The sequence below is a fragment of the Oryx dammah genome, unplaced genomic scaffold (genome assembly GCF_014754425.2).
Source record: "Oryx dammah isolate SB20612 unplaced genomic scaffold, SCBI_Odam_1.1 HiC_scaffold_8, whole genome shotgun sequence".
NCBI lineage: Eukaryota > Metazoa > Chordata > Mammalia > Artiodactyla > Bovidae > Oryx > Oryx dammah.
Window position 1 is genome coordinate 23,890,430 of NW_024070192.1, and position 141,621 is coordinate 24,032,050.

Consider the following 141,621-nt stretch of genomic DNA (forward strand, 5'->3'; position numbering starts at 1 on the left):
AATGACTTATTTCAAAAGAAACATTATTTTACTTTTATTATTATTATTTGTGTCAATACTGCTTTTCTTACTGAAGAACCTGCTCTGAGGGATAGCCCACTGGTCTGTATGTACAATATAAGGTCCACACATGTTTCACAATAATTCTCATTTCTGTGGATCCTCATCGAAGATGTTTTCCAGTTTTAGTTGATAGAGATGAGGAAGAGATTAGGAAGCAGATGAGGACCATACAAATGTTGGTGACAGAGTACAATCTGGCAGCCATTTGATTAATTTATTTTTCCTTTTGTCATGAAGTATGACTTACCTACAGGAAAGAACAAGTCTTAAGCACAAACTGAATTTTTAACACCATTCAGATCAAAATAACGCAATTTGATTGCAAAAGGTATTTCTACCTTGAAATATCTGTCATCCCTTTTCTCCTTTCAATCCTCCACCCCACCCCACTGCCACCTCTGGGCCCAATCACTTGCTTATCAGTCTCCCTCCCCTTCTTTCCCTACTGCCTGGCTCCTGGCAAACACTCAAATATTTGAGTGAACGAAAGGAATGCGCGAATATCGTTAAATGAAGGAGGCCCAGTTTGGAGTGAAAGTGAGGTCCGTAGGTTGTGCCCAAAATGCTTTGGGTAAATGATTAAATTTTGCCTACATCAGGTTCCGGAATTAGAGAGTATCTACGAGAAATCAGGGGTAAGATGTTTTTTTTCCTCTCTCTCTGTAGTTTAAAGGGAGATTAAGAGCACAGCAAGTTTGATCCTTAACCGGATCTCCAGCTCATCCACCAACCCACTCCCAGGCCTGTCTGGTCCCGCCTTTGCCATACTGAGCCACGAAGCAGACACCCTCCCGGTCGAGGTCCGGTCAGCGGGGAGCCATCCATCACTGTCTGGATACGGGCCAATCCGACCAGCTCAGCCTTCCTGCCAGCCAATGGCCGGAAAGCAAAGGGCGAGCGGAGCCAGAGAGGGGACCGCCGGCTCAGTGTCGTTTAAAGCCGGGTCCAAGGGCCTGGAGGTACTACCTCTGTGTCCCTAGCTCGGTCTAGGTGTGGATAGCGTCCCGCCTACATCTGAGCCCCGGGCCAGTGTTTCAGTGTGCGCCCTCCGGCTGGGTTACTGACGTCCCCGGTGCCAATTCACAGGAGGACAGGGGGCGCCCTGAAGCCCCTTACCCACAAATACTCGAGACCCGCGGGGTAGCCCACGAGGGCTGAAAGGAGCCCAGGAGTTAAGAGCAGACGGCGCCCCCACCCTCGCGTGCTGCGCGCCCCAGGCCCTGCACACACGGGGGAGCGGGGGAGGCAGGGCCAGCGGGCAGAACTCGAGCCAGACAACCAGGCCCGCGGTTCTGGCGGCTCCGAGGGGCTGCGGGCGCCGAGAGGGGCTGGGGGTGCAGTAGGCCTGTCCGCCTCAGCCCCGGGAGAGCCAGGCCTGCAAACTTGGAGTCCCGGACCCCTGTTCTGCTGGCGCTCCCCGGATCTGCCGGGGCTCCCCGGACCTCCCGGATCCCTGCCCTCCGCCACCGAGGTTCCGCGCAACCTTCTGAGCTGCCCCCTCCCCGCCGCGGGCGTGGGTCGGCTGCTTCGCTGCAGCCCCTCTCCCCAGAGTCCTTTGGCCATAAAGGGCAAGGGCGCCTCTCTGGTTGCCTCTCCGCATTACCACGGCCCCTCTACTCATTCCTCTTAACCCAGTGTAGTCCCTGTGTGGGCGAGGGGGTCGGACGACCCTAGGATTTGGAGCGTGACAAAACTGCCTCTTTCCAGAGGTCCTGGCTCTGCGGAAACTGTCGTAAATACTCTAACCTTTCAGAGCCTCGGTGTGCCTCTCCGTAAAATGGGCAAGCACCGCATAGTCCACAGTATTCGGTGAGCCAGTTTGTGTGAAGTGCCGGGCCTTCCCATTCCAGTCCCTGCACAATTGAAATTGCAGGACCCAGCTGGGCGCGAAGGGTTACTAGGAAGCGAATTTGCCCCTCCGGTTCTTGCGGTCATTTAGAGGCGGTGGATGGAGCGGACACCGGATGAAGCCGAACATTAGCCAAAGTATTTCTGGAAAATCTCTCATTTCCCGTCGCCACACTAGCCCCTGAACTCTACAGCACTTAACTGCAGTTGTTTTTTTTTTCTTCAGGGTTGCATTATTTATTGGAATGGTTGTGTACAAAGTGTTTATAATCTGTTTATATAACTATTATTTTCTCTAATTACAAAAGTAGGCAGGCCCATTTATAAATATCCATTGTAGAGAGTTTTTTTTAATAATGTAGGACTTGCTGACACGCAGGGACCGCTTCTACTAACACCCAGGGTCTGTCACTTTCAGCAGCGGCAGGCGGAAATTCATGAGCAGTACCTACAGCAGAGCTCGCAAGGCCGGTCCGGCCGGCTGGTTGCTAGGGCAACGCCCTGCCGCTAAATTTGGAGGCCAGCGATTAACTCGCGGGAGCAGGGGTCTGTCCCACCCTGGGGGCGGAGTTAGCAGGGGGTGCGGGACTCGGAGGGAGCGCGTTCTCCGCCTTTCCCTCCAGGTGGCGCTATAGGATCGTGGATAAAGTCGCTGGACCCGGCTCCCTGCGGCGGCGGGCGCCTAGGGGCGGAGCCAAGGCGGGGCGTGAACTTGCATCTGCAGTTGGCTCTGAATCTGGGGAAACTAGCGATCCCGGGCCGAAAGTTTATCGACACTCTCAGGGACTTCTGTACGCCACGCAGAAAAGGGAAAAAGGGGAGGTTCTGGAACAGGGAGAGAGAAGAGGAGTCGTGATCCCCGAAAGTCACTCCATCTTTCCCATCTGCCTATAGGATCCCTCTCCTTAAATGCAATTCTCACCCTCGGGCGCGCTAAAGGTGCTCTGGACACAAATGCAAGGTGGGAGCTGGGCCGGTGTCTCCTCACCCCTAGTATCTGGGCCTAGCCAGGCTTGCAGCGCTCTAGTACCCAGGATATATGCCAGCATTGGATTTCCGCGGCAACTTCCCGAGCAAGCCAAGAAAAACAGGCGTGCTGTTCCTCAGTTTGTCCAGAGGAAACCTTTACGCCCTTCCCTTCTGGAGACTGAGAATGGAAAAAGTGAGTTGAAGAATACCAGTGCGGCCACCACGTGTGTAGTATCTTTTGCTCTTTTCTTCCCAAATGCACCATTTCTCCCATCATGACTCTTTCACGCTGTCACAATCATATCTAGCTCTCCACAATCACACACCGCCTCACTTAAGTTAAATCGGCTCCTTTCCCTTTACCCACTTCCTCCCAATCACACAACCACAAAGATAGACCTAGTACTGGGCATCCGGAAGATGCCTCAGTGCGCAGAAGCCCTTATCAGAACACACACACACTTTCCAGGCCAAAAGAGAAAGAGACCATTGGCAGGAGACAAAATGCAGGTTTATTTGGGCTCTGGGGCCAGGGATGCCTAAGGTGTGAGTTAAGGCAACTCAGCTGGTTCTCAGTGCCCAAAGGGCAGGCCAGGGCAGGGAGAAGGGGTGACTCAGTATTGAAGCCAAATCTCTGCATTTCAAGTCCCTGGCCGGAGACCTCGGGAGTCAGTTCTGGGAGAGCATGGGTTCTAGTGTTCCCTGGGGTCTCTGTGCTTTTGCTAGGATTGGGGGAATGGTCTGGGGGTAGGAGCCTTGAATGCACAGCCTTCATTTCAGTAACGACCATTTAATTTGTTCCTTGGCAGAGTGAAGAACCTGGGTAGGGCGGGGTGTGGAAGGTTGAGAGAATTACTGGGTGGAATTCAAGTGCATTAACAGTGCAGTGGCGGGTTGGGGGATACATGTCCTGGCGATCCCGAGTCACTAGATGGCAGCAGCTCATCTCTGCCTGCGTTAAGGGGGGCTGGGCCGTTAAGATGGAAAGAGCCGCCCAAACAGGCTGCAGCCAGCAACCAGCCCAGATGGGAGCTGGCTCAGCCTGCCCTCTGGTTCCAGCATCTGCAGCCCTGGGTGTGGCAGCAGCCTTGTCTCCCCCACACCATGCCATGCAAGCTTCCACCCGCAGTGCCACGTCCAGGCAGAGGCGGGCCCAGGCCTGACACTTCCTGTGCCCAGACACCTCAGCAAACCCCTAGCTCTAGCTTTGGCTGGCAGTAAGTCCTCAACACCCCACCCCAAGCTGCTGCTGATGTGGCACAGCTGGCAAAGGGCTTCTGGGCAGGCTCTGCTGAAGGCCACCTGCACTCAGATGTGTTCACTTTCATATCCTGCTGTGAAACCACCTCAGCCCCACATTTACACAGATCCATGCAACTGTGCACACACCATGCAAACGCAGTGCGGACCCCACCTATGTCCCTCAGATTGTCCCTCCAGCCATCAAGCCTCACTCCCACCCGAGGAAGGCTGATCCCACACTGTATGGCCCTTCCTCCTGCCCACTCCCCCTCCTCTCTCAGGGACAGCCTGGACCTGGAGTCCTCCTGCAGTTCTCAGTGAAGATTTACCTTTCTCCTTATTTCATCTCCCATTCACTACCTGCACATCCCTTGGTGTTTACTCAAGAATTCCATTAAAAGTGCTATGTCTTCATTCTTTCCCCCATGGAAAACAGGATGTATGCCAAGAGCTTTCCGTGCTTTAGCTCATCTAATTTTCATAATAACTCTATAAGGAGTGTCCTGTGATTATGGTGGCTCAGACGGTAAAGCGTGTCTACAACGCGGGAGACCCGGGTTCAATCCCTGGGTTGGAAAGAGCCCCTGGAGAAGGAAATGGCAATCCACTCCAGTACTATTGCCTGGAAAATCCCATGGACAGAGGAGCCTGGTAGGCTACAGTCCATGGGGTTGCAAAGAGGTGGACACGACTGAGTGACTTCACTTTCACTTTCACTTGTGATTATTCGAGGCCCAGAGAGGTAGAATAATTTGCGCTAGGCCACCCAGCTTGTAAGTAGTAAGGTAGAACGCCACATCCTTTGGACGACTCACACCAGCGCCCCTGTTCTTATCTGCTCTGCTCATTGCCCCTTAACCTCTTTAGCCCTGAAAATTGCCATGCGGCTGCATTCATCTCATCAGGGTAGGAGGAGGCAAGGAGAACGGGGAAGGGAGAGGCCGCGTGAGCATGAAGGGCAGGTACAGCAAAGGGCACCACACCTGGAGCCCCACATGGAATGCCATGGGCCCATCTCAGCGTTGGCCACTACAGCACGAGGAAGTTAGTGCCAGGGCAGGAAGCTCCATAAAAGCAGGATTAGTCTGGGCAGAGAGACCTGCGGGTAGACAGAAGGGAGGTCAAGCCTGACAAGTAGGAAGTTTGGGCAGCCGGGAAACCAGTCAGGCGGTAGATTTGGAAACCTCAGCCCTGTCCCACATGCACCCTCAGATAGGACCATGCAGGGGACTGGCGGGCATGGACTTTTCCACACTCAGGTCACTCAGGGACAAGGTGCAGCCCAAACTGGCTGTGCCAGCGGTGAGAATGAGATCCCACTGTGGATTTAAGTGTCCCTTAACAACCTCAGTGTGGACCCTAAAGAGCAGGGGTGAGGGGTTAGAAGAAAACTCCTATTTGGGATCCTTTCCAGAGGCCTGAGCCCCCACACTGCTTGGGGAACAAGTGACCCAGCCATCTCCAGTGTGGGCAGCTCCTCCTGGGCTTTGACCCAACTACACCCAGCCAGGAGATAAGGTGAACTGCTGGGAAGGCATCATCATTTATTAATACCCAAGTTCCACATTACCATAGGGACCCTGGCAGCCTCCAGTGGACTGTCTCCAAGAGGTGGCCTGACACAGTCATCTCTTCCCTCCTGCATCCCTGACTTCTCTGCCTGGAAAGCCCTACTGGGTCCCCCTGGGATGCTCTGTTCTCCTCTCTTTAGCCCATCTCTGGCCAAGGCAGATGGAGAGGGCCTACCTGAGCCACACTGTGTTCAGTCAAGCCGCTGTCATCCGCCTATGGGGGAAGCAGAATCAAGGTGGTCAGGCCAGGGCAAGGGTAGCGGGTGAAGAAAGACAGGTGAGAGAAAGGGGCTTGTGGGTGGTGAGCAGATGCTGTGATCAGGGGATCCAGAACTGCATGTATATCACTTAGGGGAAGTTCTAAAGCCCTTGGAAGCCAGCATCCTCAGGGATGTCTCTGGGACACGGTGGGTGGAGATTGAGGGGGATTAAAAATGACAGGAAAGGCTTCATCCAGACACGAGAAGCCAAACTGGGTGGGGAGATTCCATCTCTTCCCCTCCAAGGCCAAGTTCAAGGCAAGGCAGCCACCAGGTGTCTCTGTGAGGATTTATTTCCTCAATCTGTACTTCCCACCAGGGAGGATGGTGAGGTATTTGTAATCGGCCAAGGGAAGAGGACAGAGATATCTTTTACTGGCTGACACCCCTCCAAACTGCTGCTCCCCTCCAGAAGTGCATCAACCCAGTGGCTGCTTCTGCTAGAGGAGCTGGGGTTCCCTTTGCCCAGACACAGGGAAGCCAGGAGGTACAGAGGATGGGACGGGGAGCCTGGAGGGGATGGGAGTAAGGGGGGATGGAGGATGACTCTTACCCTAAAATTCACTTTCTGGATCACTTGCTGAGGGTCACTCTCCAGAATCACGCTACAAAGTGAGAGAGAAATGAGGAGGAAAATCAGCCGCATGCTTTCCTTGGACTCTGCTCCCTGCTAAGCCCTTTGATTCCCTGCCATATCCTGCAACATCCCCCTTCCAAGGTACTTGGCCCGCCCATACTCCTCAAGCCAGAACTCTCCCTCACCATGGAGCCCTGATTCTCACATACTTTGTCATCAATGGGCAAACACTTAAGAGATCAGGCCAGGGTAGTCCAGTCTAGATCGATCAGGTTGGCAAAAGCAGGGGCTCAAAAAGTGAGAGTTCTAGAAAGTTCACTTCACCTCTGGGAAGAAGGGTTGGATTCAGATGCAGTGAAGGACGAGAAGGCCCCTGGGGTCCCTATCTGGTTTCACTATTATTTTCTGCCATGGGGTTGTGCTATACATGAAAGAAACGGAACTGCAAAATCAGAATCTACCTTCCCTTTTTTTTTTAAACTTCCGTTTCGACAGACCCAATTATGGAGGCATTTCTCGGCTAGTTGGCACTCTTTGATGATGCCCTGGGGGGTGTGCAGGGGGGAAGAGTTGGTCACTGTGGGTGAGAAAGGGTCCACAGGAACTGAGTGACTGCTCCTCCTCGCCCAGTGAGCCTCCTATAGGGCTGAAGGAAGTGAACAAACATTTCCTGAGACCTTCTCCCAGGCTCATCAGAGGGACACTTAGAGCGACCATTCCAGTCCAAGGTTCAGGATCAAATGTTGCTTCCACAAATGCTTCCCTGTTTTCACTGGAGGGAAAGGGGGACAAAAACTGGGCCTTCTAGAGGTACAGATGGAAAGGTGATAAAACTTATAATCTCCCTTGCGAAGGCCCTGCACCTCATTTTATATTTGTAACTGTGTTTTCTTGAAGAAGTCCCACACCAAATTTTATATACGACTTTTATACTCCACAAAACCTGGTCTTATTCCCTCACTGTTGGGTCCTAGCCATTAGCACAAGGCCTTGCAACAGCGGCAGCAGGCAGTCAACAGACATAGCGGAAAAGAGGGAGGGAAGGCAGGAAGAAGCCCACGGCACCCCATCTCCCAGGGCCCCTGTCCCCCAGCAATATGCGTCATTGCCACAAGAAGAGCACAATCTCTGGAAACATGCACAAGTTTGGATCTTGGCCCTGCCACCCCCTAGTCATGTGACCTTGGGCAAGTCACTTAAATCTCTGAGCCTCTGTTTCCTCATCTATTAAGTGCATGTAATCACAGGCATGTGGATGTCTCACAGGTGATCCGTTTCCATTATTCTTTGCCCCAGAGCCAGAACTTCTTTTTCTCCCTGAATATTGCCCAATTCCCCCATGGAAATTCACTAACCAACCTCTCATAAGAGCTCCCAGCTTCCTAAGACTATAATCTTAAACCAGTAAGAGGAGACAAGATTTACTGAAGGAGAACTATGAACTCCACTGCATCACCTCATTTAATCCCACATCCTTTGAGGCAGGTTCCTCATTGTCTCCATTTCAAAGCTGGGGAAAGTAAGGAAAATAAACAACTAGCCCAGGTCACGCATGCAGTCGATGTTGGAGTGAACCTCTAAGAGCGGCGAGAGGTGTAGCTGCCGCAGGGCTCTGCCTGAATGAAATCTTTCCAGGAAGGGTGGGTATCTGTGCTGCCTGCTTCTCCTGGGCATTGGAGAGCAAACGATTCCCCCAAAACCTTGCCTGGTCAACAGTCAGCCATAGTTTGACATCAGATTACTTTCTTGCGTGCTTGACTTTGGCTAACATTGAAGTCAACTTCCATCATCATCAGTGGGGTTGGGGGGTGGGATCACAGGGAATATGCTGGAGAAAGGGAGGGAGAAGCTGGCCAGAGAGCCAACAACATGCTGGGTGCTACCTAGAGCTGAGAACCCTCAAGGCCACCTCCCACTGTGAGGGTTCCTGACCAGTCCCTTTTCCTCTCCCACTCCTCACCCGCCATCCACAATCTCATCCACCACCAGGAAGGCTCCGTCCATGTTCTCCAGCAACCAGCGCTTCTCCACGTTCTTCCTGAAAGAAGACATAGCTCTGGAACCTCCCTGTGGCATGGCCAGGAGGAGCCGGGTCCTTGCCTTAGTGAGGTGGACCCGCTCTCTCCAAAGACTGCCTCATTCCCCACCCTCCAGCCCCTGTCCCCCCACAAGCACAGGGAAGGAGAATGTCAAGGGGAGTGAGGGTGGCACCTGGGCAAGGCATTCCTGAGCAAAGGACGGGTCTGCTTCCTTCAGCCCCTCATGCTCAACTCTACCCACGCCGCCCCCGCCGCTTTTAGGCACTGATCCTATTTCCACCCTAAAGCACTTCAGGTACTACAGCGCTATTGTAGTTACACATGTCGACTGTAAACACTTATTTTTGGTTATCTGAGTTTGATTTACCTAGGCCACTGGTATCACTGGAGTAGATACCAGATCACTGAATGGGAACGGAGGGAAAATCACCCTGAGCGTCAAGTCAAAAAACCTTGAGTTTGAATCTTGGTTCTGATAGAAACAACCTGTAACCTCAGACAAATCACTTAGCTTCTCCAGACTTCATCTTCTGGCCATACTATTGTTTGATCAGGTAAAGGGCAGGGGCCTTGCAGGAAGTTGCTCTGGCTCCAGATTTCATCTTGTGGAGACTTAAGGAAAAAGCAGGGAACCATCCTGCCTGTGATGTACCAAGGTCTGGGGGATGGGAGCCTTGGAGGACAGAGGACCTCACTCACCTTAGCACGTGGTTCAGGGACTCAAACAGGCAGGTGAGAACAGACATGAGCATCAGCTGGTGAGGAGTGGATATGGGAGGAGGAAAACGAGAGAGACTGAGGTTGAGAAGGCCAGAGGAAACCTCAGAACCTGACTGCTGGACAGCTGCCCCTCTCTAGGGAGGACAAGGCTAGAGCCTGGCTGCAACTTGACCTGAGAAGGTCCCTCCCTGTGTTTGAATTGGGAAGCACTGGAGTGCCTGCTGTAGGACACTGAATACATCCTTCTCCAGTGATGCATAGTAGAGACAGAAACTCCAGGCAGAGGACTACATTTCTGGTACCCAAGGAACAGAGGGGTATCATGGATATGCATTGTTCCAGAAAGAACCATTCTGGAGCCTTCCAGTTCCCCAGAGTCTAGAAGCAGGGATACCAAGGGTGAGCCGCCCAGCTTCTTCCCCAGACTCCAACCACTCCCCACAGAGAGACCCTCCTTGTCTCCCCAACCTCCTGAACTCACCTCGTTCTCGTAGGATGAGCCCACCACATATAGGAAGAGGTCAATGCTGCTCTTGTAGACGATGGTCATGCCCCCGAAAAATGCAATCTCACCTAGAAGAGAAATGGGGTCTCAGTTCTGGTCACCTTTGCCTGGCCCCTCCTGCCCATCTCCAGCTCTGCACCTCTCCCCCATTTCCTTCATCTTCCCAAGAACACCTGCAAAGGAAATTCCAGTCCAGTCCAGTGGTTAGGACTCTGTGCTTTCATTGCCAAGGGCCCGAATTCAATCCCCAGTCTGGGAACTAAGATCTCACAAGCAGTGACCAAACAAAAAAGAATCCTTGCAAAGATTAGAACCCTTGGAAAGACCTGCACTAGGGATACTACCAGTGTCCCTCTACTTCATTCCTAGCACCTGACTGCGTCATTCTGAGAAGTCAACAAACCTGGTTTAAGGCTGACCTTTCACCCACCATGTGCAATCCTCTGACCCTCAGGTTGGCGGTGGCCTCTTCCATTGAGAGGAGTCCAGGCATGCCAGAAGCAGGTAGGTGGGAGCAGGTGGCGGTAGCGGGGGTGTGTGTGCTGGTGAAGGGGAGGAGGGTGAAGGTTCACCAGAAGGGAAAAAGGAACAGCTGGGAAGGGGAGGAAAAAGCACCTCTGAAGAAAAGGGAATGGCCTTTGGGTATGTGAGGCCAACAGGGACAGCTCTGTCCAGGCGGAGATGACAGCGCGCATCTGAGAGTTCTGTGCAAGGAAGATGAGGACACTTACTATCAGTTCGGCTGGTCTTGTTGAAGACATTTTTCTCGAAGGCCATCTGCTCCTTCATGGAGGGGAATGTGTCATCATAATACTAGGAGGAAGGGAAGGAGAAAAAGTGACAGCCGTTCCACAGGGTCTGGCCTCTCCCTGGATGGGTGGCAGGGTGCTGGCCAAGTGGGACCCTGCTGCCATGCCCCCTCTCCTCTTGACTGCCCTCTACGCCTGTCTGCTATTTTCCCCTAAACACAAATTCTGAGCAAAGAGAGTCATAAAAAGTAGAGGAATTTTGAGGCCTGCCTTTGGAGTCCTGTCCTGATTTCTTGGAGACCTTTGTGCATTCAGTAGATGGCTGGGGCAGTCACTAGCCACACTGTTTCTACACCAACCTGAGTCTACAGGAAAGAAGGCAGAGCCAGGGGCTCTTTGCCACAATAATATCATAACAGCTATCTTATTATCCACATTATATGGATGGGGTAACTTCCCTGACACCTCACAGTTTAAGGGACAGAGCTGGGATGCAATGGCGATGGTCTGACTTCAGACAGGATTATGGTGAAGATCCCCTGGAGAAGGAAATGGCAACCCACTCCAGTATTCTTGCTTGGGAAATCCCATGGACAGAGGAGCCTGGTGGCTACAGTCGCAAGAGTTGACACAACTTAGCAACTAAACAACAATGACATCTATGATGAAGATGAACTATCTAAGGCAGAGTTCCTGGCACACACTGCCTAAGGAAATCAATGCTGTTTTGTTGGGTTTGATAAGACTTTCTCTCTGACTCAGTTCCTGCATTTGCACATGGATGTGATCTGCTGGGAGGAGGCCCTGGAACCTTTGGTTGCTGAGCTACCTCTGACCATCTGCTAGGGCAAGGGACGGTCAGCTTAGCTTCCATTTTCTGAATGTAGACATTAGTGGTCTCCCTGCCAACCACTGTTGCGGTGAACAGGCTCCCTGCAATGTCATGAAGACAAGAAGTTTCAGCCTAAACAATCTAAAAAGTCTACATTGCATTTCATAGCTAGTTTAGGGGTCACAGCCCCACTATAGTTAATTGTGTTGATGGTAGATATTTATTTTTGGATTATTCTAGTTTGGTTTGTCCTGGCCATGATCACTAGCATATATACCAGATAACTGAACAGTTGGTGCAGAGAAAATCATCCTCCTGAGCTTCAAGTCAAAATACCCGAGTTTGGATCCCTGCTCTGATATTAGTACCTGTGACTCCAGGCAACTCTAGCTTCTCTAGACTACCTTTTCCTCATTTATGAAAGAGTTGGATTAAAATCTGGTCTATAAAATCCTATCTGTTCTTAATCCTTAGTGTTTACCAAGCTGTAAAAGCAAAGCAGAGGGTACTTGTTCAGAATTGGGGGACCAGGAATCCAGGGTCCCAGGCCAGTGTAAAGGACGGTGAGAAAACATTCTGGGGAACATGAGTAGAAACAGAAGAGACAGCCCCTCCCCGCTGTGGGGGCCAGCATTCTGACAAGGCAGGAGGATTGACAGAATGACCTTTGGAAGGGTCTCAGCTGAGCTGCTCTGTGTTGCAGAGCCAACAGCGGGGTCTCTCCTGCCAGGTGAGTCAGCTGGTGTGGGGACTTCTGGACTTGGGCCTGTGGCACAGTGTTTTCAGGGGCCCTCTGGTGAGGGTGGGAGGTTACCTTGGCCAGCAGGCGGTGTCCGTCATTATCTAGGATGAAAACGGCCTTGATAGTGTAGAGGGAAGGTTCCTGCAACTGACACGGGGGAGAGCTTTGTTGGCCCCTAAAGCCAGCGCAGACCCCTGTCATTGGCTCTACGTGATCTGCTGATCCCAGGAGTCCATCCTCAGGCCAGCGACCCCAGCCCCAAAAGTCCACAGCTGGTTCCGGCCCAACCCTATGCCACATGGACCACTCGGGTGCCCGCTCCCCTCCCAGGCAGATGTCCCACTGCAGGCCCCGGGTGGGCGCTGTGCCCATTGGGTGCAGAAGGTCCGTCCGGGCCCAAGTTCTGTCATGCACTGACTGCTCCAGAGCCCGAGTCGGAGTGTATCACAGAACCTGGGCCGGGGGGACAGCGGCGCCGAGCTCCTCCAGCGGCCCCCGGCGCCCTGGCCCGTCGGGCTCCAGAAGCACACACGTCAGCTCGCCGCCGGGGCGGCCCCGCGCTCCCTAGCCCTCCGGGAGAGAAGCAATCCAGCCCGGCCGAGCCGTCCCCGCCCGCTCCGACTGCTCCAGAACTTCGCCCACGCGGACGCCGCACCGGCCTCCTCCCGAGTCAGCGCGGAGGAACTTCTCTGCCCGCGCGGGCGCCGCCCCTCCCAGGCCGGTCCCGGCGGCACCAAGTTCCCCGGCGCCCGACCCGTGAGCTGGCGCCCCCGGCCCCCGGCGCCGCCCGCTCCGTACCCGCAGCCCCGCGGGCTCCCCAGCTCGGGCGGGCGGCGCCGGGCCCCCAGTCGGGGCGGCCGCGGCCCCCTCCCCCGGGTGCAGACGTGGCCAGGCCTCCGGCCGCTGCATTCCGCTCGCTGCCTCGCGCTGACAGCGCCGCCCCGCCCCGCCCCGCGCCCCCCGGGCCGCCGCCGCTCCTCCCCGGCGGCCGCCGGCCTCGCGCCCGCCCCTCTCAGCCCCTCCGCGCGTGTCCTTCCTTTCCCCGAGGCCCTTCCCTCCTCGCCCTCCCTCCTCTCCCTTCCCGCCCTCTCCGCCCTGGGCTCACACGGCAGCTCTCCTTCCCCTGGCTCTCCTTCCCTTCGCCCTCCTCTGCCCTTCAAAGCCCAGAGCTCCCTGTATCCTCAGTTTGTCCCAAGACCGGCCCCTTTTCCCCCTCCTGCCTTCTCTCTGGCTTGTGGGTTTGGTTTGCACCGACGTCCACAGGCTGCCCTGAAGCCGTCAGAAAACACAGGCAAAGTCCAGTTTGTCTCTGGACTCCTGGTAGGTACCGTTGGCACAAACACATCAGGTCATCCTTTGGACTTCAGAGACAGGTCTTAGCAGCGGGAGAAGATGAGGACAGCTCTAGAGAAACCCCTCTGTGCAGTAGAGTTTCTCCCATGCCTCTCCCGAGACTTGGGGAAGGGAGCCATGGCGCCCGGACACCTCTGCAGACACGGACACAATCTGAAATGAGACAGATATCCAGCAGTACAAATGTTCCGCGTGTGAATGGCATCAGGCTTTGCCATGCTTTGGTTCCTTGGCCTAGGTATACTAGGTGGTTTAATCACTATGTCGTGTCCGACTCTTTGGAACCCAAAGACTGTAGACCCCCATGCTCCTCTGTCCATGAAGTTTTCCAGGCAAGAATACAGAAGTAGATTGTCATTTCCTTCTCCAGGACCTTCCCAACCCAGGGAATGAACTCTTGTCTCCTGAATCGGAAGCAGATTCTTTACCTCTGAGCCACTGCTGCTGCTAAGTCGCTTCAGTCGTGTCCAACTCTGTGTGACCCCATAGATGGCAGCCCACTAGGCTCCTCTATCCCTGGGATTCTCCAGGCAAGAATACTGGAGTGGGTTGCCATTTCTTTCTCCAATGCATGAAAGTGACAAGTGAAAGTGAAATCGCTCAGTTGTGCCCGACTCCTAGCGACTCCATGGACTGCAGCCTACCAGGCTTCTCTGTCCATAGGAATCTCCAGGCGAGAGTACTGGAATGGGTCACCATTGCCTTCTCTGCCTGAGTCACTAGGGAAACCCATTAAGTATACTAGAGGGCTTTAGCTTCAGAATCCTCAAGGCTAGTGGGAAATTAACAGTACTTCAATGGCACCCCACTCCGGTACTCTTGCCTGGAAAATCCCATGAACGGAGGAGGCTGGAAGGCTGCAGTCCATGGGGTTGCTGAGGGTCAGACAAGACTGAGCGACTTCACTTTCACTTTTCACTTTCATGCACTGGAGAAGGAAATGGCAACCCACTCCAGTGTTCTTGCCTGGAGAATCCCAGGGACGGGGGAGCCTGGTGGGCTGCCGTCTATGGGGTTGCACAGAGTCGGACACGACTGAAGTGACTTAGCAGCAGCAGCAGGCATTTACCCATCACTATAGTCAAAATTCTCCAAGCCAGGCTTCAACAGTACGTGAACCGTGAAATTCCAGATGTTCAAGCTGGATTTAGAAAAAGCAAAGGAACCAGAGATCAAATTGCCAACATCTGTTGGATCATCGAAAAAGCAAGAGAGTTCCAGAAAATATATACTTCTGCTTTATTGATTATGCCAAAGCCACTGACTGTGTGGATCACAACGAACTGTGGAAAATTCTTAAAGAGATGGGAATACCAGACCACCTGACCTGCCTCTTGAGAAATCTGTATGCAGGTCAAGAAGCAACAGTTAGAACTGGACATAGAACAACAGACTGGTTCCAAATTGGGAAAGGAGTACATCAAGGCTGTATATTGTCACCCTGCTTATTTAACTTATATGCAGAGTACATCATGGGAAATGCTGGACTGGATGAAGCGTAAGCTGGAATCAAAAGTGCCAGGAGAAATATCAATAACCTCAGATATGCAGATGACACCACCCTTATGGCAGAAAGCAAAGAAGAACTAAAGAGCCTCTTGATGAAAGTGAAAGAGGAGAGGGAAAAGGTGGCTTAAAACTCAAAATTCAGAAAACTAAGATCATGGCATCCGGTCCTATCACTTCATGGCATATAGATGGGGAAACAATGGAAACAGTGACAGACTATTTTCTTGAGCTCCAAAATCACTGCAGATGGTGACTGCAGCCATGAAATTAGAAGAAGCTTGTTCCTTGGAAGAAAAGCTTATGACCAACGTAGACAGCATATTAAAAAACAGAGACATTACTTTGCTGACAAAGGTCCGTCTAGTCAAGGCTATGGGTTTTCCAGTAGTCATGTATGGATGTGAGAGTTGGACACAGAAAGCTGAGCACTGAAGAATTGATGCGTTTGAACTGTGGTGTTGGAGAAGACTCTTGAGAGCCCCTTGAACAGCAAGGAGATCCAACCAGTCCATCCTAAAGGAAATCAGTCCTGAATATTCATTGGAAAGATGCTGAAGCTGAAACTCCAGTATTTGGCCACCTGATGCGAAGAGCTGACTCATTTGAAAAGACCCTGATGCTGGGAAAGATTGAAGGTGGGAGGAGAAAGGCACGACAGAGGATGAGATGGCTGGATGGTATCGCCGACTGAATGGACATGTGTTTGAGTAAACTCCAGGAGTTGATGATGGACAGGGAGGCCTGTTGTGCTGCAGTCCATGGGGTCACAAAGAATCAGACACAACTGAGCACCTGAACTGAACTGATAGACATGCATTTTATAGTTAAACTCTTTAAGGTACATTATATAACTCACATCTATGAGGTGGGTGTTCTCACCCCCATTTTAAGAAAGGGATACTCAGAGTTTGTGTGATCTTTCAAGATCCTTTAGTTAATCAATAGCTGAATGGAGATGGAACCCAGGTTTCAGACCAAGAATTTCTTCTCCACTCTTCTCTTCAGGTCATCTTATGTTGGGTACCACACTCACTTATGAGGGTTTCCTCTGCTGAATAATATCAAGCTGTCTCATTTATCTCAGTTTCAATGTCATCACCAAGAGGCCCTTTCCAACAACCACCAACTCTAACTTGATAGGTCTTTGCTGTCCCTTTGTGTCTCAGCACCCTACTTTTGTTGTACTTAATTTCTAAATACCATTTTTACTAATTTGTTTACAAACATGTGTGGTCCTTCTCTGCACCAGGTGTTATGTCCTACAGAAATAGAGATAATGTGCCTGCGGAATCCCTGGTGCCCCAAACAGGGCCTGGCACATGACAGGTTCAATGAAACCATATTTTATGTGCTGCACAAATATTTATTGAGTGTTTACCATGTGCCAGTTGCTTTTTTAGTCACTGGGACGCAATAGCAGCCAAAGTAAACAAAATCTTTGCTCTCATGGAGCTTATTCAAGTATTTGTGTGTGCGTGCGTGCATTTCTGTGCAATACCCACAGTACACAGACACGTGAATAAAATAGTAATACTTGAATTGGTGATAAGCACTGTGTGAAGAAAGGGGCTTCCCAGGTGGCGGTACCCACCTGCCAACACAGGGGATGATGCAGGTTCGATCCCTGGCAGGGAGATCCCCTGGAGAAGAACATGGCAACCCACTCCAATATTCTTGCCTGGAGAATTTTCATGGACAGAGGAACTTGGTGGGGTGCAGTCCATAGGGTCACAAAGAGTTGGACATGACTGAAGTTACTTAGCATGTGTGCATACTATGAAGAAAAATTGATCTGGAAAGGGTATCAGGAATGTTAGGGGTTGGGGAGAGGCAGGGGAAATTGCCATTTTCATTAGGGTCATTTGAGAAAGCCTTCAAGGTGACACTTGAGCAAAGAGCTGAAGGAAATGAGGGGAAAAGCCACACAGACATCTGTGGAAACTTCTACTGAATGTCTTTTTATGATGCTGTAGAAGGCACACCCAGATTTTCCCTGCAGGCTACCAGACTTATAATAATGAACATTAATCAATGCTATCTAGTATAATGGGGGAAAAGACAGTATTTAGTTTGGATTCCAGATCATCAGACGTTATGTCAATGATCATGCCAGGTCAATATCTTATTAAAAATCCTGATTTGATCATTTCCATGCTTTAATATTCTGTGACCTAGTCCATTATTAGTTCATGTTTACAAAGACAGCACCAAAAAGCCTCCGGGGCATTTTCTAGCCTCTGTATAGCGGATGGTACCCACAGTGGGAGAGAGCTTGCAGAAGAGAGGAGATCTAGGAAGATCTAGGAAGACTGGGGACTTAGCAGGTGTGGCTTCTGGTAAAGAGGGAGGAGTCAGTTATAGGAGACTAGCTGAGAGGACAGAGGGGCTGGGGATGAGAGAGGAGGCTGGGGAGAGAAGCTTAGGAACCACCACAAAGTCCTCAGCATCACCACCTTCATCACCTGGGCTGCTATTGTTAACATCAGGACTGCTTTACTGCTTAAGTGCCCTGGGAAATAAGTAAATCCAGAGCGCTCAGATAGAACTTTTCAAGGAAGAGATTTCTGCCAGCGATGACTCTTTGGTGAACTCCCTCAACAGAGAACCTAGGACTCCTTTCCTTCCTCTGATCCCTTTCCCTCCTGAGGGCCCCTCCATCCTGGGGCACCCCTTTAATGGGGGTTCTGTGTAAACATACAAGCTCAGTGTGAATGGTGTTGGGGCAATGGCCTCCACAGAACATCAACCCACAAGGACTTTAGTGTAAGGCTGACAGCACTTAGGAAGCATGTGAACGCAACAGAGAAGTTGCTGGAGAGCCTTCTCGGAATGAAGAAGCCAGAGCTGGGTTCAAAAAGAAAGCGGCTTGCTGTTTCCCGGCTTTCTCCTTCCTTGGGGGTGGGGGGAACAGGTTGTGCTAGGAGGAGGTGCTGCGTGCATCTCTAAGCTGCTGAGGTCAGGGGAGAAGCTGAACTCAGAACTGGTCCTGAAAACACACACACACATATGTCCCTGCCCTCTGGAGTCTCCAGGAGGCTAGTGATTCAAATAGGTTTCCCTCTGGGCCTTGGTTGTATCTTGGAGGTAAGACCATTCCATTTCCTCTGACTCACCCTCCTGCTGCCGCATTTCAGTGCTGTCTGTCCTAGGATTTCAGCATCTGTTCTTGTGTGACAAGAAGAAACAGCTCCCTTGGGTAACAGCCTCTCTCTCTCCTTCCTGCGATAATGTCAAGAGGGGGAGGTGTATGTGCATTGTGAGGTGTGGTTGTATGTGCTTGTGGCATCCTCCAGAGAAAAAATGAAAGCTTCCATCCTTTTTCTGCAGGATGAATTTCCAGTTGACCATCTAAGGACAGTTCTCATATCTTTGGGATAACCAGGCTGTGAGGTGGGCTGGAGAGAGAGCTGGGCAAGAAAGGGACCTCACCCTTAGCTCTACCCATGCATGAGTGGCTTTATACACAGGATCGGATTTTCAAACTGGGTGAATATGTATATCATCTCCATTTTATCTCGGAGGGCCCAGCTAGTAAGTTTTTGAATGCAGCTGAGTCTAAAACACCCACCTTTCCCACATCACAGTAACACCTCGCTGACTGTGACATGCCACACAGAGCTACACAAAGAGAATTACTCAACACTGTTTGAGACAACATAGTGAGACATACAAGGACCACTGAACTCAGCTTCATAAAATGTTAGACCAAGATGTGAATGATCAGTGAAGCATTTTCATTGGATAGGTCCAGGACAAGAACATGTTAGGACTGAGAAAACACACCCTAAAGTCAGGTGGTGATTCTAGTCTGTGCCCATGATTAGCACGGCTGTTCTTTTTCACTCAACATGGATTCTTGCTCCAAGCTAGTGATTCTCTACTCTGGCTGCACATAAGAATCACCTAAGGAGCTCTTACAGAATCCTGATGCCCAGGGCTGCTCTGGGAGACTCTGATTTAATTGGTTGGGGGTGGGACCTGGGCACTGATAATTTTTACAAGCTCTCCAGGTGATTCTAATGTGCAGCCAGGGTTGAGAAGCAATATTCTAAGACAGCAGTGGGAGGGGTACACAGGGAAGAGACTGGCTTGTAGAACCTCTTTTGATGGCTTAATGGTAACAAGCTTGCTAATGATGTTTACCATGTAAGAAAGGGGGCCAGATGTCTGGATTAGCTGGAGAACTAATTGATTTCCTTGCAAAACAGGGTAACATTTAGTATTGACAGGGTGTAATCTAGAATCTCTCAGAAAAGCTGTAAGAAAATAGCATTCCCCTGAAGTTGGGGGGTGAAAAATATAGATTAACATAATTTAAAAACATTTTTAAAGAAAGGAAACCACAAGAGAGCAGAAAGATTTGAGTTTCCCCTTAGGGGAAAAAGCAATTCCTGCTATTCCAGAAGAACTCGAGAGGCAGCCAGTCTGCCCTCCCACGTGCCCTTCTCCCAGGGTTTCTTGGCAGAAGCCATCATGGGAGGATGACTGGAGGATGCCTGCGCAGTAGAACTTTCCCCAGGGAGGAAGGTGGGTCAACACAGATATCACTCTGGCAAGGAGGGATATCCAGGGATAGCTGGCTTTTTGTATGACCCCGAATTCCTGTGCATTAGAACTAACTAGCTTCCTGGCTTCCCTCTGCCTTCTCTCCTGAGCAGCCTGGATGGAGTCTCTTCAGCAAGGCCTGGTTCAACTGGTGGCTCTCAGCCTCTCTCTTCTCAGGGAGTGAGTGCATGCGCTCACTTTTTCCAGTGGGCTTCTCGGTCTGATTTAATGGATATACCAGGACTGATGACACATCAGCACGGGATCTTTCTTTTGCTTCTTGGGTAATTGTCCTGTTAACAGCTGTTCCAGGCAGAGAAAGGGGGGGGGGATGTGGGGGAGAGGGAGGCTTCCTGGGTGAAGAAGGATACACCCTGGATTTTACAAGGTTAATGAGTGGGTTCTGGGAAGGAGGTTTGCACCTGCTCAGACTTGATCTGAAACTCGATAGACAGAGTGGAAGACAAGACAGTCTTTCAATCTCCACTTCCTACATAGAGCACTATTAAATATCCTGGGCGCCCACACCCTGCCAGGCCTCACCACCAGCTGCTGACAGTGTCTCTACATCTCGATTCTCCTTAGCCCTTGCAATGGGCCAGCAATTCTTTGTCTTTCCTTTTTTTTCTTCCCACCTTTTCAGTAACTGCTAAGCAGAAAACTTTTTCTGACTACCCCTAGTCATTCTTTAACCAGCAAAACAGTTCCCAATTCAGCTCTCTCCCACTTTACGCTCAAATAATTATTATACACATTTAAACATACATAGTACTTGAAGCTGGGAGGGAAAAAGAGAATGAACAGGATAGTGTGGGCGAAACAAAAGACCTCTCCACACTTCTCTCACCCCTTCTCTTAAGGATGAACGAGGAGACCCTCCTATCCTCAGTGCCTGCAACTCTCTCCAGACCCAAGACCCCAGAAAGGAGAGAAAGGAAAGGAGACAGTGGGTAAGAGGGCAAAACCTGTGAGTGATTAAAAAGTGACCAAGTGAATTAAGGCTTCCACAGTGATGTGAGAATATCACATGTGATGTCCCTGGTATAGCTTTCCCAACCACAGCTGCCATTTCAGTAAACATTTATCTTGATTTCATGTTACTCTGACATGTACTAATGACCTTATTTTTCATCCCAGACACCTGGTACCCTACTGTGCAGCTCAAAAGAAACTTGGAAAATACAGACTGTCCAACACATTGAATTCTGTTGGTGTTAAAGTTCCCTGACTCCCCATAAAGATTGCTCAGTTGTCTTCTCAGAACTGTGTCAAGGTTTAAATTTGTTCTCTATTTGCTATGTGAAACAGATGGCCACTCTTCGTATGCAGTCCCTCCTATCTTCTCAAAATAGTCTTGTATTTAAGCCCAGTAACTTTAGTCTAGCCTTGGTATCTTCTAATACTTTGGTTTTAAAATATTTTCTTCTCAACCCCCTTGATATATTTTTAGAGTTACTGATTTCACCTTAATTTCTCCTTCATTTTTATCCAATATTGGTCTTATTCAGGGGCTGAATGGCCATCCACTTCCTTGATAATATGCCATATCCTCCAAAACCACACCTCCTCCAAGGATTAATTTGTTTTTAACAAGAACTTTATCACAGGACTGCTTGAGTTCCCCTTCAATTATTCAGCAAGGTTTTTTTTTTTTTTTTTTTTTTCTGCAGATTTTATTTATTTATTTATAGCTACCTTGTGGGCTTGTGGGATCTCAGTTCCCAATCAGGCCACTGCAGTGAAAGCCCATGTCACTAACCACTAGACCCCTGAGGAACTCCTAGCAAGTATTTATTAAGTGTCTACTATTGCAGGCCCAGTTCTGGGCTTTGAAGATTCAACCGTTAATGCACAAAATTCTAGTCCTCAATGGAGTTCATATTCTAGCATTTTCTGGAAGACAAATAGTAAAACGAGAAAATGCTCTCTGAATCCTTCTTTGAAATGGGTAACTAGCTCAGTAGTTTTCAGAGAATTCAATGGTTATACTTCTGTATAGTGAAAATGATCTATAATCTGTGAACCATCCCAGATTTAGCTGCCTAACTCCAAACATGTGATGGACTCGACCTCATCAAGTGAGTTATCAGTTGGCCTTGTCCTTCGTTGTACAAGGACCAATGACTTGCCCACTAGATTAGCAGGATCTTCTAGGGAGTCAAGAATTTGAGTCGACGCCTCTTTGTCCCACAGCTAGGAACAACGTACTACGAACTCCAACTCAGTGCTTGTCTAAAAGGGGTCTTCGCACTATGGGTCGTTTGCTAAAAGGGCGAGGTTATCACGCTGCCACTGCAGGATAAGTGAATTAGAAACTCTGGTGTGATGCCTCAAAATGTGCAAGCTTAAAAACTCCCCAAAGTGATGCTGGAGTAAACCAACGTTCGAAAATCAAAGATGTTGGTTAGAAGAGAGTGGAGAACACTAGAAACTGAGGAGTTTCTGAAAAGCAAAACTAACCTGCGTGGGAAGTTAGGCGGGGGTAGAGCAGACAGAGGATGAGTTTGTATCGTGATGAAAATCACCAATTATGCCACATCGCTCATATCCCCAACGTCCCACCACTGTCATGGCAACCCGTCCACACGACTTGCACACGACATGGGGCACAACGATCCCTGACTGGCAAAGGGCCCAGTGCCAGGCCCGCATGGAGCGGAAGCTGGAGAGCGGTTTCCGCTACCAGCACCCAAAATGGCGGCACGAGCGTCCACAGCACGCGAAACACATGCTCTGTGCCCTACCTCGGCCTCTCAGGTCTCACTGGACTTTTGCAAGTCACCATGGGAACCCTCAATGGGGGGGATTCCGCGCTCCGGCGGTGATACCACCTCCCATTCCGAGCCCCAAGCCCTTATACCCGTCAAAGAACGCACTGGTAGCGCTCAGCCTGTTTACTTCACCCCATGCCCAGGCGGTAATACCGCCTGCGGCCGAAGCACGGCCGAGGGGTCCCAAACGCCGGGCGCTGTGGCCTTCGCCCCATATTGGTGGGCCCACGCCACGGGGCGGGCCTACATGCCTATTGGGCCATGGACCATGTCAGTCTTGAGAAACCGGTAAAGGGAGAAGGAGGCATACTCAGTTATTGGGCTCTCTTTACTATCAGTCAAAACGACATCCGGCGACGGCCACCATCTCGGCTCTTTGATTGGAGAAACGTATTCTCGGGGAGGACGCGGAGGGCGGGCTTCCGAGTGAGGTGGAAGGAGGGGGCGGGGAGGGAAGCGGAGGCTGGCGAGCTCTAGGCCGGCCGGCGGTGGCGGCTGCAAGGCCTGGACTCGGGCTGAGGGCTTGCTGTGGTGGCAGCGGCGGACGCCGAGCTCAGCAGCGGGTATCAAGCACATTTCTTTCCCTAATGGGAGGGGCGCAGCCCCGCGGGACCGAGGCTTACAGAGTGAAGGGCGGCGGGGTGGAGCTGAGGGGCAGGAGGCGGGAGCGGGCGGCCGAGCGGGGTTTGCCTCGGGGCCGGGCCCTGGGCCTGGCAGGGAGGGGCCGAAAGGCCGAGGAGAATTCCAGCTCCGGGGTGGGTTGGACTGGGGAGGGCTGAGGGCCTGAGAAGGCGTGGTGTTAAGCCCATGCTTGGGAGCGGGGTGGGGCCATAGGGGCGGAGGGCGGGGTGGGGTTTGGCCGTCCCGGTGGGTCAAGGCCAGGAAAGTAGCACTTGTTCGTTGCTGCCCAGAAGGCTAGAAGCCGAGGCGCCAGGAGCGGCATGGCGACTTGGTCCCAGCCGGACTCGGGTATCCGGGGCAGGGTGGGACCGGGCTCAGACCTGGCATTACTCGATCTTTAAGGGACCTCGTCCGGTTTCTGGAACTTAATTGTTCTTGGGAGGTTTTTAGTAGTAAATTGCGTGAGAACTGGAGGGTAGTGTAAGCAGGAATTCTGGGTCGCAGTTATGTTTACTCTAACCAGATAAGGGGTGTGTGTGTCTGTCTGTCTTTGGGTATGTGTGTTTTTCCCTTTAGGATGAAGTTGGTAGGTGGGTCATAGCCTTGGAGATCAGAGGGCTATGTCTTGGTTTATAAGGTTAATGGAAGCTCAAAAGTAGAGACTAGAACTGAAAGGCAGGTTTACTCCCTCCCCACTTGGCTGTCTGGGTTGAAGAGTTGGCCATATCCTTCTAATTTGGATCAGAAGGTCACATGAATGAAAATAAAACATGCGTATTCAAATTCTGGACAGAATAATCCTGTTACAGGCCCCTTCCCATCCCACCAGTACCCCCACTTTTTTTTAATGTGAAAGTAATAGGAAAGAGAAATCAGATTTTAAAGTTGGGGAAACAAAAGGTGTTATTCTTTTCTGTGGTGGTGGTCTTTCACACTCCCACGCATTAATAAATTCTCCTCTTAAGAACTTGAAGGGACAAGAATTACAGGCAGTTTTATCCTGAGAGATGGGAAACAAACTTTATGTTAAGATAGGAAATGGACTTCTCATGCTAAAAATAGAAGCTGGGTAGTGTGTAATGGGGTGGGGGAGGGTTGGTAAATCAGATAACATGTAAAATATTTTGGATGCCCTGGGCATTATCTGCTTATCCAAAATGAGCTACCTTTTAGAGCATCATAAAATTAATATCCAGATACTGAGATCCCTTGTGAGCAGTACCTTCCTTTCATAGTTGTTCTATCTGTACAGGATTTTGTGGTTTTTCTGGGAGTATAATAACTGGATTTATTTTTTAATAAAGAGATAAAAGTGGCCTTTTAATATGTTTCCTACATTTTGCCTTGATCCTGGTATGAAAATTATAGAACCTTATCCTGTTGCTTTTGTGATTCCTGTTTCAGGTTTCTCTGGAAACCCCCCTGGTAAGTGTGGAGGAGGCGGGACACTCTGACCCAAGACAAAAGGCCTGTAGCTCCAGCCAAAGAAAATAAACCTTAGGAAGAAGGAGAGAAAAAAAAATCATCAGCTGTTTCTGAGAACAGCCTGCAGTGGAATCTACAGAATCTACAGAGAGGACAACTAATGTGAGTGAGGAAGTGACTGTATGTGGACTGTGGAGACAGTAAGTCACGTGGGCCTTGAGGGCCTGGACTGGGTTAGCAACAGTTGTACTTTCAGAGGTGAGGTGTCAAGAAGGGAAAAGTGAATGTGGTCTGGAGTGTGGCCTTGGCTCCGAGGGGCGTGTTTTCCTCTGAGGCCATCAGGGAGCTCAGCCCCTGTGTTCTGCCAGGGTGGGGTACAGGGTTTGGCACTGAGGAGGGTGACTTGCTGGCTGGAGCAGCAGAGCAGTGGCCTTGATTTGTCTTTCAGAAGATTTAAAAACCAAAAAACATAAACATTCTGGTCCTTCAGCAATGCTTTCTCTGAAGAAATACTTAACGGAAGGACTCCTCCAGTTCACCATTCTGCTCAGTTTGATTGGGGTACGGGTGGACGTGGATACTTACCTGACCTCACAGCTCCCGCCGCTTCGGGAGATCATCCTGGGGCCCAGTTCTGCCTATACTCAGATCCAGTTCCACAACCTGAGGAATACCTTGGATGGCTATGGTATCCACCCCAAGAGCATAGACCTGGACAATTACTTCACTGCCCGGCGACTCCTCAATCAGGTGAGGGCCCTGGACAGGTTCCAGGTGCCAACTACTGAGGTTAACGCCTGGCTGGTCCACCGGGATCCAGAGGGGTCTGTCTCTGGCAGCCAGCCCAGCTCAGGCCTCGCCCTCGAGAGTTCCAGTGGTCTCCAAGATGTGACAGGCCCAGACAACGGGGTGCGAGAAAGCGAAACGGAGCAGGGATTCAGTGAAGATTTGGAGGATTTGGGAGCTGTAGCCCCTCCAGTCAGTGGAGACTTAACCAAAGAGGTTAGTGGCAATGTGGAGGGGTGGTGGGAAGGGTCTGGGGTTGGGGGGTGGGTTGGGCTGGTGCTGAAGGAGTATGGTTGTTGTATTAAGCCCTGTAAAGAACCAGAGCGGTTCCAAGGAGTCTCGGGCATTGTTCTTGGTTAGGAATGGGCTGGGTTGTCTGACTAGAATCGACCCACCTCTAAATGTACTGTCAGGGCAGTGGGAGGTTCCTAGAACATGCCTGTGTGTTTACTGCTTGGATTTCAACATGAGTCCTAGAGGCCTGGGGTGGGGGAGGGAGTCATGTTGTGATGGGCTTTGATGCGCTGTATATCTGTTGCTAAGACACAGATATTTTGTGGACTGTTGCCTTGTACCTCCCCCCACATCAAAACACATACATATCCTAAAGTTCTCCTCCTTTGTGGTCAGGAGTGTTGTTGTTGTAAGGTCCTGATAAGTCGGCTCTCCTGGGCCTGAGCCAGGGGGTAGATTTAGATAGTTATTCTTGGCCAGGAGAGGGCCAGGCTCCCATTCTTTGCTAAAGGCCTACTGCAGGGAGTAGGGACGGGAGGGCTGGAAGCTAGAAGAGAAACTGCATTCTGCTGCTGAAGTCAGCTTGCTTTGAACTGTCAGAGATCTGAATTCCTGACGAGTGGCTGACATTCTGTTCTGGAAAGAAGGTGATGCAGTTGCCTTGAAGAGTGTTAAGTGGCTTCTGCTGCCCCTGCTCCACCAGTGTGATAAGATGGCTTTGAACTGTGCTTTTGACCCTGTCTGGCCATGCAGTCTTAAGGAGCTTGGGAAAAGGTCTGCTTTGCTTGCCTGGCTGTTAGGGAAAGAGGGATTGCACTGGGCTGGGTTTTCCAGGGCTCAGTCTTGAAGCAAGGGTGCATGGGGGGAGTGTTTGGGAAGAAGAGGGTATGGAGATACGTTGAAACTTTTACAGAAGCTGTAGAACTTGGCTCTCTCTACCAATCAGACCAGGTTTTGCCTCCCACCCTCCCTTCAAGTCTGTTCCTGAGTTCAGTTTTCTGAATGTTAGTGACTGTCAAATCATGTAGTGACTGTCAAATCATGTGGCTTCCTCTGGGCCCGTGGTCCTCAACTGGGGATGATTTTGTGGTATCAGGGGACATGTGGCAGTGTCTAGAAACAGATTTGGTTGTCACAACTGGAAAAGGTGTAATTGGGATCTAGTTGGGAGAGGCATGGGATACTGCTGAATTTCCTGAAAAGCATAGGACAGCCCCTAAATAACAGACTGACCTGGCCCCAAATGTTCATGGTGGCAGGGTTGCTCTGTGCTTAGCTGGCTCATACTAGCTCTGCTTTGAGGGAGACGAGAGTTCTCTGAGCCAGGGGGCCGTGAGCGCTGCTTGCCTTGCAGTTGCCTCTCTGCTGAGATTCTTACAGTGCCACCTCTCTTCTGCTTTCTCTGTTCTTTTCCTTCAAATGGGCTCCAATCTGGCACAGTGGTCTAAAGAAGTGTGCCTCCCAGCCTCCTCTTCCATCCCCCCACCCCATGGTAGCTCCTCAAGGGTTGAGTATAACTGGGCTTGGGAACTCTGCTCCTGGGAACCCTGCAGGCGTAGCTTCATTCCTCTTCCTGCTGGAAGCTCTCCTGGGATGGGATGGGACGTTTTCAACGTAATTGGATGGGTTGGGACTTTGACCCTGCTGCCCTGCATTTCTTGGCCTTCGTGAAGTTCATTCTTTTCCTGACCCCAGGCCTTCACTGTTCCCTTTGGAGGTTCAGGATGGGTCAGCATTAGGGGCCCAGGCTGGGTATGGGGGAAGGGAGGATTATTGTGTCTAGAACATTTCCTCAGCAACTCAGGGATAAAAATACCCAGGTCCAGAGCATGTGACAGGCACTGCTGGAGCTGGTATTATCCCCGGGGTGGCAGCACTCCCCTGCTGCCAGGCCCGTTCGATGGACAGCTATAGCCCAGGCCCTTGTCAGGGATAGGATTCCCCTCGAGGTTGGCACTCTGCCCAGAGCGGGGGGTGGCCTGTGTACAGCTCTTAGCAGGCGAGGAGGAGCAGTCTGTGACCGTGGAGAACATACTGTCCCTGACCTGACCTTAGGTGCAAGGGGAGCAGCGGTGAGGATGAGAGCCAGAATTGTGACCCTGATTCTGCCAGGGTCTTATTTTCTACTTTAGAGATATGAGCTGGGGCTCAGGCAGAGAATGCTCTTGAAAACAGCTGGGGTTAAGGCGGGGGTGGTGGGGCAGGGGATGTTTTTATGTCCAGGACTTTGCAGAGCACCCTTCATGCTGGCCTTCAGGCTCCTGTCTCCCTCTTGCCTAGGCCTGCCCAGCGCCATGACATCCCTGCCTGTGTGTGTGGATGGCTTCCCCCTTCCCCTCATCTGGCCTGCTCTGGGGTGATAAAGCCCCTGGTTCCCAGTGGATCTGGACGCACTGGGTTCCTGCCCAGCCTAGCTTTGATCCTTGGGCTTGAGGACGACTGGCCACAGGCCTACAGAGGAATGGGAAAACTCCTTCCACTTCCAGGGAAGAACTTAGATTCCCAGGGAAGCTGCAGGAGGAGTGTCTGTCCAGTCTTGAGTGGGCTGGGTAAGCAGGATGCGACAGGAGGGAGAGTGGCACCCCTTCCCCCCAGGGCTCTCTCACTGCGCCACCCAGGCTGGCTGACTGGGCTGGGTGGGGCTGCCCGCCCCTGGGTGCGTCTCCTTGAGGAGACGGAGGCGGCCCAGGGATGGGCTGGTTCCTTGCGGCAGCTTCTCCAGCTGCCCTGGTGCAGAGATTGGCTCCCGGCTGCAGCTAGGTAACAGGCGGTGGGAGGGGATTGGCTCCTTCCGCATCTCCAGCGGAGACTTGGGGGAGGAGATTGGCTCTCGTCGCAGCCTAGGTAACGACAGTGGGAGGGGATTGGCTCTTTCCGCAACCCAGCTGCTGACCTGGGGGAGGGGATTGGCTCTCTGCAGCCTCAGCAGTGACCTGCGGGGTGGGAGGGGGAGGGGATTGGCTCCTTGCTGCAGCCTAGGTAACAAGTTTGGGGGGCATGGGAAGGGGGAGAAAGGGAGGAGCGGGAGGATAGGCCCAGGAGGGAGCTTGCTTTCCTCTGCAGCTTGAGCACGGAGCATGGGGTGGGAGTCCCATCTCACTGCAGCCTCTGCGGTGAGCTCAGGGTGGGGGCTGCCAGGCGCCTGAGTAGAACTGGGGTTGTGAGGTGGGAGGGGGCTGCTTCAGGATGGAGAAAGGGGGCTGGGCTGGGCCGCCCAGGCAGCAGCACGGGCGGGGCACCCTCCTTGGGCCCCTCGGAGCTAGCAAGGGGCCACCTTTCCAGCCTGGTTTGCTCCTTGAGAGCCAAGAGCTCCTTGGAGCCCCCTGTCCGGCTTCCCGGCACCAGCTGCCCTGGGGCTCATCTCGCAGACCATGACCCGCCTGGACCGCAGCTCTCACAGTGGTGGGGGCCATGCCAAAGGGAGCCGGCCCCTTAACTCTTTGGTGGCTGGTCACCGGGTGGCCCAGCCCCCCTCTGCTCCTGGGTCCAGGGCTTCTGTTCAGGTTGGTGTGTGTGGGGAGACTGGGGGGTGGGGGAGACATCTGGGAGGTCTTAGAATTAGAGTTACGGTGGGAAAGAAATGTCTGGTCAGAGCTAGGGAGGTGGGTCTAAGCTCTAAACTAAGGATAATGTTTTATGGAAAGTATCTGCCTTTTAACATCTGAGTGGAAGGCAACAATTCAGGGTTTCTTCAGACACATGCATGTATAGGAAATCCAAATGTCTCTTATTTATTGGGGTTGTATGCTGGTATGCTGGGTGGCAATGGGGGTGGCAATTGGAGCAGGAACTGATCGGGAGGCGCCAGGGTAGAGTGGGAGGGAGGCATTTTGGTGCCCAAGGCGGCAGTTGTGGCTGGGCGGTGATGGGGGCTATGTCCTTGAGTGGGTTGACTGATGGCAGTCAGTGAGTCCTGGGGTGTGGTAAGGGAGTGAGCACTGGTGTGAGGGGGCACTGTGGGGCTGGCCTTGGCAGGGGTGGGGTGCCCAACGAGGATCATCTGACTGCCTGAGGCTCTCCGGGGATTGAGGCGGCTTGCTGGGATCAGCTGAGAGTGGGCATTCTAGCAGGGATGGATCTTGAGGTGAGCCTGGGCTAAGAGTTGTGGGTGTTCATCCGTACTCCTGCCTCAGCCAGGGAAAAGGGGAATGGCTGTAGGAAGGGCTGGAGGTAGCCTGTGGTTGTCATTGGTTGCATCAGGTGGTTGCAAATGCAGGGATTTTCCTCTCCAGCCCACCCCACCCCTTTATGCAAATACAATGGCACCACAGGCTGATGCAAGCCTGGCCACTGCGAAGCGATTCTGCTTCACAGTTCACCCTTGGTTGCCATGGCCATCTTTCTACAAACCAAGTTTAAGGGATTCCCATTCCCAAAATGAGAGGTGTCTTCTGCTTTGCCTTCCTTCTTAAGTTGTGGTGAGATTGCCCTGCCTTTTGGCCTAGCTGTGTTTCTGGTCCAGATCCTAAGTGCACAGGCTAGTTTGGTGATAGTCATGCTAGAGGTTTTTGCTAGTTCTCTTTTTGTTTTGGAGGGTGGTGTCTGGAAATAGATGAGTGAATCCTTGCTGGTATGGAGGGGACAGCAGAAGAACCTGGCAGGTGTAGATTGGGAGCGACCCCACCCAGGAGTAGTTGGGATGATGCTTGGAGGGACTTATGAGGGGCAGGACAGGGAGGGCCCCCAGGACCCCAGAGCTAAAGTCATGGTGCTTTATCTTTCAGGACATAGATCTGATTGACATCCTTTGGCGACAGGATATTGACCTGGGGGCTGGGCGTGAGATTTTTGACTACAGTCATCGCCAGAAGGAGCAGGATGTGGATAAGGAACTGCAAGATGGAGCAGAGCAAGAGGACACATGGCCAGGCGAGGGTGCAGAAGCTCTGGCACGAAACCTGCTAGTGGATGGAGAGACTGGGGAGAGCTTCCCTGCACAGGTACTCCCACCTCTGCCTACTTCTAGAAACTTCTCTTTAGAGAAGGCAGTGTGTGTCTGTGGGATGGGCCTGAATGTGTATCTTGGGTTGGGATCTCTAAGTCACAGTGGTGGCTGAGGAAGTGGGAGTGGAAGAGCCGAAGCAGCAGTGGAGGGACCACACCTTACAAAGAACAGCACAGGGAGGCAGAGCACCTAGTGGCTGTCTGCTGGCATCAGAACCCTCCTGCTTTCTCTCTCCTCCCCTGGAGTTTGGGACTTGTGGCCAGCCGACAGCCTGGGGAGGTAGGGAGAGTGTAGCCCTATGACCACACAAGGCCTCCTTCCAGCTTTCCCTTGGAAAGGCTGGGGAAGGGGCTTTGGCCCACAGGCAGCCGAGGCCTGGGTCAGTCAGACTTAACAGTTGCTGTTGCCACAGGTGCCTGGTGGGGAAGACCAGACAGCCCTGTCCTTGGAAGAGTGCCTTAGGCTGCTGGAGGCCACCTGCCCCTTTGGGGAGAATGCTGAGGTGAGCAGGACTCTAGGGAGAGCCCACTGAGCCAGCAGGGTAGCCTGCACATGGTGTGTCTCTGCGGCTGCCTGAGGGGCCAGCTTTTGGTGTTGGCCCTATCCTGGATGCTGGGGGTGAATGCAGAGGAAGGAAGATACAGAGCCTCAGGCGGTAGTCTCTGGGAGGAAGCAGAAGGTGGTCTTTCCTCCTCCCTTGTTAAACCTTCTGTGTTTTGCCCTAGTTTCCGGCAGACATTTCCAGCATAACAGAAGCAGTGCCTAGTGAGAGTGAGCCCCCAGGTCTTCAGAACAACCTTTTGTCTCCTCTGCTGACTGGGACAGAGTCGCCATTTGATTTGGAACAGCAGTGGCAAGATCTCATGTCCATCATGGAAATGCAGGTAGGATTATCAGAACCAGGCACAAACCTGTCGGACTTTATGTGGAGTATCCTCGTTTTCAGTTGCTTTTCCACTTCTGGGTAAAGAAAGAGTAACACCTTTCTGATTGATAAGGAAAGTGGGGATACTGTGGTGTAACTGTCCAGGTGTCTCATTGGGGCAGTAGTGGGTAGAGTCAGGATTGGGGTTTGGGAAAAGCAGCCCCGGGACTGAGGCTTCTAAAGCAGGCCTGCCTCCTAGGTGCACCTTCTTCCTTCCCTTCAGGCAGGGAATCACTTGGCTAGGTGTCTCCTAGACCGAGCGTTAAAGCAGGCTGGCATTCCTGCGGTCCTTTGCAGCCGTTGTCAGGTCACTTGGCCCTCACGTCATCTTGCTAGCCCTTTTATTCTTTAAAGGTGAGGACACTGAACTCAAAGAGAGGCTGAGTGAAATGCTTCTGGTCTTCCAGCAAGTGGTACAGCTAGGCTGTCTCACTGCAGGCCCAGGTGTTCTCTTCACTGTGCTGATTTTGCAGCATTAGGAGCTTTTTTCCTCTCCTGTCATGATGGGGGAGTCTGACCAGAGGTGACCAGGAGCCCATCAGTCCTGCCTTGAAGGGAGTTCACAGGGAGGAACCCATCTCCGCGAGGCATGGTAGATCAAGTGGGGCTGGGAGCTGGGGCTGGGAGCTGAGGCTGCTCCAAGCCCCACTAGATGGGCTCTGGTTTCCCATCTCTCGCATTTATACCCAGGCGGCCATGCCTGTGTTGGGTGCCTGCTAGTGTGAGCCCCCAGCCACACCGGGGGAGGGAATCTGCGCAGAGTGAATGGTGACGCTCGTCTCTCCTCCCAGGCCATGGAAGTGAACACATCAACAAGTGAAATCCTGTATAATGCCCCTCCAGGAGACCCACTGAGCACCAACTACAGCCTTGCTCCCAACACTCCCATCAATCAGAATGTCAGCCTGCATCAGGCATCCCTGGGGGGCTGCAGCCAGGACTTCTCACTCTTCAGCCCGGAGGTGGAGAGCCTGCCTGTGGCCAGCAGTTCCACGCTGCTCCCGCTGGTCCCCAGCAATTCCACCAGCCTCAACTCCACCTTTGGTTCCACCAACCTGGCGGGGCTCTTCTTTCCGCCGCAGCTCAATGGCACGGCCAACGACACAGCCGGCCCTGAGCTGCCTGATCCGCTGGGGGGTCTATTAGATGAAGCCATGCTGGATGAAATCAGCTTGATGGACCTGGCCATAGAAGAAGGCTTTAACCCAGTGCAGGCCTCCCAGCTCGAAGAGGAATTTGATTCTGACTCAGGCCTCTCCTTGGACTCCAGCCATAGCCCTTCCTCCCTGAGCAGCTCTGAAGGTAGTTCCTCTTCCTCCTCTTCCTCGTCCTCCTCTTCCTCCTCGTCTGCTTCTTCCTCAGCCTCTTCCTCCTTTTCTGAGGAAGGTGCCGTGGGCTATAGCTCTGACTCTGAGACCTTGGATCTGGAAGAGGCTGAGGGCGCTGTGGGCTACCAGCCTGAGTATTCCAAGTTCTGCCGCATGAGCTACCAGGACCCGTCTCAGCTCTCCTGCCTGCCCTACTTGGAGCACGTTGGGCACAACCACACGTACAACATGGCGCCCAGTGCCCTCGACTCTGCTGACCTGCCGCCCCCCAGCACTCTCAAGAAGGGCAGCAAGGAGAAGCAGGCCGACTTCCTGGACAAGCAGATGAGCCGGGATGAGCATCGAGCCCGAGCCATGAAGATCCCGTTTACCAATGACAAGATCATCAACCTGCCTGTGGAGGAGTTCAACGAGCTGCTGTCCAAGTACCAGCTGAGCGAGGCCCAGCTGAGCCTCATCCGTGACATCCGGCGCCGCGGCAAGAACAAGATGGCGGCGCAGAACTGCCGCAAGCGCAAGCTGGACACCATCTTGAACCTGGAGCGGGACGTGGAGGACCTGCAGCGTGACAAAGCTCGGCTGCTGCGGGAGAAGGTGGAGTTCCTCCGGTCCCTGCGGCAGATGAAGCAGAAGGTCCAGAGCCTGTACCAGGAGGTGTTTGGGCGGCTGAGGGATGAGAACGGGCGGCCCTACTCGCCCAGTCAGTACGCGCTCCAGTACGCCGGGGACGGCAGCGTCCTCCTCATCCCCCGCACCCTGGCCGACCAGCAGGCCCGGCGGCAGGAGAGGAAGCCGAAGGACCGGAGAAAGTGAGCCTGGGGAGGAAGGGGGTTGACGCTCACCGAGATGGGAACTGGAGAAGGGCTGGGCCTGGACCTGGACCTACAGCGGGGACTTTAATGCCTTCTTATCCAATAGATCTTCTCAGAGGGGATGACTGCGGGTCAGTGGACAGGAAGAGGCAGGCGCTGTCTGGTTCAGCTTCCCCCGCTGAGGGGGTGGAAGTGGCCAGACCGCCTGGGTGGACAGGGCCCTCACCCCTGCCCCTTTCCTTCAGGGGAAGGGTGGTGCTGGCATTGCTGGAGGCCGGCAGATGGGAAGGAAGGGACTTGTGAGAGGAGGGGGAGGTAGTAGAAAGTCAGTCTCATTTCCAGGAAGGAAGGAAGGGGAAGAAAAATCAAAGCGGGAAGAAAATCAAAGGGCAGGTTAAATTGGCTCTGGCCAGGATTCCAGGCATCAGGAGACTAGGGGAGACTAGATCATTTGGTGTGAGTAAACCCCACTTCACCCCAGGGGAGGGGTGGAACACGGAGTGGGTTCTGGGAGGGGCTTCTGAACTCTCCTGCCCCTGCACTTTGGCATCCTTGAAGGGGAACTCTTGGATGATGTTTTCTGTGAGGTTTCGGTCATGGGGGAGCCACTGGGACCCGACACTGACTTGAAGAGTTAGGATGAAACAAACAGTAGACAGGCGAGGGTCAGGCCCTGTGTTGCAGCAGCCCCAGCCAAGCATGCCACTCCGCTGCCCTGCCCTCCGCCTTCCTCTGCCCAGTCACCCCTGAGCCAAGGCTGCCACATCTCCACCAGAGCCTGCATGTGAATGCTGTTCTCTTCCTGCCCGCGTGCCCCTGCCCCTCAGCGGCTGCCTGGAGCTCTTCTTCAGCTGGGGTGCTGGGCCTGCAGCCTCCTGGGAGCTGCTCTGAGGCAGGGGGTGATGTGGAGAAGCCAGGCAGTATTCAGCACAACACTGGGGAGTGACCCTTCCCTCAGGCCTCCCCCACCAACTGGGCTTGTCACTGGAAAGACAAAAAATATGAAACCCAGCAACGACGACAAAAACTAGTCCTTTTAGAGTTTCTTGCGCTTTGATTTTTTTTTTTTAGGGTTTGAGCCCTGTTTCACTTATAGGGTCTAGAATGCTTGTGTTGAGTAAAAAGGAGATACCCCAATATTCAAAGCTGCTAAATGTTCTCTTTGCCATAAAGACTCCGTGTAATCGTGTGAACACTTGGGATTTTTCTCCTCTGTCCCGAGGTCTCTGTCTGCTTTCTTTTTGGGTTTCTTTCTAGGAGAATGAGAAGTGCATGTAAGAGGGGCTGAGGGTACCCCTTCCCCAAGGCTGTTGGCCACAGGCAGCTTCTCCGTACCCCGGTTTAGCAAGGGCTTCTGCCGGACTGCCTGGGGGAGGCAGAGAGGGGCGCGCCAAGGTGACCAGGTGGTTCCTGGACCCGTGTCTTTGCTGCCTACTGCCGTCCCCACCTCTGCCTGGGTCTAGAGCATGGTCTGCCCCAGACTGACAGGAATGAGTTCAAGTGGGGGAAGCACTGATTCTCTTCCCCATTTGGAGGGGGAGGCGTTCTAACTGAGCAGTAGGGATAGAAGGCATGAGCCTGGGAAGTGCTTTTATAAATTATTTCCTTGTAGATTTATTTTTAATTTATCTCCGTGACCTGCCAGGGAGAGGAGAGAGAGAGAGAAAGAAAGATGCTGTGAGCACATGACAAAATAAAATAAAATGAATGATTCATTCTCAAGTGCAGTTTTTCGCTATTTTGAATTTAAACAGTGTAAAGGAAATAGGCCCCAGGAGGAGAGCACTGACCACTGTGGCTAAGGCAAAGCTCTTATGGGAAGGTGGGTGAAGAGTGGGGGAGGTTGACAATTCAGTCTTAAATACTGCATTAAATCTTCCAAAAATGAGTTTATTACCTTTTTGTAGGGCTTGACAGCTGAATCCTTTTAGAGGAAGAATTCAGTGTCCTTTGGCCTTGTTCTCATAGGGCTGGGTGGGTTTTGTCACGAGGCCCAGCTCCTTACCTGTCCCCCTGTGGCAACTACAGTTTTAACACGGACCATGCTGTTACTTCTCTGGTGGTCCCACCTGCCAGCTGGAGTGCAGTCAGTGACGACAGTGAGGATGGAAACCTGAGGGATGGACGGACCGGCGCATGCCAGGCCCTTCATTGGAACAGCAGGGCCCCAGAACTAGAGAAACAGACAATTTGACCCCAGGGTTTAAGGCATTTGAAATCCTTTCCAGCTGAGGTGACCAGAATCTTCTCCCTCAAAAACCAAAAGCGTATGGAGTGGTGAATGCTTTAAGGTACCAGATGGTTGTTAGGACTGCCTCATGCCCATCTATGGTAGGTACTTTACAAATGCCCAAGTAATGAATGGGCCACTTGGCAGTCTCTTTGAGATTACCAGACAAGGTTTTGGGCTGGAGGCTGTGTTCTCCATTATGAAACCTGTGATCTGGAACTCCCCATGTACCACTGTGTGACCTGGTTCTGTGATGCTACAAGAGTTTATTCTGTGGGGTGGAATAGAATTCTGGGAATAAGGCTGAGCTCTTAATTTGTTTCAATTTACAATGGCTTCCCACCCCCTCCTCCCCCAACCCTAGTTGGAAGGAGTTGGTTGGTCCTATCAAGTAAGAGCTGTTTCCTAAGGCAAAAACAGAAGGCAGCAGAGGATGAAATGGTTAGATAGCATCACTGACTCAATGGACATGAATCATGAATTTGAGCAAACTGGGAGAGGATAGGGAAGCCTGGCGTGCTATATAGTCCATGGGGTTGCAAAGAGTTGGACACAATTTAGCGACTGAACAACAACAAAACTTGACTGTAAACCAAATAAAACATTTTAAAGGGAAAAAAGGCTAAAAATTAAGTTGGAAAAACTGCTGCTAAAAATATATAGAAAACTGTGACAAGTAAAATTCAGAGTAATGTCTTTGTATTCCTTCTAGATACATGTATACATATTTTTGTTTAGTACACAATTAGGCTTTAACTTTAGTTTTGCAACTTTTTAAACTTTTTTTTTCTTTTTTTTTTAGCTTTTAAGAGAAAAATGCCTTACCTCCCTTTTGCTAGTGTTGCTTCTGGTCTGAGAAAGTATGTTTTGGTCACCCCCTTCCCTCATGGCCCCTTATGGAGAGATGTACAGCTGTGTCTGGGAGCTTGCTGATTAGCTGGGGCTTTGGGCCAAGTTGGTCAGCACTACTGTGGGGCTGACCTCTTTTTGCTGTTGGCAGGTGGAGTGGGTGTTCCAGCTTCAAGGCTTTTTCTGGCAGGAAGAAGCAGGAAGAAGATAGGAGAACTCAAGGAAGGCCTGTGAAAGCTGTTGCACCTGAGTCAGGAAGTGACACAAGGTCCTAGAGTTCACAGGGAGATGGGTAGGCCTCAGGACCAAACTTCTGGCTGTCTTTTTGGGTAGGGGTCAAAAGCTTGCTTTGTCTTTAGTTCTAGGTGTCATTCAAACTGATTTTCCCACACATCTTTAATTATGTAAGGCAGTGGAAGTAGATCCTTGTTTTTTTTTTCCAGGCTATGTGGGGTCTTAGTTCCTCAACGGGTGATCCAACACTTAGCCCCTGCATGGAGTCTTAATTGCTGGACCACCGGGCAAGTCCCAGGTCCATTGTTTCGGTCTCTGCCCCACATAAGTTCTTACTACTGAAACCAAGGCTATTTCAGTATCAATAAAATAGATCTTCAATAAAAATAGAAAAAAAACCCCACACAGAACCGAGGGGAAAAATAGAAATCTAGAGACATGCTCCAGTGTCAAGACCTGGCCTTCATAGCTGACTCCTTGCTTGTCCTGGGGAAAGCTGAACAATTAAAAACAGCCGTTGAATGAGGAGGTACTTAACATGGAGTCCTCTTAGGCTGCCTTCATCCCTGCCTTTACCACCCACAGCTACAGCAGACCTGCTCTTCAGGTCTGTTTGGCAAGTGGCTGGGGAAACAAGTGCCTTGTAGAAGTGTCTCCACCACCCTATTTAACTCATCCAGTAGGGACTGACCTAGAGCAACAGCTTCAGAAGCTCAGACTAAATACATAGTTCTAGGGCATTGACGCTATGCAGGTACTGAAAGGGGTACCAGGTTGGGGTCTGCCTTCCTGGAAGTCATTTTCACAACCCAGTGTAGACATGCTCTAGCAAAATCCGTGTGTTTGATTACTGATTATGATGAGTGGTTAAGCCTTTTTTCCCTATCCCTGATCTATCTGGGAAGTGAAAGGGACTCAGACCTTCAACTTGTCATTTTGTCAGTGTACGAAGCACCCTTCTTTCACTTCCACTTCTCACACAGAGGTGTCATTCTTTCCTCTAGTTCTGAACCTTTCAGTAAAGAATGAGCATGTGGGGACTGAGGGGATAATGTGAAACTTAATGCATGGTTTGAGTTCCAGTCCTTATTAGATCTAGGACTTTAAAAGTTCATGTCTGCCTGAAGTAGTGGAGAAACATAAATCTAGTGTACAAGTTGCCGCCAGTGGAGTGAGACTATGGGCCCTTGCTGAAGAGGTGTTATTTTCACAATCGGTAGGATAGAAACCCTTGTCTTCCTTTTTGAATGTGCAGACATATTAAGTCTTAAAGCTGGTTCTTTTCCAGTCTAACTGTATAATGGAGTAGGCTACATGGTATTTGTTACTAATTCCAGTTGCTGTTTCAACCAAGGAAATAAAATCTAGTTCATCTGGAGAGAGGGAGGAAAGACCCAAGTGTTGGGGCTCTGCCTTTTAAATTTAATGAGGCTAATTCAGTTGTCGCAACAAGCCTTCCAATCTTCACCTAGGGGCTGAAGCAGTAACTGAAACTTTAGGCCCATGTCCCAGAGCCAGGCCCCAAAGTAGCCCAGCCTGATCTGTGACTATGCAAAACAGTAAACAGGGCAGGACTGGTCAAAGTCAACTAGGATTTTAAAATCCTCATGGCATGAACAGTAGCTTTGGTACTATCACAAACTATGCAAACCAACAAGGTCAGAATGCAGACTCAGACCTGTTGGTGAATTAACACTAGCTATTTATTAAGAAAAACTAGTCGGAATATATTGTAAACTTGAATGTTTTAGCCTTGCCTCAGAGTTCTGCCACCTAACTGGCCTAAGCCGAAAAAAAAAAAAAAGAAAAAAGAAAAGCCTTAGAAACATTCCTTGCTCTACTTTCTTCAAGCAGGGCCAACTATGCTTTTTATCCCAGGATGGTTTTTTTCCAGATTTCATTTGCTTTCAATACCCATCAGTTTACTCAAAAGGAGGCCCTAGGCCCAGTCGATTAAAAGTCAAACAGATGAGAGAGAAAACAACTCTGAACTCTTTGGCTAGGGAATCACTAACTTTTAGAGAAAACCTTGCTGGACAGTCATACCAAGGTGATGTGCAGATCAGAGACTGATGGTTGTCTAAGGATCTTAAGCTCCTGTATCAAACTTCTTACCACACACCAGAACATCAGGATGCTAAAAGAAAAGGTGAAGGAAGCCAAGACTTCCTTTTACTTAGTAAGTTGAATGCTGGCCTGGTAGTGGTATCTGTATTTCAATCAAATTCTAGTGGCGGGAAAACACTGAGCCTAGACTTAGTTCATTCCCATCAGTTCCGAGTTTTAAATGAGAACATCTTTATGAGAAGGCTGACTCGCATGCACATCAGATTAGTATGACTTGATCAGACAGATTTGATCTCCAACAGCCTAGCTCCATACATAGCTCAGGATTTGGAGCCATTGCAGAAATTTGGATTTCAGAGTTCCACCAAATTATTTTGATGCAGCAATTTCTTCTAGCATTCCCCCTTTCTCTAAGAGGAAGAATATACCTTATAATACAGATTCCCAGCATCACAGACCATAAACTGTAAATGTATTGTGTACGTATGGTCAATGCTAACTAGCCAAGGGTTAAAATCAGTTGAACTCCAGTCTGAATGAGTTCTGGAATATAAGATTACATCTGAAAATGAGTACTTACAAACTCAACTATTAAAAATTACTTATAATTGGTAGTCAAAACTTTCAAATGCCATTGGAAAGCAGAAAGAGTGTCTTTATATTTATTAACTTGAAACTAAAGGCAGTAAAGGAGCAAGATATTTTCTCTTGATTGGCTTTGCCAGTGTCAGACAATGATTCTGTCATCAAGTTAGTTAGCTCTTTTGTTCTTCTGTAATGGTAACTAGGGCAACAACTTAATATTATCTCCTTGACTCTTGGGCTAGAGGTCTATGATGATGTAGTTTTGTCAAAGGCGTCCGACATGTTTTTGCACATCTGAAGACATGCTCTACAAATACTTTCTGAAAGGAGACTTAAGATTTGTTGTGTCTATGTATATTTTTTCCCTAACACTTTTGCATGCATTTGTGGCTTCAACAATCACTTGAGAAGAATTTATCCTTCATTCTTGAGTCTAGAAATGTGTGGTAATTGGCTTTTAAAGATAACAAAATTGTGTTCCTTCACTTCAGTTTTCATTGCATGCATTATCAATTCCAGTGTCTTCCCTGGGAAAGAATATGGTTTCTTTTTAAAAATACTTATTTTTGTCTATGCTGAGTCTTGGTTGCTGTGCTCCGGCTTTCTCTAGTTGCTGTGCGTGGACTTCTCATTGTGATAGCTTCTCTTGTTGCAGAGGACAGGCTCCAGAGTGCACAGGCTCAGCAGTGTGGGGAATGCACTTAAATGCCCCATGGCATGTAGGATGTTCCTGGACCAGGGATAGAACCTGTGTCCCCTTCATTTCAGGAGGATTCTTAACCACTGGACCACCAACGAAGTCCTACAGTTTATTTGGAACAAATGCTTTGAACTATTGAGTAGAGCTGAGTTGATCTCAGTGGAAATCCTATTTCCCCTTTTGTAACTGACAAGAATCCAGTCCTGGGACTTGCCTGGTGGTGCAGTGGATGATCCAGAAAATTCCACATGCCACAGAGTAACTTAAGCCTGTGCACTACAAGTTCTGAGCCCACGTTCTAATAAAGCCCGCACACCCCAACTACTGAGTCTGCATGCTACAGCTACTGAAGCCTGTGCTCTCAACAAGAGCAGCCCCCAGCAACGAGAAGCCAGTGTGCTGCAAAGAGCAGTCCCCACTCGCCCCAACTAGAGAAAGCCCACACAGAGCAACAAAAGACCCAGAGCGGCCAAAAAAAAAGAACCTAGTTCTGTTTGGGCTCTAGAATTATAGGCAGCAAATGATGTTAAGAAAATGGATGACATTTTAATTCACTGATCAATCACAGGACCAATACCTGAAAAGTCTGGAGAAGTTGGCTTTAGCTAAGGTCATACAAATTTATGATAACATTAGTGAGGATCTAAAGCTAACCCCCAAATCTGTGTTTCCAAACGTATCACAGTTTGGAACTGCTGCCAGGTCACAGACTGCTAAACATATTTTGAGCAGTATGAAGACAGAATGACGTGACAATCTCTGTAGAAATTGTAAATGCTCAGTAAATACTAAATTAATATGGTGAGACCACTCAAAAGACTCACACCAGATACCAGATTTTCAAGCCTATAGTATTGAAAAACCATTCAAGTGTGCAGGTTGTTCCCAAAGAGGATCAATCTATAAAATAATAAAAGGCAAGGAGAGTTTCTGGCAAGACAAGACAAAAATCAAGGATTATAAATCTATATAGTTTTATTAAGACAAAAAACTGACAGTGTTGATATGAAGTTTACATTTAAACAAAAGTTTCCACAAAAACCTAACACACGCCTAAAAATTACAATGGAGTTCTAGATGCAGATCAAGACGATGTCAACAACTGATGGATCTCATGACTCAAGACAGCGTTTTGGATTTTAGTTAGTTCTTAGGATTAAAAAACTTGTTTTGTTTTAAAGTGAACCACTGCCCCAGTATGAAAATTTACCTTCTCCTGAGACCAGGGCTTTTGAAATCATTCAACTCTTGAACTTGTGCTGTCAGTGACTGAACCCTGCCACCAATGGTTTCAAAGTTCAAAAAACAGAGGCTCCAAGAGTTTTCCACCCTATGAGCACCGGCCCTTGTCTTTCCCTACTCACTTAGCTCCTATACCACTCTCTGCCCTTCCCTAAATACTTCACCAGTGGCTTGGATGGAGAAGCTGATATTTGTAACTTCACAATAGGAAAAGAAAGGGTCTTCTTGTCAGTTTCATGAGTAGCACCTCTAAGACAGAATGATCTGCCTGTGTATACACTCCAATAAGACTTTTCCTCCTCAACCAGTTTCCATCTCCCAAATGGCAGCTTTGGTAGCTTCTTATTCCTTTGTTGGGAATAGCATTAAGCTCAGGCAGGGGAATACCTTGGCTTCTAAGTTTCAGGCATTCACAGCTTTTAAACAGTCTCTCTCAGTCCTCATTTAGGTTGCCAATGACATTTTTTGAAAGGATACAATATTCTGGACACTGAACCCAATCATCATTAGTTGTCCTTTCCTTTGTTTCACCGTTTCCCCAAATTTTAACAAAAACGATCCTAACCCATCTCCCTTCTTTCCCACCCCACCCCACCCACCCCAAATAATACACCAGTAATAGCCAAAAACTACACACATGCTACGCTGTAAAAATGCAGAGTTAACACTATCGGGAAGAAGGCTATGTGGGTTGTGGAGATGCTCTTTGAAGATCTACAGTATCTCTTGCTCTCCCACATCCCATTCTATGTTTTGTCCTTCATAGAAGGCCCTTTGCTTTTTTTTTCAGCAAAGTTCAGAACGGGTTGCCTTGAAACACTGACCCTCCTTCCCCTCCACCGGGACGGGTGTGCAAACTGTACAGCATGGAGCGGCTTTGAAGCCCTGGGCTGCTGTAGGGCACAGAAACTATACTGGCTCTTCAAAGGACATCTTCTCAAGCCACCTTCATGGTGTCAAGACAAGGAGAACTCCTTCTTTCCCCACTTGAAACCCACAGTCAGATGTGACAGGGGCTGGTATTCAAGAAAGTTAATTCTTATCATCTTTTTTGTCATCATCCTCTGAGGGGTAAGAATGCCACGTCAGCCTTTCCTCATAGAAGGATATGACAACCTGCGGGCACTTGACGTTGGCTTCCTTGGCAGGGACCAGATCAGCCTCATCAGAGTTCTTCCTGTAGAACAAAGCACAAGAGACTTTGAAACCAGGTGCTGGTGGTCTCCTAACATGGATCTCCCAAGAAATTGGGCTTTAAAAATATTAATTTCAGGGACTTCCCTGGTGGTCCAGTGGCTAAGACTCTGAGCTCCCAGTGCAAGGGGCCCAGGTTCGATCCCTCGTTAGGGAGCTAGATCCCACGTGCTACAACTAAGACCCAGAGCAGCCAAATAAATAAAAAATAAAATAAAAATATTAATTCCAGAAGTCAGGCCAGGGAAGGATGATAACATGGGGTAAGCATCATTTACTAGCAGCTTTTGGTCAAGTAATATCCTCGGATATCTTCTCCCATTGAAAATACCCTCTTTGTCAAAAGCTAACTCTAAACCCCTGGGAACCTCTGAACACCCCCACACATAAAAAACATGACACTCTCAGATTCTCTGAAGGAGTAAGGGAGGCTGCCGTATTCCCCCAAAGCCATATCCCAGCTACTAAAAGCCCACAGACCCTGGCCTGCTAACAGGATTTAATACCATGCTAGATAATAAGATTTAATACCAATCTGGCTCTGGCCAGAGCCAATGCAGGTGGAGACTTTCTTGCTGACTCATAATCACACTGTTTAACACTACCAAATACCATGCGCACACAGTTAGGCCACAACTCCCAGGTGCTTTGAAATGGTGCTTCAGAACTAGGAGGTAGAAAATAAGGGGACTGTTATGTAATTCTCTATATTTTTCTGAATTTTAAAATGTTCTAAAAAATTGAGAACCGCATACATATTACAAGGGACTTCGGCATAAGCTCTCTCTTCAGGTAATTGGGAGCATCCTAGATGAAAGCAATAGCACAGGGCAGGCAGCAGACAGATACATGTATGAGGGGATCTCTGATGAGGCACCACACCAGACTTCTGGAACCTCAGCAACATGTATACCTAAGCCACACAGCCCCACTGACCCAGGGAAGAGTAAGCCAGGAAAGTATGTTTTTGAACAACAGATAAGAGAATGGGAGGGCAAAGAAGTGTAACAGTATGGGAGCCTGAAGCAGCCTACCCCTTGCTGACAATTCAACAACAGCCTCTGAGGTAACAGTTCAGTCATTTCACTGCACAGAAAAAAAGCTACTTAGGGAAATGAACAAGTATCTCCATTCTCCAGGAGAAATAACTTTAAAATTAACTTGGTTTCATAATCAACATCCAATCTTAACTTGCAGTTACATTCAGCTATAATCTTTATACATACTAGTGAGTCAACCAAAGGGATGTAATGTCAAGCAATAAGGAAGTGCTACCATTACTCAGACTGGTCACATACAGCCACACAAAAGTATATCATAATTGGATTGAGTAACTCCTGGTATTAATTCTTTTCCCCCATATGCAGCACCTTAAAATGAACTTTTCTCCTATAGGCCAGCAATAAATAAGCTAAAAGGCGGCCAGGTTCAATAAACACCCAGGGAATGGATGGGAAAAAATGAAGAGGTTTAGTCACCCACTCCAGTGTTCTTGCCTGGAGAACCCCAGGGACGGGGGAGCCTGGTGGGCTGCCGTCTATGGGGTCGCACAGAGTCGGACATGACTGAAGTGACTTAGCAGCAGCAGCAGCCAGCTATGACACTGGATTTCAGTGTTCAAGTTAGGCCTCTCCTGCCACCTTCTAAAGGAGAGAAATTAGTATAGACACAAGTTTCCAAGAAGGTTCTAGACTGATAAAAGGATAAAGTCTCTAGAATAATGCTTCCTTGGCAAAGGCTTAGAATTATTCACTTCTAATTTATATTTTAAAGGCAGTGATTGAGCTCCATTTTGGGGAGAGGAGTACAAGCATTTCCAACAAGCAAGAAAAAGGGAAGAAAGTCTTCCTTTTGGACAGAGTACTTTGGGTAAATTATAGTTCTTAAGAGTCTCAGGACAACTGCTTTCATTAAGATGTTTCATGGAGTACTACCACCACTGGTTATAGTGAAAAAAAGCAGTCTTCTCTGTGCTTAGTAAAGGGGCCTTGCTGACCCCTGCTGGCAGACTTTGCAATTGAAAATTTGCATCAACTGGAAAGGATCTAACCAGGACAAAGAAAGAGCTTCAGAAATTCTTTCCTAACCCTGAGAAGTTAACAGAATTTCTGATCCTGGGGCTAGCCCGATCTCTATTAAGAAGGTGGTGGAAAGGGAGGATGGTTCAATCACATTTCATTCTCCCCCCTCTTTATTACAGAAGTGAAATGGGATTCCTTCCTGTATACACCTCTCCACTCTAGATTTTCTCCTACCTCCTTAAAAAAAAAGGCCGGGGGGGGGGGGGGTGCGCCGCGGTGCAAAAATCTGAGAATTCTCAGGGCCCTCCCTGAACTCATGAGACCAGGCTGGCAGTCAGGCCGAGGGTAACTACTGAAGGACTATGCCATCTTAAAGATTTCACACCTGGCAACTAGGATTCCCAAGGTCTACCTCTTTTCCTTTGGCATGGAGCAGAAGAGGAGGAGACCAGTAACACACACGGAGCCACTGGCAGACTCACCATTTCATTAGGAACATGAGTTCTCCACTGGAGTCCGTAGCTCCAATAATCCGCTCTGGTTCCAAACCCCGGGCAAAGCCTCGTGGCTTTTCTGACTGGAAAAACCAGATGGAACAATTTTAACTGTATGGGACTGTTCTCCAGACTAGAGCTACTCCTGTTTTGATGATGTCATCAAATCCTTCTGCCAACATTTCACCAATTCTTTGGCTCTAAGTCACAAGCCTTTTAGAATCAGAGTGATTATTCCATCAAGTTTTGATGTGCTTGAGGTTTCCCCATGTGTAAAAAGGGACATTCATCTCAAGCAAAATAAATGTTCACAATTGTTTCTTCACCCTCAAAAGGTACCGTACTTTATGGTATTGAATGGATTGAAACCTGAAATCATTAAAACATTGACAGCATCTCCTCACACAAATTAATACCCTTGCACTTACTTGTTCTTAAACCTCAGATGTGCGTAGATTACGTGCCTTCATGAGAGAGCCCCCAGGTATTTTTAAAGCATTAGCCTATCTAAGACTGCGAAAGGACTGAGATCCAAGCAGCAGCAGAACAAAAGTGCTGAAATTATCTGGCTATCAGCTTCTTTGACAGTAGCATGAATTCTGGGCTAGTAAAAATTCTTTATTTCAAGTCTCACCTCTTCTTTCTTCTTCTTTGGTTTGCTCTCCTCCCCCTTATCTTCCGAATCAGAATCAGCTTTGCGCTTGCCTCCCTCTGATTTATCTGTCTCGTGTGCTGTTTTCTGTGACTGCAGAAACTCAGCAATAAGGTCAGGGCAATCCAGGTTCTCTTCTGGCTCCCATGTGTTATCCTCACTGAAACCAGAGGCACACGAGTCACAAAGTTAGTACACACTCCACAGAGAGGCACAGGAGGACGAGAGCTGCTGTCCTTGGAAAAGAACTAGATTCTGTCCAAGCCCAAGAACTCGACAAAGCTCAAATTTCTTGGGAAGTGGTAGGGGGCTTTTTAGTATTAACACAAATCGAAAGCTGCCTCATTCAAAAGAAAGTTTACTTTCTCTTTGCAAACTTACATCAGTCTTAAGCCACACACAAAACTGCTCATCAGAAATTGGTCATGCATGATAGCATTTTGTACATGTAGATCATTTTCCTAATTAGAGTATAAGCCATGGAGGCCAAGCCAGAGTCACAATGTACCCATCAGAGCACCCTGTGCCCTGTGTCATGCACATTATCAGTCTCCTGAGAAACAGCTGGTGATCGGATAAACAGATCTTTCTGGGTGAATGAAACTTACTCTGAGAACCCCTTCCACTTTAGGAGATACTCCACTTTGCCCTTTACCACTCGACGGTCTAGAACTTTTTCCACCACATATTCTTCTTCCTCTTCTTCTAGCACCTCCTCCACTTTCTTCTTGTTTTGTTTTTTCCCCATAGTGCCCGCCAGTTTTCTGGTATAAAGGATGACGCTGCTAAAATGATAAAGGAAATAAAAAGGACATTAGGGTACTCTTCTTAGGGAAATATGTAGATAAGAAAACCAGGGATATAAAAAATGACTTTAATAGGGCCCAATGCTGTTATTAAATGTTATGCCTATTCATTTTCAATAGCCAAGAGTTTTCTGATTATGTTGAACTAGAAAGTTAGTTTTCTAAAACAGCTCCAACTAATCTCACAGCAAAACTTCTTTATGCCTGCACATCCACTTACAACTTTTATACTCATTCTAAGTTTAAAAATAACTCCCAATACTTCTTTACTTATGATATCTAAAGTATTACATTAATTTGAAAGAAAAGCAATCTTCCCCAAAATAAGGTCTATACATCAAACCTAAAATATATATAACCCACTGATCCGTATTTTCTCCTATTCTCTGAATGTTTTTCAATTTCACCAAAGTATTCGACTTGGATTTTTACTATGGGAAATGGCTTATCCTATTTATTAGACATCTAGTTTAATTTTCCCTTCTGTATATGCATATATAATATATACAATTCTTCTGCATTGTTAAGCACCATCTCTTCTGAGTTCCCTTAAGATTTTTAATGTGGTTTTTCTTTTCTAAGAATGGCACCATTAATTGTCATTTAAGTTTTTATTCTTTTTATTTCTAAGTCTGAGAAAGATTCATAAAAATGCCAGAATGACCATGAGATTCTCTAATGAATTTGGAAGTATGGGAAAAAAGATATCACAGATAACAAAACCTGTATTCTTTTGTATATCATCAAGCTAGGTAACCTGTAGGGCCTCCCAGGTGGTGCTAGTGGTTAAGAACCCACCTGCCAATGCAGGAGACATAAGAGACATGGGTTCGATCCCTGGGTTGAGAAGATCCCCTGGAGGAGGGCATGGGAACCCACTCCGGTATTCTTGCCTGGAGAATCCCATGGATAGAGGAGCCTGGTGGGCTACAGTCCACAGGCTGCAAAGAGTCAGACACAACTGAAGCGACTTAGCACACACACACACAGTAACCTCTAAGGGTTTTTCCAGTCCCCTATAAATCTGTTCTCTTTGGTCCTTCGGACAACTCTTCTAACTGCTGGGTAGGCATAAAGCCTACAACTGTGTCAGTAGGTGGCGCCATTAGATACTAAGACAATAAAATTGATCTACAAAACTGGCTGAAATCTACAAACTGATAGATCAGGTACCAGCAGGAACTATAGAGTCAAAAGTATGGCTGATGATCCAAGACAAGAAAGTGGTTACTACCATGTTTCATGTTTGTATTTAAGGTAGTGCCAATTTGGGGGTTAAACTGCTTATTTCTAGCATCCTTGGGAAAGGAGTCTTACTGAGTGAAAGTATAAACACTTCTACTACATATTTTTAAACTGGCATGTGGACAGAATATATTTAGAAAGAGCTCATCTATAGACTACACGAAATAAACCTTTCATAAATATCAGACTCACCACTGTGAATCAGTTACAGTATCTACAGATGTTGAGTTTACATTCTGAGATATTCTCATTTCAGTACATATGAGCAATTCGGACTAGTGAAACAACAAACATTTGGTTGGCTGCTGGAAAATTTTAGACGTTGCAAGAGACTGGAGATTCAAGAGAGTAAGTAACGGTCCCTGTTTTCCAGAAACCTCATGCCTGCCAATTAAAAATAAAGATACCTCTTCCATTAAAGGCACTGTGAACTTCTTCACACAAAAAAAGTTTTCTGAGGTGCTTTTAGTGTGGTCTGTGGCAACACCCAATGCCCCTGCCCACACAGCTCACACACACATCTAAGCTGACTCTCCTTCATTTACATTTGCTCATTCCTCTTCTTTTACATACTAAAGATTCTGCTTTCCTCCCTTCCCCAAGCCCTCTGTTTTAGTGCCACATGAGTTTTCCTTTTCTTCTGTTACTGAACAGACTAATCAATGCACTGAACTTCAGCTTTGGCTAATTATTGGCTATTGTGCCTCTGATTCAAAGGCTGCTTCTTCTTCCCGGAGGGAAGTATTTTTAGGTTTTCAGAATTCTGATTGCCATGATAAGTGTTATTTTATCAAGAAAGAAAACAAATCTAATTTTTCTTTAGGATAAGTGCTACAGTAGTCGCTGCTCCCATGAACAAGTGCTACTCTTTGCAAGATTTATCATCAGTCTTTGGTTAATGTGCAGAGAAAAATAAATTGACAGTTACCTTTCAACAACAAAGGGTACCACAACTCCCTACATTAGTTTGGACTCAGAAATTAGAAGCCACTCCCTTTCTAAACAGACAGAAAGAGAACAGTGGTTTACAGACAACCCCAAACCAGTAACTGTCCCCTAATCAACCTTCTTTTACGCAATTAAAGAAAGTAAAGAAAAAGCAGTCTTATCACTCTGGCTTCAGAATTAAGAGCTATTTATCTGTGTTGTTTACATTAATAGCTGCATTTGTCTTACAAAAAGTCCTGCTACTACAAAATAACGACAGTTTCTACCTCACCTCTAGCTACTGGGAAATCTGAAGTGAGACTTTTTGATATTCCTCTTACTTAAACTCATTGTCCTAAGAGCAAATGAAAAGAGAAGTGAAGAATGTAGAAAACAGACCTCCACTTCTGTCTTGAGTTTTCTTAACTAGCTCATCCCAGCACCCGTCTCCAGGTTAGATTCTTTATATTGGAGATTCTCAGCCAAGCTTCCCAATGTGAGTTTTTTCCTTATTTATTGGTACATCTCTGGGGTCCTGAATAAGCCATTTGTCAAAGTCAGTAGAGAAGTGGATTAAATACACAACTCACTCTTCCCACAAAACCAAGCACTTTCAGACAAGCCAAAGTGAAAATGTTAGTCGCTCAGTCGCGTCCAACTCTTTGCGACCCCATGGACTGTAGCCCTCCAGGGTTCTGCATCTGTGGGATTTTCCAGAATACTGGAGTGAATTGCCATTTCCTTCTCTAGGGAATCTTCCTGACTCAAGGATCAAACTTGGGTCTTCCGCATTGTAGGCAGACTCTTTTCTGTCTGAGCCACCAGGGAAGTCAGACAAGCCAAGATCTCCCTTAAATATTATGACAGACCAGTCATTTGCATATACTTTCCAAACTGATAATGTCAAGAGAAATCCCCTCTCCTTGAATACAGCAGTCTCCAAATACCAGCAGTAATACCTGGAAAGAGGGCTCTCAATTGTAATTGCTTGACAAGGAAATTTCAAAGTAACTCAGATCAGAGTAGTAGCACAATGGAAAAATGCCATTAGTCAATTCTATTTGCCACTCTCTCTAAATATCCTGGCAAACAAATAATAGCATAAAAAGTGCCAAAATCAACGAACAAAGGGTCAAGATATATACATCACAATGTGACACAGAGGTGAACAGTTCTAAATTAACTTAGAAATCTTAGTCCGTGGACAAGTCTTCTTAAAGCTCAACACAATGTTTCAGACAAAAATATCTATGATCAGTTAAGCTGCTATAATTTTTACCTAAATATTAAACTGGATCTGCCATATTAAAAAAAATGAATTTTAACTTTTGTCTGTGCTGGGTCTTCACTGCTGCACGCAGGCTTTCTCTAGTTGCAGAGAGTGGGGGCTACTCTCTAGTTTTGGTGCACAGGTTTCTCGTTGCAGTGGCTTCTCTTGTTGCAAGAGCATGGGCTCTAGGGCCCCGGGGCTCCAGTAGCTGAGGATGGCTGGTCTCTAGAGGGCAGACATCAGTAGTTGTGGTGCACAGGCTTAGCTGCCCCAAGGTATGTGGGGTCTTCCCAAAGCAGGGGTCGAACCCATGTGCCCTGCTTTGGCAGGCGGATTCTGAACCACTGGACCACAAGGGAAGTCTGATCTGCCACATTTAAAATGCGTAGAAAAATAATACTTCACATTTATATTGCACTTTACAGTTAATGTGCTACCACAACTCATTTGATCTTTGAAATCATCCTATAAAATAAGCCATTCAGATGTCATTGACACCTAAGAGATAACACAACAGATTTACAGGAAATAAACCTCCCAAGGTCACACAATAAAATTACAGCACTTCAGTATGCACATTTCCTAGCAGGGCTGGGCTAATGACCCTGCCACCCACAGAGATCTAGGAGCTAGACCAAACAACAACATACTTAAAGGGAGGTTTCCCTCCAGTCTATACAAGGAAAGGATCTGACTTGATCCTCTCTACAATTTGTCATCACTAAATAAGGAAGTGACGGACAATGATTTCTTTCAGTTAATACCTTGGAATATGTATAGGTGTTTAAAAACTACTTGGTCTTTTCCAGTGAGTCTGCTGATGTGGAGAGCACACTCACTTGAAAAGACCCGCATGCTGGGAAAGACTGAAGGCAAAAGAAGGGGGCGGCTGAGGAAGAGATGGTTAGATAGCATCACTGACTCAATGGACATGAATTTGCGCAGACTCTGGGAGATGACAGAGGACAGAGGGGACTGGTGTGCTGCATCCATGGGGTCGCAACTTAGCGAACGAACAACAGTTGTTAAATCAACAGGTGTGACAAAGTTTGGATTTTTAGGGCCCCAGGAGTCTTCTGAGTCTTTTAAATTGACAAGTGCTGTATGCTCAGTTGTTTCAGTCATGTCCAACTCTTTGCAACCCCATGGACAGCAGCCCGCCAGGCTCCTCTGTCCATGGGATTTTCCTGGCAGGAACACTGCTAGGAAAATGGGTTGCCATTTCCTCCTCCAGGGGTTCTTCCCGACCCAGGGATCAAACTCACATCTCCTGCACTGCAGGTGGATTCTTTGCCACTGAGCCAATAGGGAAGCCCTGACAAGTACAGAATTTTGCATTTTTGTTGCTTAGCAAGTAGGCTACAGAGAATTATTGAGAAAATGCCAGTTTTAAGACCCCAAACTTGTTCTATGGTGTCCTAATGAATCTAGGAATAGTGTAAATCTGAAGCAAAGTCATGAACTCATAGCTCTTTAAGAGAAAAAAACACAGTTGAGATTCTCCTAGACACCCCTCCACTCCTACAGTTAAGAGCTAGAAAATGGAAAGGAGTAACAACGCTGCTTGCTGGCAGAAGACCGTGAAGTATCAGACACAGGATTAGGCATTCTGTTTCTGAATTCAGGCATACCTCCAGACCTCTACAATGAGTCTCACAACTTTTCTCTTTTCCCAGTGCGTATAAAAGTTCACACTATACTGTAGTCTACTAAGCATGCAATAGCATTATGTCTAAATAACCAATACATATACCTTAAACAAAAAATACTGCTAAAAATGCTAACCATCATTTGAACCTTTAGCAAGTCATAACCTTTTTGCTAGTGAAGAGTCTTGTCTTCATGTTGATGGATGCAGACTGATGAAGGTGGTGCATTATGAAAGATGGGGTGGTTATGAGTTTCTTAGAAGAAAACAATGAAGTTCTCCACATTGACTCTTCCTTTCATAAACTGCTTTCTTTGTAGTATTAATGCTGTTTGATAGCCTTTTACCCACAGAATTTCTTTCAAAATTGGAGTCAGTCCTATCAAACCCTGCTGTTGCTTTATCCAATGAGTTTGTATAATATTCTGAATCCTTTGTTGTCATTTCAACAACCTTCACAGTATCTCCACCAGGAGCAGATTCTATCTCAAGAAATCACTTTTTTGGCTCAACCATAGGAAGCAACTCCTCATCAGCTGAAGTTTTATTTTGAGATTGCAGTAATTTACTCTTCAGACTCCCTTCTAATTCTCTAGCTATTTCCACTACATGTGCATTTCCTTCACTAAAGTCTTGAACTCCTCAAGGTCATCCATAAGGGCCAGGAATTAACTTCTTCCAAATTCCTGCAAGTGTTGTATTTTGACCTCTTCCAATGAACCACGAATGTTCTTAATGGTATCTACAATGGTGAGTCCTTTCCGGGTTTTCAATTTTCTTTCCCCAGATCTATCAGAGGAGTCACTATCTATGGCTGTTATAGCCTTACAAAATGTATTTTTTAAATAATAACACTTGAAAGTCAAAATGATTCCTTGATCCACTGGCTGCAGAATGATGCTGTGTTTGCAGGCATGAAAACAACATTAATCTTTTACATCTCCATTAGAGCTCTTGGGTGACCAAGTGTATTATCAATGAGCAGTAATATTTTGAAAAGAATCTTTTCCCTGAGCAGTAGGCCTCAACAGTGGGCTTAAAATACTGTAACTTTATTTTGTGCAGCAGATCTTTTCACACCAAGTATTAGTTTTTCCATGTGAAATAAATTAAGATTTAAAATGATAAAGTTATTGTTAAGGAGATGCACTGGGCAATAGAAAAAGCTTAAGAGTTTTCGTCTGAAACTGGAAAACAGAATAGTCTGGAAAAAAGGGATATAAGGAAAGTACCATACATTGCTAAGACCAAAAAAAAGCAGCTTTGGGGGCCATGTTGTAAACTGTGTTGTAAACAGATTAGATTTTTAAGGGCCCTAAGATTTTTGGAATGGTAAATGAGCACTGGCTTCAACTGAAAGTCACCAGCTATATTAGCCCCTATAGAGTCAGCCTATCCTTTGAAGCCAGGTATTGACTTCTCCTCTTTTGCTATGATAAAGTCCTAGATGGCATCTTCTTCCAATAGAAGGTTGTTTAATCTACACTGAAAATATGTTGTTTACTGTAGCCAACTTCATTAATTATTTTAGCTAGATCTTCGATAACTTGCTGTACCTTCTACATCAGCACTTGCACCACTTGCATCACCCTGCACTTTTAAGTTACGAAGACATCTTCTTTCTTTAAATCTTACTAACCAACCTCTGCTGACTTTTCTGCAGCTACCTTACCTTTGAGGCTTTCATAGAAATGAGGAGTTAGGGCCTTCTCTGGATTAGACTTTGCCTTAAGGAAATGCTCTAACTGGTTTAATCTTCTATCCAGACCATTAAAACTTTCTACATATGAGCAAAAGGCTGTTTTGTTTTTCTTATCATTCATGTGTTCACTGGAGTAGCACTTTTAATTTCCTTCAGAAACTTCCTTTGCATTCATAACTTGGCTAACCAGTGCCTATCTTTGGCCTTCGGCTTTTAACATGCCTTCCTCGTTAAACTTAATAGTTTTTAGCCTCTAAAGTGAGTGACACAACTTTTCCTTTCACTTGAATTCTCAGAGGGCACTGTAGTGTTATTAAATGGCCTAATTTCAAGGAATAGGGAGGCCTGGGGAGAGGAAGAGAGACTGGAACAGCCGGCAGATTAAGTTCTGGTGTCTTAAATGGGCATGGTTTGTGGCACCCAAAAACAATCACAATAGTAATATCAAAGATCACTGGTCACAGATCACTATAACAAATTTAACAGTAATGAAAAGTTTGACGTATTGAGAGAATTGCCAAAATGTGACACACAAACATAAAGTGAGCAGATGCTGTTGGAAAAATGGCACTGATAGACTTATTTGACACAGGGTTGCCATAAACTTTTAACTTGTAAACCTTCAATTTGTAAAAAATTCAATTATCTTCAAAACACAATAAAGTGAAGTGCAATAAAGTGAAGTCCAAGTGAAAGGGTATGAGAAGGATCTGAGAAGACAATGTGAGCATAGCTCCTGCTTGCCATCACATACGTGAATTATAAAGGGCTACCCCAGAACTTCCAAGCTGATTTCTTGCCAGCTTTCAGAAAGGTCAAACTCCAGATGTGAGGACAAGGTAACATCTACAGACCTCTGAAACCAGACCAGCAGAACGTTTTCAGTAAACGCTAAGGTAAAACACACTGGTCTGGTGAGTCTATATTAAGAAAGCATTCACAGGAAAGCAGACCTTGAACAGAGAACTTCCACCTAAATGAGAAAGACTCACCTATGGAATCTACAAATACAGAAGTCTACATCCGGGGAGTCAAAAAATAGAGTATGTGTATTATTTTTAAAAATATTTTGTTTTTCTAATTGTAATTAGCATATGTATTCAAATGGCAACCCACTCCAGTGTTCTTGCCTGGAGAATCCCAGGGACGGGGGAGCCTGGTGGGCTGCCGTCTACGGACGGGGTTGCACAGAGTCAGACACGACTGAAGTGACTTAGCTTAGCTTAGCTTATTCATATTCAATTACAAAATTACTTAAAGCAGGAAATCAGTTTCCTTCCTGAAAATCTGTCTTTGTCCTTCTACATGTAAACTGACCCAGATGTACCATATGTGAAAACAGACATTACAGTTCTATAATTTGCCTTTTAATATAATGTATCTCTGACATTATTCCATAAAGATCTCCATTCTTAAGCTGCACAATATTCCAAATTGTATGGACACACCATACTCTAACCATTCACCTAGTGATGAAAATTTTTTCTTTCCTACTTTTTATTATTGCAAACAGTGTTGCTTTGATCACGGCATCTCATCTTTAAAAGCTCCTTAGGTGATCTGATGCACATCCTCGGAAAAAAGCCACTGCTACAAGAGGATTGACAGAAATTACATTCCTCAATAAAATTACATAATTATTGCAAACATAAATCAATTCTTTTTTTTTTTTTTTAAATCAATTCTTATACTTAGCGAAAAGGTAGGTGAACATTTTACTTCCTCCATAAAGCCCATTATTCCAGCCCATTTAGAATAAGGCTGGAACAGTAAGTGATAACTGATATTCTTGAAAACAAAACCTCTATATCATCTTCAACAGCATTCACTCTAGACCTTTTTCCTCCTAGCAATGAAACTGGAAGAGTACTGCTTGAAAAGTCCTTATAATTCCTCTAGCTAGTATGAGCACCGGAAGCATATCTTTCCTGTCCTCAATCTCTCAAAACTATGCCTATAGGCGTTATGTATATTTATTGCAAACTCAGTTTCCTCATCTGTAAAATAGGTGTAATAACTCCATGGAATTCCTCTGGGGTGAGCTTTTTATGACCTTCTGGCATTCATTATCTATTTACATATTTACACTTATGTTCTACTTCATTAATTATTTACTGCTTTAAGCATAACTCTGAAATCCAGTGCAATGGGAACTTGGTGAGAAAATACCGTTTCTTCCCCCTATGTATATGGCTGAAATTCATGGCTAGGTTTTTCAAAACATCAGAGCAGCTCCAGAACACTCAAGAAGGACCCAGATCTGACTGATAAGAATGACCAGTAATTACAAAACAGAAACCAAGATCTCACTTCTGGAATACTGAGAGAGAAGAGCTGCCAGAAACTGAGAAATCACATTTCATACACCTGAAGTGTAGAAATTCCTTATGAGCGTCTATTATGTGTGAGACACTAGAAAAATGTGAAGAACACCACAAACAAAATTCTTGGTCTCTTAGAGTTTATATTCTAACGTCAACAAATAAGTGAGCATGAGTGGGAGTGTATGCATGCATGTGTCTGCAGAGTAGGGCTCAGACAAGAAGCAAGAAAACATTAATGGGACTTCCCTAGTGGTGCAGTGGTTAAGATCTCGCCTTCCAATGCAGAGGGTGTGGGTTATTGTCAGGGAGCTAAGATTCCACATGCTTCGCCACCAAAACATAAAACAGAAGCATTACTGTAACAAATTCAATAAAGATTTTAAGGAGACAACTTGGCAAAACTTAGAAAAAGATACCAAATTTGGAGAACAGTGGGTTCAAAGTCCTAGGGTGAGAAGAGCCTGCTTTATCTGAGGAACAGAAATGTGGCCAGGTAGAAAGAGCTAGACTGAGGGAGCAGCAGGCAAGAACCAGCTGATCATTACTGTGTATTTCACTCCCCACTTCACTCCTTCTTCATCTAGCTCCTTTTTCCATTCCATGTTTTCCTTACCTGTCTTTTGCCTCTAGCTTAGGTCCAAGGCCTAGTCAGTTAACAGCATAAAAGTTAATGGCTACAGCTCTACTAGCTTTTAATACTATCTATTAAAAAAACAAATCAAAACAATAAGCATTTACTAAGAGCCTGGGTGGAAAAAGGTAACCAATTCATTCCAGCTAAAGCACTGAAAGCTTCTGCAAGTTCCACATCACAGGAACCCCTTCGACCCAGGCAAATGGAACTGTTGGGCTAGGGTAGCAGGATCTGCAGACTCACAGAAGTACAGGCTTTTGAAAATGCCATAAAGGTTAGTAATAACATATAACTTTTGCTGAATACTGAACACTTAATGCATAGAAAGGCACTTAATTAAACTCTCACAACAAACACAATTAAATCCATTTCAGGAAACTAAGGCTTTCTGAAGCATAGGAAAATTCTCAAAGTCTCCAAAGGGTAAGACACAGAACCAGGAATGTAAGATTAAAAACATACAAAAAAGTACAAAAGCAACTGAAGTTCATTTTCATTTCAACAGAAGAAATAACAGGGGTATGTAATAATTAGCAAAATAAATATAAGCAAGAATAAGTAGCCACGAAAGTATTATAGGGGTTTAGAAAAATTAATAGCTAGGGTGACTAGAGGTTTTGAAAAGTCAGGATTTGAGGTAAGGCTCCAACAGCATTTGAAAAGCTGGACTGGAGGGAGGCAATTTAAGCCCAGGGAACTATTGTTAACAAATGCAATGAGGCACTTCTGAGGTAGGCAGGGTGTAAACCATCTTGGGTGGGAGTAGAATGAATAGGAAAGCAGCAGGTAACTGCTAAAAAATTTTCTGCCAAGTCTTCTCCTTCCTTAGAAAGGCCAAACTCCTCAGTATAACATCTAACACCCTTTAGATTCACCTATTCCATACTCCCACTTCCCTCACAAATCTTACATTCCTGTCAAAACGGAAAACTATAACCTGAACATACCCTGCACACTTCCTCTATGCATGGATTTGCTCTTTACTTAGAAGTGTGTGCGCACACGTTCAGTGTGTCCAGCTGTTTGCGACCCCATGGACTGCAGCCTGCCAGGCTCTTCTGTTCATGGAATTTTCCAAACAAAAATACTGGAGTGGGTTGCTATTATCCTGTCCAAAACTAGTAGTCAAAACCCTACCCATCCTTCAAGAGCTAGCGCAAATGCTACTTCTATCACGTCTATCCAACTTAGCCAAGTATTATTTCTCTTTTTCTTGTAATTACCAAAGCATTTTGTTTTTATTTTTACTCAGATACTCAATTAAAGGTAGGTCTGGACCTGGCATACGGTGCTGAACCCCATATGGGCAATAAGAATGGATGTCTCAGAATCAGATAACCAAGGAACAGAGGTTGAAAGCTCTTAGCTTTTCAGGGAAACCTCAGCAAACAAATTGGATTATGATCAGTAGCATTACCAGACATCAAAAGGCAGGTGAAGGCATGTATAGAACATTCAATTTGTAGTCCTTCTGACTCATGTTTCTAAATGCTTTTAGTTCGTCCGTTAGCTGTAGCTGTTTGTGAGGCAAATGCTTTCCAGATGGAAAACTTTACTGAACAAAAAACAAGAATTTGTGCCACATATCCAGTGAGCAGGACTTTCATTTTTAAAGGAATCCCTGTCCTCGAATTTTGGGATCTAGGACTAGAATATCAGTGTGAAAATAAAATTAGAATTTTATCTGAGATGTATCCAAAACTTTGGCTAACTCCTTTTCATTGTGCTGATGTAAATAAAACTATATCTATCTATCTGTATCTATATCTATATATATAAAAGCCACAAGCATCTGTAAATATTAGCAGGACACAATGATACCAGAAGCAAATCTTTTAGTTTAAAATGAAATAAAACTGATTAGAAAGCAAGACCACAATTACGACTAAGTTGGAATTAAAAGCAGAGACCAAAGCATTCATAGACAACACAACAAAATCAGAATAATGACACTAACTTCTCAAATACCACAGTTGTTAAGCTTTCAATGTGTTAGAAAGGCACAATTTCACAAATTAGGCCATCCTCTCTTGGTCAGCAAATCACAAAAGCTTAAAGGCAGTAACTCAAATACACGATCAGAATTTTGTCCTTAATCAAATAACTTCTCCAATTAACCTTGGAAAGGCTATTCAAGTTTTCAATAGACATTTTTATTGAGAAATACTTAGCTCCATACAAAGGACACAAAATTTTCAAAATACTTACATAACAGAAAATATTCAAAGTACTATATAGCTTGCTGTTGAAACCGATCCTGAGTGCTCTCCTAGTCCTGGCTTAGGGTATTTAAAACTGCCACTTACACAATCTGCACACCTTTTCTGTATTTAATACCCAGGTGACTATATTAAAAACGGAGGCTAAGACAAGAACGCCAAGGGCAACCGTTTTACTCTGCCAAATGTCATAGAACAAAAACAGGCAAATTGATTATATAAATGCACAGTGAGTCATTCTGCTAACACAGGGAATTCTCAGGAAGATCTCAAAGCCCTATCCATTCATTCAACAATATGAATGAACTATATGTTAGTCTTGGATGAACAAGAGGCATGGCTCATCCTACATGAACCCATAAACTAGCCATTAGCCTCTTATTTAAAAAACTACCCAGAAAAATTAACTATGATGCAAAAATTCATCGAATACAATGGAAAATCTATTATACCATCAGAGACAGTATACGAAAAGGGAAGATTTCATTGGTAAACTACTAGAAAATGACAAAAATGAATCACTTCTCTTTAAGTGATATGAATTCAAAAAGAAATATTTTCCTAGTCTCTAAAATGGGCACCAGAAGATAGAATGGTTGCTTCCTTTCCTTAGATGATGATAAAAATATTAGTATCCTGTAGTCAAACTGCAGGATAGGGTATTCTTTCTCGGACTCCCTTAATCAAGAAGGTAGACGCACAAAGCTACACGATACTTACATTTTTAATGGAAAAAAAGAAAAAAACTTAGGCTACAGCAGCCAATGAAGAAAATAGCACCACAGAGAAAATTGTAAAGGACTGGAGAGTTTGAACTGCCCTAAAGCTTTATCAAGGAGTGGCCAATTCCAACAATGTGCTCTTCAATCATATCACTTTCCATATAAATATCTGTAAGCACTTTGGAACACAGACACTAATTTCCCAACTGTATTCCTGCAACCATTCCAAATTCTTGGACCTTTTAAAACTATTCCAAAATGCCGACCTGATTCTTAACACAATTGAGAAGGGTATCTTAAACCCTCCGCCAGAGGTTCTGGTATTATAACTGATCTTGTAAATGCCACCTCAACAGAGTCGAACCAGTACATGTCTGAATGCAACAGCAATCCAAGAAAAACCTTCATTTGAAGTTTTGAAAAAGGGGTAAAGTAGTGCTCCTTTCGTGTTCAAATTTTCTAGCCAAGGACAAGCTGGCTAAAAAACTTAAGAGCTCAAGGAAAAAATCTCACAATCTCATGAACTTTTCCACGTTCTCTCTCAACTTCCTACACCATCTCACAATCTCTAACTTCATTCCTTAAATATGAACTCATCTACACATTTCTACAATTTCACTGCCTTTTGTGACCAGCAACCATCCCAGATAAAAACTTATGTAATTACGAATTAAAGCAAGAGTTGCACTGGGACTTTTTAACTCCTTAAAGGAAACAGGGAATGAAGGAAAGCAGCAGAAAACCTGGAAAAGATAATAAAATGCGTTTCATCTTTTCTTCACACATTATTCTTCCAGCCGATCAACCAGGAAGCAAGCAGTGGCCAGTTTTTCCCTTTTCTTGTGCAAGCCTCACAGAAAAGCTCTCGGGACCTCCGCCCACTTACTCTGAACAGTTTCTCCCCGCCACCCCCAGTCCCCGAGCAAAACCAGGCAAATACCACCCCTCCTTCTAGACCCTTCCCCAATTTACTCAACAGACCTCCTCAAAGTACTACACTTTGGGCTGCCCTGCCCCCAACCCGCTTACAATTTCCTCGAAGTTACCGCTCCGCAACTCCGTAAGCGGAGTTCCTATGGCAGCCCTGGCTGGACCCAATATTCTCAGGTTACATTTCTAACCTCGGGTCTTGCAGTGGTCAACCCTCCCTACGCTGGTTCAAGCGCCCAGGCTGCCCCGTCCGTCCTCTTCCCAATTTACTATGTTTCCTCTCCAGCCCAATCCCCCAGCCGCCCACCCAACCCATGTAGCATTGTCTTGGTCTACTCAGGCCGAAGCGCGACCCGCAAACGCTCGGCCCACCCCAAATCGCTTCAATCTCTGGCTCCGAACTCGCCGCCCCGCCCTCTCCATCTTCTCGCGCTCTTCGCCCTACCCACTGCGCCCGGCAGAAGGCTCTGCGCGGGGAGGGAGAGGGAGTCGGGCGCGCTCCCCGCTCCTAACCTCCGCCGCGAGCTCGCGGCCCCTGATCCAGGGCTCCCGCCGCCGCCGCCGCCGCCGCCGCGCGCCATCCCCCCGCTTGCCCGCCTCTAGCGGGCTCTTCACCTCAGAGCAGCGCCCACAAGCCCGAGAGGAATCGGTGCCGCGCTACTGGCGGGTCTTTTTGTCCGGCCGGCCGGGGGAGTGGCGACCAGAAAAGCAACAAGCCGAGTGACCACTGTCGAGCCCCCTCACTGAAGCGGCGTACCGCAGGCCCCTGCCAACGGCCCTCCCCTCAGACGAACAAAAGAGCCTCTCACTCTGCGCTGCCCGCCGCCCGCACCGCGCAGGCGCGACGACCCGCCGCACAGCAATATGGGACTCGGAGTCCGTCCCGGACTACAAGACCCGAAGTGCTGCGCGCCTTCCACGGCGCCACGCACAGTTTGCGAGGGTTTCGAGAAGTTTTAATTTTTCTACCACTAGTGTCGGAGACGGAGAAGGCAATGGCACCCCACTCCAGTACTCTTGCCTGGAAAATCCCATGGACGGAGGAGCCTGGTAGGCTGCAGTCCATGGGGTTGCTAAGAGTCGGACGACTGAGAGACTTCACTTTCACTTTTCACTTTCATGCATTGGAGAAGGAAATGGCAACCCACTCCAGTGTTCTTGCCTGGAGAATCCCAGGGACAGAGGAGCCTGGTAGGAGGCCGTCTATGGGGTCGCACAGAGTCGGACACGACTGAAGCGACTTAGCAGCAGAGCAGTGTCGGAGAAGGCGATGGCATCCCACTCCAGTACTCTTGCCTGGAAAATCCCATGGGCGGAGGAGCCTGGTGGGCTGCAGTCCATGGGGTCGCGAAGAGTCAGACAGGACTGAGCGACTTCACTTTCACCTTTCACTTTCATGCATTGGAGAAGGAAATGGCAACCCACTCCAGTGTTCTTTCCTGGAGAATCCCAGGGACGGGGGAGCCTGGTGGGCTGCCGCCTATGGGGTCGCACAGAGTCGGACATGACTGAAGCGACTTAGCAGCAGCAGCAGCAGTTTGCTGAGTCAGGTACCGTACAGAGTACAGTAGAGAACTGGGGGTCTACAGAAATATTCTAGAACCCATAGTGGGTTCTAGAGAACTGCCATGTAAGAAGAACCCAGCCCAACAATATCATAAGAATTTTGCTGAAAAATCTATGAGACAGGCGAAGAGGGCAGTTCTTCTCGAGACATTTTTGGGTTGGGTGTCCAAAAATTCATCTATTCACTCTCTCCTAAAGTACATTAGTTTGTGTTAGATAATTTCAGTGATAGAAACTTAGTTGTAATATTATTACTTACTTATTATTGAGTGCTTATTCCCCAGTTCTACAAATCTTAAGTCTTTGATTAATATTATTCAATCCTCTCTTTAAAAAGCATGCGTGGGGGGACTTTCCTGGTAGTCCAGTAGCTAAGTCTCCATGCTCCCAATGCAGGGGTCCTGGGTTCTATCCCTGGTCAGGGAACTAGATCCTATATCCACATGTGGCAACTAAGACCCCCACATAGCCAAATATATACATTTTTTCTTATTTAAAAATTGTCATATTGCTATCTTAAAAGCAAAGTTATTTAATCCTGATATCAACCTTGGGAGGTGGAATTGCTATTTCCATTTTGCAGAAAAGTCTCAGAAGCTGCAGATCGTGTCCAATGGCATTAAGCAAGAAAGTGTTGGAATCAAGATTTGATATTATTTCTAACTCTAAAGCCATATTTCTGCCTGCATAAAATGCTGTTATCCCCAGTTCCTCATACTGAGCTGAATCTGCTTCCCCATGGAAATGTCACCTATTTCCTTCCTTCTGGCTTCTGTAGCAGCACAGTTCTCTTCTCTAACTTAATTCCTCTTTCATATTGTACTTCTAGGATTGAAATTCAGCCTCATGTTCCTTAAGGTCTCTCCTTTCTAAGCTAAATGTCACAGTTTTCTTACACTGTATATCACAGGACAGCAGTGTCAGATATCTAGCGCATCTAGTTTATTAAATTCTGCCTCTTAGAAGCATATTTCAGAATAGAGGAGCCATCACAGCCCTGGTGCTCTACATCACTCCTGAGTTAAAGGAGTCAAAGGTCACCTTCTCTTTTTAGGTACCAGAGCACAGGCTAGTTTATGCTAATCTGCAATCAATTAAGAGCTCTCTTGTTAATCATCTGTTCTGGATTTCTGCCAGAGATGGATGTCAAACTCTCAAGCCTCCAAGCTTCTGCATTAACAAAATCTTTTTTTGAAAGTCTTTTGGGATTAAATGGATTTAATTCTTTTCTTTTCCCATAAGAATGATGGCATTTCAAACTATTCAGACCTGCAGCGTTTCTTTTCTTTCTAAGAGTAATGGCAACTCAGTCATAATGCTCTTGCTCGAGACAACATTTGAAGTGACACTGCTCCAGCAGGAAGTATATCTGTCACACGAAATTCCCAAAATCACAAGGCATGTGAGGAAAGGAGGAAGTGTGATGTTACAAAAAAGAACAAGGACTTGGTATCAGGCTGACCTGGATTCAATTCTGTTTCTATTATTTGCCTGCTGTGTAACTTTGGACAAGCTGCTTAACTTCTCTGAGCATCAGCTTCCATAAAAATATAAGATACCAAAATATTATTTAAGACCTAACATGCAGCATTTCTGTAGGATCAATAGTAATGTGTAAAGGGAATGGGGATTGGCACATAACTGGCTCTCAGTACACAGTAGTTATTTTAAGTACAATAGATAGCTGCTTTTGAGATATGACTTAAGGAGTGAAGGAAATATAGGACTTTAAAAATATTTTCTTCTGCACTATCTGAAATTCTTTTTCTCCACAATTTTTGAAATATATAAAACTTTAAAAATATTAGATACATTCATATTGTTGTGTAACCATTGCCACCATCCATCTCCATAACTTTTTCATCCTCTTAAAACTGAAACTATACCCATTAAACAATAACCCCTCATTCCTCCCTTCCTCCAGGCCCTGTAATCACTATTCTACTTTCTGTCTCTACGATTTTGATTACTCTAAGTACTCCTCATATAAATGCAATCATACAGTATTTATCTTTTTGTGACTGGCTTATTTCATTAGACATAATGTTCTGAAATTCTCCAAGCCAGGCTTCAGCAATATGTGAACTGTGAACTTCCAGATGTTCAAGCTGGTTTTAGAAAAGGCAGAGGAACCACAGATCAAATTGTCAACATCTGCTGAATCATTGAAACAGCAAGAGAGTTCCAGAAAAATATCTATTTCTGCTTTATTGACTATGCCAAAGCCTTTGACTGTGTGGATCACAATAAACTGTGGAAAATTCTGAAAGAGATGGGAATACCAGACCACCTGACCTGCCTCTTGAGAAACCTATATGTAGGTCAGGAAGCAACAGTTAGAACTGGACATGGAACAACAGACTGGTTTCAAATAGGAAAAGGAGTACGTCAAGGCTATATATTGTCACCCTGCTTATTTAGCTTCTATGCAGAGTACATCATGAGAAACGCTGGGCTGGAGGAAGCACAGGCTGGAATCAAGATTGCCATGAGAAATATCAATAACCTCACATATGCAGATAACACTACCACTTATGGCAGAAAGCAAAAAAGAACTAAAGAGCCTCTTGATGAAAGTGAAAGAGGAGAGGGAAAAGGTGGCTTAAAACTCAGCATTCAGAAAACTAAGATCATGGCATCCCGTTCCATCACTTCATGGTAAATAGATGGGGAAACAGTGGAAACAGTGGCTGACTTTATTTTTTTGGGCTCCAAAATCACTGCAGATGGTGACCGCAGCCATGAAATTAAAAGACGCTTACTCCTTGGAAGGAAAGTTATGAACAACCTAGACAGCATATTCAAAAGTAGAGACATTACTTTGCCAACAAAGGTCCATCTAGTCAAGGCTATGGTTTTTCCGGTGGTCATGTATGGATGTGAAAGTTGGACTATAAAGAAATCTGAGTGCTGAAGAGTTGATGCTTTTGAACTGTGGTGCTGGAGAAGACTCTTGAGAGTATCTTGGACTGCAAAGAGATCCAACCAGTCCATCCTAAAGGAGATCAGTGCTGGGTGTTCATTGGAAGAACTGATGTTGAGGCTGAAATTCCAATACTTTGGCCACCAGATGCAAAGAGCTGACTCATTTGAAAAGACCCTGATGCTGGGAAACATTGCAGGCAGAAGAAGAAGGGGACGACAGAGGATGAGATGGTTGGATGGCATCACCGACTCAACAGACACGGGTTTGGGTGGACTCTGGGAGTTGGCCTGGCGTGCTGAGGTTCATGGGGTCACAGAGTCGGACACAACTGAGCGACTGAACTGGAATGTTCTCAAGGTTCATATGGACATATGTTGCACCATATGTCAAACTTTCCTTCAAGACTGAATAATGTCCCATTGTTTGTATATATCAAATTTTGCTTATCCATTTTTCTGTTGTCAGACACTTGAATTGCTTCCAGGTTTTATGGTATACAGCTATCTTTCTAGACCCTGTTTTCAATTATTTTGGTTACATAGCCAGAAGTGGAATTGCTGGATCATTAGTAATTCCATTTTAAATTTTTTAGGAAGTCCACACTATTTTTCCAGCGGCTGCACCAATTTACATTCCCACCAACTGTGCCGAAGTGTTTGAATTTCTCCACACCTTCATGGTTTGTTGTCTTGGTTTTTGTTTTGCTTTAATAGCAGTCATCCTAATGGTGTGTGAGATTCTTTGTTTCATTTCGACTACTTCTTGAAATTCTATTGTTAACGATTTTTATTCATTTGGGGTTAACCAGCATTCTCTTTTAAAAGGCAAATATACTTAACAGCTATCTCTCTTACCTCCTCTGGTCAGACTGATTCTCAGTGACTTGCTGGTAGTAACTGGACTTAATTACCTATACTTCTCAAATCACACACCCAGAGCCCTGATGTGACTGGTTTTTCTTAAGGGATCAATACTTAGAGTGCTGTGACTTGCCTGCATTTCAAGTACAATAAGGATTCACCCCATTATCCAGTGTTAGAAATTAATGTTGAAAAAAAAATAAGACAGATGGAGCACTGCCTGTTTGTGAAAATTATTTAATTAATTTATTTTAAAACTTTTATTGAGTAATACATGGTGCAGTGATGTCAAACTCTTATATTTCTTAGAATTTCAAGCTCCAGAATGCCAAGGTATTTTCCTGTTTGGCTTACTGCTTTACTTTAAAGCCTAAGTGCCTAGACTATCTAAAGGGCTCAGTGTTTGTTATGAATGAGTGGATACTCTACAGATACATTCTATGGTTCTCCAAATAGAGTCCACACACTCTGGGAGTGCCTAAGATGGTTTCAGGGAGTCTGCATGGTCAAAACTACTTTCATAATAATATTAAGACAATATTTGGTCTATTGCATTGTGTTTGTATTATCACTGATTGTACAAAACCAGATGAAACTGCTGGCATCTTAGCATGAATCAAGGCAGTATGGCACCAACTTGTACTATATTTATATTCTTCACTGCTACAATGCAATAAAACAATTTAAGAGTCCACTTTCTCTTAGGAGTGTCCATGATGAAGCAGTACAAATGATTAATTTTATGAAATCTCTCCTATCTTTTTAATGTTCTATGTGATAAATGTGACATATACACAGAGCAGCTCTGCTAATTACTGAAGTATATAGTTGTGCAATTGTCTGAGAGGTGTGAATTGAACTAGCTGCTTTTTTTCATTAAATATCTTTTTTTTTTTTTTTTAAGAATAACAAAAACTATGGTCATTCAACTTGGATATTTGGACAAAATGAACCTGTCACTTCAAGGAAAATGACTGAAAGAACGTATTTCTGCCAGTGACAAAATCTGAGCTTTCAAGCATAAATTATACTTTTGGAAACTGTGCTGAAGTAGAGCAGAATATGCCACCCAAAAATATGGTACATTGGCTTGTGGATTATTTTGAGCTGAAGGCAGTAACACTCAGCAGACTTAGGAAAAAATTTTACCTGGTTGGATGGCATTACTGACTCAATAAACATGAGTTTGAGCAAACTCTGGGAGATAGTGAAGGACAGGAAAGCATGGTGTGCTGCAGTTCATGGGGTTGCAAAGAGTTGGACACGACTTAGCAACTGAACATTAACAACTACCCAACAGAATTTAGATAGGAGTCCTGTATTTAAAAAGAGCTCCTACCAGAGATAACTTTTTTTTTTTAACCTGATAGACTTTTTCAGCAAGACTGGGTAAACTTCTAATTACCAAACATCTACTCTCTTTCTAGTACTGTGAATTGCCCTCCTTTTTTGAAGCTCCAAGCCCCTATTCTAGTCTTCATCTCAGGATGGCAAAGAAGTCTCCATTGCCTAACTTGCCCTTGGGTCTCATTTTGATGGGTTTCCCCTAAGTGTGAAGTTGGTTTTTCTCCCATTACTTTGTCTTCAGTTCAGTTCAGTTCAGTCGCTCAGTCCTGTCCGACTCTTTGCGACCCCATGAATCACAGCACGCCAGGCCTCCCTGTCCATCACCAACTCCTGGAGTTCACTCAGACTCACGTCCATCGAGTCAGTGATGCCATCCAGCCATCTCATCCTCTGTCATCCCCTTCTCCTCCTGCCCCCAATCCCTCCCAGCATCAGAGTCTTTTCCAATGAGTCAACTCTTCGCATGAGGTGGCCAAAGTACTGGAGTTTCAGCTTTAGCATCATTCCTTCCAACGAACATCTAGGACTGATCTCCTCTAGAATGGACTGGTTGGATCTCCTTGCAGTCCAAGGGACTCTCAAGAGTGTTCTCTAATACCACATTTCAAAAGCATCAATTCTTCGGTGCTCAGCTTTCTTCACAGTCCAACTCTCACATCCATACATGACTACTGGAAAAACCACAGCCTTGACTAGATGGACCTTTGTTGGCAAAGTAATGTCTCTGCTTTTGAATATGCTGCTACTGCTGCTAAGTCGCTTCAGTCGTGTCCAACTCTGTGCGACCCCATAGACGGCAGCCCATCAGGCTCCCCCGTCCCTGGAATTCTCCAGGCAGGAACACTGGAGTGGGTTGCCATTTCCTTCTCCATTGAATATGCTAGTTCAGTTTAATTAGTAGACCAAGAAAAGAACATAGTAACAAAGGGAAAACTTTTCTGCTGTACAGGAAAATGCTGTATCCACAAGTGAGCTTGATGGCTTCACAAGATGGATGAGATTACTGATGATTTGAATAAATGTGATTTTTAAAATGCTGAATAATAAAATGCATCAATATTTGGAAGATCTGGGGGACTTTCCTGGTGGTTCAGTGGTTACAACTTTGAGCTTCAAATGCAAGGGGTGTGGGTTCGATCCCTGGTTGGGGAACTAAAATCTCACATGCCTCCTGGCGTGGCCAAGAAAAATAAAACATATTTGGAAGATCTGCATAACTCAGGAATATTTTCCAAATGGTTTCAGATTTCCCATTGCAACTAACTTTTAAGGAACTACCATTTGTTGAGTTTTGCTAGTAACAAATAAGAGTATTCAGAAGCCCTGCTTGGGCCAGCACTGAGCTGCTCTAAAGCTGGCCAGGCAGCTCTGGCTATCAACATGCACCCTGCCAGAGCATCTTGCTTTGTCTCTGCCCCTCATCAAGAATTAAGCTCTCCCCTGTGTTATGATGGAAGAAGCAAGGAAGACCCGCCTTCTAAATGCAGAGCCCTATCAAGACTGAATGGAACTCCTGCTGTGTTCTTTTCACCTATTTCGAAGGGGACATTAGCAGCATACACTTTCTCAGAACACTTCTCCAGAGCTCTGGGCAATGTCGAGAGCCCCCAACCAGCCAGAGCAGAGAGATGATCCTGAGGAATGTTAAGAAAATCTACTTCCCCACTGATGGTGGACCTGCCAGTACCAGCTTTGAAGTTGGAAAAAGCCAGTCTCCAGAGAGAAGAAAAGATCTGTCCTTTTACTGAAAACTTCGGTGTGAAGTTCTTTTCCAAATCTATTTGTGATTTTCTACTGTGAATCCACAGAGACTAGAGGCATCACTGTCCTTTTCTCTTTCTGCCACAAAAGAGGGTTGAGTCCAGAGCAAGTTTCTGTTCTCTCTGAAATTCTATATTTCTCTTCCTTGGCACCTATGCCCCATGCCAGGGTTTGTTTGTTTTTAACTTGTACAGAGAATCCCGAGCATATAAGATGGTTAAAAGAGCTGTTCAGGGACTTCCCCTGGTGGTCCAGTGGTTAGGATTTTGTGCTCCCAATGCAGAGGGCATGGGTTCGATTCCTGGTTGGGGAACTTAGATCCCACTTGCTCTGTGGCATGGTGAAAAGAAAATAAAGAGCTGTTCAGGAATGGGGAGCATAGAGGCTCATATGCCCTCACCCACTGCCCTCCTTCTTAGAAATTAGGCATCTTACTCTCCATCAGTGGTGTCTTCCACATCGAGACTGACCACATGGTACCATATGGGATTGTCCCACTACAATTCCAGCCTGATGCTTTCAAGCCTTAACCTGGTCAATTTCCCTCTTGTCTCTACCAAAAGCAAAATAGAAGTGGGGTCGGGGGCAAGATCCATTAAGAGTGTCTGGAGGCTGGGCACTCCCTGCATCCTTCATTTGGAAGGAAGCTGAAAAACGTCTCTAGCTGGCCCTGATAAATGAGATAACTTTCACTTGGAAAATTTGATCCCTCAGTTTCAAAAAATGATCCCAAATGAAATGGTTGAGCAATCTGAGAAGTAACTTCTTGCAAGTTAGTAAGCAAACTGCCCCATCCCAAGCAGGGCCTACACTCAGTTCTGTATCCAAAACATTCCTCAGAAGAGCTCCATGACTTTCTGGCTGCCCTTCCTCTGAGGAGGAGGACCCTGGCATCCCAACCCCCACAGGTACTCATTCCTACTGGACAGCCTTCTGCAGGTTGCCATCACCAGGGAACCTTTGCTGTAGCTCTTCCACCATTAGCAACATCTGGGAAATAGTAACTTTCTTTTCAGCACAGAACCATTGGGGCCACCTGTGCAGATACCAGGCATCTTACACAAATTGGAGGTAAGAAGCATGGCTGGGTCCAAGACTTGGCAGCAGGACTTCCCTTCAGATTGTTCCAGAAAAAGTTACGAATTTCTCCAAAGTCCTTCATCTCTCCAGTGTGGGAAGCAGCCTGGTGTCCAGTGTGAGCTCTGTATTTACCAACCCTGGAGACCCCCTGCTGTCAACAATCCCCATGCACACCCCACCTGCTCCCATGTAACAGCTCAGAGAGTGAGTAATAAGACATTTTTGGATTAAAATTAAAAAAAGTATCCACAATTATCAGAGAAGGCTAAAGATAATTCTCCCTTTTCTAGCTGTGTTATCTGCATGAGACCAGATTTTCTGGATTTCCTTGTCCAAAAAACAGTACAACGAATGAATGGGAAAGCACATGGGAATTTGCAAAACTGTAATATAATGCCACTCTGCTCAGAGGGTCTCCCTAGGTGTCAAAGTGGTAAAGAATCCGCTTGCCAATGCAAAAGCCACAGGTGACACGGGTTCTAGTCAAGGGCCAGGAAGATCCCCTGGAGGAGGAAACGACAACCCTTTCTACTAACCTTGCTGGGAGAATCCCATGTACAGAGGAGCCTGGAGGGCTACAGTCCAAGGGGTTGCAAAGAATCAGACATGACTGAAGTGACTGAGCACCCATTCAATAATTTTTTTTAAGTGTAGTTATATTTCATGAAATATATTATGTCCACATGTAATGGTTTATTATTAGCTCTGTGAAAGTTGCTCAGTCATGTCCGACTCTTTTCCACCCCATGGACTATATAGTCCATGGAAATCTCCAGGCCAGAATACTGGAGTGGGTAGCCTTTCCCTTCGCCAGGGGATCTTCCCAACACAGTGATTGAATCCAGGTCTCCTGCATTGCAGGCAGATTCTTTACCAGGGAAGCCTCATTATTAGCTTTGTGTGCTGTGCTTATTCGCTCAGTCGTGTCTGACTCCTTGTGACCCCATGGACTATAGCCTGCCAGGCTTCTCTATCCATGGGGACTCCAGAATACTGGAGTGGGTTGCCATGCTCTCTTCCAAGGTATCTTCCCAATCCAGGGTTGAACCCAGGTCTCCCGCATTGCAGGCAGATTCTTCACCATCTGAGCCACCAGGGAAGTCCATTATTAGCTTTAGGTGAATTAATAAAGGCTTTTAAATTTCTCTATTTAAATTTCCAATCCAGTGAACATCCCACATAAACAAAAGCCCTTTGGGAGTCCATAATCATTTGTAAGAATGTAAAGGGATCCTGAGACAAAAACGTTTGACAAAAGTTGCTTTAAGTGCACCTTACGTTCTGAACTATCTCCACCTTATAGAAGAGGAAAGTAAGACAAAGATTTAAGGCCAGTTTAGGGCCACATGGTTACTGTAGTGCTGGGTATTGTGCCCAGATCTTCTAACTCCAGAGCTTGTATTTGTGACTGTAACTTTTCCCTTGAAATTAACCTTTGCTAAGACATTTTAACAGTATTAAAAAAAAACAGTCTTCATCATAGTCAACGGATTCTTCCTTCTTTACTGACTAGATGCGCGATCCTTCCTTATGTTTGTCTCTCAAGTGAACGAACTTGCAGTGTTTGCAGGACTGTCCGCAGTTCGGCTTTCGCTAGGACAATCGCGTTTTCGAATCTGAGTGGGCGACCCCTTGATAATTCCGCCGGGGAACAGAAACCTACAGGGTTCAAACGAGCACTCTCTCCAGACTGAGAGAGAGGCTCCCACGTTCCCAATTCTCCCACGCTGACTAACCTTTCACACCTCCCGGCTCCTGGACCCACTTTCGGACCTTCAGGGACGCTTCTTGGCTACTGACTGGCTGCGCTTAACAACGATGGGCGGGACGCGGCTCCGGATTGGACGTCAGAACCCCTTCTCCCCTCGCCCTCATCCCCCAAGCAGCGCCCCAAGAGAGAGGTGCCGGATCCAGAATCCAGCTAGGGCCTGGGCGGTGCGGAGTGCGCCGCCGCGAGAGGTACTGGTCGCTAAGAGCCAGGGCCTGCGGGGGGCGGGGCGCCCTGGGCACCCGGGATTGGCGTGCCTGCAGCCTTCTCCCGACGTGCACCGGGGCGCCGGCCGCTAACCCGGAAGGAGAAGCCGGGACTCTTACTATATGGTGGGGCGCTGGCGGTGTCGCTGTGGGGAGTGGGCGCTGCTCTCAGGTGAGGGGGCGTGGACGGGTTCGCGGGGGGTGGATTCTACTTTCTGATAAGGGCCATGGGTTTGAGCGTCAGCAGTGGTGCTTGAGGTGGGGACCTTGCTGGACATCCTAGGAAAGGAGCAGCCTCACCTCCCGGGATGAAGACGGGTGCTTGGTCCGGATCCAGGGAAGGAAACCTGGCTTTCCATTTAGTTTTATAAAATATATAAAGCATCTTTCCTTCCCACTCCCCAAGCTTAGTAGGCAAAGGGGAATAAGGACCACGTCGTCCTTTGGCTCCTCGTTCGTAAGGAATACAGGAGTTTGCTACGTTGACCCAAACGCTGGGACTGGGAGTAATGGCAAGTATTCTACGGGGACGCAGGAGGCTCTTGCGCTAGATTGTGTTACCTTTGTTACTTAGCTGCAAGTAGAAGGAGTGGCAAGTTACAGATGAACAAAAGGATAGAGCAGAGCTGCTTGGCTGAGAACGGGCAGATGCTGGTCAGACCTGGGGAGCTACTTCTGCTACTTGTGGGTGTTTCAGAAGGAGAGCTTTTTGAGTTGCTATCCGGCACCAAGGGCTGAAGAATGAGCAAGAAGGGATGGGAGTCTCGGCGGCTTATATACTTTTATCACCGGATTTGTGTTTTTTGTTTTTGTTTTTTTTTTTTCGGATTTGTTTTTTTAACATGCCTCTTGAAGTTTTAGAAAGTATTGAAGTATTAGTTTAAATGGGAGTGAAAATTGTGGAGCTAAAGCCTTGGAACAGTGTGTAACAATTCCTGCCTGGAATTGTTTAGACACTGGAAAGCCTTACAGGCTACTTTATAAATAGCAAACAACTGGATTTTCCCCGGAGATACTGGTGCTGGTACAGGTGGAGAAAATAAACTTCAGACGTGATTGAAAGGGCCCAGGAAATGTAGTTAGCGCTGCATGAGTAGCTGGGAGGGCCACTGACTCTATCCTTAGTTGGGTGACACACGGATCCATCTTCCAGATCATAGAGCTAAAATTAAGAACTTTCTCTTTTTCCTCCAAGGGCAGAAATGCTTCATTTCCTCCTGAGGAGTGGGGTCTACAGGGAGGAAGCTGATGGAGAATAGTAGCTGCTAGAAATTATTCCTTGAAGTCTAGGTTTTTGTGTTTGTCCAATGTTTTTAAGGAAAGTTACATTGGAAGCTTTCTAAATGCCCTTTAATCTTAGGGTTAGTGAAGTCGCTCAGTCGTGTCCAACTCTTTGCAACCCCATGGACTGTAGCCCACCAAGCTCCTCCATACATGGAATTTTCTAGGCAAGAGTACTGGAGTGGGTTTCCATTTCCTTCTCCAAATCTTAGGGTTAAGTGTATAGCATCTTGGGGGTCCTCAGACTTTTTACCCACCTCAGATATTTTTTAAGTCAGTTTATAGGTGTTTGTTTCTAAGTGGTGTGAGTCCCAAAAGAAAGGAGAGACACTTGCCCTCAGAGCCCTTGACTCACTCTTCTTGAGCCTGAGTGATGACCATTTAGTTACTGAAATATGGTCCTGAATTTGGCAAACTTTTCAAGGCCCTGGAGATTCGTGAGCTTTACTTAGTGTGTGGATTTCCTTATTGTCATCTTTCTTGCCCTTACTTTCGTGGGAAGATACTTCAGTGTATTTAATTTTGCTCCTATGCTGGGAATATACCAAATGCCTGAAATGAGAAGAGAAAAAAATTTTTTGTTTAATCTGAGGGGATTAATTGTTCACAGTGAGTCGACCTGCTCTCTTCAGTTACAGCCGTTAGCCTGCTTATATCCAGGATGTAATACATCAGTTGTTATGGAATTGGGATTTCCCACTTTTCAGTTCAGGGCCTTTGTGGTAGTGACTGCATCAGATGAAAAGTCAGAATGTCAGCAAGTGTATTATTTAATATGGCACCGCAATCACAGCATTTCCAGTTTGCTGGACTGTATAGCCCAGATTTGTCCTATATCGTGCAGCTTCATCTCTGCATGCAGTGTCTTGTTGTGGAGAGACCTTCTGATATTCTGGAAAAGATTGGGAAAGCTGTGTGCCCTGCTGATTTTGTGGTGTAGATGAGTTCCTCTCCTCCTGAAATGTTAGCCTTGTGTTAGCACAACATAAAGTAGAAGGAAACTCATTAACTGCTCTTCAAATGGTAAAGCAGAACTAATAAGAGAATGTGTTTAAAATTAATTGTGGGACTGTAAAAATGAGTGGGTGTGTGAATGGGCGTAGGGGGAGGACAGGGAGAGCTTAGAGATAGTCTCGTTTTCCCAGGAGCCAGGCTGGATCATTTGTTGGCAGTACATACTGGCTGAAGCCAGTTTTCATTTCAAGGTAAATTGGAAAGGGAAATTAAACCTTATTGTTCCGCCCTTAAGAGAGGAGAAGGAGGTGGAGGCAGCAGCCAGAGTGGATGCTGTTGAAGTGGTTCTAGGAGTAACAAGATTAGTGCTGTATTTTAACAGAAGGTGACATCATGGGCCCCTTTGGACTTGAGTAACCCTGTGCCTCAGCCTTCATGGTCCCCTTGTTGGAGTGGGCGATGTTGCTGCGCATGTAAACTGCCACATTGGGGGAAATCAGTGGCTTAGGCTTTAATGAATCTTTGCAAAGGAGCGGAAAACATCCTGAGTCGACCTGTGCGGCTCTGGGGTGCTTGGGCAGAAGTACAAACCGCATGTTGAGAGGAAATGATTAGAACCGTTGGCTTGGGTTCTGGAAACGGAATTAGCTAAGAGAAGGTCACAACTGGGCAACCCGCTCAGGTGCCCCTGGAACTCTCCAACTCAGATCTGCCTCTGGGGTCCTGGGTGTGCTTAAGCAAGACAAAGGGAGACAGGAGCCTCTGCGTTTGTGGGGTTTTGGTTTTCTCTAGACAGCCAGGAGGGGGCGATGTTAGGCTCAGTTAGAGAGCTGTGCTGTGTGGGCCCAGCAGTTCTCAGGCAGAAAGGTTTTACAGCTCAGCCTGCCAGTTCTGGCCGCCTGAGGTGACATTGTTGACCTGAACTTGTTTTGGCTAGAGGTGGCCCCTGGTTCAGAGTCCCTGCCATGGTCTGAGAAGGGAGGTAAATCCCTCAGGGCTTTTAGCTTGGCCCCCAGCTCATGTGTGTGTGGAGGCTCCCCCAAAAGCTCAGCAGGTAAAGAATCCTCTTGCAACAGGAGACATGGGTTTGATCCCTGGGTTGGGAAGATCCCCTGGAGAGGGGAATGGCAACCTGCTCCAGTGTTCCTGCCTGGAAAACCCCAGGGACAGAGAAGCCTAATGGGTTACAGTCCAAAGGGTTGCAAAGAGTCTGACATGACTGAGCGATGGTGTGCGGTAGCTTGTGTGGGGGGATTTTTTTGCTTCCTCTTAAATTTTACACAAGAGCAAAAAAAGTTGCCTGGATTTCCCCAGGGGGGTCGATTAAAAATTTTCAGGGTTTTGCCCTGGCAAAGAGAGGTGAGAGTAGAGGCATGCTAACAGAGACTGATCCTGAATCTCCTGTCTCTCATCAGATGTTTTCTTCCAATGGGCTTTTGGTGTAGGATGTTGGAGAACCAAGAGCAGGAGGTAAGCGTGTGATTTCCAGGAAACATCTGGGTGAAAGCTTGAGGGGCTCTGGGAGAGCCAGATACCGCTCGGTGGTGGTGTTCTGACAATAATGCCTTAGTGGTTCTGATGTGCTCAGAGTCAAGCGAGAAGAGGGAAATCAGTAGTGAAGGCATGACTGAGAAATGAGGTTCCATTTCCACTTTCTATTCATCGGAAGGTACTAGAATGGAAGCTTCACGAGGGCAAGGATTTTTGTGTTTTGTCCTTGTTCTGCCCCCAGTGCCTTAGCATGGTACCTGCCACATAGAGGGTGGTCAATAAATATTTGCTGAATTGAATGAATAAATGAACAAATGAGTGAACGTTGGCATTGAGTGGAATACTCTGGCCGCCCGTGTGTTGGAACCACCTTACTATGTGGCTGCGCTGAAGCTGAAGGAGCATTTCTTACCTCTAGGAGGTGATCACTGTGCGTGTTCAGGACCCCCGCGTGCAGAATGAGGGCTCCTGGAATTCTTATGTGGATTATAAGATATTCCTTCATGTAAGTGTATCCGACATTGATATTGGGATCAATATACCTTTCAGGGCTGAGGGCCAGTCCTGAGCAGAACCTGTTTATGGAGGTATTGACAGAAGAAAAGGAAGGAGGAGAGGAGAGAGAGCCTGGGGTCTGCCTGAGTTGTTTTCAGGCTGCTGGGTGGCACTGTGCTCTTCTTGGATCCCCTTGACTGGGACTGTGGCCTGGTGACTTGAGTCCTTGGTGAGAGGGATGACGGGGAGTTCGTGTGAACTTGAGCTTTTCCACCAAACCCTTTTCACATGCTTTCTCCTGTAGACCAACAGCAAGGCCTTTACCGCCAAGACGTCCTGTGTGCGCCGCCGCTACCGGGAGTTTGTGTGGCTGAGAAAGCAGCTCCAGAGAAATGCGGGTTTAGTGTGAGTTCTCTTACTTCCTTCTTGGGTCCGAGACCGGCTTCTTAGGTTCTTCCTTGGCAACTGGGGTTTACAATGAAGAAAACTTGGCAGCATGCCAGGTACTAAGGTCGCTGAGAAATGTGTTCTTAAATTATGTTTTCAAGTCAGTGAAAAAAAGTAATGACAGAGTTCTCATTTCTAATATTTTGACCTAACAAAGCCAAACAAATCTAAAGAACATTTTTCTTTTTTATATGCATAGGGCTAAACAAAGGTACTGCTGGCTGTGTGAATGTGCTTCACTGGTTATCAGGAACTTTTTAGCACCTGGACTAATTTGACACATGGTGTTCCTGTCCGTTTGATATGTAAAAATTGTGATTTCTTTTTTCCTTTCTTCTTTTTTGTGTAGAGACCTTTATCCAGAGTTACTACAGACTGAGAGCCTTAGGACAAGCACTGTTGTTCACTCCTCACCTACATGCTGCAGATAAGCCCTAAAACTGGAGGCAGTTTATGACAGTGATTCCAACACAGTGTGGTTACTGAGGGCTGTGGCGACTCTGTTGACGACCTAGCCAGTTAGTTAACATGTGGGATTGATGAGGCCACCGTCATAAGCCAGTCAGAACTTCCTCTGAACAGATCCTGCATCCTACAGTCTGGCCTGCTATTTCAAGCATGTGCCATGCCTCACAGGAGAGGCTAGGGAGGCTGGAAGAGTTTGTGGATAAGTTGCTGCAACCTGACTACTTTTAGAAAATTCCAAGCATGTGATCTTTCGGGAGTAGAGATGGTAGCCTTAATTTACACACAAGGACCCAGCATCCTCCATGTCTCCATGTCCAAGTATCTTCCTTTTGAAATAGTAGTTGATGGTGGGAGTGGGTTCTGAAAACAAGAGTGTCTAGCAGCATGGAGTTTGTAAGTCCTAGGCTTGGTTCAGATGCCAGCTCTGCTGCTTACTTACTAGCTGTGTGGCATAGGGAGATTTACTCAAATTCTCTATTTCCTCACCATTAAAATGGGTACGCTGACATCTTTCTCACAGGGTTTTAAGGAGGATAGATGAGGTTTGTAGACATTTAGCACAGTGCCTGACTCCAGGCGTGTCATCAGTCAGTGTTAACCCTCTGCCCTTGCCCTCTTATCAAATGCTATTTGTGTTGATTTGTGTCTCTTTTTAGGGGCTTTCCTTGATCAGGGACTGGAGTGACTGGGATATTACTTATCTTGGGTATGTGTTACGTTGTGTGATCTCACAGGCCTGTACCTGAACTTCCTGGCAAGTCAACCTTCTTTGGCAGCTCAGATGAGTTCATTGAGAAGCGACGACAAGGTCTGCAGCACTTCCTTGAAAAGTGAGTGGACTTGGAGGGCTGGCATTTGCCTCTGGGGGTGGCAGGGGTGTGTGCGCTGTGCAGAATGGCCCCCAGGAACACACAGGCATGTTTGTGTCAGATGCTTGTGCCCTCAGCACTCACTCACGCCAGGAGGCCTCAGAGGATGGGGCTGGGCCAGCTGCTGTGAGGCTGACGCTCTGCGCTCTTCTGCCTATGTCTGCCCCAGGGTCCTGCAGAGTGTGGTCCTCCTGTCAGACAGCCAGTTACACCTCTTCCTGCAAAGCCAGCTCTCAGTGCCCGAGATAGAAGCCTGCGTGCAGGGCCGGAGCCCCATGTCCGTTTCTGACGCCATTCTGCGCTACGCTATGTCCAACTGCGGCTGGGCCCAGGAAGAGAGACGGGGCTCCTCTCACCTGGCTGAAGGAGACCAGCCTAAGAGGTAACTGAATGCTCTTTTTTGAGACACCAGTGGCTAGGATTACTGTAACGTGGGCCAGTGAGGTGTCCATTGGTAGGGAAAGTAAGGTCATGGCATTGGTGGCCTTTCAGGAGGGCCCCTGTCATCCCATGCATGAGAGCCTTGGGTCTGTGCTGACTCATCCCTGGGAGATGACTCTCCTATTGCAAGCTGGGGAGAAAGAAAAAAAGGCTTTCTTATTTGTTTTGTTCTTTATGCTCTCCCCCTACCCCCGTTTTCCTTAGATAACAACTTTATTGAGATATATTCATATACATAAAACTCACCCTTTTATTTACAACTCAGTAGTTTTTGTTTATTCACGAGGTCATGCAGCCATCCGTCACCACAGTCAGTTTTAGAACAGTTTCATCACCCCTGAAGAAACCTTGTACCTATTAGCAGTGACTCCCCACACTCCCCAACCCCAGACCCTAGGCCTTGGTAACCACTGTCTACTTCCCGTGTGTGTGTGTGGCTTTGCCCATTCTGGACATTTCACACAGGTGGAGTCATACCTGTGGTCTTTTGTGACAGACCTCTCTTACTTGGCACCATTTCCCAGCGCATCCATGAGGCAGGGCATATCAACACTTAATTCCTTCCTGTGGCCAAATACTATTTCCTTGTATGAACAGGCCTCCCTTGTTGTCCGTTCACTTGTATTTGTTGATTTTTGTTTACCTGTTCATGCCCTCCTTTTCCCTTTCCCACTTTTTTCCAGTTGTTGCTTTCTCCCAAGACCCGGCCGGAGGAGCTCTCCCTCACCACCTCCTGGGGAAGAAAAGGATCAGTTCGAGGTGTGGGCTCCTGTGGTTGACTCTGAGGCTCCTCCCTTGGAGAGCCCCACTCTCCCACCCACCTCCTCTCCATCATGCTGTGGTTTTGCAAGACCTGATGAGGGAATCTCTGCTTCTCAGCCTGTGAGGAGAGTCCTGGGAGGGGACCATGCTGTGCCTTTGGATCCTGGTCAGTTGGAAACAGTTTTGGAAAAGTGAGCTCTCCTTGGAGCTCTGGGTTCTGCTCGGAGGTGGATGAAGGCGATGCAGGCAGGGAGACTTGCTCAGGCGGGGTTAGGCACAGGCTGGTGGTGGGAGGCTGGTCCGCTTCCTGTTTTACCATGGCCTCTGCTCAAGTTGGTTCTGTGGAGATTGTTCATAACTCCTCAGGCTTCTTCGATAGGGATAAGACACTGTGCAGGTGTTCGTAAGTTAAGCACAAGACCCAGGAGTTGTTGGTTCTGAGCCAAACCCCGAATTTACTCTCCTGGAAGCTGAATTTCTTTAGATGTTTGTTAATGGGTCCAGGAGCACTGTCTCAGGTGACTGGTTGGGGACCTGTAGGTGGCACATTTTAAGCTACCTTATCAGAGATTGCTCCAGCAGAAATGCTTGTGTTTCTGTTGTGTCATTGTGTTCCAACTGGCTATGTTTTTGCTGAAGTCCCTGGAGCACTGGTTTCTGGGTGGCTGGCCTCTTGCTACCTCCTTGCATGGACAGGGGGGTGAATATTTTTTCTCCCACCTCCTTGCTTTTCCTCCACTCAAAACCACTGAATGGAACGGTGCTGTGACTCCTGACATTGGGGTTTCCTGCGCATCCCAGGACCTCGGCCTGGCTGTATGGGGCCTGAGACCTGTGAAATAGCTTGTGGCCATCCACGAAAGAGAAAGGCTTGGTCACAGCCAAAGGACAGGGAACGATTCAGGGGGCTTTGTTTTGGAAAAGATACCCTGGACTGTCCCTGCCTCTCTGGTTATAAAGCCGAGATGGACTGTCTTCTCTGCAGGGTTAGCTGAGCTCCTTTCTTGTTTGAATCCTTTTCTTCTCCCTTAGTAACAGCTCCCTTTCCCCAGGGCTTCAGCCACCACGTGTCCCTCTGCTGTGTTGCGGGAGGCCGTCTGTTCAGTCCAGTGGGGTGCAGGGGCTTTGTTTCTGCCTGGAGAGAGGGCTCTGGGGATGGAGATGAGAACCAACACGCCTTCCTTCAGACAATGAGGCGTCATGCCCTCCTGCTGCCGTAATTCTCTCCTCTGAGAGCTGGAGCTGGAGGAGACGAGTGCCGCTGGCGTTCTGCTTATCTGCCCTGGCGTCTGTGTGTGGTTCTTCTCCATCTCGCCCGCCCCTCCCTCCCCTGGCCCCTGCACCCTGTCCGTGGGCTCTTCTACTACTCGCCTATGCTGTGGGACTGTCATGGCATTTAGTTCAGAGGCTTTGGCCTGAAATAAAATTCAAGTATTTAAGACTGTTGCTGCAGTTGGTGTCTAACAAGCTGTAGCGGTGGAGGAGGCATTGAGGGCTGGCGGTAGTCACTTTCATAAATCATGAATTTATCAGCGTGGAAATAATGGTTCAGAACTGTGCTCGGCAGCTCTCCTGCGTTGTGTGGGCAGCTCCAGTTCACCGCTGGAGGAAGGACTGCCTTCCAAAGAGGCAGGATCCAGCTCTTCTCGCAGTGATGGCACGAACCTTGTTAGGTGTAATTTACCTGATGCTGCTTCCATCCTTGCAGCCTGTCTGAGGTGCCAGGTGCTGAAAGAGAAATAAAGTTTGTCAACAGGCAGATGCCGAGCCCTGGCTGGGACTCATCTCTCTTCTCTGCCTGCCTCCCCTGGGTCTCTCTTTTATATGACGCAGCAGAGCAAGGCGAGGATAGAAAGCCTACAGAGGCAAATCCAAAATGTCAAAAGAAGTTCATTTAAAAGGGGAAAAAAACTCCATACACAGCCCTCACAAAAACCCGACAGATGCTAAGCTAATGGCATCCGCTCTGCCGATTGGTGGGGATGACTCATGAATATTAATGAGTCCAATGCTCCAAATGGTGCAGCTGTGAACCCAGCTGTGCTTGAAGCTCTCTGATCTCGAAACTTCCAGACAGGAGCCGGAGGTGGTCTGTGTCAATTCCCTACTCAGCCAAAAAACAGCAAGCTGGGTCGGCTTCTTCTGTTCACGCCTTTTCTTCCTGGAGTTGGTGCTCAGCAGCCAGTCCTGCCAGCAGGGTTGGCTGCTGGGACAGCAGGAGCCGGTCAAAGACACGGATGCGATCTTTCTGACTCCTGGTTTTTTTAATGATCCATTGTCAGCAATGCATACAGCAGGACCTCAGTTAATCTAAGGCCAGGCGCCGTCCCGCCGCTGTCTTGTGCAGAGTTGAGTGTAGGCCATGGAAGGAGATGTCCTATAGGGGGAGAGCTTTTCTAGTAACGTGGGCCTAGAGTTACCAGAAAGACAGCAGGGATGGGCTTCCTCCCCATCTCGGCAGCACCGTCTGCTGCTCCCCCGTCTTGCTCTGTCCTGGTGTGTGCGCGGTTGCTGCCGTGGCTGACAGCCTCTGTAGGGAGGATGGGGAGCTACTCGGGGCAGTGGCCTGCTGGGCTGTTTTGTAGAATGGAAATATGTTTTTGTTAGAATTTGGGTTTGAGGTAGGTTCTGTGTCTGACTTACAGTCACTGTACTAATTTTATTTTTTGCTTATCTCGCTTAGCATGTGGGACCTTAGTTCCCTGACCAGGAATTGAACCCTTGCCCCCTAGAGTGAAAGCACAGAGTCCTAATCATTGGACTGTTAGGGAAGCCTCTTGTCATCTTTCTTCTGACACTTACTTATGTGGCCCAAGTCTATTCATCTCCTGTAACACAGGATAAGTGATCCCAAAGTCATAGGTTTCCTTTTGTTTGGTGGGAGGAAGTGTGTGTGGGTGTGTGTGTAGGTGTGTAGGTGTGTGTAGGAGGAGGTGGGTTTTCTTGTGTGAAAATGAGTTTCATACACATTGTTTATTTGACCACGGTGCCCAATGAGGAGGGGGCAGGGGAAGTATGACCCTTATCTTCTAGGTGAGGACACTGAGCTGATCATGGTTTTTTAAAAGTATGTTTCAGGTAGAACTGTGGGAAGAGAACTCTGGGAAGAGATACTTCCCAACTTCTGTAAAACAAGATTCTTTTTCCCCCCAAAAAAAATCTTGAAAAAAAAAGCTGGGGACTTGCCTAGTGGGCCAGTGGCTGAGACTCCATGCTCCCAATGCAGGGGGCCCAGGTTCGATCCCTGGTCAGGGAACTAGAACCCACATATTGCAACTAAGAGTTTGCCTACTGCAACTAAAGATCTCATGTGCGGCAGTGCAGATGGGACATCCTGTGTGCGGTACGGCCCAAACCAGGGATAGCTAAGTCCTCCACTGTTCAAGGAGAAAAAAACTCCCCCACAGATCTTTTCAGAGTTGTTCTCAGAAATCCTCCACACTCCAAAGTTCGCTCACCGCCAAGGCCTTAGAGCTACACCGCCTAGCCCCAGGTGCCTCGTACCCGCTCCCATAGCTTTGCTTAGGAGGTGACTATGACTTTAACAGTCTGAGTGGACAGTAAGTTTAGTTCCATGTTTGTGAATTTGTTTACATGCTCTTGCTGAATATTCTTAACACCCAGGAGTGGGGAGGGCAGTGGACCGGGAGGATGAGAGGTTGGAGGTAGGAATGGAAGCAGCCCAGCCCCCAGCCTGCCTCACGGGGATGTCTCACTGAGCCGGAGTGGCGTCTGCAGATTTATGTATGAGCAGCCAACTGAGGCACCGCTGAAACCAAGCTGAGGAGCCTGCAGGGCAAGCTCGGGACGCCTGGGCACTGATCCTCAGCCACCTCCCCAGGCAGCCTTCTGCCAGCAGAGACTGGCTCTGTAGGGAGAGTGTCACCTGGCTCGAGGTAACCCTTCTTTGAGCTGGGGATGAGTGTCCCTCTTCCTGCTCTGTTTACAACTGTACCTTCTTTGCTGAGGGGTTTTTCAATCTGCTGTGAAACCCCCCCCACCCCCACCATGTTCTCGCATCTTCATCCTGCCCCAGCTCTTCTCTCCAAGGAACAGTTGTCAGCTGCTCCCGTGACCAGGTGTCCATTGGGCTCACCAGCGGGGCAGCAGGAGAAGTAACCCATGAGGACAACCGCTTCCCCCTCAGTAACGGCTGGATTTGGAGTTGGAAGGCTGGAACCTCAAACGTCAAGATAAATAAACTTGGACCGTTTATGCTCCAGAGGGTGAAAAGTGCTGCGTTTGTAGGAGACAGCGCACCTGGCTCAGTGGGCAGAGTCAGTTTGCTCCCTTCTGCTCAGGGGAACCCAGGTCCGCTTCCCCCAGCAAAGGAGGAGACGGGCGCTGACATGGCAGCGAGGGAGGTGTGTCGTAAGTGGCGAGTCGGGGAAGCGACTGTGAGAGTAAAGGAGCGCCCGAAGGCCTGCAAGGGCTCCGCCCCGGGGAAGGGCAGGAGCAGGAGATGCTTCTGTGGTCTGTGGAGTACCAGTCCTTACCTGCGGCTGTTAAAGTCACTCCTTCCTATTTTCAGCCTGCTCGACTTTTTCTTTTAAACAGCCTTTCGAAGGGGCCAGCTAGTTAGAGCCTTTTTGTGTGTGTTGTAAGTGTTTCAGGCTTTTAATGCTCCAGCCCCGTGTGTGTCCCTTCCCCTGGTGGCCTGGTTGGCGCGGGAAACCAGGCCCACCAGCAGCCTGACCCGAATCCCTCCAGCAGAAGGCCAAGAATAGTGAGAGCCTGCAGCGGTTTGTTGGAGGCAATGTAACCTGCTTGCAAGCTACAAGACTTAGATATATTCTACCAATTAGGGCACATCTGTTAGCAGTGTTGAAAGGCAGGCACTGTCTCTTTAAGAGCCATCCCACTCCTCTCCTTGAGTGATGAGGGCTGGGAACACAAGGGAGTCAGATGCTGATTAAACAGTCCTACTGCTGAGCTCTGTTAGAAAATTACTGTAATTATGATCTAGTCCCAGCAGAGGGATGAGTTCCAATCCTGCTAATAACCCTTCCAGGTGCCTCAGATTCGGGGCCCATGGGAGGCAGCGTGGACAGGGCTCTGGCTGGCCCTTCAGTCTGCCCTCTGCAGGCAGAGACAAAGGTCCTGGACCCCTCATCTTCTTTTGGCCTCCTGAGAAGGTGATGGGTTTTGGTTGTGTTTTTATTTTTTGATTCTTCACAGAGCTCCTGGGAGCCATTCTGTAAGAGAGGACTTTCCCCTAAACTAGCACGAAGGATCAGGAAAATCATAGCCTTAAGATGACTGTCCTGACCCCCAACTCTGCCCAGGACGAGCAGTCGGCACCGCACCAGCCCCAGACCAAGCGCAGGGATCCAGCGTGGGCCCTCACACCGCCGCGGATTCTGTGCCAGTTCTGGGAACCTGGGCTTCTTGCTCTGAAATAGTATACAGGGTTAAAATTCAGTCCTGATTGAGACTTTCAGGGCACCCCTTCTAGGTTTCTGCTACAGAAACAGGAAAAAGGATAGTTACTACGGGACTCACTGTGGTGCAGCTCTCTGAATCAGAAAGCGCCAGTATATTCTTTCGAGAACATCACTCTTGTGGTGCGGTTCCGCGGCAGTGCAGGTGAGCAGATCTCCATGTTCCTGTTGCACATGGGGGCTGGCTTGCTGGTTTTTAAACCCTGAAGAATTCATGACAGTTATACTCTGTCCTTCCAACTTCTAAGCCTCTCCCTGTCACTAATGTAGTGGCTGAAGTGCAGCCTTTTAGAAGACAAGGCAGTTTCTCTTACTTGGACCTAAGCAAATCCATATGCCTTGAGACAGTGGTTCTCCACCGGGGTGGTTTTATTCCCAGGGCACATCTGACAATGTCTAGAGACACTCCTGTCAGAAAGGGTGGAGGCAGCTGGGGGGATCAGTACTGGCATCTAGTGGGTAGAGTGGCTGAACATTTGACAGCCCCCTAAACATAAAATTATCTGGTCCCAATTTCAGTAGTGCCACGCTGAGAAGCCCCGTATCAACAATGAAGCAGTAAGCGATGAGTCGCCTCCACTGCACTGCTTGGGAGATGTGGAAGAAGTGATCCCAAATCTCCAGATGCCAGGTGCTTTCTTGGAGGTGGAGTATATTAACGATAGGCTGAGCAGGGTGCCCACTGTGGGCGGCATCCAGGAAATGTAGGTGGTGTGCATGTGCCATGTCGGTGATTCAGGGCAGAGCAATGCCTGCGCCTGACTGTGGTTCAAAGGGAGCTGTTTGTAGCCTGTTTTCTGTTCCATGATCGCATGTGGGGGATAAAAGGTGTCCAGCTGCTCACCATCAGGCTAAGAGGATCTGCAGTGGAACCAGATGCCTTCTTTGAGGACTTGCACTAGAAACCTCTTGGAACTCACTCCCATCGTGGGAGGCAAGGAAGTGGCATAGTATTGCCCGGTGCCACAGAATGCTTCCCTCGGTGGCACTCTGCCAGGTGGTGGGGTGGCAGGCCGTGATGGGCCCCGTGAGGGAGTGAACACACACAGCTGCCGACGGCTGGCCACTGCCGTGAGCAGCTTGATGCCAGAGACACCAGGCCTCTCAGAACAGCCTGGGCATCAGGAAATGAGAGCCTGGTTGGCAGGGTTTGCCTAGAGGCCAGCCCTGCAGGGGAGAAGGAATGTCGCCAAGCATTGTACCAGGAGAACCAGTTCATCTCTCTATCTGCTGCCCACTCCCCTGGTGACTAGATAACCTATTTTGGCATATTTTTAGGGTGACCACTCATCCCTGTTTACACCTACAATTCTGGCATCCTTATTAGTAATGCCACCTTTCATTTCCAAAAAATGTCACTATTTAGAAAATAAATTACATAGTCTATTAATTGTACTTTAGTTTCCTCAAATACTATAGTTTTTTAGGGGTGGGAGCATTATATTTAGAAAGGATTTTGGTACAAAATAGGCCACATCTTAAAATATATCATTAATTGAATCCCAAGAGTAGCAAAAGGGTAGTCAGTTCATACTAACTTAAAAAAAAAAAAACAACCAAAAACAAAAACATGTTTTCTGAGCAGTTAATTTTTGATAGGAAAACAGGGAGAATTAATTCAAATCCCTTGAAGAAGAAAAGTCTCTTTTTAGTTTTTTTTTTTCTTTTTAGTTTTAAGTTTCAAGCTTCCTGCCCAATCTCTGTAAATTCTAATGGGAAATGAAATAGCTGGGCAGAAGAGAGGGGAAGCAAGGGACTAGGGTAATCCACAAATGAGAAAATTAGTTTGAGTCACTGGGCTGTGTAACAGGGATAATCCTCTATGCAGACAGCTGCTTTTTCTAAAGTCAGCTCTACAGAGTCTGCTGGTGCTCTGGGAATTAGCAAATCAGTGCCACTCAAGATTTATCCTCACAGAGTCGCTCCTGGTGGGGAGACCGCAGGGAGAGTTTCCTTTTGGCCAGAGATTAAAGCGCCTCTGTCCCTGGTGTCCAGGAGTTTTGTTCTCAAGATGAGAAGGGGAAAAAGAAAGAACATACGAACATACGTTCGTTCCTTTTCTTTCTTTTCTTCCTTCTCTTCAACTCCCTCATTCTCAGACTGATTTATAAAAGCAGGACTGTCCCACCTCCTGCCCCCGTGCAGGCAGGGGCTTTGTGACGCCAGTGCGTTATCATTATGTGGTTGGTGTGGAATGTGGATTTTGGGAATGTGTCACCGGGGTGTCTTGCCACAGCAGCAGAACTGGAGTGATTCAATTAGCAGTGCAGCAGACCTCGATTTTCAAAAGTTCCTTATGTCATTTCCTCTTTAACAGCAGATTGTGTGTGATTTTTGTTCATCTTTCACATCTTCAGTTTTGCCATTTGAAAAGACTAACTACATTTAAGGTGGTGCAAATGAGCAAGTAAAAAAAGTTAAATGCGCTTTTAAAAAAGTTAACACTTGAAATCTAGGCTATTCCTTACATAAAGTGAAAGTGGCTCAGTCGTGTCCACTCCTTGTGACAGTCCATGGAATTCTCCAGGCCAGAATACTGAAATGGGTAGCTGTTCTCTTCTCCATGGAGTCTTCCCGACTCAGGGGTCGAACCCAGGTCTCCCGCATTGCAGGTGATTCTTCACCAGCTGAGCCACCAGGGAAGCCCAAGAATCCTGGAGTGGGTAGCCTGTCCCTTCTCCAGGGGATCTTCCCCACCCAGGAGTCAAACCGGGGTCTCCTGCAGTGCAGGCGGATTCTTTACCAGCTGAGCTACCAAGGTATCTGTTCCTAACAGGAGGGATGACACTGATTTGGTTCCACTTTGAATGGAATCAAAAGTCTGGGTTTAGGGAATGAGACTGAATAGGAGTTCTCCTGTCTTTTCCATTTTTATTCACCAGAGGGAAAAGATATAGTTGGTTTTGAATTAAATACAGATTTCTAAGAGACAGACCATCATGTCAGAAAATTTAATATTGAGGTAATTGTAAAACAGTGTCTACGCTGTTTTGCTATATGGATGACAGAAGAAACACACTGGAAAAATGTATTTTTAATGAAATGTAGCTGAAAGATTGCTTCCAGAGCATTTAGTATTCTCAGATATCAACTTGGATGATGCAGGCCGAACTGTACCAATCTCAGGTCAGATTATCCAGTGGATGTTGGTAAGTTCTGTGTTAATTATTATTTATCTGTAAAGATATTTATACAGATATTTATCTGTAATGGATATCCGTACATTTGCTTCTTAAATACAGGATTTTAGCTTTCTTATTTTAACATAAAATCAAGGAAGGAAAAAGGTGTCCCACTTTGTGCCCTCTGCCCTCTCGAGTTTCATGTGCTAGTGCAGTTAGTGGCTGTTCAAAAGCCATCCTACATATAATGTGGTTCGTTAAGTGCTCTAATGCCCCAGTTATCCAGTTAGTCACAGGCAGTAAGGTGGGGGTTTGGTTAGTGGAGTCAAACAGAGAAGCAGTAATCTGATTAACCAGTTGCTTTCTGAGACTGTTGGCTAAGATGGTGGCTGTGGAATTGAGCAGATCTGCTAGATGACGTTTAGCTTCAGGCAGACTGTAGGAATCCACTGCTTTCTCCTTCACAGAGAATGCCCTTTGTTTGTAGATGGTCTTGAACTTGCTGTATCTTTTCCAGCATGTAACAAGGTCAGGAACGGCCAACTGGCTATAGACCAGATTCCCAGTTGGTCCACTTGTTTCTTTTAGGGCGAGTCTTTCTTCTTCCTCTTTTGCAGCGAGGATGTGAGCGTGGGGAGGTAGATGGAGGTGCCAGAAGACCCTTGTAGTTTGGCGGATGATTTCCTCAGGTCTGCAGGTACAGAAAGGACTATCGCGGTGAGGGGGCTTTGTTTTAAAGGTCATGCCACCGAGTGTCCCCACCTGTGCAGAGTGGAGAAGCACCTGACCTCGCTCCTCTTTATACCTCTTCTGACCCTGGCCCAGATACCTCCTCTTTCTCTTCCGGTTTCTCCTTTTCTGCCTTTCCTTATGGAACAGTGGTGGTACAATGGTATTCTCTTCTTTTAGCCACCCAGCCTTCCGGACTTGGGACTCTGAGGATTCTCCACAGAGGAAGCAATTGGGTAGAGTGGTTTCTGTTTGCTCCTTCTGTTAACCACTTCAGAACAATGCCCATTGTCTTTACCTGTAGGTTGGGATTGGTGCAAATGTTCCTAAAACAGAAGGCAATTGGTTCCCTTTGGTTCATCTGCGCATCTGCTGCCACCTAGTGGTTGCTTCTCCTTTGGCACCCTGTGTAAAGTTGAGGGGCTGTCACGGACAGTTCTGTAGTGCCTTTTATCTCTGTCTCTATTTTTTCCCCTCCCAGACCTAAATTGTCCTCTTTTTTTTTTGGTCCTCTTTTTTTATATCTTTATCCATCACATATACACAAAGCTTCCTTTTGTTTTACTCCTGGGTCAGAAAAATCTGGAAATGAATAGCTGGCATAGGACCTTTTCAGAAACCTGGAATCCACTAACAACATCCCTGTTTGTTCCCAGTTTCTCTCTTTGGTGACATGAAGTAGTATCTTACTGCAGGGCTATGAGATGGCAGGGACAAAGGATACTGCCAATCCAGGACAGCTCTGAATAGGAGAAGCTTTGAAGATGAAATTTCCTTAGCTGCTCAGTTGCCCATCTCTCAACATTTCTTGTGTAGAGGGTCAGGCATTAATAATAACTAAACCTTATTGAGCCGTTACTATGTGCCAGATGGTGTCCCAGGTATGTTACACTTATTAACTCCTTTAATCTCTTAATGACCCAGTGAGATGGAGTATACCCCTTCTAAGGTGAGGAATTTGTTTCCAGGCTGATCCCAGAGTTTCTTTTTTTTTTTGGCCACCCCACATGGCTTGCGGGATCCTAGTTCCCAGGATTGGGAAACCAGGGATTGAACCTGGGCCGGCAGTGAAAGTGCCGAGTCCTAGCCACTGGACTGCTAGGGAAGTCCATCAAAGTTATGTTCTTTTTTTTTAAACAAAAATTTTAAAAATTATTATTTATTTATTGGTTGTCCTGGGCCTTCTTTGCTGTGCACTGGCTTTAGCAGTTGCAGCTCGAAAGCTCTAGAGTGCAGGCTCAGTAGTTGCGGTGTACAGGCTTAGTTGCTCTGAGGCAAGTGGAATCTTCTGGGACCAGGGATTGAACCGGTGTCCCCAGCACTGCAAAGTGGATGCCCATTCACTAGACCATCTGGGAAACCCTCAAAGTTATGTTCTTAGCCATTATGTTTTGCTGCCTCTTCCAGGCACAGACACCCTGAGTGCTAGCCCCAGGAAACAGGGCTGCGTAGACACAAGCCTTCCCCACAGCACTTCCTCAGCCTGCAGGACACTGGGGCTGGTAATTGAGGCCCCAAAAGGAACTCTCCAATGTGCTGACTCCAAGGACGTGCTTTTGGCCCTGTCTCATTTCAGACAGAGTGAGCACAAAAGATAAAAATAACCAAGTAGGTGGGCTTTCGTTTTCTCTCGGGCTGTTCCTTCCCATGTTGTTTGGAGGTGATAAGAATGCCCAGAGCCAGCATTTTGATCCCAGTTTACAAAAAGAAACACAACTCCATCACACGGGGTAAAGAACCAAATCAGAAGTTTATTTGTGCTTTTGAAACCAGCCAAAGCAACCAGCAATTTCTTCCTCCAAAGGCTTCCTTCTCTCTCACCTTCTCTGAGACAAGCCTGTGGAAAAGGCAGAGGTGGGTGTGTGGACACGTTTAGCAATGGCTCAGCTGTGTGGAGGCAGGTTTAGTAACAGGTCGGCTGAAGAGGCCTCTTCTCACTTGTCTTACGGTGGTTTACGTTCACTGTGCAGGGGTGTCAGTGGCTTGGGTCTCTTCTCTAAAGAGAAGAGGTGGTGGTGGTGGTGGTGGGCTGGCAGGGGTAGAGAGTGGGCTCTCCGTTTCTTCATAAAGGCAGGGTAGAGAGAAGGATGCGTGTCCTAAACGGGGAAACACACATAAATCTGCTTTTATGATTCGAAACATAGAAGATATAAAAGGGTGTAGAGTAAAAAGTGTCTCCCTCCTACCCTGTCTCACAGTCATGTAATTTCTCTGTCGTTGGAGGCAAACAGTGTTATCATCATCTTTCTCCTTCCAGTGATATCTCATACAATCTCATACATATAGAAGCAATGAGACTCCCTTTTTTACACAGATGGAGCAAATTAGACCTACCTTTTACTACTTTTTTTTTTTTTTAACTTACCTACATATCTCAGAATGTATTCCATAGGTGTGGAGCGCTTTTTTTTTCCTTACTGTTGCATAGTTTTCAATTCTATGAATTACTACAGTTCCTTGGGGAGGTCTCTATTGAACGTTTAAGTCATTTCCAGTGGTTTGCTATTACAGGTAACCTTGTGTGCATATTATTTTGCCTGTGTGCAAGTGCACCTGTAGGATAAACCCCTAGATGTGGAATTGTTGGGTCAAAGAGAACGAGGAGAGAAACAAGTTTGTCATTAAGTAAATGACAGAGTGACGTAGGGAGAATTTATTTAGATTTGAAGAGAAATTCCAACTCTTCTGCATTCAGGGCCTAGAAATGGAGTCCTCACTGGGAAAGTCATAAAGTCAGACCTTGAGTGAGAGGCGCAAGCTGGCGCCTCGTGATCGTACAAGGGCATTAGAGAGTGAGAGCTCTCCTTATGCAACGTCCTAAATGCGCAGCTAGGACACTGCTGCTGCCACTCGAGTGGCCCTGGTCTGGAAGGTCCCGAGGCCCGTCACTGTCACTGTCACACGGGCCACCCCCCACCCCCAGCAAGAAAGGCAGCTCCTGCTTCAGGTTGGAAGATGGAGCCCTGGTGTCCTCCACCACCATCCTAATTCTAATCATGTGTTATCCCACCCAAAGCGCGCACGCACTCTGCTGCTTAATGTGGTATAATGTGGTTCTTGCTCATAAAATGCAACCCACAGTCTTTTTGTTTAGTTGCTAAGTCATGTCTGCCTTTTTGCAACCCCATGGTCTATAGGTCCTCTGCCCATGCAATTTCCCAGGCACAAGCACTGGAGTGGGTTGCGATTTCCTTCTCCAGGGGGTCCTTTCGACCCAGGGATTGAACCCATGTCTCCTGCATTGGCAGGTGGATTCTTTCCTGCAGAGCCATCAGGGAAGCCTGTATTATTACCTGAAAGTTAATTTGATTATGTTCCATAGGAATCCTTATACTGGATTCCTAATCTTTGCCAATCATATTGCAATACATGGGCATTTGGGGGAAATGTTGCCCGGGATTTGAGAGCTGTGGATAAAGAAACCCAGATCCATCCTTGTGGCAAACATTCCTAATTGCTCTCCAATATTTATTCTCTCCTTTTAAATTTACTAGTGCCTCTCCTCCTCCCGACCACTCCACTTTTATGCTGGATACAGGTTCTACCTAGAAGAAACTTTCTTTGTAGCTTGGGGTGTCTGTATATCCGAGTTCTGACCAATGGGATATAAGCAGAAGTGGCGTGTGCAACGTATCTGAGGTGTCCTTAGGAGAGAGGTGCGTGTCTCCTTTCTCTCTCCTGTTGGGTAGGAAACTGACATGATAGTTGAAACTGGAGCATCCATCTTGGGCCATTAGGTAACCATGGCAATGCTGACCACATGCAGTGTGGCAAAAAGAGAAGGTACCTGGGACCTGAGCACCTTGGATTACTTACCTCCAGATTCTTACAGAAGAGAAAAATAAATTTCTGTGTTAATTAAATCACTGTTATTTTGAGTTTTCTGTCACACGTTATTGAATCTAATCCTGACTGACAGTCCCCCAATTTAGGAAAAACAATTACAGACTTAGCTTCTTTCAATGGTAAATTACTGTCATCGCTTTTGGAAATGAAGAAAAGTTACTTCACTGGCAACTCTCATCCTTCACAGAGAAATGAAGGCATGGCCAACAAGTCTATTGGCATGGTTCTGATACCTGGGCTTCATCTTTCTTCCACTTCAAAGGCAGTGGTGAGATAGTCCTTTGGAACAATCCCAATGAGGCTGTTCAGTTCTCCGACCCACCAGCCATACATACTATATTCCTGAAAAATGAAAAGAGGGTGGTTTTGGTTGGAATTTAGTCATGCTTCTGTTAATCTTAGGTAATCTGTTAATGATCACATTGAGAGTCTGTTGGGTGGTTTCTTTGTTGACACTATCAGTACAACTCATTAAGACTCCTGATGGGATTGCTAAAAGTTATCTGGGGCTTGCCTGGTGGCCCAGTGGTAAAGAATCTGCCTGCCAAAGCAGGAGACACAGGTTTGATCCCTGATCTGGGAAGATCCCCCATGCTTCGGGCAGCTAAGCCCAAGTGCCACAGTTATTGGGCCTGTGCTCTAGAGCCTGGGAGCTGCCACTGCTGAGTCCACATGCCACAGTTACTAACGCCCAGGCGCCCTAGAGCCTGTCTCATTGCACACTGAAACTGCAGAGTAGCCCTGGGTTCCCACAACTAGAGAAAAACCTTCACAGCAGTGAAGACCCAGCACAGCCAAAAATAAATCAATAAAAAATTATTTGAAAAGTTCTCTAGAAGAAAGCAAGCAAACTTGGTGCCATGGCTGAACCTGAAGAGCATGTCTTCTACCAAGCAGAGTGGAACAGCTTCTTTGGGGAAAGCTGGGCACACCCCAAAATGCCAGAGCACTAAAGTATGCAGGGAGTCAGGTCATAGTTCAAATCAATATTTCCCAAGCTTCTTCCATGTGCAAAGTGCTATTTGAGTTCCCATGAGATGGGTGAGAGTCAGAACACTGCCTGCTCCCCAGGAGTTCACAGCATAGAGTAATGGGCTTTGGAGTCAGACAGACTGGGATCTCATCCCTACTTGGTCATTTAGTAGCCATGTGACCGGAGGGTCTCCTGGCTTTAACTTCCTCTTCTGTAAGAGTTGGGATAACATCACCCCTCCCCTCTGTGGTGGGAGACATAAGTGATGCCGCCAAAGTGAAAATAATTCAGTGTCTGATACATAGTAGACGCTCTGAACATTAGATGCCTCCCTTGGAATAGGTGGGAGGTTGACAAGCACGTCAATAATAACAGGCAGGACATGATAGGCAGGGAGGGGGCAAACAAGAAGGGGATTGAGAGGGTTTAAAAGAAGGGCAGTGCAGGGTTGCGAACAGAGCTCCTGGAGTACAGAAGAGCTGCTCAAAAGCACAGTGGCTGAGGGGCGTTACAGAACTACTGCAAGCATGGACATGCCTTCCTTCTTTTGAAGGAAGACATTTAGGAATACATGGGAAGTGCATGTGTTCCACTTCAACTGGATCTATCTTTTGCCCAGCTGACTGCTGAGATCTAGCAGAAAAAGAAAGAAAACCAAGTTTCTGACACAATAAAATTCTGGGTCAGCTGATTATCTTTTTGTTTCTTTTAGTGGGTCTCCCCTCTTCCAACTCTGCCTCTCCCCTAACTCTCAGCAGCTGACCTCTTTTCTACCTTCAAAGAGAAAAGAGAAGCTGTCAGATCCATCAAACTTCAGCCACCAAAACAGGAACTTACCTGTATTGACAATCACTCTTCTGTTCAATTAAAGTGGAGGAAGCGTCCCTCCCCTGGTTATGCACTTGTAACTCTCTGCTTTGTTTCTTAGAGACCAGGTTCTGAGAAGTCTGATGCCTGCCTCTAATGTAAATGGCTCCTTCCATCAGCACTGAAGTGCACTCAGGTTTCTTTTGTCTTTGAAAACAATTATTAAATAGTTCCTACCACATGTCCGCGGACTTCCCTGGTGGCTCAGTGGTAAAGTATCCACCTGCCTATGCAGGAGATGTGAGTTTGATGCCTGGGTCAGGAAGATGCCTTGGAGAAAGAAATGGCAATCCACTCCAATATTCTTGCCTGGGAAATCCCATGGACAGAGGAGCTTGGCAGGCTATATATAGTCCGCCGGGTTGTAAAATAATTGGATACGACTTGGCGACTCCACCACCACCACATGTCTACTTCCTATTTAGACTAGCCTATCTATGCAAACTGCCAATTCACAGTCAAATTTATTGAAAGAATTTATTTCATTTACTGCCCCAACTTCTTGCTTTCTCTTCACTCTCTGAGCCACTGTAATGTAAATGCTTCTGCCTTCATTGCTCCACTTACGCTTCCTGCTGCTGCTGCTGCTGCTAAGTCGCTTCAGTCGTGTCCGACTCTTTGCGACCCCATGAATCACAGCACACCAGGCCTCCCTGTCCATACCAACTCCCGGAGTTCACTCAAACTCACGTCCATCGAGTTGGTGATGCCATCCAGCCATCTCATCCTCTGTCGTCCCCTTCTCCTCCTGCCCCCAATCCCTCCCAGCATCAGGGTCTTTTCCAATGAGACAACTCTTCGCATGAGGTGGCCAAAGTAATGGAGTTTCAGCTTCAGCATCATCCTTCCAAAGAAATCCCAGGGCTGATCTCCTTCAGAATGGACTGGTTGGATCTCCTTGCAGTCCATGGGACTCTCAAGAGTCTTCTCCAACAGCACAGTTCAAAAGCATCAATTCTTCGGTGCTCAGCTTTCTTCACAGTCCAACTCTCACATCCATACATGACCACCGGAAAAACCATAGCCTTGACTAGACGGACCTTTGTTGGCAAAGTAATGTCTCTGCTTTTTAATATGCTATCTAGGTTGGTCATAACTTTCCTTCCAAGGAGTAAGCGTCTTTTAATTTCATGGCTGCAATCACCATCTGGAGTGATTTTGGAGCCCACCAAAGTAAAGTCTGACACTGTTTCCACTGTTTCCCCATCTATTTCCCATCAGTCCTCAAGTTCTGTCAGTTCTCTTTCCAAAATATCACTGGACTCCATCCACTTCTCTCTATTTGCATTGGCAACGACTTAGGGTCATGTCACTGTCCCCTCTCCTGAAGACTACAGAAGCAATATCCAAATTGGTTTCTGTATCTCCATTCTTATTCTCCAATCTACTCTTCATTCTGTAGCCAGAATCTTTCTAAAAGGCACATTGATAATATCACTGCTTTGCCTAAAACCTTTGAGTTCCACTGCCTATTGTCAACTTCTTAAAAAGATGGACAAGACCTTGCATGAACTAGTCCCACTCATTGTCACGTATCCCCTAGATCTAGTGAGCTCTTAGTAAAACAGGGTTTGTCTCTGCTTCTCCCCTGGGCCTCAGGCTCTCACTGTGGAGCCTTTCCTGTGCCTGTTTAGCCTCCACTTCCCCCCTCCCTTCCGGGGGGCTCACTCCTAAGCAGCCTTCAGATCCAGCTCCTAACTCTCTCTGGCCTCTCCAGAGACTCCTTGCTGCCACTCTGTGACTGAGCGGGGCCCCAGCTCTGTGGTCCACAGCGCTGCGCTCTGCGCTTCTCCAGAAAAGAATTCATCATGCTGCCTTGTATCTGCCGCCCTTTGTCTCAGTGCCAGTCACTAGGTGGGAAGTTCTGTGAGAGCAGAGACCTTGATGGTTTTGTTTGCTCTTGTATTCCCACTCTCAGCATGGTGCCTGCCACAGAATGGGACCCAAAAAACCTTGTTAAATGAGGTTATGAAGGGACTTCCCTGGTGGTTAAGATTCCTTGCTCCCAAAGCAGAGGGCACAGATTTGATCCCTGATCGGAGAACTGAGATCCTACGTGCCTCGCAGCCAACGACAACGACGAAAAATGAGATTATGAAGAAATGGAGGGGGTGCAGTGGGAATACACACTCTCAGTTGAGCAAATTTAGTTACAGCCAACTCCAAGATCCTCCCTGGTGACTGCGGCAGGAAGCGAGCAACCGCCTTTAGAGAGAGTTTCCCAAATGGCTCCCTGAATCCCATGAAGACGCCATAAGAAGTGAGACTACTGAGCTGATGCTAAAAGGAACAGGGTATTAGCATTTAAAAATCAGTCTTAAATAAATGAATGTGTCCGCCTCCTTCCCTCACGGTCCCTGCTGCATCTTCTCGTTGCCCCCTTCCCTGGGAGGGAGGCCAGCTTCCCCTTACAGCCCGCACTGCTGTATGGGAAATTACCCAGAATTCCTCAGCCTATGCCTGTCAGGACATTCTATTTTAAAATTATTATTTTTTGGCCACACCATAACGCTTGTAGGATCCTAGTTCACCAACCAGGGATTGAACCCAGGATACAGCAGTGAAAGTTGCAGTACTAACCATTGGACTACCAGGGAACTCCTATGTTAAAACATTTTTAAGCTCCTCTTGATACAGTTATGCTGCTATTTCCCAGCACTGAAGTTAGGGCAGTTTCTGCCTTAAGGTTCCCTATAGTGTGGCCTCCCACTAGCATGTTGCTGCACTGGCCATGTCGACCAGGGTCCTGTTGTGTGGAGGGGAACGCATGCTCTGTCTTAGAAGTTCTAGCTTTAGCTCTTCTGCTGTCTCACTGGAGACAGTGGGCACCGTGTTGTCTGACAGTCATTTGAGCAGTCAGCTTGCTTACACAGGTGTGAGGTGTGGTCTTCTACCTGCCAGATGCTGCCGCCTTCATCACCTGAGGGGCTCAGCGCGGGCATTCTCTCCCCAGGGACCATTCAAGACTTCTGGGTCTGACTCACGCTTGGCAGCATCCTGCTTTAGCTGTAATGCCAGGAGTAGAGACTGAGCCTGGGGAAGGTGCTGTCTGCCAACTCAAACAGGGTGCAAAGAGGAGGCAGACGAGGCCCAGCAGGAGGCTGCAAAGGCTGGGCTCCCAGGCAGTGCGCCCTTGCTCGAGGGGAGTGCTGACCCTGCCGACCACAGATGTGGTAGTCTCAGCACAGCGGTGAGAACTGGGATGAGTGGCATCAACTCTCTGCCCTTCAAAACAAAAAAGCAGGCAGAAGTGTAAGGAGGATGGCGCAGTCTCGGAGACCATATGCATCCTGCTGCGGGAGCCTAGGAGTTGAATCAAAGCACCTATAGGTCTTGGGATCTGACTGGCTTTTCCAGATTTCATCCCTTGGCTGGATACCCAAAAAAGGCTGCAGGGCTGAGATGTTTAAAGCATGAATGGAAAATTTCTGGCCTTCTCTTCTTCTATCACCACCTCCCACCCCCATGCATTGCTCCAGCCCAGTCTGAACACCACGAGGTATTTTAAAATAATTTCTACTTTGATGAATTGCTGGGGAGTCCACAATTGCTCATAATCAAAGGGAGAAAAATGCAAATGAGATCCGGCCGAGAACTATCACCACCAAACGTTTATTTCACTGCACAGTGCCAAAAAGAATTAAAACAACATTAAACTCACAGCAATCATGTTTAAGCCCTCGTTTCCAAGTGCCAAATTGCACCACTCTGGATCATACAGATGTTCGTTAATTATGCTAATTTTTATTAAACTATTAAAATGGAGAGAGTACTGGCTCAGTCAGGCAGACCCCAGCTCTGAATGAACTCTGCTCTTGTCTAGAGGTGCTAATTTACTGCATTTTTATTAAGTTGCTGATTCTTGGATTTTAGTTTTGGGATGGCAGAGATAACTGAATTCTTGGGATCAACATTTTCAATAAAGTTTGACTTCTTTTTGCCCAGATGTTTGGAAGGACTGACTGGAAAAATGCCTGAGTTGGTCCCGAGAGGCCTGAAATCTTCAATGCAGAAATGTCTCTACCTTCAATCAAGGGTTGGGGGGGTGATGCATACCTACCAGTGACAATTTAGGGAATCAGAATTATATAGGCTCCCCGCTCCGTAACTCTATACACTGTGAGTGGTAGAGCTAAGACATTAATTATACAAATGGTTAATTGAAGATGCTTTGGATAAGAATATGAAAAGCTATTTAAAAAACAAACCTTTTACATCAGTGCTTGCTTCTTGCCGCAAAATCTTTTAAGAAGCCACTCAATGTGGTTTGTTCTCATTATAAATATTTCTAGGCATGATTAAACATCTGTTTGCCTCAACATCAACCCTGCCCCATCTCCTTGAGCCTCTCAAATGAAGGAGTCTTAAAAACGAACTCAGTTATTTGGACTCCGTTAATCTGGTTGGAGACGCTCTTGGCCTGGATGAGCAGATTATTGGGGGAACCTGAAATAGGCACAGCCTTCACCATCAGCAACAATCAAAAGTGTTTATGGAGGCTTGCACACCACAATAAAAGGATTTATGCTGCTAATCTCCATCAACAAGGAAAAAAAAAAGCCCTACCAAACCTGCCATAAAAAGAACAGCAAATTCTATAAACAAAAAGCAGTATGGCCACCAACCACGGGCGCACTGCACAGCTTGGCTCTGCCTCCAGTGGTTTCCTATTGCTGTTTACGGCTTCAAGACTATCATGGCCCTCCTCGGTGCTCCTCCTGTCACAGGGCCCTGAGTCCCTGTGTGGTGCTGCAAATACCCTGTCAGTAGGTGTCAGGGGATGTCAGGGGGAAAACCAGCAGGCGCCTATCATAAGCCTTAAAAGAGATTAAATACCCCTACTCCATGATTGCTACATTTTAATTTCTCTCCTCCCTGCTGGTTCCTATTTGTGTACGCTCTTCCATGGCTCCCCTGGAGTAGCACAGACATGACCTGGAATGACCATCCTGTCTTGGGATGAGAATTCAATTTCTAGGCTCAGTGAATCCTAGGCTGTTCCAGCAAAAGGAAATCACCATCCTCTAGGGCACAGATTTTCTTAAACTAGAGTCTGTGAACCCCTGGCATGTCTGGATGGACGTGAAGGGATCTTAGAATTCCTTGAAACTGGTGTGAAATTTATGCATGTGTACATGTGTCTCGTCCCTTGGGTGAGGTCCCAGACCTTTCATCACATTCTCAAAGGGTTATGAACCCTCTACTGTTTTATCAGTCAGCACTTCAGGGGGAAAATACATGATCTTTTTGGCCTGGATCGGCACTTTGACCCAGTGTGGCCATCTTCCTGCTACTTCCCTCTTTTAAAACACAAAAGGAAAGGAAATCAAGAATCTTGCCATGCTGGGTTTCCAAGGCTTCAGCCTTCCAGTTGCCAAGTCTGTTCCTGCTTCAAAGGCTGACCAAGCTTGCTTATCCTTTCTAAGGCCCATCTCTTTAATGTGACTTAAAAGTTGTGGTGTCTTCTCATAGCTTCCATTCAAATCCACATGATGGCTTTTGGAGCAGGCTGCTTGACACCCTCTTTTTCCCTGAGAATGTTCCTAATGGAAACATTCTCTTTTCACATTGAATTGAGCTTCAATAAGCCTCTGTGGAACAAGATTCCCAGAAAATGTCTCATAGTTTTGTTCTTTTAACCATCAAAGTTCACTATATCAGTGCTTGTAAACAGGAGAATTCTTCTTCAAGAGAACAATCAATCAGCCCCTAACATGAAAGATCAATAAATGCTTGATATATGTCTAAGAAAGTCCAATCAATCACAGAATTATTGGTTTATGATTGCTTATTTCTCTTATTAGTGCTTGCGCATCATACATTATCATTAGTAAAGATGGGGAATTTGAATTCCAAAGCAGAGTAGATAGTAATATTCCAAGGTCAGCCAAAAATATCGTATTTTTACTCTGGGTTTGACTGCAATCTCTCTACTGAAATTCAGCTTTGGAAATTTAATGCTTTCTGAGGCTATCAAAAATTATTAAATAAATTGAAGTCTCTAACTCAGCACCCTTCCAATTGCTGAGAAAAACAATTGTTGACCACAGACAAACAGGTGCCCGTATTTCAGGACAAACGGTTTTATGAAGAGCTTTTGTCGAAGGAGAAAGGAAGTGGTCAGTTGGGTCGACAGTGGATTAGTGCTGTTGGAACCTGTGAAAGGATCTGAGCCCAAGGCTTGGCTGAAACCTTGGGTAGCCTGGCAGGGGCCTCTCAAGGCTGTTTGTTTCACACTGTGTTTAAAGTTCTTGGCAATCGTTTTCTCTTTTTTCTATTAGTCAAAGTTTTGGTCTATAAACCATAATAAAAATGAATCATTAAATTTGCCTCAACTGAACTAGTTTTATTTATTGCCATATTTCAGGGAACCTGCTAACCTGGACATTGGTGAGCCTGGATCCTGGGCTGGGGATGGGGGCTTTGAGTATAAGAAAGGGGACACGGAAAGGTGGGTGGCCAGCGACTGCAGCTGGGAAGGGAGCACATGGCAACTCCACAAAGCTCACTATGGCTAGAAGCTGAGAGTTCTGAGAAGTGGAATGTGTCAGCTGCGTGGAGGGTCTGAGAGCCCTGAGTCCAGGGGACTATTCAGCTTCAAGTCTGAACTGATGTCCCGAACTGGCTGTGAGTGGCTATCACAAAGTCAAAGCCAGGCAAGGGTGCAGGACCTGTGCACAAAGCAGACACAGTGGACAGTCTTGGCCATGGGAGTATGTACGAAACACAGAGTGTGCATGACCAGAAAACCGCCTGTGAAGAGGGCAGGGGGTGCGGGCCGTGTGGAGAGAGGAATGAGAGAGAAACACACAACTCGAACTCTGCCTAAAGGAGAGAGGAAGCATAAAGGGAGGGTAAACACTTTGCAGACAGGAGGGAGCAAGGTGCCCAGTGCAGAATTCAGAAACAATAGAGACAGCACCATTGCGAGCTGATAGGATTGTGATGCCATGTGAGACCGGCCTATTAATATGTATTCCATAAACTGCAGCTCGCAGCCCCGCACAGCTCTGTTTTGCTCTGACCGCAGTACCAGCCTCAGGCACCACAACACAATTTGGAAACAATGTGACGGAAATGTTTAATCTGCTCGGCCCATCTGTGCTGCGTATTTCTCCAGATCTCCCTGAGAGAGGCGCCTTGAATCTCCACATTGCCTTTAATATTCTCCTAAATCACCTCCCCACTGCACTTCAAGGGCCATTGCTACAATATCACAGGTTCATCTAAAGTGCAATGGGGGTGGAGTGGGGGGAGGCGCAGGCCAGGATATTTTTTATTTTAAAATAATTTTCAGAGATCGTCTTTTTTGCTTCCTTTAAAAAAAAGAAGAAAAGTTATTCTACTGTTGCCGTAAGGTTATTGAGGTTGTTTGGTGCAAAACAGGGTAGGATAGAGTGGAATCATTCTCCAAAGAATTATTTTTATTAATCTCCATTCTCTCAATTGGACATGTGAAGGGGTGAGCAGATGCTCGTTTTCTCTTCTCTGTTTTTCTCTTATCACTGCACCTTGCTAGGATGATGTGTTCATTTGGGGCTGATGCTTCTCTGCTTTTCTCACTGCATCAGGTATTGCTTTGACCCTGCCCTGCTCCAAATAAAGTCATCTTGTTCAGGACAGGTATACATTTAGTCCCTGGTCACCATGCCCTCATCAGAAAGGGACACTGTCTGTATTATTAATTTTAGCTTAAAATCTTAGATTTTCTCTCTATAAGTACAGATGTTGAGCATCAAATATCCGCTGCCTCTTCTCCACTTAATTTTGTCAGATTTCCTGATTTGGGTCTAGAATGTAAGAAGCTGGGGTAGGTTTTGGAGAAAGAGAGGATGACAAGTCACTCTGTTCCAGACCTTAGACAAATGAAGAGTTGCACATCACCAAGAAAACTAGGATTCCTTTTGGTATGTGAATTAAAGAAATGAATAATTTAATCCACAAGATTGTTCCGGCGAGGGAAAGGCAACGTCCCAGTTGCGGAGCCTACAGCCTGTCGGTGTGTTACATCATCTGCACACATAGGCGTTTCCATGACAACCGCTTATAGCTTCATTTCCTGGATCCCTCTAGGGGGTGTCACAGCCAGATCCACCTGCTTTTCACCCTACCCTCGGTGGGGTCATGGTAAGGTCGCCAGAATAAATGAACGCGGGTACTAATGATCTGTTTACTGCTGTTTATGCTCTGTGTGTGTCAGGGGCACGCACATTTAGAGAGCTCATTATGGTTGCAATTAGAATGCACCATCGCTAGATATTTAACTCCTTTTTCTTTTAAATTAGCATTTTAATAACATTCTTTGAGCAGAGAAACAAAATGACCATTTTTCACGGACAAACTTCTAGCTGTAGGTGCAACTTTAATGGCAAAGTTGTGAAGGGGAAAGAAGGGAGAAAAAAAGGCCATTTTTACTACTTTCACCCTCCTCCTTACCAAAAGGATATTTTTATTTGCTTGCTAACACACTCAATTTCCTAAATTTGTTTTGAATCCAATTATTTTGGGTGGTTTAAAGTACCGCACTCTTGTTGGACGGAAATTAGCAGCTATTGAAATTAACTTTCTATGTGACCTGTGAAAGGGGCTAAAATAATTACAAGTGTGTATAAGAAAGCCTTCTCTAAAAGACCCTTGCTACAGGATCAGGCTGTGATCTGATGCTACCATTATCAAATATCTTTATACAGTAATTGCAGGTGCTATTTTCTTTAAAAAGGTTGCAGTTATTGTTTTCATTTCATAATTCTTAGGATTATCTTATAGAGGATAAATGATGATAAAAACTTGTCATTATAAACAGGATAAATCAGAAGCTGAAAGAATGAAAATAATAACATGGTATCATTTGCCATTTAAAAAAGGTGAGATTTTAGATCATCCAAAAACAAGACAAAATAGGAAAAATACAATGTAGAGACCCACTGGATCAGAATGTTCCAATAGGCATTGATTCCTTTTTAGGAATCAGTGAACACCTTTGCTAGGTGTTTATAGATGCTCTGTTTGTAGAAAGTACAGTGAAAAATAACAATTTGAATGTTTCGATTATCTTTCCCAGTCGGTTCCATTTTCATTATTTATTTCCTATAAATCGGAACCTTGCTGAACATAATTCTGCAGACAAGGAGGTGGATGGGACAGCCAATGTGAACGAAGAGATAGATGGTGGGTGCGTGTAAGATAGATGCTATGCGTTTATGAAAAGGAGCAGTATGTCTGCATGTGAACATTCACAAAGTAGAGCAAGCAAGCGTGTAAACTATAACGGGTATTTATAGGTGGAAAAAAGGCGCAAGGAAGACTGTATGGAAACAAGCACACTGAACTGAAGAGGGTTTTCTCCTACCCTCCACGTCCAAGTTCCGCTAAGATGTCCTGAGCTCACTGTAGCTCCTGTGAAACCTCACAAGCCTTTCCATGACAACAGATGGGGGATTTCACAGGCAGAAGAAGCAGGAGGTCAATAGTTGAAAAGCAAGAGTTACAAAGAGAGATCTTTATCGACATCAAAACAATCCCACTAAAAAACACCCGTGAAAGATAGAAGGAGGAAAAATTTAAAGACGTAGCAGGGAAGAAAAGAACCCTTTATAAAAATGCAGGTTTAAAATATTTATGCTTTTGTATTAGCCTGGTTGCACCTTAGACTCTGCCGTTTCATAAATAAAATACGGATAGCATAGACTATAATTTGGTGATAGCTACCCCAGGACATATCTAGATGCACTTCTGTTATTTTAATTAAATACTGCATTATGGTTTGTGACAACTACATAGCTACAGCGTAAATGAATTCGGAATTAAAGTGTTACTTAGGCATCCAGTAATTTTTGTTTCATTCCTCAGTTTTACAAAGCAAATAGCTATAAAATCAAGATGTTTGTTCATTTACAGATGGAGCAGGATTGTTGTTGCTGTTTTGTTGTTTTTTTTTCCTTAATCCTCATGCACAAAAAGAAGACAGAGCTCAGAGTCTGGCTCCCAACACTATGAGCCACATCACAAAGGAAAACACATCCTCTTGACTAGAATGTAAAATACTGAATATTAATCGCTGGTATTTCGCTTATCTTTCTAGCCGGGTTCTGTCTTTTAACAGTTACTCTGATGGGCTGCAATCTTGCACTGCCAGGAGATTTTTCACCTTTGTTTAAGAGTTAGAAATGCATTTTATTTTGTTAAAAAAAATCTTAAAAGTTCATAATCCTCCTTGGAAGTTTTTAGTATCTGGAACCCTTGCCAAATACAGAATATTAGTGGCAAGCAGCAGCAGCAGTGGCAAGAAGAAAAGTGCCAAAGCTCTTTGCTGAAAAGATGATGCTCATTTCTGCGTCTAAAAGAAAAAATATTTTTCATTCTAGCGGTATTAATATATCCTTAATGAAACTGGAGAGGGCATTACAATTTGATATAATCAACTGGTCAGTTGAAATGTCACTTCACTAGCGAATAATGAGAAAGGTTCAGAATATTTGTCTAACAGGCACAGATTTTCACTCAAAATTTATATAGAAGAGTAAAAGGAGTTTTGTTCAAATGTGAGGATTTAATTGTATCTTGATTGTGTCATATGCCAAGATTAAAGTTTTTAAATAGTAAGGTTTCTGAAATCATTGTATTTCTAGTTTTAGAATCAATACAATCTTTTTTATTAGCCTTAAATACCACACGTCTGGCAACATCTGCTAATTCCAGCTTTTCTGTGTTCTAACCGGTTACTTCAAGCCCCCCATAACTAATTGTATAATGCATAGAAGTTACTGCCCTGTGTATTTGCAAGAGGTTATAATTTGCTTCAATATTTTGCTACTTTGGTTGGAGAACTGGATCCATACACTACCAAGAAACACTGGTGGACAGAGGTTTGGGGAGGCTGAATTCCTTTTGAGAAAATAATTACACAGAAACAAAGCTTTCGTGACTCCTTTTAAATAGAGCATCTCACCGAAATGTCATCCAACCTCTCTGGCAGATTAGTGAGGAGTTGATCACTAAATCTCTGTCTGATAAACGTGCAGCTGACTCTGGAGGAGCTGCTTGTTATACTACTGGCAGTTGGAAATGGAGGGAATGTCACAGTTAAAGACACAAATTTTCCCCATAATATATTCGAGTAGAAACCTCTGAATCCAATACTACATGGGCATATCTAATAAATTCACAATATTTCAGTCTCAACAGCCTTCACCGGTTAGTTTTAAAGATTTATGTGGTAAAAAATTACTCAGTGATGAATATGGTTTATTCTGTGCAGTATTGGAGGTATAAGGAATTAAACTACCGTCTTTAACAGTGAATTTATTATTACCTCTGTCAAAAGACGAAGCCTTTAACAGCATTTGTTATAAATTCACTGCAAAATAAATGGCTGGAATTTTTTTTTACACTGGAGTTTGTAAAGTATCAGGCGATTCTGAGCATTAACCTAACCCTGTATGGCTTATATGGTTCTAGGTAAACATTTCTGTCTGGGTCTCATGGCCAATTATCAGATCTGGGACTTTCCACTTGACTGAAAGGGGTGTGTGTGTGTCTGTGTGTATAGAAAGTGAAGGGTCTTGTCCAGGACAAAAGTTCAGGACTAAGGAGATTAAAGTGGAAAATGCCAAGTTTACTTTTTTTTTTTTTTTTAGAGGGTTTATAATAAATGGCCGGGGTATAGAGAATAAGGTTGATAAGCAGTCGGGCCTCCTGCTTGTAGGTTTATATGCATGCATATGCACGCCCGCACGCACACACACACACACACACACACACTCACAAACACCTCTCCCTTTTGTCCTCTCTTGGAATGGGTGTCCCCTCATTTATAAAAATTACCTGGAAGGAATGAGGCTGCCAGGGTTTGTTCTAGACGATTGGTTCCTGTCTGGGGGAAAGGAATGGCCTCTTCTGAATTTGACCGGTGTATGACCGTTGCCTTCCAGCTGACCCCAAATCCCATTCCCATCCTCCTAACTATAGCCTCCCACAGGGGTTCCTGATGAGAGAAAACACCACCACCATCATCATCCTCGTCATCACAGCAGTGTCGACCTGCTTGTTAACATGAAATGGGGTGATGGGGACAGCTTCTGCTTCTCTTTACGTATCATCATAAATAAGAAAAGATATTTTCCAATGGTACCCCTCCTCACTGCCCCCTTTGTTTAGGTCAGAGGTGAATGATAGCTCTTTGGCAGGCATTGATCAGTTTCATCGCTATGTCTGGGCAGTCTGTGCCCCAGGCCTGTATTTTCCTATTCTCCCCACTTCCTATCCCTGAATTACCTCCCAAATTACCCTGCCCATCCCCTGCTCAGCCAAGCAGAAGGTAATAGTGCCTGAGGAAGTCCTAAATGGACACTAGATGTCACCAAACACCTCCTTTCCCTCAGAGCCCTGAAATTATTAAAAAAAAAAAAAAAAGCCTTCATTTAAAGCAATTGAAGGAATTAACTTATCTGTTTTTATGAGGGTTGTTGTCACATTCAACTAAGCACACTTAAAAGAGGAAGTACTGCTGCACTCAGATAATTTTTACAACATACAAATCTCTTCTGGAGGAGATGGGGTCAAGGGAGGGGAAAGGTCTACATTCTTTAAGCAGTCCTTTGAGGGAGTAGGTGAAGAACACTGGGCTTTAAAAATCCCATTATAACAGACATGGTGTTACGTTAACACGGTCCAGGTGTGGTGGGGCAGGCCTGTTGCATTCAGATAACTAGGTGCTGGGTTGGGAGCCACGATCCACCCTGAATTTAAGTAGCTATGACCCAGTGCTGGGAGCTAAATGTAACCCAGGGTGATGAAACTGGTCTATCCTCATCCACACAAGACCTGTGGCCCTCTGAGAGCATTGTACGTTCAATATTAAACATGCTTGTAAGGCTCCCTGTTCCCATATCAACTGTACCAGCAGAGAAGACAGCCACAGCTTGGTGTGTGGGTGCTGAGAATATCTCTAACCCTGGCTCGGCCCCGTGTAAGTATCACCTCTCTTGGCATCCAGTTCGTTGCTCCAAGGCTGCCTTCCATGGGAATAAGCAGCAGGACAAACTCTGGAAGAGCCCAGGGCCAACTCATGAGGTACACCAACATAAGCGCAAGAGATGCAGCCTATCAACTCTGTTTACCTTAAGTGGAAGACCTCTTTCAGGGACCTCTTCTTCCTCGTCAACTGAGAAAGAGTTCCTCTTCCTCTCTCTCTTTCATTTGCCCTTATCTGCTGGACAGCTCATGTTACTACTATAAATCACTTCTGGAACAGGAGGCTTAAATTTTAAATGGGTGTTTATTTAAGTTATCTCGAATAGTAGAACAAACACCTTTATTATTTAGAAGAAGGTTCTCTAGTGAGAGACCTTTAAGCCAAGAAGATAGAGTCACTTCTCTGTAAGCTGCAAACTGTGGCTTGACTCAACCAGAGACTTCTTACTGCCCTTTCTCCCACTTACGATAAATGCCCACAGCAGTGCTGGTCCCCAGAAGGGCCTTAAGATCATCAGATAAAAGGAATCAAGCCAGGGCGTTGTGTTACTGCACAGAGGGTGATTCAGCACCTGCCCTGTCATGCCTGGTGCCCAAGCTGAATGGATTTTTGGAGTACACCTGTTGTTGAACCCCTGCCAAGTACTGATGGCCACTAACCCCCAAATCACTTTTCCCCGCTGTTGATGTTTGGAATGTCAGACAGGACTGAGCAGCAGCCGGTGTGTATTTCAAACACAGCAGATGGATTTTTATATTAGCTCCTATTTCATGTTCAGGCAGAGCGACCGCCACACTAAAACCACAGCTTCAGTGCTGCCGCGTTTGCTTCTGTGAGATTAATTCTGTGAAATTAATTGGGACAAGATTGAAAAGGAAATTAAAATGCAGCTGAGTGAACAGGCCTTTCAAACACCTTTTTCCTGCTCTATTCAAACTTGAATTCTGCGGTGGTCGCAGGCATCGTGGGAAGTAATTTACGGGAGGCAGGCTCTCAGGAGCCATCGGTTACGTATGAGGAGGCCTGCACAAGCGCCACAATCTGGAGCCACTGAAGAGCGTTGAACACCCTGCTGTGGCCTGAGCTGCGTCCCTGCATGGGCGGAAGTGGAGTTCAGTACCCACACCAAAAGAGCTGTTCAGAAATATCTGGGTCCAAAAGGGATGGATGCACAGCTCTCTGTTATTAAAGTCTCCTTTTAATATATTTGCAACCCAAATTGGAACTCAGTGCATTATGTGGGTATGCAACTTTGGGTCTTAGGAATGTATAGATGTGTTAGGGGAGGCAAGAGGGGTCCTGCTGAGTGTGTCTTTGGTTACTGTTTCAGAGCTGGGATCCACGGCTCTGGCCCCTCCTCAAAGAAGTTTGAGCTGTTGACCTATTTTGCCAGTGACGAATTCTCTCAGATCAGGAAAGGCACAGTGCATTTCCATGTAAAGTTTCTTCACTGGATGACCTTCTGTTCCCAAGTGAGGATCTTTTAAGCTTTCAAACGTCTCTGTGAAGTGTTGTTGGCAGGACAGGATATCTTTTTCTCTCTCTCAATTCACTAATTTATTGAACTCCTAATATGGACCCAACATTGACCTCAAAAATTTTACTTTGTTAATGGAAAAGAGGGGACTATAATCATAGTTATCGTCCTAGATGCTAGGCACTTCTTTACACAATTCTTTAATGTAAGTATCACAACATCCTTTAAATAGAAATTATCCCAATTTTTACAGATGAGGAAACTAAGGATTAGCAAGATGAAGTGACTTTGCTCAGGGTCACATAAATAAACCACCTGTTGACAACTTGCTTCTCTAAGGACAGGCGATGGGCATTTGGATACCCAACCAATTAACTTCTCTGAAAAAAAGGTTTTTAAAGGGTAAGTAGCTCTCTTTGGGGGATCATTCCTGCCCCAAAACCCTAGACCCTAACAGACTCTCTTGGCTGGAGGATTCTAGGATTCAGGGTTGGGTCATACTTGGGCAACTATTAAAAAATAGCAAGTGTGGTATATATATGTATATATACACACATACAAAAACACACACTGGGATACTAATCAGCCATAAAAAAGAATGAAATAATGCCATTTGCAGCAACATGGATGGACCTAGAGATTATCAGAGAAGTAAATCAGATAAAGACAAATATGATATGAGTTTTCAGGTTAAAAAATAATATGTATGAAAATGAAAAAATGATATGTATGAAACAGAAATAGACTCTAGACACAGAAAGAAAACTTATGGTTACCAAAGGGGAAAGGGAGAGGGAAGGATAAATTAGAAGTTTGGGATTAGCAGATACATACTACTATATATAAAACAGATAAACAATAAAGTCCTACTGTATAGCACAGAGAACTAAGTTCAATATCTTATAATAAGCTATACTGGAAAAGAATCTAAAAAAGAATATATATGTGTAAAACCAAATCACTTTGCTGTACACTAGAAACTAACACAACATTATAGATCAACTATACTTCAAAAACAAACAAACCAAAAAAAAAAAAAAAAAAGAGAGAGGGAGAGAGAAAGAAGCAGAAGGAAGCAGCAGGAACCCAAGAATAGTTATTACCCCCAATTCCCACCGCGCTGCCTGTTCTTTACCTGCCACCCCCTGCCTCTCAGAATACTTCTCTCATCATACAAAGACAGAGGGAAAAGCCAGATGCATTTATGAGGGTCCAAAACAAAAGAACGTAGGAGTTTTTTGGTTTAATCTGAAAAAATAATTAAAGCTAAGACACATCTTTGTGTGGAATTTCTTCAGCAGATTTGCATTGTCAGTCTCACCGTGTTTGTTTAGACCGGGAATGTCTGAGGTGGAAGGAACCTCAGAGGTCTAACCCAACTCCCTCATTTTACAGGCAAGGTAACCGCTCCAGGTAAGCTGAGCTGCATCTTGTCTTGTCTCAGGGAAATTGACTTCTCCAGGTTCCTAAGAAGCAGGCTTTTCTTGCTTGACAAAGGTTCTACTGGTCAGGGAGAAAAGTAAAATGCAGATTTCCAGATATCAATTTTCTGGACTAACCTCAACTTGAGTCAGTTCTGTTCCTACAGGTGTGAGAGGCAGGCTGCAGAGTATAACTGACTCCAAGAAAGGAAGGCAGCTGGGGTTGCATGCACGCGTGCTAAGTCGCTTCAGTCATGTCCAACTCTTTCAGACCCTCTGAACTGTAGCCTGACAGCTCCTCTGTCCATGGGATTCTCCAGGCAAGAATACTGGAGTGAGTTGCCATGCCCTCCTCCAGGGAATCTTCCTAACCCAAGGATCAGATCAGCGTCTCTTACATCACCTGCCTTGGTAGGCAGGATCTTTACCACAAGTGCAACTGGGGCTAAAGTGAAATAAATTTAGGCTCCATATGAGAGAAAATTCCTGAGATTAGGAGTAACTGAACATCTGAATAGACAGACAGCTGATAATGGTAGTGGAATCTCCTTTTCTATCTGCCTGAATTGGTTCATTTGTGCTTCTTAGAGGCAAGGGAATGGATTGGGTGGCCTTTTAAGGTTGCTTCCTGTCCAAGGACTCTTATTGAGTTAAATAATATAATAAAGGTAAATCCAATCTGAAATGCTCCCCAAGCCAACGTTAACTGGAATGAAATTTTATGAGGGAACCTTCAGTTATGCTTCTAGCTTCTCATTTCTTTCCCTGACATGCAGAGGTTAGCAACGTGAAGAAGGGAGGCAACCGATGTAGCTTTTAGGGTAAGAAATGTGCTACTATCAAGGTAAGAGATGACAACAGACTCAGGACCTTCCAAAAGACAGAGAAAGAAGCTTGACAGAATTGACGCAGCAATGTACTGCCCCTGAATTAAACTCTGATATATTAGCTTTCAGTAATGGAGGAGGGGAAGAGGGAATGGTTAAAAAAAAATCCAGATTTGGGAAGGTCTCCATGTTCTTTGGTATCTCAAAATTACAACAGCCCTGGCAACCACAGACAGCTCTGTACTACTGGGCAAGTCACCGCACAGCCCCTTCTAAATGGAGGAAAGGGACCCCCAGTGAGAAGCCATTAACAAAGGCCAAAGACATGCAAAACAAACAAAATAATCATGACCGAGAGAGGAGGCCAGCAGACAGTCTGGCTCTGTTCTCCCCCCTCCTGCTGCAGGCACCTCAGACAATGTAAACAGTTAATTTGTTCACCTGCAGGCTCTGGGCAAACAGAGGCCTGGTCACACCTGAATGGATAACTCGATTACCCCTGTAATGCCAGCGTGGTAATGTACACAAATTCTATTACACGGCAAACCTTGCTTTCGGGCATGTGAAATACCAATCAGGCCAATGTCCACTCCCTTCTTTGCTTTCAATTTATTCTTGGTGTATTGAAGCTGCACCAGAATGGCACTAAGGTGGGTGCTGAACTCGGAGTCTGGAAGAGATCACTAAAAGACTGTGATCTCAGCAGGGATTGCAGGCCTCCCGCTGTCTCAAAGAAGGCTGGATCTGAATTTGGTCCCAGTTCAAAGAGGACTGCTGGAAGCTACCTTTGATCAGTCCTGGTCTTTTTTCTAACAAGCTCTGGGATATTTCAGACTGAGACAAACATCTGGCCAAGGGAGTGACATTCACAGAATAAAGATGAATGGCAAATGATGGGTTAATAACACAATGGGTTTTCAATTTTTCTTTATGGAGTTCACCTGAGTATGTGTGCTAAGTTGCTTCAGTCGTGTCTGACTCTCTGCGACCCTATGGACTGTAGCCCGCCAGGCTCCTCTGTCCATGGGATTCTCTAGGCAAGAATACTGGAGTGGGTTGCCATGCCCTCCTCCAGATCTTCCCAATCCAGGGATCGAACCAGCGTCTCTTACATCTCCTTTACCACTAGCACCACCCTCGAAGCCCATGGAGTTCACATACTGAACAATTAAGAGCAAATTGTGCCTCTTTCAAAAATGTATTTGTTGATATTATCTCGTGGAGGGAGAACTTTTTAATAAGTTTTTTTTTCAGGGACAGAAATTTATTTCCTTAGTTCACCTGTACAGAATATGAGCAGTCTTTCTCTACAAAGATGATGCTACTGATCCCTCAAAGAGTAACCCATGAGTTCTAAATCTTCACACCGGTGATAGATCTGAAATAATCTTTTTTTTTTTTTTGGCCCATTCTTTGGTATTCAACACCACCATTTGTAAGGTAGTTAGCTGTGGCTAGGGGCTAACTTTGTGACTGAGGAAGAGAATAAAGTTAGCCCTTGTGGGTTGGATTCACTATCTTGGCCTTACAGCACTTATTCAAATCAACTGACCTAACTAGCTCTGACTCCCTCCTGCATATGTAATTATATTACAGTTTTGTTTATCTATAAATGAAATAAGGCAGCTGACCCAGCTAGAATATTTTCAAAAGTATTTTATGTAGTAAATTATGTATATGATAATGATGTTTTAAGCATCACATAGACCCTTTTAAAAAGATCAAATTTTGATTGGCATAGTTTTGGTACTGTGCCTACTTTATTGTATTTTTTAAATTTGGAAATCAGTTCCTGAATCTGAATTTTCAAATAAACTTTGACAATTTTAAAACAATGGAGATTTACTCTGTGTGTGAGGGGGCCATGTAATACGTACATGAAAAGTATATGACATGGGATAATTCTGGCTGGGTGACTACATCATCAGGAGTGAGAAAATCAACTTTTGATCTAAGCCCCACACTCTAACCCTTACCTTGCTCAGAATTCGGATGAGGTCACCTCGTTGGAAGGACAGTTCATCTGACTGGTCACCACGGCAATCCCATAGGCCCTGGTAATAATTGCCATAGTCCACTGATCAAAGAGAAGAGAAATCAAAGTTAAAAGGACCCTGTCTTTTTCTAGGGAGCCCACATTTTTGCTGCAAATGGAAACAAGGTTCTGATATTGCCCCTAGGAAACCTAAGATTCAAGGGATTTGGTATGAGATACAGCCAAACACTCAGCAAGAGCAAATGACTGTGGGAGAAGGAGGTTATTAACTAACATTAAATGTTTACAGATCATCCTTAGTCAGATGCTATTCAATAAAATGATAAATATATTCATTTATTAATAAAAGAAAATCAGGCAGGTTATTTTTCACTTGGTTTATAAGTAAGCAGCACAAAGAGATTTTCTGTCAGACTTTCTTCATACAGGCTATCTAAACTATCAAATGCTGCTTTTTATTATGCACTGAAGGAATGAGGTGTCTCCAACTTCTGCCTGTTTATAAGAAAGGCTGAGTCAGCCAGCACAGATCGGCACTGCAGCCTTGCAGGTTGGCCTCCTCTGTTACATGGGAACTTCATCCTGCACTTCCCACCCAGGTACTTACTATATGAGGTAATTACCAATAAATGTGGAAAAGAATAGCCCAGTTCTTAAGTGGAACCAAGGGGGTGTCTCATCCATTACAACTAAATTCTGGGTGGGCTGGCCCTTTTCCAGCATCTCATTTGTAGACCCTGAACATGTCTACCAAGATTTATCTGTAAGCCCTCTGGGGAACAGAAACCAAAGTGATCTGCATTAAAAATGAAAGCAACTGAAGACGACAAACCAAGCTTTAGAAGCAGCCGGAGAGATTTACTGGCCTCCTCAGCAAGACTAGATGGCAGTGATGCTACAGGACAGTCATTGATTCTTAACAGTGAAGAATTTGTATTGATCTTCTTCTACCCGGAAAGGTTAAACACTAGAGTACAAAGTGGGAGAGGATCTGGGGATGTGAATGGCAGGAGTGCTAATGCCTCCTGGACCAGGGCTAATGTGGCAGTGCTCGCCATTCCTAGGGACACTGTGTATGAGAACTGTAGGCAGAACACCCACAAAAGGTGACATTCCTGACGACAGGAGTCGGGAGTCCTGGTTCTGATCAAGCCTCAAGTGATTTGGGGGGCACCTTATTTTGCCAGTTTCCACCTTTCCCTTCATTTGTCTTGACCCTCCAGTGAGAGTGATGGTGCTGGTTGCTAAGGACGGGATAGGTGGAGAGAAGTGGGCAGTGCGGGGACAGATCTGCCTATATTTGCTTTTTTCCTCCTTGTTCCTAACTTATGTGCGATTCAAAGAATAAAGGCACAGAAGAACAAGATCCTTATATGTCTCAGGGAAAGAACTTTAGTAGGAACCTTAAAGTGTACAAAACAGAGGAGAGAGAGCTATTTAGTTAAGATTCAGATATTGCAAACAGAAGTGAAAATGTTAACCATATAGAAACTCAAGGATATTTTTTTTTTCACAGAAAGTGTTTATATATTCAGTAGACAACAGAGGGCAGCAAATGAGATGACTGCACTGGAAACATTCTGCCACAGAGTTATGAACATGTTTGGGGAAAAAAAACCATTGGGAAAAAATGCTAATTACTGAAAAGACAAGGCATATTTTGGCAGGGATATCAGTGTATGAAACAACAGAAAAATATCAGTTCTTGAAAAGTGAAAGTAGTTTTCCCAGAGGATATAATGCATTTTCAGTTGTAATGGAGTTGATTATGCATGCCAAGATTTTGGCTAAGTTTAGGAATGAAAAGTACATTGACATCAATATGTTTCATGGATTTATATATGGTAAAGAAAATCATTTTATAAAAACAGACTTTTAAAAAACATCACTTGAGGTTTTCAAATAGGAAGACTTACAAAGTTATCTTGGCCTTTTCTGGCCTAGCAGATGGGCACTGTGGTGTATTCCCCCACGTGCCTGCGTGTGGGCCAGCTCCCTGATATGATGGGTACTTTTTGAGTCTCTATGTACAAAGTGATTTGATATTGGATATATAAGACATCTGTGGAGAATACCAGGAAAAAGAGCTATTCTAAAAGCACAGCAGATCATAGGGAATACAAAAAGCTAGGAGAAAAACAAAAACCTTCCAAGAAAAACTAAAGGTAGAAGACACTTTCAGTTCTTCATAAGCTAAAGGCCCAAAGAAGATAGAACTCAGGAATCCAGGAGATCGTTTAGCCTAGTCCAAGAACTGGAATCATCAGAACCATTACAATGCTGCTTTGGAAAATAAGCAGAATGAAGGATAAAAATGGGAGGAGGTTGGACTGGCAGTCTAAACAGAGGTATCCTGGTATTAATGAAATCAGGGTGGAGGAATGCCTTAACTGGACAAGACTGGACTCTATTGAAGACTCCCAGTTTAAAACAGGTGACTGGCATTTATGTGTATATGTGCACACAACTTCACTACATTCACTCTTCAGCCTTCAGCAAACATGCAAGACACTGGGAATTCTGCATGGGCCATACACATGGTCCCTACCCTTAGGGCTGCCATCCAGCAGGGGCGGCATCATGAAACAAAGTCACACAACTATTTATTTATTTACGATTGTGATATATCTGCAAACGAGAATCTGAGGGTGCTGCGTATAACAGGGAATCTAACATAGTCTGAGGGATCAGGGAAGCTTTCCCTGAAGCTTTAAGTTGTAACACAAAAACCTGATAAAATCTTGAAGAGGGGAAGAGACAAGACCACAGAGGGCTTTATTCCTGCAGCTTGGTCCCAGGAAGAGCTACAAGGCTGGGAGCCTGCTGGGCCAGGCCAGCTTCTCCCTAGGCTTGCCCAGCACTCCTATGAACAGAGGATGTGTGAGGAGACTAGGATGTCTTTAGACCAGTAACGAATTGGGAGCCTGAGAGAGGATGGACTCTCTGGGAGGGTCTGAGGCTCCTTTAGGTTTACATTCCTTTGGCAGCAGTCTGAGATCAGAAATGGTGCAGCATTCTGACCATTTAATTAATTCAAAACATCCTCATTCTCATTTTGAGGACATTATTCCATCTAATTATTTTTTTCCAGTCTGTCCATTTGGAATGAAAAACAAAAGAATAAAGCTTAATGCCAGCATTTCTCAATGTCTCTCCAAAAAACGTAACTCTGCACTAAATAAAGCCTGGTAATTCAAAAGCAAAGCACTAATATATTCAGCATAAAACAGACAGAGGACCTAGAGCAATAATGACACCACTAATAACTAAAACAGTTATAACAATTAACAACAATTACAATGATAGAAAAGCTAATGGGTATGATCACAGCATTTAAATTGCTAGCAGAGCTGAGGAAGACTTTTACTAGAGGGAAAAAAAGGGGCAGCATCTTATTTTTTTTTTATCCCATGTAAGAGAAGCTATGCCCGCAAGCAGGCAAAATGTCCTAGGAAGAATAGAAGCAGAGCAAGTTAAAAATATATTGTTTTTCTCTCTTTTCTAGGTATTTATTGCAAAGCATTTGTCATTCCACACCAGGTCTTTATAACCAGTGATAGTGTCATTTCTCTAGTAACGGAGGCCAAGTTGGTGCTACTATTGACAGAGTCGATATTCAAAAATGAGCCACCATGGTGTGGAGAGTTCTAAGGTGAAAGGAGCGGACATGGTTCTGCCTGCCTCGCTCATTAGGGACAACAGAGCTTGACCATGCTCTTTCCAGAGTTCACATGTCACTTTGGGTTTCTGTTTGAGGGATATTGGGTAGCTCCAGAATTCAAGCTGTGACCAAGGAAAAGAGGCTAAAGGCAAGCCAGCATGTTGTTTACACTTTCTTGATAAGCAAAAGGACTGTGCCAATGTGGCCCTGGGTATAATTACTTAATAGATTATGGAAAACAGAGACAAAAGGAGAAAACAGATAAAGCCAGTTCTTGCTAAAGCATGAGAAAAGGATAAAGAAGGCCAAAGCAGTGGCCCATTGGAAGGGACTTGAAATGTTCTCTAGACCAGCCCATAAAGGCCACTGTGTACATACAGTCCATTAAGCAGACTCAGTCTCATAACTTATTAGCTATTTCAGAAAGAAAGACAGAAAAATTTGCCAAGCTCTACTGACTATGATACCAGAACAGGAAAAGCCACTAAACAATACCATTTGTTTGTTTTCATAGCTTTTTAGTCTTTGAGTTTTGAAATTATTGGGCTTCTCTGGTGGCTCAGATGGTACAAAATCTGCCTGCAATGCAGGAGACCCAGGTTTGATTCCTGGTTCAGGAAGACATCCTGGAGAAGGGAATGGCAACCCACTCTAGTATTCTTGCCTGGAGAATCCCATGGACAGAGCTTGGAGGGCTACAGTTCACAGGGTCACAAAGAGTCAGGCACAACTGAGTGATTAAGACTTTCAGTTTTGAAATTATTATGGTTCTTAATGTTATAAGCATGATCTTGAAGCCAGGCACATTCACAGATTCTAATTTTCATCTCGTGTGTTCCTTTTATTGGGCCAAAATTATAGCTGGGTGATAATCCACTCATGTTTGGTCTTGGAAAACAGGTTTCAAAAAGTATTAACAAGAGCTGTAAATACCTCTGTGGATTCCCTCTGTTTCTTTTATGTAATAATTTACTCCATTGGCGGCCACTAAAGTGGAAAAAATACCCCAGAAATGGAAAGCTCATCAGCAATCATTTTTCTGCAGAAATGACTGAATGGTCTCCTCCTTGGCTGAGTTTGCCCATAACTTCAGAGCAAAAACAACCTGTTTCAAGATCCTCGTTGGCCAGAGGTTTGACATTTATAAGGATGATTCATGCTTCCAGCCCTGCTTTTGATCTGACATGGCATAGCCAAGCAAATGGCCAGTTTTCATACACACAGCAGAGAATGAGTTTTACTTTTGGCTACCTGGACATGCCTTCTCATGATAGAGAATGGAGATAAGCTATCATCGCCAAAGACACTTAGTGTTAGACCGTTAGGCTGATGGGTTAGGATTTAGTGAAAATCTGAGGTGTTGAAGAGTCACTCATTAGAATAACCCTGTTACTAACAGTCAAGCTGTAAACCAAGCTCTTTATAGATTGAACAATCAATACTACAAGGCTGTGATAGATTTTCTAGGTAACAGAATAAAATAAAAGAAATTACATCTTACAGGGTCATTAACACCCAATCAGGATAAACTGAATTCTTTTTTTCTCTCTCTTCTGATAAGATCTTAGTTGGGCTTTAAAAATGTTAGCAATTCCATCAGGGAAAAAGCACAGCATTCCAGGGAAAGGATCCCTGAAATAGTGAAGAAAAGCATGTGGATTTTAAAGGTAATCCTGGTAGCCATGGTATCATTTAGGAGAAAATACTTTTCCCCCTCAAAGGGCATGTGACACCTGACTTGCCCAAGTGAACCAAACTTGTGTAGCTTGCCTATTAAAGAAGAATTTACACTGTCCTGGAGCTCTTGCCTTTTATATGTCTACCCTTCCCTCAAACCTCTATATTTTATTGTTTTAAAGCTAAGTGATGACACTTGGATGTTACATATTTGTTGCCATTTCTATAGCTCCTTTGTAGCAAAGGCATCATATAAATTCAATAAATAAATAAGTAAATACAATGATAATAAAAATTCTTGCCTCAGATTCTGCAAAGAGAGGGAAAAGTCCTCTTTTGCTTTTTAATCCCTAAGTCACCAATCATTATAACTGGTGGGAAGTATAAACCATAGAAACGTATTTAGAGCTCACTGCCCTTTAACAACACCTATTTTGGAGGCAGAAAGCTTGAGGAACAAAGGTTTTTGTTTTGTTTTTTTTTTTTTAAAGAAGTATTTGGATTATAGCTGTTGGAACAGTTAAGAGACAAATCTCTCCTCACTCTTCAGACTGAACCTTAAAAAGAGGAGTAGAGGGAAGAAATGAGATGGGGGAAAAGTCTGAAACTGAATTTTAGTCTTTTGCCAGAAGGCTGCTGCTTCCTGAAGGGAGTTTAATATAAAGTTGACCATAAGAAGCTTCTAGTTACTCCACCCAAGCTGTCCACACGAAGTGCTTCTTTCCTGCACCAGTGAGGGAAGTTGGTTGAGAAAAGGCATATGTGGGATATGGGTTGGTAAAGAAACAGCCTTTTGTTGTTGTTGGAATTCTGTACAGCAAGCAGAACAGTAAAAAAAAAAAAAAAAATTTCACAGTGGACTTAATCACAAGCGCTAACAGTCACGAGGTCCTTACTTGAAACTACACTAACATTCCTGTCATACTTGCTTCACTTCTCTTTGGCTTTGGCTCGTGACTTCTGGTCCTGCCTCTTTGCTGTTTTTTCTCTCATTTGGAGAAACTGGGTCCTTCACTAAACCTGTTACATATTCACTTCCCATGGAGAATTCACCCAGGAAGTGGGCTTTGCTGAATGGATTAGGAAGAGAAGAAAAGGCACGAGGAAACAGAGAAAGAGGAGAACGGGAAAAGGTGGAGAGACTGGAGAAACAGAAGGGGAAAAGGACAGAAAGAGGGAAAGAATCCCTAGGCTTAAGACTTCCGTGGGATCGCAAAGAAAAAGTCAGCCAGTATCTAAATCAGTCACTTCCAGGCTCTGCCGATGGCATGAATGTCCTTGAGGTGGCCTGTACATCATATATTCCTTTACAGACAATGATAGACTAGGACCCTGGTCGACTTGAGGGGCTTTAGAGGGGCATCTGACCTTAGAAAGGATGGGCTGACTAACAGACTGAAGCATGGTTAACAGTCTGGGATGAATAAGATGTAATTTTGTATTCAACAAACCTGTTACATATTCATTTCCAAATGTGCCTGGAATCAAACCAGGCCATCAGAAGTCAGCATCACCAAGCAATTCTATCCTTCACCCCACGCTCACTTTTCAGATCTGACACATTTCCATTCCCCTCTGAACTTGCAATCTCCGGGCCTCTCAGACAGGAGACATTTCCATTCTTTCCATTCTCAATCCTCTGATCTTTTAGAGATGAGGCAATTCTATTTTCACTGTACTGATTTAAGAAATACCGATAGGGAAAAATAAATATCTGGTTCGGCTTCTCACCCTCTTTAGGATAAATCTTAGCCGTTCTGGGAACATTAATTAAAGTGAATGGGTGGCTACTTTTAAGGTTGAGCTATTTCCCTGTCTAGTCATCTTATTCGGGGCTGTTGAGGTCAACACACCAGTACCCTCTTAGTTAGCAAGTCCAGTAATGTCTGTAGTCAGAGAACGGTGCTTTCTTTGGTGGGAAGCCTGAATATCCTACCCAGCACCTGTACATTTTTGAAGCTCTCATACCTCCTTTTTGTTGAGTGCCACTCTCATCCTCTTCTAGATCATGCTCTTCATCTGTGGGGATAAACATGATCAGCATTAGCAATTAGTGGTCAACAGTCTGTTATTTGCACTGATGGGTCTTCTTTCTCTGAGCTCAACACACTCGCTTCTTCAAGGCAATAATTACCGTATTCTTTTTTAAGTTTATTTATTTTTTATTTAAGGATAATTCCTTTACAGAATTTTGTTGTTTTCTGTCAAACCTCAACATGAATCTGCCGTAGGTATACATATAGCCCCTCCCTTTTGAACTTCCCTCCCATAACCCTCCCCTCTAGGTTGACACAGAGCTCCGTTGGAGTTTCCTGAGCCATACAGCAAATTCCCGTTGCTATCTATTTTACATATGATAATGTAAGTTTCCATGTTACTCTTTCCACCCTCTCCTCATGTCCATAACTCTATTCTCTATGTCTGTTTCTCCATTGTTGCCCTGTAAATAAATTCTTCAGTACCATTTTTCTAGATTCCATATATAGGCGTTAGAATACGATATCGGTCTTTCTCTTTCTGACTTACTTCACTTTGTATAATAGGTTCTAGGTTCATCCACCTCATTAGAACTGACTCAAATGCATTCCATTTTATGGCTGAGTAATAGTCCATTGTGTATATATACCACAGCTTCTTTATCCATTCATCTGCCAGTGGACATCTAGGTTGCTTCCATGTTCTAGCTATTGTAAATAGTGCTGCAATGAACAATGGGATACATGTGTCTTTTTCAATTTTGGTTTCCTCAGGATATATGCCTCCATATTCTTTTTTAAAAAATCATTTCTCACCTTCAAAGTGGCCTTCTTTTCCTCTCTATTCATTCATTCACAAACATTCTTAAGTGCTTACTACATGCAAGCCGTTGCACTAGGAGCTGGAGATGTGGTGATGGACAAGACTGGTCAGTTTCCTGCCCTTGTGAAGCTTCCAATCCCCTGAATTATTTAGGTGCCTATTATTAGGATCCTAATCCTCTTTCTCAGACCCTATTTCTCCTTCCCTTTGAGAATGCTCTTCAAAATGTGTTATCTCCATGTAAGTATTCAGAGTTTGTATATGTGAAGCTAAGCACATGTTTAAACCCTCTGTGATTAATTAATCCTTAATGTATCAAACTTTCTTCAATTGTTACAGAAGCTGGTCATATACACAATTTCATGTTCTTGGTACTTGGAGCTTGTAGTTATCTTTTTACTGTTGTTATTCAGGCTGCCTCGTTCATGAGAGTGTGAGCTCCTGAGGGCAGTTGGAATGAATGGCGGGTACACAATGAATTCTAAGTCAATGCTATTGTCTCACTCCATCCAAGAGTTTATATAGTCAAAGTCACAACATGATTTCTTACCTTCCTTAACCTGTTTCATCCCAGACTTTGTACTACCTGATAACATGAGAATTGGGTCCTTATCAAGAAAGCATGAGTACCAGAATCATATTAAGCTGCTTTATATGTGGGGTAAAATGCACAGAAATATACTTGCTCGTCTCCTTTTCATCACTACCACACACACACAGAAACACACACACACACAAACATTCAGAGAATGAATGGGGCATAAAAAGCAACATTTTGAAGGCTGAACACTCAGTTTCTTCTGGCCACATATACTTTCCTTTCTCTTTGTGAATCTGAGGGCACTTACCTGTCTTGATCCCCATAGTTATACCTTTAAATGGAACTTTTGAGGTGACGGCCCAGGACAGCCTCCTCTTTAAATATAAGGTTTACAGGGCAACATGAGTTACAGTATGTCAGACTAGGAGAAGTAAACTCTAAGCTCATAACTACAAAGAACCAGCATAAGAGTATGTAACACACTACAGGACATTAAAGAATTACAATTAATTTCACATACAAAATGAAATAGTTCCCCTGCAAAAATTTAAATTAATATTGTTATTGGGATTGATACTTTGGGAAATGAGTCACATGTTAGTAACATTTAAATAGGTATATAACATATATATATAACATAAGCCTGCCCTCAAGGTCATACGGGAGAAGGGCTCAACTCTCCTAATCTCTGGGTACGACACGGCAGCAGAGAATTTCCTACTCAGTGCCTGCAGTGCTCCCCCACCTCTCCATGAGGAATAAAGATGTGAGATAATGGAGGAGTGAGATCAAATATCGGAACTAGATCGCACTGAAATCAATCACATTTAACATCATTCTTTGCACATTGTCTTCTTGTTATTACCTGCATTTCCTTCCTTTCTCTGCTATGATGCTTTTTCTTTTTGATGTGGGACCAATTTCGCAGAATTGAAAACATTCAAAGAAGAGTTGGTATGTGCTCAGTTTTAGAGATACCCAATAATTTGGACAGAGAACAGCTCTTTTGCTGATATCAGACAACTTAATCACAAAGACCAGTAATTTGCTGTGCTTAGGCACTTTTGCAGAGAGGGTTTATTCTACCTCTGCTGTCTGTGCGCAGATGTCTCTTCCTCCCAATTCTAATCAATGTAAATTGGGTCAGATCTCCGCTGTGAATTACAAATTGGATCCGAAGTTGGAGGGTCACTGTGCCTGCTACTCCACCCCCTTCCCACCACCATTAGATGGGAAGCTACACCAAAGATCTTTTCTAAATAAATCAGACTTTATTGTAAAACTCGGCCACTGACGAGACATAACCTCATTAGCATTGATTTTAAAATAAATTATTGAAAGTGGCTTGCCTGCTCTTTGCATTTGTAAAATAGGAGAATGTAAATGTATTTGCAATGATAAAAATGAAAACTAAAACTTGATTCCTTTATCCTTTCAGGCAACATCACTTAAACCAGTCATGATACAAAAATGGAAAAAAATAAAACTCTGCTTTATGCAGTTCAATTATAGAACAGATACTCTGATTTCCATTGGGCCTGTAGAGTCACCTAGAAAGAAAGCAGAATGTTGGCCACAGGTCTTACATATCATTCATCAACGTTACTAAGCGCTATGGGGGTGCATGTGAACCAGGATGCTCCAATCCCTATGTCTATCTAAGTCTGTCCTTCCCAGGTAGCTAAAAGCAGGCCTCAGAGTAGGAGCCCAGCCACTGAAGTCAGAGGCTGGGTGCTGAGTCTCTGCGGTCTTTGAGGGAGTAAGTATGGGGACCATTACCTGGTGAAGACAAGTGCCCTCGCTCCACAGCTAGATGTGTCCTGTCAGCATTGCCCCAGAGTAAAAAGTGAAAGTAAAGTGTCAGTCGCTCAGCTGTGTCTGATTCTTTGAGACCCCATGGACTGTAGCCTGCCACCCTTGCCGGGATTGTCCAGGCAATAATACTGGAGTGGGTAGCCACTCCCTTCTCCACGGGATCTTCCTGACTTGGGTCTCCTGCATTGGCAAGCGGTTTCTTTACTGTCTGAGCCACCAGGGAAGCCCCCAGCTTCAGAGGGCACCACACAAATAGCTGAAGGGTTAGTTGCGCAGTTGTGTCTGACTCTTGACAACCCCATGGACTATAGCCCATCAGGTTCCTCTGTTCAAGGGATTTTCCAGGCAAGAATACTGGAGTGAGTTGCCATTCCCTTCTCCAGGGGCTCTTCCAGACCCAGGAATCGAATCCAAGTCTTCCGCATTGCAGGCAGATTCTTTACTGTCTGAGCTACCAGGAAAGCTGAGGCGTACAATTTACCTCAGATCTGTCCGTGAAGTCAAACTGGTATCTTTCAAACTCCAAAGTCAAGAAGACTGATTATATGGCAACACGCAAAAAAAAACTCTGCTCACAAAAGGGGGTTAGACAGCCGAATTTCTTTTTTTTTTTTTTTCCCATCTGTAAGGTGAGGCTTTAATTTTAAAAAGATTATTTTGAAAAAAAAAAAAACTTTTTAGGCTCAAGAACTTGTTGAATTTCTGTATAAGAATATTATTAGGCTTTTTAGCATGACATCTACTAAAATACATCTTCACTTAAGGAGGAATTAAAATTTATGTGCTGCTCAACTTTAAACAGTAATAGATTATAATGGTTCTTGCTCCTAACAGCGCATATGGGAACCCAACCTTACACAGGCTTTAAACAAATTAACCTCTAAAGATTACTGTCCACTTATTACATTAAATGCTCTACTTGATTCCCAAATATTTCATTTCAATTGGGAAAACAGTTGAGGAAGATTCTGTTAACTGTGCGAATGTGTAAGAGAACCATGGGGTATCACAAATGAGCATCAGTATCCAGAGAGTTGATTTCAATCAACACTCTTGGCACAATGTCAGGGACACTAATGAGAGGCTGAGGAGCAGGACACTGACTCCACTGTGGGGACCCTGAGAGGAGCTGGCTTGCTATGACACCTAGCTCCTTTCTGAAGTGCTGCTCTGACATCAGTTGAACTGGGAATAAAATTTTTAAAATGACTAGCTAAGAAAGAGGGAGGTCACTTCTCGCAAGTAAAGCAAAGTGACAGAAGCTTTAAAAATGCTGAATGTATCAATGTGCAACCAGATGTCAAGATGCTCTGGTGACAGATGTAGCAGAAATGCAGATAACCTCGAAGTGCAAAGGGAACAGGCGAAAAATGGAAACAGAAACCACTCCACAGAATGCATAGATATGTTATAAATCCATGGATGCTGCAGCACCTCTTCAAACAACATGGCAAATAGGAGCATGATGCTAATAGCACATTTAATTCTCTGTTGTATAGCTGGTAATCTCAATTGTTACCTCAAAATATTTGCATCCTATCTCCGTGGTAGGATCTTGAGTACTAGATATTAAACTCAATTTTTGCTAACTGCAACACTTGGAATACACTGAATTTAATTTCAAAAATCATAATTGAGCACCTACTAATTGGACGAGAAAAACCTAAATACAAATCCCTGGGGTAAAGGCTGCAACAGAGCTCAGTTCCAGCTGAGTCTCTGGGAGGCTATCACTGAGGAGACTCAGTGGGTCCCCTTTCACAGACTGGGGACAGGGATTCGAAGTAGAAGAAAATGCACAGTTCCAGGTTTGGTGCTGGTCAAAAGCAGGTTTGTCTGGAGCCAGGGGTGCACAGGGCCGCGGGGAAGAAAAGGCCAACAAGGGGCCCGACAGTAGCTTTGATTCTTTGATGTGCCCCTCATGGAGCCCTGCTTTTCCATGAAATTGGAACTTGTTTCTTCACAAACTTTGTACTTTTGGTGTCTGCTTTTCTTCTTTCCTTAGACTTCTTGCTACCATCATTCCCCCTTTCTGTGGGTCTGGACAATTGTATGGGGGAAAAATAATTCCACAGAATGGTTTCCATTTGTCTCAAATAAAAAAAAAAAAACAACAACAACCCAGTTATCTGCTTTATTATAAAATGATCTGGTTTCTGAGTATATAATGACCCTCCAGGGCAGTGCGGGCAGCCTCAGAATGTGCACACATTCCCAGGGAAGGCGCTTTGTCTTTCCATGTACTCTCCTGAAATCTCTCTAGACAACACGGCCAGATTCTGTTGTTACTGCAGCTGCTGTGAGGCCTCAGTTACAGCTCTTCAATGGTCTCAGGTGCCTTGCTGGCTTCCAGGCTTGAGGCCCCAAAGAGAAACCTGATAAAAAACTGTCCTTTCGTGGAATCTGGAATCATGAAACTGGGCCTGTGCTAGGCTGCAAAATTAATTTGGGGGAGGGCTGAAAGAGGGTTCAGAAAAGCCTTCCATTTTCTACATATTGCTTTAGTATTTCTTTGTTGGTAGTTCCCTACAGTTTAATCTACTGCAAATGAGATCTTTAAAATCAAGGGCTCCCATATTTTTAACATGGATATTCAGAAATCCCAGTAGATAACAATCCTGAAACCATATTATCTAGGACTCACATTGTGGTCTTGGCTGAAAACCTCGAGTGCTCTGGTTTTCCCTCAAGGGAAGGAGAGTGCTAGCCCTGTAGCAAATGCTAATTATCCCATGATTAATGTGATGTAGTGCATTTAATTTGATGATCCATACACTATTTTGATTAGGAAAAAACATTTTTGTATTGACTTGGTATATGTTACAGGCACTTTTCTTTCAAAACTAGGAAGTCCATTAAAATTATATTCTGGAAGGAGATTTCACTTACACTGCCTTCCCCATAGAGACAGTGAGGCTGGTGTAGGCCCCATCCCAAAGAAGGAGAAGCAGAATTGACGGGCTAAATCTCCTCTACAAAGCACATTTAACTGTTACTGTGAGACATGTCTTAGAGGCCCAAGTCATTTGATTATTGATGAGTGTGCAATATTAGCACAATCCCACCTTACTGTCAATTGTCCCTCCACCCAGCACCTGTCTTTGCAGTAAAAATGGGCCTGAGCAGAAGGTGTGAGCCACTTTCCATCTGCTCAGGATTTTCAGTTTCACCTGCTTCACATGTATCACTGAAAATGTCCAACCGGACTGTCTTAGGTCTGGTTGGCGGAGATGGGGAATGAGCCAATTCCCAGGATTCTTCAAAGAGGCAACACTTTCTGTTTAAATGCCACCAAATGGAGAATAGCCAGCATTTACTGAACACTGCCTTTATGCCAGGGCTCTCAGTGCTTTATGCATTCTGTTCCAGGCTGCTCATGCATCCTTTGTGACAGCTACTACTGTTATTCCCATTTTACAGCTGGCAAAACCACCCCTGAGAAACAGGGCAGATAACTTGCTCAAGGTCTCACAGCTGGCAGATGGCAGAGCAGGTCCATCCTGACCCAGAGCCAGCACTGTTACTGTAACATCATGCTGTGTCTCACATGTCATTGCTCAGGGGGTGGTCTTCTGAGATGAGTGTCAGGCTCCCTCACATCTTCCCTCAATTCCTCCAAGACAGGGAGGGTGGCACAGGCAAAACTAACCACAATTCCAGAAGCAACAAGCTGAGTAGCATGGACAGGAAGCTGGCTGATGAAGACTTGCATCTGAAATAATTGCATCATAATAAAATGCCAATATATCCCAACTTCAATGCAGTCTCTAAAAACTGTGATGGAGAGAAGCTTTGGGGAAAGAACCTGTTGGCTGGAAACAGCCCCGTCCTTTAGAAAATAAACCAGCAAGGTGGCTGCTTTTGCCCTAACCTGGAAAGAGACCCTGGTTTTCCTGTGATGTGGCCTTCCTCACTTCTGAGGGGCAGTTGCTGTAAGCACAGGGTAAATGGCTTTCCTCAAGAAAGTAGACCAGTCTCCATGTCCTTGGAGTCCACTCCAATATCCAAACTGGCATGAGCTTTGGCACACTGGGCAGTGCCCCAATGGATGAGGGTAGGGTTTTAAGAGGCCTGGGAAGGATGGTTGCTAAGAAACCAGTCACACATTCAGTAACCCACCTGGGGTTAGGTTTTATTTTCTGAGGCATCTTTGCCTTTACTCTCTTTTGCTCTGGGTGTCTGAGCACCAGCTGCCTTCTCCCTGTTCCTTTGAGAAGTAAACACGGGCACTAGCAACCCTTCTTTGCTCCGCAGAAGACTGAGTGGCTCTGTGAGGTTTTCCCAGAGCACTCTTACACAGCTGTGACCTCAAGTGGAGTGTCACCTGGATATCTCCCCCAGCCTGGACAGCAGCAAGTAGAATGTGAGCTTATCAGGAACCTCTGGCCAAGTTGGGGAGTACATCTCCTTTTAGGGGTTGTTGTGATTTAGATCCATTTCTGCACCCTGCTGTTGCAATGGAGCAGACTGTGAAAGGGAAGATTCTCAGAGGAGCTGTGTTTTAATGTAGCAATTTGATTCAATTTTCCACTCTATAAAATTACCCATCACTGCTCGTTGCTTTCTAACAGACACCTTCACTCTTAATTTAACAATCCTATCGAATTCTGCCAGGGAAATTGGAAAAATTTATCACCTGTGAAATTTTATTTTCCTTTGGTTGTATCTGTTTTTGTAAAACTTCATTAACGACGATGACTTGCTGAGGAAATTATCATTTTTTTTTTAACTTCAGACACAAGAAATGGCTCGACCTCAACCAAGATATCATTTGCATAATAAAACACAACAAAAAGGCTGGGGAAGTCGGTGACTGGCAGAGGCTGGAAGTGCTGGGAGAAGAAGCAGGCTCTTCTTGTCGTGGGTTGGTGACTGAGTGCGTGAGGTCCCAGTCAGGAGGAAATGTACAGCTACAGCCCTGCAACTCAGGAAGCAATGACGTAGCTTCTCCCCAAGGGAGAGATGAATGCGGTGTTGACAGGGTTGAACCCTTCTTAGGAAGCCTTGAAATGTCAGTTGCTTACTGACAATATTTTTAGCAACCAGCCCTGACTTCAGGGGCCTGAGTGTTAGGTTCACCTCAGCTCCTAGGTTCATCTGGGATTGAGGTTTAAATTGCTATAAATTTAGACTTAACTTGGATTTCTCAGCAGAGCACTGAACTCCTGGCAAATTTCCACAGGAGCGATCTTTCTGAATGGACTTGGAGATTCAGCGTTCTGTGGTCTAACTACCTCACCATTAAAAGGCTCAGGCTTCATTTTTTGCACAGTCTGACCCCCACTGGGCTCTGCACTGTTCAGCAGCTGCTATTACCCACACATGAAGTGGCTGGGCAGGAGCAGGGATGACTACACAGTTTTTGAGATGCTGGTTATCATGCCTTTGGAAGAAAAAGAAATACGTACAGTAGACCCGGGGTAATGGTGGGCAGTGGACGCATGTTAGGTCTATTAGCAAGAGATGGGATTTGATTCGTGGTACATCTGGACTAGGCAAAGGTGAACTGTGCTCTGTCAAGGCTTTACTGTGTTACTGAAAAGGCTTGTCAGCGTTTATATTTCTGCAGTCTTTTCATATCCTTCATCATTGAGGTGACTTTCCATTATCTTCACAATTACACAGAAAAGAAGTTCAAACTAGAGAGTTTTGATGAAACTCGCGGTGAACCTATGAGAACCAGCATGAGTATTCTTGACTCTTGAATCTGTTGATGTTTGTAATAAATTACTTCACGTGCAGAGATAAAAGACACTCCCCACCCCCATCAACTCATCTTGCTCCCAGGGCAGGGCTTCTGTGCTGGGAATCACGGAAGCTTCCCTGCAGTGCCTCCTTCAGAGGTTTGGCTTCCTCTGGAGCTGTCCAAGTTGTATTCTTCTACCAGGTCTAGAGTTTCTAAACCAGAGGAAGGTAATTAGAAGACGAAATGTCTCACCTGGTAAGATTTCATAAATATCTTCTTCTTTCTCCTCCATAGCCTCTTTGAGCCCCACGCTACCAGGCAAGATAATGGGTCTGCTTTGGGAACCAGAATTTGAGGAGTCAAAACCATCGATATCATCGTACATCTCTTCTTCTTCCTCTTTCTCCTCTTCTTCCTCCTCTTCATATGGAATGGTTAAGGAGCTCAGGTCTGTCAGGGCAGAGATGAGAATGAATCAAGATAGGGTGAAAAGGAAAAGGATAAGGCAGGGAAGGAAAGAGGGAGAAGGAGGAGGAGGAATGAGAATAAAACATGTCAAAAGAAAATGAAACACCAGGTTAAGTGCTGTTATTTCTAATGTGGGACTTGGTGGCAGGAAATCTACAGAAAAGGCCAGACTAGCACTGCATCAGGTTTAAACCATCAACATAAATCCTTCCTTGCAATAAAACTTGATCAGGATGAAGCAGCCCTGAAAAGTATGGGTGTGTGAGAGCACAGGAGGTGAAGGGAAGAGAATAGGCCAGAAGAGGAAATGCCAGCGTGCTTCGCGCTGCTTGTCAAATGGAAAACTGGGAGGGTGAGTGATGGCCTAGGTTCTCTAGGGCGCACGGAGCCTGGGAACTATGGTGGCTTCCATAGGACACCTGAGCTGTCACAAGCTCATTCATCTCCCCCATGGTCTCACTGCAGAATTTCAGAGAGGTTTGCTTGTAAAGAGAAAAGCGGACAAAAGTGGAAGAGAAAGTGGGATGTGGAAAAATATAACAGTAATATAGGACCAGATGGGAGGCTGAGTGATGTGGTTTCCATGTCCTTTTGCAGCTGTACAGTCTGGCTGACCTTAAAATGGGTCACCACGTAGAGGATGTTGAGCCATTACAACACTGGGGAGCACAGGGCAGGAGAGGGAGATTGCTTTCTTATTTTAATGGGGAACTGGGAAGGTTCATTCTCTGAGGCGCAGTACAGTGCTCTCTGAAACCCTGCTGAGGGGCCTCTGCAGGATGGGCGAGAGCAAGCAGGGTGCTCTGGGGAAGAAAGAATAGAGAGACATCCGATGCTCATTTCGAAATGCAGTAAAACTGTTTGGCTTGATTAGGCTTTTAATAAAGATTTTGCAACTATTTTCATCTGAATTCTGGTGCCACCTCATATGAGGAAGGGATCAAAGACACATCTGTGGCTTAAACCATATGTTATTATTTTGTTTGTTTTAAAATAAAATGGAATGAATAATTTCTTCAATGTGGGATTCTGAAAGTACCACAGGGTACAGCTCAATAAAGCTGCTTGGAGTTTTATTGAGGTTTACACACTTAGGGGTATATTACACGCATAAATCCAAGGCACCTAGATGAGAGCATACCCTGTAGTCTCACCATCAATGTTCATGTTTGCCTAGTTCTAGTCTATTATACGTGACGCTCTTGGTAGTTGCAATAGTTTGTTCCTGTGATAGTAAAGGCATAAACTGAGTAAAAGAGGCAATTGTAATTAAAGCTCTGGTGCTTCCTTCTTTTTTATCCACAATAAAATCTTATAGCAGAATTAAAAACACTAGATGAAAAGGCTTGGTGTTTTTAGGTTGATGTTCTCACTAGGTCTTGGGTCACGTATGAAGTTGGCACTTCTGCCTTTCCGCAGAGGCAGGGTCCTGCCATGAGGTGTGTGTACCATCAAGAGGGTTATCAGTGTCAGGCGACAGAATCAAGGCTGGCTGCTCCTACCTGCCGGGCCCCTCCCAGACAAGGCTGCCTGGGCCCTGTCACTGCTGTGCCTACAGGATGGCCAGCAGAGGGTACTCTAAGAGCAGTCATTTAACATCTTCAGGCAGGACTCTTCCCAGTCAAAGCAAAGAACATTTGATTGTGGTTTGGGAAACAGCAATTTGTTTTTTGTGTCCAACGTTCTTAAAGGCCACCTAGATGAGTTTATATTTCTACTTGACTAAAACTGGAAGATTTTGAACCTAAACCACATCTAGATGACTTTGGTATCATGTATTTCCTTTCCAGCATATAAGTGGTTACGAGATACTGAATTGAGCTGAGCTGGTTTTTAGCATCTCTTTTCTGGTGATTATAAATATTACAGACCTGCCTGTAGGTAGGTGGAAGAGCTAGAATGATACTAGAGGTCACCTCCAGGTTGATGGTTTCTTTTCCTTCTGAATCACACATGGTACTATTTGTTGTTATGTGAAAGATATGATAGGGAGAATGGGCAGATAAAAATATATTGAAGTCCATGGATTATATTTATGCAATACAACTTGAATTGAAAAGGGACTGAAATACTGTTTCTATAATAACGATACTTACCCTTTAACAAGAAACCTATTTGATCCACCCAGTCTCTGGCTTCAGCTGGACTAGAAGCTGTAAACTAGAGAAAAATTAGTGCATTAGTTTATCACTTTCACTGAAATTTCTGTGAATCCTTTAGGGAGGTTCAAGGGGAGGAATCTTGTGAGCTGAACTGCAGAGTCAAGTAGAAGGCTCAGAATTCTCATTAATTCTCAGATTCCTGAGAATTAAAATTTAGAAAAAAGATCAAAATCCCACTCAAAGTGGTTTTTCTCCTTCAGTAACTTTGCATACCCAAAGCTGACAGCTGGATTTGAATCCTGAATTCATCGCATTCATTCATTTGATTACCCATTCATTCATCAGGCATTTATTGAGAACAGTTTACAAAGAAAAAGGCAAACCCAAATTCCTGACTTCAGATCAATGTGTCAGTTTTGGAGACAGCGCACACACTTGACAAGGGAACACTACAAAGTAAGTGCATCTGAAAACAGCTGGATGTTGAGAAAAGACAGGGAGCACTTATCATCACCTACGGTAAGCCAGGGAGGCTTGTTGAAGTAATACTGTTTGGGTTGAATTTTTAAAGAGAGTTGGTGGAAACTGGTGGAGGGAGCTGAACATTTCAGGTGGGGAGAACCAGCCGCCAAAGATTAGAAATGAGACCATCAAGTATAGGGAAGGTAGGCAGATCGGCTTGACTGGAGAACAGTTAACAGATGAAGCTGGAGAGCTGAGGGTCAAAGAATTGATGAAAAGGCTCTGAGTATTAGGAATTCAGATTTCAAGTGCAGGCAATACAGATGAAGCCACTGTAAATTCTAGCAAAAGGAGAGGGAGATTCTTTCAATTGTTGTGAGTAGGACAGACTGAAATAGGGAGAAATTAGAGACAGATCAACTAGAAGGCTACTTAACTAGTCCTCTGAAGGAAGTGATAGGGACTTAACTATTGTGATGGCTGTAGAAATAAATCAGAAGGGAAAGATCCAAAGGATATTGTAGAGGAAGAATCCACAGACTGTGGTAATGACTTGGATTCAATGGGCCAAAGAAAAGAAGTAAACAAACTCTACATCCTGATTCACAAAACAGGCCATCAGGCTTTAGTAATTTCTTATTTTAAATGAATCAACTTGAAATGACTGTTCCTGAAAAACATTTTTATTATCTGGTCATTAGGGTAAGATAAAAACATGTGCTGTATAAGAAACTTAGATTCCTGCTTAAAACTTATTAATAAATACTGTCATTCTTGATTTCTTAAAAGCACTTGTCTATACAAATGACTAGGGAAATTGTTTTAGACTTACATAAATTTTTATCTGGGCCTTGCAAATCAGAACTTAAAAATAGATCTATAAAAAATTCCATAGAAAAGTTTGGTTTAAATTGAAAATTTTCTTTTGAAATTACATAATTAAAACCTAGGTCAGTTTTACAAAATAAGGGTGAGGATACCGTAGAAACAGGAAAGGATGAGTGCTGAGAAAGACTTGAAGGATCAAAGGGTTACGTAAGCGGTTAATATTAACCTTAGCATGGCTTTTCTCTTTTTCTTAAGTTAGCTAAAGTTTTTCTAAACTGTTTTAGTAAAATTGTGATAAAAGTAGCCAACAAGGAGGAAAGAATATGTGTATACACCCACAAAATACGTGTATTCAATGTAAAAGTATATTTTTGGTGAAAAATCACTATATTCCCATATTCAGACTTTTTTGGCCTTTTACATTTTATAATGTATTACCTATTATATCAAATATATAAAAATGAACACAGTGAAGACTGTCTCTCTCACCCCCACTCAAGTCCTCTAGTTCCTCAGTAGTCACTCTTATTACTCAGTACTCATTGCTTCTAGTATCTTAGAAATCTTTCTAGAGATATACAGTGCACCTACACACAGGAAGACTATTTTGGATAGCAAGATGAATATGCAAAAATGAATTATTTCTTCACTCTACAGTCAGATTTCTCTCTTTCTGGATTTCATAAAAGGAAGTGAAGATAATCAGTTGAAAAAGAAAGAGAATGGAAATTAAAGCCATGGAATTAGAGAGTGAATAAAGATTTGGGTTGTGCTGCAATAGACAAGACTTTCACCTGCAGTATGAGATTGAGAAGGGAACGGATGAAGAGACGGAAGCCTGGCAAAGGCGGCATCTAGGATGGACGGGTGGATGTGGCCACAGAAGGGTGGGCACAACACAGCAAAGGTGAGGACACGTCAAGAAAGAAAGTCTTGGTAAGAAACGACAGGTAACAAAGGATGGCATCCAGCATCACAACCACAGCTCACATGCAGCAGAGAACAAAACTGCGACACTAATGAGGGTCTCCAGCTCTTCCGCTCATCCTACCTCATAGCTGCGCCTGTCCTGGGAGATCAGCTCAAAGCAGGATTCTTTCTTGGAATCTTTTCGCAGGTAGGGGGCCATCCGTACACTGTAGCCCTTAATGAGGAAGATCCCTTTGGGCTGCTTGCCTGCAAGACAGGAAAGCTTCCTTTATCTCTAGAGAGATGCAACTGCCAAGGGAGGGCATCTTCTCTGGATGTAAAATAAAAGCACAGAAACAGCTGTTACCTCCCTGAGGAACCACAATAGTCGAGGAAGGGTTATTAGAGAAGCTTAAGAAGAGGCTACTGTGACAGCCAGGCAGAGATCACTGCCAAGCTAGGGAATGCAACGTGAAAGATTATTTTGCCAAAAGAGGACAACAGAGACAGAGAATTTATTAGAATGTTAAGAGATCTATAATAAGAGAAAGAAGAAATTATTACAGTGGGGAGAGTATGGCTGTAAACATGAGGCTCTTGAAGCCTATTACAGAGCTGAAACATTATTATCAGGGCCAGCAGAGCACATGTGAGGGGAGGGACAGCAGCCCAAGGGGCATTATAAGTCCGGGTTCTCCTCTGATGTCTTACGTAGCATTTGAGCTAGACTTCTCTTCCTCTCCTGTTGGTCAGGTGGAAGTTCACGCTAGAGGGGAGAATAATTAAAACTCAGTATTTTATCCCCCTTGCAAGCAGTCAGATCAGGAAGCAGCAGAGTACTGTTGAGTATCGTTAGATGATGAGGGAGGGAGTATTAAAGGAAAAGGACCCTAAGTGAGTGAAAGGAGAGATGACTATGCCTGTCACTCTTAAAAAAAAATTAGAAACAGAAAAAGAGGGGGTGGTTCCCAATGATTTTGCATCCTCGTGGTGTGGTTCAGAACTTGTAGAAGAACACAACCACAGTGTCTGGGTGATGCTTTCTGCCCTGTAGAATAAATTTCTTTTTTTTGGCCACACCTCACAGCATGTGGTTCCCTGACGAGGTTTTCAACCCAAGCCCCCTTGCATTGGAAGCATGGAGTCTTGACCACGGGACCACCAGCGAAGTCCCTAGAATGAATTACTTTTTGATGATGACGATGAGAGGGGTGGCAGTAGGAAGAAAATAGTTACAGAAAAGTAAAAGAATCTGTCCTCACCTGGTTGAGCTAAAAGAAATACACAAACACTCTGTACTTACAAAGAAAATGTCTTGGGCACAATAAGAAGTAACTGGCAAGAAGGGAGCCATGCAACAGTGCTTTTTGACACCAGAATCTTTTTTGTTAAAGTATCTCTTCTTGCTCTAACTGGCCACTAAAATGCTTTGCTGTTTCTTTGGTCACCAGATTTTATTTCACTCTGATGGCAAAATGGTCAATAAAAGTCTCCAAGCCTCTCGCTCTTGCTCTCCCTCCCCACCTTGCGTGGGAAGGATTCTGAATAAATGAACATGATACCTGGTTTTATATCCAGATATACCAACCACGTATTTAAATGTAAGGGAAATGATAAACATTTTACCAAGGACATATACGTTACATTAGTTTGAAGGTTCAAAATAAGAAAAGAAAACCTGGTTAGCCTAGAATTCAGGGGAGAAACTTTAGTTGCTGGATTTGAGAGTGGGCTAGGGGTTGGAAGGATGCAGGAGGCTTATTATTCAGGTTGTGAGTTATGCTGCTATCATTTCCAAGTACACCTCACACTTTACCCATATATGGGAAAGGCTCTGAGGAATCGTGATGGTGAACCCAAGATGAAGGTTAGTGATAACTGTTGCAGGCAGAGAGGCAGAGTGAGGTAACTGCCTTGAAGCCCATGATCTAATCTGAAGGATTCCATGTCATTTAGCAAAGCTGTTCTTTCTGCTACTTTTGAGCCAAAGGTGCAGGAAGTCCAAAGGCAACTGGGTAAGTATCTGACTATTCCCTTGACTAGTTATCCAGGCTTTGGGAGAGGAATAAGTCCAAGAAAGAAGGAAGAAGAGAAACAGAAAATTACTGAAAGGACAATAAAGGATTTACTTGGGACCACTGGCCTCTGTAAGGTGGTAGAACCCAAAGAAATCCCCGCAAGATTGCTACTTTATCTTCCTCTTGCGTTGCAGCATTACTCCTGCAGCAGTCTATCTGGCAGGAAGGAATTCCCTATTTCAAAGTTTGCACTCACCTACAGTGATAACTTTTGGCTTGTAGTTATTTGTAGCTCCTCCAGTTTGTGCTTATATCCTCTACTCCTTCTCCTGAACTAAGCAAGAGTGATAAGCCGGGATGGGAGGTCTTTGAGGGATAGCTCATGAGTGTTGTGGTTGAGTCAGTGGTGGCTTATAAGAAGCTGCTTCTGGCTTGGGTCAACACTTTGCTGCTGCTGCCATCTGGCTGAAGGGTGTCTCTCGGGCACAGCAACTATTGGGGTCTCAACACTCCATGGCTCTAGGGATGTCCACTGGATTACATCCCAGCAGCCAGTAGGATAAAGTTTGATGCATGCTCTTAGAGAGTTCGTACTCAAAGGTTGTATTTCTGGGCTGTTGGTAAGCTGCTAAAATCCTTCTCAGAATTATTCTTTTTCAATATTTAACCTATATTATTAATGCCTATAAAGTGTTTGAAGTTCTTTTTTAACAAATGCCAAGGCATTTGACCTCAATAATATGTTATTAGTCATAAGGTAGCCTTTTGATATGCTGACCACACTATTCTAGTGCTTAAAGGGGCTATAATTTCTAAATTGGTATGAGTTTTTGGTGATGAGCAAGGTATTATTTAGCCAAGCTTCTTTCCAGCATGTCTCTTTACGGGTGTTAGTTAAGGACTACTAAGTTTAGATCTAAGTGCTTGAGAATTTACGAAGTGCTTGTATCCAGGAGTGAGATGCTGCTGTGCAAATGAAGAACACTTACTTTTCTCATTGGCATAGTAGTAGAAGAGGCCTCTGCTGACAACACACCATCGCTTCTGCCACTCTGATCCAAAGAAACTATGATCTAAACAGAAGAGCAGTAAGGGACATAAATTCAGGTAACTACAATCACTGAAGAGTCTGTAAAATCCAACAACACACAGTCCAGTGTGTTATTGTTTTATTTTCCAGGTTAATGGACTGTAAAACCCTCCCTTTCACTCCCACAGGTTATCCCATATTGACTCAGAGTGCAGAGGACTCACTCAGTTAAAGGCCCAAGTTCTAAACAGGTTTGCTTGCTCTGACCTCAGCGGTTTCTCTACATTTCCTTTATCTTTCAGGTTCTATTCTCATCCTGTAGTTATAAAATTCTCCACATCTCCAGATATTTAAGTGTTGTTGCCTTTTCAGTTCAGTTGCTCAGTAGTGTCTGACTCTTTGCGACCCCATGAACCGCTGCATGCCAGGCCTCCCTGTCCATCACCAACTCCCGGAGTCCACTCAAACCCATGTCCATGACACTCTAGGCCATGGGCATGAGCAAGGCTTTCTTTGTACTAAGCCAATTTGCCTGAGTGTTAAACCTCGTACTCCAACCCTACTATCCTAATTAAAGAGTGACAGCTGAAGATTTGGACTTGTCTGAAACTTGAAAGTCAGCTACTTCACATATGATATAAAAATTACACTTGAGGCAACACAGTTTCACTCTTTATGGGTGCACACTGAGAGATGAGAACAAGAATACAGTTATTCATTTATTCATTCAACAAGTAATTACTAAGCAGGTGTGCCAGGTGAACAAGACAGAAATCAATCCCTGTCCTGATGAAGTGGAGATCTGGGGCCAGGTCTTTCCAGCCTACACACAGATACCAGGCTTTTCTTTTTTTCCTTTCCCCTTGCCTTATATCTGCCTGGTATAGCACTGGGCACAGAGAATGCATTCCCTAGGCTGGCCCTCTTTTTCCCCATTTCCATTCTCTTTTGGAATGTTCTGAGATCTGGGGGTCTAATCAGTACCTTTGCTTTTCTTCTCTAAGTATCCTTGCTTGATGATATTATCAAGCTCTTGAGCTCCTCTTTCGATGTCTTCCATTCCTAAAAGGAATAAGAGCAAAATGTTTTGTTGAAATCTGACAGAATTTTCATTGATTTGGGCTACTTGAGATAATCTACATTAATGAAGAGATGCAGACGGGCTATTGCTTAAATATGATACAGAATAAGACAATCTCCAGATGACTGGAGGGGAGTAAATTTTCTTTCTTTCTAATTATATCTAATGCTGAGATTGCTTAAAATGACTTAAATATAATATTAGTCTGTACAAGGGAGGTTGTTTAAATGTGCACTGATTGGTAAGAAAAGGACTCCAGGCAAGGAGGAGGAGGATGTGGTGGGCGGAGGGGAAATGGCTGCCGAAAACAAGCCGGAAGATGATGATGGGAACAGCAATAGCAGTCATGTAAAAACCTTTTTACCGAAAAAGCTGCTTGAATGTCTGCCGAAATGTTCAGGTTTACCCAAAGAGAGGCACCGATGGAACACTAATGAGAGATCGTGATGCAGCCGTCCTTTTGGATTTCTTTTTAATAATGTGTGACCCTTCACCTTTGATCCCCGGACCTGCATTACCTTGGCTCTCACCACACACTTGTTCATGGATGCGGCGAGAAGAGGGAGCCACAGAGCCGGAGCCAGGAGGGCTGCCACTGGAGTGAGAGCTGGCAGAACTCGTAGGGAGAGTGCGGCCATCCTGCCAGCGCCATGTCTGGCTTCAAGACAATTCTATTAGTGAATTAATTGTACTCAAAACCTGACATTAATTTGATTCGAATGTTACTAAAAATGAAATAGATTAAAGAGACCCAGTCTTGCTTCATTCAGAGTTATGAAAGAGATCTCCGGCTTGACCTGGCTCTGTCCACGTGTCATCTGGTCACAGAGGCCTGTGTGACCACCTGTACACCCACATCCCACTGTCGGTCCTGTCAGGGAGCTGCCCTTTATGTAAGAGCGATGATCTGTTTGTTGGCCCCTGTCTGACTCCCGGGAGAATGGAAGCTCCATGAGAGCAGGGCAAGGCCTCTGACATGTGCACCCAGTGTCCCCAGAGCCCAGGACAGAATCTACAGGGTGGAGTCTAAGTACATGCTGCCCAGCGGGGGAGTGGGCATCTCATCCTTCCTGAATGTTTTCCTTTAATATACCTCTTTTACATGACTTCTCAGAATGACAAAGCGGTGAATTTTGGGGGGAGGAATAGAAAAACTCTGTTGTAATTGAAATGATTGTCGGACTGGTAGAGGGTACATATCAGCCCTCAGAGTTAAGATTACAATAAAACTTTCTACGTGTTACAAAAAAAAAAAAAAAAAAGAAAAGAAAAGAAAAGAAAAGGACTCCAAAAAACTAAGAATTTGCTTAACTAAACACACACTCACTTTTTCTAACAAACAGAAAGTCACCTTAGTAAACATACTTTTATTAAGTTCACACAAAGAAAGCCTATGCATAGCTGAACTTGGCAATAATTGCCAAATCCCGATTTTGTCAATGTCAAGGGAAAAGTCTAGGAATGGTAGAAGGCTTTACACAGAGAAGATCTGGATCTGACATCAGCTTTTAATTGTATGCTGCTAACACTCTTGGCTTTCAATTAGCCTCATTAGGTACAAATTTATTGAGAAGTCAAGATCCTAATTTGTCTTCCACCACTAGGGTTTATACTTATTTTACAGAAGGGAGGGGTAAAGGTCAGAGACAAAGAGGAAGGAATTTAGTTCTCAAAAAAATAAACAACAGCAAAAACAATTTAAAATTCTGTACTTCTTAATTAGGAGAAATGAAGGGAGTGGGCTAGCATAGTCCTAATATTCATCCTTTTTAGGTTCGGGGACTAAACCTTTTGCTTCTACGCCGTTTCCAGCTTAGTTTCAAAAATGTAGATCAGAAGAGCTCTTTCTTTTTTAGCTGAGTGCCTGATTCTTTTTCCTATTTGTCCTTATTTTCAACTTCTTGTTCATGGGCTGTTTCCATTTGTGTGTTTTGCAGTTAGCAAACTCTGTGGCTGCTATAAATCTCCTGGATGGGTCTCAGGGTGCACACATGAGATGAACAGCAGCAAAGGAAAGTTCATCTGTCTAGGATTCTTTCATTTCTCCCACCCTTCTGAAAATTCTAATATCTCTTTGAAAATGTTCTCCAAGAAAACAGAAGCAGATCATACTGAGGGTGAGGACCTGGTGCAGCTAAGCAAGCCCTTGAAGGAAAAACTATCCTCTCTGCCTGCTGTCAAAAAATAAATTGCTCCTAGAGGCCTAAAAATTAAATGAAAGACACAAGGGATAAGAAAAACAGGGTCCTTTAAGCCTGGAGTTTCCATCCTTTCTTCCCACCATTTTTCGCCCCCCTTTTTAAGGTCTTGTTAAACTTAGAGACACAGTTTCTTAAGGATGCCGAGAGTCTGAATCATAAAAGACATGTTAAACATTCTATTAGAATTCAAACCTCCTTTTTTAATGCAAATCTAAATGCCATTTTATGGAACATCTATAATTATGAAAATGGGGAGACATTGCCTCGTGTGCAGGGAGAGTCTGTGAGTATGAATATTACATTAATGGGCCCACACCAGCTCACTGATCCTGCTGGCAGGAGCATAAAAAATGCTTGAGTGAAACTTTTATTTAGATGTTAAGACTCCAGGCCCCAGCGGGGTGACAGAGACAGTCCCTGTGAGTTGCCATCCGAGAGAGAGCTTGAATTGAATTACCCAGGGGGGAAGGAAGTAGTGATGAGCACTGCTTCGCTTATTTAATTTCATTTACTTTCAGTACATTATCAGCATGAGGCTTTTCTCTCCCTACCAACTGAAACCCAAGAATGCCACCACCAAGAAAACAAAGACATAATGCAGCAGAGATGTTTGAATTCAAAGTTACTAATTTTAGGAGACTAGGGACAGCACCATCACTACCTTCTTACCTTAAAAGTCACACTTGGTTTGCTAAAATTGGGCACTGAATGAGTTGCTGAATTTCCTCTCTTGGTCATCCATCAACAAGATTCTGAAGAGGAAGAGAGCTGGAAATATAGTATTTTATATGTTGTGTTTTTGTAAGATGTGTTATGTTGCTTTCTTATTAGAGGGAATCTATATTGATGAGCTCTCTTGCCTGCATTCCCTTATGGGCAGTGGGAAAAAATGGGGGATTATAGGTGAAGTTTGGAATGGCTAAGGAAAAAAATTAGATCAAATCAATTTTTATTCTGTTGATTGTCTTCTATGTCTAAGGCACTCTGTGATGAGTGCAATAACAGAATTGTTCTCAATGTAAAGTTGACTCTGAGCCCAATCTTATTACCTCCACCATCTATTAGATAAACCCAGATGGGATCCAGATCAATCTCAATCCAAGGTGAGAAGCCATTGTGGCAATCAAGTTCTCTCCCCTTTCAGTGTCAGCTCAGGGTCTCACTGATCAAGAACTGGTGGAACTGAGGATATACACATTAACTCCAGTCCTGTATGATGAGGCTGGAAGAGCCTTGTATGCCTGAATTTACAAGTAAACCGATATGCAGAGTTACTTAACATGTAATAGAAAGTATGTAGATGTTTTACAGGATGGTAATAAAAATATCATTTTTACTATCATAAAAATGGAAGGAAGAAGCCACAAACAACTGCATGAGTTGCTATTTTAAGGCAAAAACATTTAAGTATATAATTTTTTTTTTAAATCAAGGCTTTTTGTCCATTACCTAAAAAAGATATCACCACCTTGATGGAAAAAAAGAGAAATGATTTAGATTTATTGGGAATAAATTGCCCTTTGGATAAACCTAGGGGTGTATCACATTATATCAGCACAAAACAGAATTGCATTAGTGTCATAATCTCTCTCTCCTACTGCACTTAACTAAACCTCTCAGAATAGCCCATATAAAGAAAAGATTCACTTAGCTGAAGGATGTGGGGCCATAAAGATAAGATCAACAGAGAAGAGTGTTACCCAGAAATGATGGCCACCCAACTTTCATGACAGATGAAGATAAAAGAAATTCTCAGACATCTTTCTTTCCCCGTCCAGATTCCTTTAAACCTTGTATCCTCCCATACCACCTCTGCAGAGTAGAAGTCCATCTCTCAGCACTAAGCATGACTCCTTAGTTAGCCACGCACAGTGACAACAATG

General features: G+C 45.4%; 5 protein-coding genes across 19 annotated transcripts in view; 2 read left to right on the forward strand and 3 right to left on the reverse strand.

The window, feature by feature from the left end:
* Positions 1–3,369: 3,369 nt before the first annotated feature.
* COPZ2 (COPI coat complex subunit zeta 2) lies at positions 3,370–13,057 on the reverse strand. 2 transcript variants are annotated; one of them, XM_040245577.1, is made up of 9 exons: positions 12,916–13,057; positions 12,190–12,264; positions 10,526–10,607; positions 9,771–9,862; positions 9,269–9,324; positions 8,491–8,568; positions 6,507–6,558; positions 5,869–5,907; positions 3,370–3,699 (listed from the first exon to the last, which is right to left on the reverse strand). In XM_040245577.1, the coding sequence occupies exons 1-9, from the start codon at positions 13,024–13,026 to the stop codon at positions 3,652–3,654; spliced, it is 633 nt and encodes a 210-aa protein (XP_040101511.1). In that variant the 5' UTR covers positions 13,027–13,057; the 3' UTR covers positions 3,370–3,651. The 2 variants fall into 2 exon arrangements, with proteins under 2 accessions (XP_040101511.1, XP_040101510.1); XM_040245576.1 differs by lacking the exon at positions 3,370–3,699 and adding an exon at positions 4,780–5,221.
* A 9,659-nt stretch (positions 13,058–22,716) lies between these two features.
* NFE2L1 (nuclear factor, erythroid 2 like 1) lies at positions 22,717–35,993 on the forward strand. Of its 9 annotated transcripts, none has more exons than XM_040245579.1 (6): positions 22,717–22,858; positions 24,321–25,343; positions 30,086–30,301; positions 30,719–30,808; positions 31,032–31,190; positions 32,023–34,588. In XM_040245579.1, the coding sequence occupies exons 2-6, from the start codon at positions 24,834–24,836 to the stop codon at positions 33,370–33,372; spliced, it is 2,325 nt and encodes a 774-aa protein (XP_040101513.1). In that variant the 5' UTR covers positions 22,717–22,858; positions 24,321–24,833; the 3' UTR covers positions 33,373–34,588. The 9 variants fall into 9 exon arrangements, with proteins under 9 accessions (XP_040101513.1, XP_040101516.1, XP_040101520.1 ...); XM_040245582.1 differs by having other exon boundaries at positions 30,119–30,301; XM_040245578.1 differs by lacking the exon at positions 22,717–22,858 and adding an exon at positions 23,131–23,264 and having other exon boundaries at positions 32,023–35,993.
* Positions 34,442–60,932, reverse strand: CBX1 (chromobox 1). Of its 2 annotated transcripts, none has more exons than XM_040245587.1 (5): positions 60,682–60,932; positions 46,248–46,424; positions 45,622–45,799; positions 44,976–45,070; positions 34,442–42,455 (listed from the first exon to the last, which is right to left on the reverse strand). In XM_040245587.1, exons 2-5 carry the CDS (start codon positions 46,385–46,387, stop codon positions 42,311–42,313), a joined length of 558 nt encoding a protein of 185 aa, XP_040101521.1. In that variant the 5' UTR covers positions 46,388–46,424; positions 60,682–60,932; the 3' UTR covers positions 34,442–42,310. The 2 variants fall into 2 exon arrangements, with proteins under 2 accessions (XP_040101521.1, XP_040101522.1); XM_040245588.1 differs by lacking the exon at positions 60,682–60,932 and adding an exon at positions 60,258–60,421.
* Positions 60,933–71,495: 10,563 nt separating this feature from the next.
* SNX11 (sorting nexin 11) lies at positions 71,496–83,371 on the forward strand. Of its 5 annotated transcripts, none has more exons than XM_040245591.1 (8): positions 71,542–71,565; positions 75,231–75,285; positions 75,725–75,811; positions 76,106–76,206; positions 77,451–77,546; positions 77,755–77,967; positions 78,710–78,954; positions 82,825–83,371. In XM_040245591.1, exons 2-8 carry the CDS (start codon positions 75,244–75,246, stop codon positions 82,905–82,907), a joined length of 867 nt encoding a protein of 288 aa, XP_040101525.1. In that variant the 5' UTR covers positions 71,542–71,565; positions 75,231–75,243; the 3' UTR covers positions 82,908–83,371. The 5 variants fall into 5 exon arrangements, with proteins under 5 accessions (XP_040101528.1, XP_040101525.1, XP_040101527.1 ...); XM_040245590.1 differs by lacking the exon at positions 71,542–71,565 and adding an exon at positions 71,616–71,798; XM_040245593.1 differs by lacking the exons at positions 71,542–71,565; positions 75,725–75,811 and adding an exon at positions 71,612–71,798.
* A 6,440-nt stretch (positions 83,372–89,811) lies between these two features.
* The window catches only part of SKAP1 (src kinase associated phosphoprotein 1), a 292,418-nt gene continuing 240,608 nt past the window's right edge, over positions 89,812–141,621 (reverse strand). Inside the window, exons 5-13 of the mRNA XM_040245595.1 lie at positions 137,441–137,518; positions 136,416–136,499; positions 133,551–133,675; positions 131,204–131,267; positions 128,892–129,089; positions 119,767–119,817; positions 112,441–112,541; positions 92,160–92,268; positions 89,812–90,176 (exon numbers count right to left, since the gene is read on the reverse strand). Of these exons, the coding sequence (XP_040101529.1) occupies positions 92,167–92,268; positions 112,441–112,541; positions 119,767–119,817; positions 128,892–129,089; positions 131,204–131,267; positions 133,551–133,675; positions 136,416–136,499; positions 137,441–137,518 (803 nt within the window). The 3' untranslated portion in view covers positions 89,812–90,176; positions 92,160–92,166. The remainder of the gene's footprint in view (positions 90,177–92,159; positions 92,269–112,440; positions 112,542–119,766; positions 119,818–128,891; positions 129,090–131,203; positions 131,268–133,550; positions 133,676–136,415; positions 136,500–137,440; positions 137,519–141,621) is intronic.

Bases quoted from the DNA above. Each gene is read 5' to 3' on its own strand.
- SNX11 (XM_040245591.1), top strand. From the start codon at position 75,244: ATGGGCTTTTGGTGTAGGATGTTGGAGAACCAAGAGCAGGAG. The intron at 76,207-77,450 runs GTGAGTTCTCTT...GTGATCTCACAG, and splicing joins CAGAGAAATGCGGGTTTAGT to GCCTGTACCTGAACTTCCTG. The intron at 78,955-82,824 runs GTCAGTTGGAAA...ATCCTGCCCCAG, and splicing joins TGCTGTGCCTTTGGATCCTG to CTCTTCTCTCCAAGGAACAG.
- COPZ2 (XM_040245576.1), bottom strand. From the start codon at position 13,026: ATGCAGCGGCCGGAGGCCTGGCCACGTCTGCACCCGGGGGAGGGGGCC. The intron at 12,265-12,915 runs GTACGGAGCGGG...CCCCCGTGTCAG, and splicing joins GGGAGCCCGCGGGGCTGCGG to TTGCAGGAACCTTCCCTCTA. The intron at 5,908-6,506 runs GTAAGAGTCATC...CTTCCCCCATAG, and splicing joins TCCAGAAAGTGAATTTTAGG to GCGGATGACAGCGGCTTGAC.
- NFE2L1 (XM_040245579.1), top strand. From the start codon at position 24,834: ATGCTTTCTCTGAAGAAATACTTAACGGAAGGACTCCTCCAGTTCACC. The intron at 30,809-31,031 runs GTGAGCAGGACT...GTTTTGCCCTAG, and splicing joins CCTTTGGGGAGAATGCTGAG to TTTCCGGCAGACATTTCCAG. The intron at 31,191-32,022 runs GTAGGATTATCA...CTCTCCTCCCAG, and splicing joins TGTCCATCATGGAAATGCAG to GCCATGGAAGTGAACACATC.
- CBX1 (XM_040245587.1), bottom strand. From the start codon at position 46,387: ATGGGGAAAAAACAAAACAAGAAGAAAGTGGAGGAGGTGCTAGAAGAA. The intron at 45,071-45,621 runs GTGAGACTTGAA...TGGTTTTTCCAG, and splicing joins CAAAGAAGAAGAAAGAAGAG to TCAGAAAAGCCACGAGGCTT. The intron at 42,456-44,975 runs GTGAGTCTGCCA...TTTGTTCTACAG, and splicing joins CTCATGTTCCTAATGAAATG to GAAGAACTCTGATGAGGCTG.